Source organism: Thermobia domestica, chromosome 17 (genome assembly GCF_964235325.1).
Source record: "Thermobia domestica chromosome 17, izTheDome1.hap1.1, whole genome shotgun sequence".
In the NCBI taxonomy this organism is placed as follows: Eukaryota; Metazoa; Arthropoda; class Insecta; order Zygentoma; family Lepismatidae; genus Thermobia; species Thermobia domestica.
In genome coordinates, this window is record NC_137470.1 from 161230053 (window position 1) to 161374231 (window position 144179).

The 144179-nt window shown below is 36.7% G+C and overlaps 1 pseudogene across 2 annotated transcripts; it reads right to left on the reverse strand.

The window, feature by feature from the left end:
* Positions 1–8220: 8220 nt before the first annotated feature.
* Positions 8221–104532, reverse strand: LOC145674449 (glucose dehydrogenase [FAD, quinone] pseudogene; annotated as a pseudogene). 2 transcript variants are annotated; one of them, XR_014128937.1, is made up of 2 exons: positions 104314–104511; positions 8221–12326 (listed from the first exon to the last, which is right to left on the reverse strand). The product of XR_014128937.1 is annotated as a glucose dehydrogenase [FAD, quinone] pseudogene, transcript variant X2 (transcript). The 2 variants fall into 2 exon arrangements; XR_014128936.1 differs by lacking the exon at positions 8221–12326 and adding an exon at positions 16283–22320 and having other exon boundaries at positions 104314–104532.
* Between the last annotated feature and the right edge of the window lie 39647 nt (positions 104533–144179).

A 144179-nucleotide genomic window follows, 5' to 3' on the forward strand; every position in this document is an offset into this window, starting at 1 on the left:
GAGAGTGTGGGAGGAAATGCGGCAACGCAAGCTTGCTCGGAGCTCTGTGGGGATTATTCCCTAGGTTGCTCGCGCCTTGGGATATCATTTTCAACCCTTTATCAGTGAACTATTTAGGGTGACTGTATTGTACCATTTATAATAAGAAGATCTGGAGCTCCGTGGGTTAGCGTACGAGCCTTTCGCGTGGAAGACCCGGGTTCGATTCCCGGCGGGAGAAATGAAATGAGAGCTCCTCCGTGGCTAAGTGGTTAGCGTACGCGCCTTTGGCGTGGGAGACCCGGGTTCGATTCCCGGCGGGAGCTCATGTGGTTCGGATTCCACGTTAATCAGTAGGTCCACGTCTCATATAGCCTCGCTGCTGAACGGGACGTAAAACTCAAAATCAATCAATCAAGAAATGAAATGAAATCTTTGAATTTTACGTCCCACTATTATGCCGGTTAGGCTAAAAGAGATGGTGATGATGAGTAATGAATGAAATGGTGGAATGAAGAAAGTGGGAGGAAACGGGAGAACCCCGAGAAAACCCACGCACACGGTGTTTTTCCATAACAAAGTTCACTTGGCGGGGGCTGGGATCGAACCCGGGACCCCAAGCACCAGAGGTAAACGCTCTACCACTGAGCCACCACGGCCCCCTTCCCGGCGCGAGTTCATATGGTTTGGATCCCACGTTAGTCAATAGGTCCCGTGTCATATAGATTCGCTGCTCAAAGGGACGTTAAACTCAAAATCAACTCAACTCAATAATAATAAGATCTTATAATTAAATTCGGTAGTGAGAGAAACATTCCCGTATATATATAAAATTTATCTCTACCTATACCGATATAAGCAGAACTTTACAATTTTTTCTCAAGCTTGATGTGCATGAATTCGTAAAGAAAAATTACTTGTAATCGTGAGTTCTACGCATTGCTTCCTGACTGCCTGAGTACCCAGGCTATTTTCTGAACGTGTACAGAGTTTGTGATGTTGGACGAATGACCTTTGTCCATCCAGGGGCGGATCCAAGACCGACTTCTGGTGGGGCGGTAGATTGTCGTACTGCTACTTAGAACTACTTTTAACAGTTTCAAACTCTGGGAGGGTTTTATTTATATATATATAAAATAAAGAAGTTTCCTCGTCTGGGGGAGGGCGATTGCCCCGATCGTCCCCCCTGAATCCGCCACTGTGTTCATCCGTGTGTTGTGTTTCTGATGTGAGTTCCCACTGGACACTAAAACGTGCATTTTACTGGTACCAATCTAATACATTGATCGACTTATGCTGTAGTATAGCTTTCTTTTACTTAAAAAAATCATTCAGCAAGTCCAGTCTTATTTTTACAAAGCTTGGGCACAAATCTCTCTTAAGAAAGCGGGGGCGCGGTGGCTCAGTGGTAGAGCGTTCACCTCCGGTGCTTGGGGTCCCTGGTTCGATCCCAGCTCGCGCCGTGTGGACTTTGTGGTGGACAAACACCGTGCTCGTGGGTTTTCTCGGGGTTCCCCCGTTTCCTCCCACTTTCTTCATTCCACCATTTCACTCATCTCTCATCATCACCGTCTCCTTTAGCCTAACCGGCATAACCGTGGGACGTAAAACTTAACGATTTCATTTCATTTTTCTCTTAAGAAAGTAATATTCTCACAACTATGTGTAGAGGGATTTAATTGTTTGCTTAAACCGTTATAGGATCCATGGCTTTTTGAGGAAAATATAGACTTTCAGTGAAGCAGCTACTGCTTCATTGCTATTTATCTTAGGATCACGGTTCATACCTCGATTTTTTTTACAAAACGAAAAAATCGGGGAAAACCGGGAAATTTTCGGAAATAACTTTTTCCAAAAATTTTGTTCCCGGGCCTGTGCTGACGTAGGGATCTCAAAATCACTGAGAAAAATACATAGTTACACACAGGGCCGGATCCAGGATTTCTTGAAGGGAGGTGAACTAATAACTACCACTATATTTGATTTAATTTTTAAGTTTTTAAATGCCTTTAGGCATCTGTGGTGTGAATGAGGAATCTTACTTTGTTCAGTGAATCCTTTTTCTTCAACCTTCAGAAAATCGACTTAAACTATTGCTTTTGCAAAACTAAGCTTTCTTTTAAGCTTTAAACGGACACATGACAGTAGAAAGTTTCGGAAAATATTGCTTTTTCACTGTTAGGTTTAGATAGTGTATAATTACAGTGATTTTAGATAGTGTATAATTATAGTGATTTTAGATAGTGTATAATTACAGTGAAGGGAGATGCATGTGGTCCGGTACAACCCCCCCCCATAAATCCAGCCCTGGTTACGTACGCACTACATGTGCAAAATTTCAATGTGATATCTTGAAAGCTAAGGACGGGAATTTTTTTAAAAAATTGTCTCAAGAAAAAATGTGATTTCACGCCCCCCTCCCGCCCCCATTTTGTGCCACTAAGTTAACCATCTGGTTCCGAAAACGCATCTGAGATGATCTGACTTGACCAATAAAAACACGGCTTAAATGACTGTTATTGGACCTAAATAAGTTAAAGGTAACACTGCTTTTTGGTACGAAAACGTACCATGGCTCCTATTTAAATTAAAGGATATTTAGCAGGAAAGGAAGACGTATAATTGTTTGGTTTCGTTCTACTTTTGGATAATAATATAGGGCAGTGGTTCTCAAACTTTCCTATGACGCGAACCCCTTGTTCATTCGGAAAGTGATCTGAGGACCCCCCATTTCAAATGGTATTGAAAAATATACTAATTAGAATTACCACTGATAAGAAAAAGATCAAGAAAAATAATGCAATAAGTAATTTATTCTAATGATAAATGATTGTTTCCTACTGAACGAAATTTCAATTGAAAATACAGTAACTTTCAAGACTAAATCCAATGTATTTTTATTTTTATTTTTTAAAACTAAATCTGCTTGATAAACAATGTTCTTAAATGTGGGGTCACTAATGTGAGGAACGAAATTCTTTGTGTTTTTCCATAATTGCATTGAAATCTGGAATAAATTTTGTCACCATCAATTTTAGCTCCTATTTCAGATTAAGACTATTTCGCTTTATGGTTTTAATACTGCAAAAGAGTAGAAAAAGGTCTGCTCACATAGGTAAGTAGTAAGGAAAGGCATCAAATGTTGCAAAGCCTTTTTAGACAACTCTTCACAGAGCACACACGCAACCAAAAGGTACAGAGTTCATTTTCTTGAAAACGTTTTTCCCTGAAGTATCTCAGGATAGTTCCAATAGCAGTTAGTTGTTCGTAAGATTCATATCTTGTATGTAATGGATTTCTACATTAGTGAAAGAATTTTAAATCCAAATATTACCAGATTGTGGGGCAGGGAAATATTCTCGAAAACTTGCAGCTAATGCTTTCAAGTGTCCACCAAGTGTTTTGTGCATTTCAGCAGAGTTTTTTACCTGAAGAATCAATGAAATCTTTCAGCACTGGAAATGATGCATAGTTATTGTTTTGTACTTGTATTGCCCACAGCTGCAGTTTCTTAATCTTAAAAATACTTCTACCATAACACCTGTGAATTCCATTTTATTACAACACATTTCAAATTTTGGTCCTCACGGACCCCGTTGCTACGTCCCACGGATCTCCAGGGATCCGTGAACCCCACTTTGAGAACCACTGATATAGGGCTTTTAGAGGCGAGTGGGTTTCCAGATTTTCTTTTTAAAAAATTGTAACTTACGATTTTGTAGAGTAAATATTCATATTTGAATACTCATTTTTATGAATTTTTTTGTACTTCTTTGTTTACGATGTTCAGGCATTTTAAATGAAAGAGCACAGCAGTTTTGGTTGGTTGATTTGGAGAGCCTTTCCAGTACCTAGGCTGTATGAGATGTGCACTTACAACTTAGTGTAAGACCCAAACTACATTAGCCCCCGCTATGAATAAAACCAGGTTCCTAACGTCGAAGGCTAACTATGTAGCCACAATAGAGCTCTACAGCACATTTAGTATCTTATAGTTTTGAAAGAAGATACTTTTCAATTCGTGTTTATTATGTGTATTTTTCTATTTTGTTGATGTAGTGAATCAATTCCGAAACTTTGTTCCTCCCTCCCTGCTGGTCTAGTGGCTAGCCTTTGGTACATGGGGTCCGGCGTTCAATTTCCGCTTCCGGTGGAAGAGCCTTGAAACTTGGATCCATCAGGATCCAATAGTACACAAGCATTATAGCGTCCTGCGCAAGCATGCGATTCAGCCGCTAAAACTATTTTCGTAAACATAGAATAATATTTGGATAAAATGTAAAACATAACACGAAAAACGGTAATATAATATTCATATTCCGCAATGAGACAACTACTTGTAAAATAATTTGTACTTGTAAGTAAAAATTTCATAAAACTGAGCACTGGAGTAGCAAAATCTAACAGCAAGCGTCATCTTGCGTACTCATTTTAAAACTGATTAAGTTTTCCTCTTTTATGTTACTTTTTTTAGCTAACAGAATACATAAGCACAGAAAATGGTATCTCATGTTGTAGCTGACGCATAGCTCTATTTTATAGTGCAATACTTATAATATGTGCCATTTCTTTACGCGTTGGTTAAGGCAATGAACTAATACTGACTTCCGGGTGGTGATCCACCTTAAAGTGTAGGCCTACGTCTCATACAACCTCGGTGCAGCAAAGAGACGGTAAAATGACACCAACGAACCAAATTTTGTTCCGATTATCAAGAGAACACGTCCTTGTTACAATCTTACTACCACAACTGATATAGAAGTTCTGAAAAAGAGTCTTTATTTATCTTTTTTGTGAATGTGAAGGTTGGTAACATATAGGGGAGAGGTGGGCAATGGCGATCACCTAAGAAAAATGGGTTATTACGTAGTTTCATTTGCAAAATATATTGAAACAAATTTGTAAATACGTACTCCAATCCTTCTACAATAAGTGTGAAAAATAAAAAGAGGATCATTCTTTCAGTTCGGGAACACTATGGAAAAAAAACTCAAATTGCTACTTTGGTCGCCATTCACATCACATATTGGTAATGGCGATCACAGTACAAGCCTAATAAACACACATAGTTTCATAGGCAGTTCAAGTTTTTTCTTTTTCTTTTTCTTTTTTTGCTAAACTGAGCCTTCGAAAGACTGAGAAACGTCAACTGAATGTTTTATTGTCTTTTTTTAAAGACATATCACAGATATATCCACGTGGTGAGTCCACAACAGTACAGTCAGCATGCACCTACGATCCACAAAGGTTACACCGATACCAAAGTTTCAGTGTTTGACTCAAGTAGGCGTATTACCTATCTTAGGCCTAGCCTATTTTATAATTTTTGGCTGGAGAAGTATTCCAAATGTTTGTTAGGAATGGCGATCACCATGATGGTAAACCGATCACGTTGATCGGCATTCCCAAAATTGCGCCATTTTGAAAATTGAGCTGGTTATACTGTAAAACGTAGTTTATTTGTAATATAACAATGTGTTGTGCATTAGACGTAATATAACTTTTCATGAATCTTAGTAACTTCAAGATCTTACAACTTGAAATTGTACGTATCGTGAGTTGAAATATGCAGATCCTTATAAGAAAATAAACAAAAACAAGTTTCAACACACTGTAGACTTCAGTCTTCTCTGACAACTTCCTTGACAATACACAAGAAACCTTGCTACAAGAGGCAGATGGCAGTACTAGTTTGATTTCTCCTTGGGTCACGCAAGAGGACAAAGTGGTCTGATCGCCATTCCCAACTGATCGCCATTCCCTTCCTCCCCCCTATACTGAGATATAAATTTTGTTGACTTGAGGTTTACTCATGTAAGTCAATTTTGAATTACTTAAAGCAAGAGGTATGGAGCTTTGGACTTAGAAAGTCGGAATAGCTTGGTAGTTGATGTGCTAACTACACATCACCCACATAAGGTACTTCATTTCCTGAAATCAAAACGTTCCTGGTTGAATGATCATAGTAACCATCTTTAGAGTTTACTTTCTCAAGCGCTCGAAGTACGAAAGAGTCAGGTGATAATGCAAAAAGTATAGTACTTTCTGAGAAAGTTTCTGATAGTTCTAATAGTTTCTAACAATAAATCTATTTGTATTTCAGTATGTGGCATATCTTGATGAAAGACATACAAAAGTTTGAAATAATTTCGTGAGGAAATACTTGCATCGATTATATTTTCTTATTTCTTCATATTTTCTGTGTCTACAATAATTAGCGTCGCTATTGATAAATACATGAAATTAAATAAAGAAACCTTGATACCTATATTTTATACTCTTAGGCTTCGACGACGAAGATATCTTTTTCTGATAATGCTCCAGGATAATTAACTCTGTGGCTTTAGAATCCAAAACGTTGACTTGATGCTGTCGTTTGTCAAGATAGTCGATGCCAGAGTCTTGCTACCACCATTTATCTTAAATTCACACCTTTTTAAAATATCCCTCCATGCTCTTCTTCGCCAGCGAAAGGCCTCAACAAGGACGGTCCGTTACACAGTCACGCGGAGCTCCGCGCGCGGAGTCCCACGTGGCAAGATTGTTCTATTGTTTCTTATGGGTTCTATACATAGCAGCCTCCGCGTGGCCCTAACCGCGCTCAATCCTCCGCGAGGTGGATAGGGCCATTGAGCAAATGGGTGCTTACATAGTCAAGCGGGACTCCGCGCACGGAGCAGCCACTTCCCTTTAAATGTAAAGAGTAAGGTGCATAGTAGCAAAACCATAATGAAGATTGATCCAGAAAGACTTATTACAGAAGTTGAATTAAGACCATGTTCATGGGATCCCGCTTGCGTAGAATACAAAATTCGTGAGATTCGCAATTTTTTTTAATTAATTCATCTTAACGACCGGACTGACATGCGAAAATAATTGAAGAACTTATTCTCATCTTCTCGCAAACCTACATACAGAGTCAGAAAAGCTCCCTTCAAACTTCTTTGAGCAACTAAGGGGTGACTTTGGAACCGCCTATTATTCTGTGTTCTTCGTTTTCTCTTCTTACAGAGATAATATGAAGCCACTATTGTCGTTTCGATCCTCTCATATTGACTCGCAACACTGATTGAGGAGAATTGTGTGATGTAATCACGTAACGTGTAGCGCGTAGCTACGGATGACTGTGTGAGCACACACACGTAGCGCGGAGGGCGGAAGACGGAGCGCGGAGCTCCGCTTGACTGTGTAACAGACCTAAGTGGTAGCGTCCCTGAAAAAACACAATGGAAGACGCTCCAAAGTCCACATCTTGGTAACGAAGTCCAAAGAACAAGACACTCTGTATATGAGTTTCGTGAACTTCTTCTTCTTTTTTTTTCAATGTGCTACAAACTTACGATTCTGTGTCAAATCAAGACACAATTTTTAGTATTTAAAAGCATCCGAGGCAGCCTAATCAGAAACGTATAAACACAAGGAGTTTGCTGGTCCACAATAATTATTTTGAGGATATTAAGGTTGGTTTAAAGGGACAAGTTTTGCCAATAGATGGCACTACAGTCTTCGTATCTCTCCCATGTATTTTTTATCTTTCACGAAAATTCATGATTTCTCTTACAAATTTCAACCTAGAGACTTCAAATTTTTAGAAAAGAAACTTCATAATCTATCGAAGGCAATAACCCGTGCCGATTTTTTATCTAGAATTTTTTTCATTGTTGAAATGGCTTGATTGTTCAAATGAATATCCAAATCTTTAACAAAAAAAAAACTGTTTCAACAATGAAGAAAATTCTAAATAAAACAATCTGCACAGATTGTTCCCTTTAATAGGTTATGAAGTTCCATCTCTAAAAATTTGAAGTCTCTAGGTTAAAATTTATAAAAGAAATTGTAAATTTTCGTGAAAGGTAAAAAATACATGGGAGAGATAGGAAGACTGTAGTGGCATCTATCGGCAAAACTTGTCTCTTTACACTTACCTTAAGTTGAGGATACTAGCACCAACAGCTTCAATTAGGAAATTTTACTTCCCATATTTTGAAACTTCGGGGCCAACGTTCTTGGTTTCAGATTTTAGGATGAAGATCAAGTAGCGACATCCGACAATGCAAAAATATGAAAACATTCCCTCAACCATGAATTCTAAGCATCATTTATAACCCAAACCTATTTATTTTCCCCATTTCAGGACTTGTTAACATACATATGTCGTCATTAAATAAAGTCAATTCTTTTGCTGCATTTTTGAGATATTTAGCAAGAAAAACAATTGACTCAAAAATAAAAACAAGAAAAAGTAATTGCATTATTTTATTCAGACACAGTTTTTTTTTAAAACATTCCACTCGGAAAAGTAAAAATAAATGTTATCCTATCAATCATTAAAAGAATATGAAAGAACACACAGAAGTAAAAACTGAATACCGCAGTTCACTTCCAGTAGCAACCTTGTTCTCCAACATGCGTTGTTTACCAAGCAATCACGAATGTATTATAAACTGTATTTTCTGTATTGAGAAGACACTTCCCACTAATCAAAGCATGAAAAATGACAAGAAAAGACATAGAAGAGTTTTGGTTCTCATGTGCTTAAAAGTATAGTTATTCAAAAATAAAATTGTAGTTTACTGAGCTTGAGTGTACTAGAGGTATGTATTGTTTTAAACTTCTGTCCGCCCCGTGTAATGGAATCATTTACTCCCCGTTTTCTCCAGAAAGAACAAATCTTAAAAGCCACAATTTTAGGTATGCCAGCCCATCATGAAAAACGAAGGGGAGGTGAAAACACTCGTACTCAGAAAATCTTAAACACTACAAATACAACCTCCTTGTGCCTGTTTTTTCTTAAATAATACAATATTATGCTAGAGAAAGATAATTCAAACACACATGCAGAGGAAAGATGGTACCCTTTTTATAAAATGCAATATTGAGCTTCAATCTCAATATATCAGTTTTCAATTCCAGTACAACTATAGTGCTGCCAAAATGTCTTGAGCCGTGGCAAAAATGCGAATTAAAGCTCACGCCCTCGACACACCCACGAGTTGAGCCAATAAAGGTTCAGCTGTTGTTAAACGAGATAACCTTAGCGAATGGGAGTGGAATTCCTTCAGCCGATAGCAGCGCTTGGAACAGAAGACTAGGTGTCAAGTCAATGTGGTCTATCTATACCTCTTTTATCTTCACTTTTTGATTTTCCTTTTACATCTGTTAAAAGTTTTTTTAAAAAAACTTGTTTCCACATTCAGTGATAAGGAACTTGTTTCTGACAGGCGAGTACCCTTTCCTTCCCCTTTTTTGTTCAAGATCGGGAGACCCGGGTTCGATTCCCAGCGGGAGCTCATGTGGTTCGGATTCCACGTCAATCAGTAGGTGCACGTCTCATATAGCCTCGCTGCTGACCGGGACGTAAAACTCAAAATCAATCAATCGTTGTTCATGATAGGTTAGCATACTTATAGTCGTGGCTTTTAGGATTTGTCTTTTCTGGAAAGGGGGTGGAAAATGATACCATTGCACGGAGCGCCAAATTGCCTATAGGGTAGATTCTGTTCCTACTTCACTGTAATATGGAGTAAAAGAAATAAATAAATCACGTTTTTGTTTCTGGTACATTTTATATTCATACTGTTTTTGGTCATGGATCATATTTGAAAAGTGCTATTCTTTTACATAGGCGGTTTTCTTTTGAATCTCATACTTCTAAGTGTACAGTATACATCAAGGTTGCCAACCTCAGAGAACAAAATTATCGACTTTCGCCTTCAAAATTGTCGTATATTACAAAAAAAAAATATCGTATATTTGGTATGCACGTAATAATTTTAGAAACAAGAATAATTCTACTAATAATAGCAATAATATACAATAAAATTATCTAGTAATCTTCATTTTCGAACGCCAAATCGATGTCGTCCTCAGCATTTCTTTATCCTTATTAACACTCTTAACACAACAACAATATTTCCACCTCGTCGTTAACGTAATTGTATTTAAAGAATGGGTGCAGAGTTGCCATTTGCCAATTCTCAAATCGTTATTGATTTATTTTAGCGAAAATGACTGTTGAAAACCTCAGTGTGTGTGTGTTTTTAATGCACATCTACAGTTTATTTGCACATGCAAAAACTGAAAAAAAAACTGCCCGTTCTAAAGCTGTCGTATAGTCAACTATTATCACAAGAGCATTATTGTATATAGCATTAAGGCTCAAATTATTGTATATCACGATAAATTATCGTGTGGTTGGCAAGCCTGTATTACATGGATATTATTGATCAGTTTGTTACATTTAGACTTTTTTTTTAATATATCATAGACTTTCGTTTCTTGTCATCGGATTTAAACATAAAGGTAACTTTCAATTTAAAGCCTTTGACCTTTCTTACTGTTGAAATGTTTACAACAGAAGCTAAGATAATAATGTAGCTTTGAACAATGAGCTGTGTAATTTCATTGTTGCTTATCGTTTATAACAGAAAAAGAATACAGAATACCGGTATTTATAACCAATCTTTTTTCACAAGATCTGCTCCTTTCTCCCCTATCATTATACTTGCTGCATTTGTGTTTCCACTTACAACAGTAGGCATAATGGACGCGTCAATGACCCTTAAGCCCTTAACCCCACGCACTTTAAGTTCGTGATTTACAACAGCGTCTGGATCTGAATCCGGTCCCATTTTACATGTTCCAACTGGGTGATATATGGTGACAGCTGCTTGCCTGATTGCACATTCCCAATATTCATCAGTTCCAAATTCATGTTGAGCACAACTTGAAATTTTCTCAGTACTAAGCTTGGCTTTCACTTTCTTCATAGCGGAAGTTTCGCTCATAGATACGGCCAGTTTGATTCCTTCAATTAAAGTTATTACATCCCGACGGTCGCTAAAGTAATTCGGATAAATTAAAGGGTGTTCGAAAGGATCAGAACTTTTCAAACGAAGTGAACCTCTGCTTTTGGGCCGAAGAAGACTCGGAATATGTATAAGAACATCTGATTCTAAATTTGGTTTCTCAAACATGGCTCTATGTGCTTCTGTTCCATAACCCATTGCTTTCTTCAACCCCGCTAATCCAAGACTGTCGTTCTTAAAATAAAACAAATGCTGCATCTGGATGTCAGGGTATTCTCCCGAAGGATCTGCTTTTTTTGTGTTCATAAACACCTGTGCTTGAAGCCCAACCCACCCAGATAAGGGCCCTTTCTTATGGATAAGATACTGGTAAGCCGCATCAAGAGAATCTATTTGGGGTCTATCTTTTATTATGCTTGAAGAATCAACCAACACTGTAGGGCCAAAGTACATTATATGATCTTGTAAGTTGTGTCCTACTTTGAGGTCTTCAAGAACTTTGATTCCCAGTTCCTCGAGGTGGTTTTTAGGCCCTATTCCAGACAACATAAGCAGCTGAGGGGAATTAATAGCTCCAGCTGACAAAATAACCTCTTTTCTAACCCTAACGCGGTGTCTTTTGCCGTTCTTTATGAACTCGATGCCTTCAACGGACATAGAACTTTCATCAATGAGCACTTTTGTAGCATGTGCAAATTTTGCTACGTGCAGATTTTTACGGTTTCTAACGGGACTCAGAAAACAAGTGGCCGTATCACATCTCGTACCATTGCGAACTGTAGCTTGTAACAAGAGTGACCCCGCTTGTTTCTCCCCATTCACGTCATTGTAGTTATATCCCAATTCTTGTGCACTCTCTAAAATAACATCATCCATTGTATTTTTAAATGGAAATCTCTCGACCGATAAGTATCCGCCTGTGGAATGATAAGGGGAATTAACGAGGGAGGGAATTCTAATATCTTCGGATTTCTTGAAATATGGCAGGACATCTGCGTAGCTCCATCCTGGATTTCCAAGAGATGCCCAATGGTCAAAATCCCTTCGATTTCCTCGTACGTAAACCATGGCATTCAGCGTACTACTTCCTCCAAGTGCCTTTCCTCTTGGCCAAAGGGAACGGGTACCTTCCATTCCCAAGGAAGCTCCACTCTCAGGTTCTGTCTTATACTCCCAGTCTTCATTTGTTTGTTGCAAGAAAAAGAAAAGTGCTGGAGGTACCGTAGAAGATGATGGATCTCCTCCAGCTTCCAATAATAAAACTTTCCATCCTTCCACTTCTGTTAGTCTATTGGCGACAACGGCTCCAGCAGAACCTGCTCCCACTATTATAAAATCATATTCTTCTTCAAAGGAGTTCACATCAGCCGGGTAGCGTTCTGGACTTGCAAGCTCACATTGGGCGTTCAAAAGAGCAGAAATCAGATTTGTGAAAAGAACAGCGCTGAGTCCAGTTACGTGTCCAGGACATGGATTAGAGATTCCAGCAGGACATGAAGCGGTTTCCATTGAAGACACTTTGTATTAGTGTAAGAAAATCTGAAATTTAAAGAGAAAGCAAACACTATATTACTATATTAATCTGAAAATGGTTCGTTAAATTACATAATTGAATCGCATTCTGTTAAAAGGGCATATGTAACATTTTTCATAATTTTAACATTTTTAAAGAAATAAATACTTTAGAGGTAGATGTAACAATTTGTGTTAAAAGGACGTGTATATCTTGAGTTGAGTTGATTTTAGTTTATCGTCCCTTTCAGCAGCGAGGCTATATGAGACGTGGACTTACTGATTAACGTGGAATCCGAACCACATGAGCTCCCGCCGGGAACCAAACCCGGGTCTCCCACGCCAGAGGCGCGTACGCTAACCGCTTAGCCACGAGGGAGCTCCTACGTGTATATCTTGAAACGTGTTACAAATATAAGGCATTTTTCTTTTTTTCATAAACCAAGCTGCTCTCTCGTAAAAAATACAGTTTTTGCCATTTTCCGACAACTTTTTTTTTTTTAATTGTACATACGTATTTTAACAAAAACCGATTCAATTACTAATACTCTCACAGGTATACACAGGAACATTAAAGTGTGCATGGAAAAATAAAGAAAATTAAGATGATTTAATTGCAATTCTAGAACGGCTTTACCTTATTTTTTCATCCATACTTCCACTGGAATGAAATATGTTTCAAATATAAGGGACGTAGTACTAATGATGAGGAGTGGATTAAGGGCGGAACCAATGGAACCCAGGCTCCAGGGCCCCCAGGCTTAGTCTCCCCCCAAAATCCCTCTCTTTAATACTAAAATATAACAATCAACTTATAGGCTTCAGACCCAAGTATTTTTTTCCCGCTCGCTACGCTCACGGTATCACTACAATTAAGTTTTCACAATACTTATTTTGTGAAGGAGTGAGCTATTTTGGACCTCTATTACAAACCAAATTATTAACTTCTTTTGACAATTTCTTTGAAATATCTGTCATTTCAATGTCGCTTAATGACATAATAGAATCCTTTGCAGAACAAAAATGTAGAAAGAAAACTTTTGTAACAATGTAGCCTTGTACTGTACAGCTTTACCTATTTCTATATGATTTTCCTCCTTTTACTCTATTAATATTTTTACAGGGATTGTTGACCATTTGGATTGCATTTGACATTTGTGTGTTACACTGCAGCATATGAGCATTTAATTGTTAATAATGAATGCCATTAAACTAATTATTGTAAGCTTGAAGTACATTAAAATATTACAGCATAGTTCTTGGTGTTTTGATAAGCCTATGAGGCTGAGGAAGGCAGCAAAGAAAATGTATGTGCTGGAATTATCCGTAACATAGGGCCTTCTTGAAACAGTAGGCTCGTGGGCCCCAAAAGCCTTAATCCGCCCCTGCTAACGATTGCTTCAATGCCAGAGCGCTCACTGGTACTTATGATCAATAAGAGATTCAGACCATGTAGGCTTTATAGTGATCAACTTCGGTTTGTGTGAGCTGTTCTGGGATGTTTCCGTTTCCCTTTGCAACATTATCCTTTTCCTTTTATTATTACCTCCTTTACTCTCATGTAAATAAATATATTTGCTTACTTCTACAGTGATCAGACCACATACAGCATGGGTCGATTAAAACCTGACCCATGACCCACCACCCACCGTGACTTACGACTCGCTGGACCTACCAGCCACTATAAACCACTCTGAACCACCAAAACCCTCGTCATCAATTCTGACGCACGATCCACATCCTCCTCTTCACTGACTAAAGGGTTTACACTTGTAATAAAACAAGGCTGTGAAATTATCATTAATCGGATTCTGAATTTCTACGGTCAATCGCTCAAGCGCCAGTGTGTTACAATACCAGTGGATCTGAGCTTTACGATAGAAAAGCTCATGGCCACGGGACATGTCATGGGCCATATTATGATGGATTTCAATTTAATTATCATATATAATTATTCCCTTCTTGAATTACATATACTTTTCAGTGGAAAATAGGATGAAATTTGAAAGTTTCAAATCAAGGTAAAGCAGACCAACGTAGTGGGCAAAAATGTAAAATTCGGCTGTGTTTCGAAAGACAAGTAGTAAGCCCTATTGCTATTATTACAATTACAAATATCAATATCCAAAAGTGCCTGAAGTTCTTTTTTCACTTAGATATACTCATCTCAGAACAAAAAATGCGAAGGTGTTGAAAGTAAAGCGTAGACTAATTCACCAGTGTTCAGAAGATGCTGTCTACAATGCACTGAGCAGAGTAGGTCTGTGGGTCAGAGTGGGTCAGAGAGGATCATGGTAGGTCGGTGGTATAAGAGTGGATAGACGGGTCACGTTCGGTCGCAGTGGGTCCAATGACCACTGACCCACTCCATCTCTAGATTAGACACATTTTTCTGCATGTTGCATAAGAAGATTTTCGGAATAGTGAAATGGTCCAGTTTTCAGAAAATCTAAGTTTCTTAAAAAGAAAGAAAGAAAGAAATATTCACTCAAATAATATTATGTTTGCACCTGTAATGGAAATTTCCCTACGCAAAGGATGCAATGATAATATTGCTAAGAAACATACGTGCTTAAAGGACAAAAAACACTTGAAACAATAACTGTAAGGGTAGGTGTCGTGTAGCAACTTATTATAACAAATGCCAAGCATAGATCGAATGTACTATACAGCATTATTCTCATTCGAGCCTTACTTCAATCAAATTATTTGTGCAACACTTTCTTGAAGTTCATGTAGCAACACCTGGTAAGTTAGTAAAAAGTGTTACGATATTAATTTTGTTTCTTCGAGTTAAATTCATTAAACATTTTAAATTAAGATGTATTATCACCTTGCGTACCAGTGATATCCATGTGGATGTCATGAAAATGTATCCTTTATATTAAGTTTCGTATTAATCCTGGAGATGATGAAATTTGTTAGTGGTATCAAAGACAATACTTAGTTCTATTACTTCTCCTTAGGTGGCAGCACTTTACTAACAGGAAAGACAAAAAATGTGTTCTCAGTAGATGGCAGGTCTAAGGGAGCATTCAATTACAACACACATGTGTTTGTTTTGACGATAACCTTACCAACTTTGAGATTGGAAAAAGAAAAACTTCTTCTTTGACCTCCGGTCAGTGTTGCCAACCTAAAGCAGCATAAAATTCCTTCTGAACATCAGAATTTACCTTTTCCAGTCCAAATGTTCCACAATGCAAATAATTGTTTTTATCAGTAATGTTGAATGCTCTCCTCACGCACGCACAATAACTATGCCCTATATAACGTTCTAGAAAGTCTTTTAACAAAATGGAACCGATATTACAGCACGCACATAAGAAAATGGCACCTGGAACGCAAGGGCTTAATATAGTTTGTGAGCAAATGTTGATTTAACAAATTATTGTACTTTGAGAATGTTAAAGGTGTTACTTTCAGGTTATTCACATGTAGAAATTTGAACGTAAAGCAAGTATAATATTCTCCATTATACAAATTTTGCTCATTATATATTATAATTAAAAACGAATTTATCCCTTAATAAATGAAACCAATTTATTGTTATAAAACTAATATCTTGTGATTGTTTCGCCAACTAACCACTTGGCTTCATCAAACATTCTCTTCAGGTTAGTGTCTGATGAAGGCAAGTGGTTAGTTGGTGAAACTATGACAAGATATTAGTTTTATAAGGATAAATTAGTTTGCTTTGCACAGCGATTAATTTATTTTTAATAAAACAAGTAATATGAGTTAATGGAACTTAATCTTCTCCAAGACTTATTCTACTACGAATTGTGTACCTTCCCTGCCTTCCTCTCAAAGTCTCACATAGAAGAATTTTCAGGAAAAAAAGCTCAACTTTAGTACACCTATAAGGTGTCCCAGAGTTTATGTTTGAACAACTGTTCAGCCTGTGTATTATTTGTATGTTTTTGCTATAGAATATTGATATTTCAAGAACTTAAGGTATTTATTTAATGAAACTTAGTACATTAGTTAAGACAAAAGTTTATTGGTAACAAATATGTACACAATTCTTAATTCAAAGCTCTTTTTATAGTTTGTACTATACAATAGGAAAGACAATTCTTGATATATGTTACACTCGTTTCAAAATAATCAAGATAGTAATCTGTTAGAAAGTTGAATTTTCAATGTTTCAGTATTTTTTCTCAGAAAGTAAACAAGAATTGTATGTTAATATTCTGGAATACATGTACTGTATGTTAAATAATATATTTATAAACAGTATGGTTCATCCAAAAGGTACTTCTCCAGAGTGATTTACAATCACACTCAAGCAATTTGTGATATCTATTACCATCAATTAGTTGTTATTATATCTAACAGACAACAACGAAGATACATTTTCTCACATTGGTTCATATATACTCTCAAAATTAGTTCACATCAAAAATATCATTCTAGGAAACACAGTTTTCAACAAAGTTTCAGCTTTTTTTTTTAATATGAGGCCTTATGCAGAGTCGTTCTGAAACATGATTAGTAACATACTAAGGAGTTCGAATAACATATGTTTCTTGCAGTAGTCAGGCCTTTAGCATGACGCTAATCATACGTCAAAATGGCTCTGCATAAAGCACATGAAATCCATCTCACAACATACATTCGAAGAAATTGTATTGGCAACGTTTATTGACAATAATTCTTATATCGAAAGAGAAAATGTCTACAAAAATAACTTTGTACTTTTCCATTATACCATTGTGTGAATAGTGTTAAACTTTTACCTTTAGCATCAAGTCGAATGTGATATGGATGATTAAAATGAAATCCAAGACATAGGTACCTAATTAAGGATTAAGCTTGGAAACACTTTTCCACTGGATTCGTACGATAGAAGCAATGAAAGATATTTTCCACACTTCATAAAATACGAGAGCACTACGAGAGCAAAACATTACAATAATTGAATATTTAATTGCCCTTTTTAAAAAGAAAAGTAACAGCAATAAAATGTTGTCAACAAATTATGAGCCGAATTATACATGTTATATTTTATTTTCTATTGATAATATTAATCCAGAAGCTACTGTTTAATGGAGTGATTTGATTAAGAAAGCTTTCTTCATTCCTTAGAAGATGTGAGATTATGTTTGTTGGAAATGAGACTTGTATGGAATGAGGCTTGTGTATGGAATGAGGCTACAAGGCTACGGACTCGTAATGTTATGGAATACTGGCACATGTCTATATATTAATTGTGTGTTGCTAGGGTAGATGCAGTGCAAATAAATCAATTTGAATTTGGAAGTGGAACAACGTACGGAAAGTAATTATCCTACTTGGGGAAAACAACGTTTAAAGTGCAATCGAACAAATCATTCCGCCAAAGTTTGTCGATGTGAAAATTTTACATCATCCAAGGGTAAACAACAAGCACCGTCACCACATATTGAAACACTTTAGGATAATTGTAATGTTGGTACACAGCAGATAGAGGAGTTCAATACCATGGCGAAGTTGTTAACTTTAAATACGTTTTATATGGAGGAGACTTACAAGTAAAAAGTAAGTGAACAGAGGAATCAAATTTACGAAGATGTCAGTTATTCCAAGCTTTCTTCGTCTTGATATGGAAAGGGTAAATTAAAATCCTATCTGGAAAGATTCGAATATATGTGCATTGTGACACAGATACAAGATGAGAAGAAACGTCCGGGTTAAGGTTATGCGACAATCATTTTGGACATGAGTGTACTATTATTCCATAACATTACGACTCCGTAGCCTCATTCCATACAAGTCTCAATCCCAACAATGTTCCAACAACGTTCCAAAATTTAGTATACACATTCTCAAAACAGGTATTTGAGAACAACACGGACAACATTTTGGAGCTGATTCCTGACAGAAAGATAAGAGAAAAGGTTAATATGAACCTACTGGGAAAGTGCTTAGTTTCAGAGCTGAGGCCGTCCAAAGCGTGGAAAAACTACATTGTAACACACATTATTTCCAACACGGGAAACCATGGAGTGGCGGTTCATATCACCATAAAGGAAGTTCCACGTACGGCATTCAAACATGCATAATCCAGTAAGGTACAATGTGTGCGCAAGGGATTCCCTACAGATCATAATTCCCAGACATACTCCCAACAGAATACTCAACATTTTCATTCCACAAATTCTTCCATCGTCATTGCCTACAGTAAGTTAATTTTTGATTATACACAATTTAGTGAGATTTCCTTACTTTAGAAACATAACAGGAAACCAATAGTCTGGTAATCCTTGTTTTCACTTGCGTTTTAATCAAGAGAAAGTCAACACTTGTATGAATGAACCCTGTTTTAAGTAGAAAAACTCCGTTGACGCTATTCGAATCATAAACTCACGTATCACAGTTCACTTTATATGTACAGTCATGTCCAAAATGATTGTCGCATATCTATAACTGTCTTCTTGTTGGAATATAATTTGATAATGATTTTGCAGGGTACTGTTACTACGTGTGTAATTGGGAAATGTATATTTGTGGTAAATTTCATAGGAAAAGAATTATAAATACGAAAATTAGAATGATTAAATCAAAATTTTGCTAAATGGACAATAAAATATTTTTTCGTTACATTATTCTTATTTACTGTTCTTTTGACATGAAATTTACCACATACATGTCTTTGCCCATTATAAACATACTAACATTATAAGAAATACCTAGCGAAATCGTTATCAAATTATATTCCTACAACAATATATTTATAGACATGCGACAATCATTTTGGACATGAGTGTACGTACAATTATGTTACTTAATCTAACTTGTAAACCAGAGATAAAAATCATAAATATCTTTTACATAACAACTGTAAGTATAAATTGGAAGACGTTTGGAGTAAGAGTTATATATGGAAGCATTGAGAAACACCGGAAGCTTTATTACTTTTGCCTTGAATGTGGACTACCTTAGAAGCACTCCAGAAAATATTAAAACATATATAGAAAAATGCTTTAAAGCGTAGAAAGGAATACACGAGACTAATCACTTGTCAATTATCTTCTGGTATACGCATTAAACACATGAATCAATTACGGTGTTTACATCTGAGTGTTTCTTCCTTTATATTTCAGTCTAATATGATTAGCTTTGAAAAATCACTTTAAAGACGAAATACAGTGAAACCTGTCTTCAACGGACCCTTTATCAAAAGAAAACTTGTGTTAAACGGAAATATTTCACGACCCTATGAATTTACTAGTGTAACTCGTGTTAAATTCCCTTCGTTAAACGGATTCTGTATTACACGCACAACGGAAATCAAAATAAACCTCTTAGCGGAAAATTTGCAGCACTTAGGAGGTTTTTTTTAGACATCGTATGGGAAGATAGATGTATTTTTTTAAGCAAAACAGACAGAGATGTGCAAACCAAAGCAGACACGACGGATATGCATGCTTTAACTGATACTTATATGAAAAGTCTGAAAGGAGAAGAGAAATAAGGAGAAGGGGAGGTGGAGGAAGAAGAGAAATAAGGAGAAGAGGAGGTGGAGGAAGAAGAGAAATAAGGAGCAGAGGAGGTGGAGGAAGAAGAGAAATAAAGAGAAGAGGAGGTGTAGAAAGAAGAGAAATAAGGAGAAGAGGAGGTAGAGAAAGAAGATAAATAAGGCATTGATTTGGAAGAAGAGTGTAGGCTAAAGATTTATCAAGATTCTGTCAAAAGTTTAAAGGAACTGCAACAATTTGCCTTACGTCGAAATGACTCTGGTATGCATGGTTTCTCCTGCTAAAAACTTGGTGGAAAGTTGGGTAAACAAGCAGCGTTGTATACAGAAAAACCTCCTTGATTATTGGAAAAATTAAGTTAACGTGTGTAGGTATTTTTGTTCATTGTAAGTTTTGCGTATAAATACGTTGTAGAAGTAGATACTGTAAATTGACCAAGGTAGGTACAACATATTATTTTATCTCCGTATGTCCATTTGCATGCACTTTTTTTTGTATAGGTCTACCTTCGTTAGCCGTAAACATTTTTAACGGAAATTTTTGCGAGTCTCATTCAATTCTGCTAAAGACAGGTTTTACTGTATTAGCAACGTCTTTGCCTTGAAAACTATAAAAATGGGTCTGTTTAGTATGTTGCCGCGTTTATATTAACAAACATTCTGTTACAACCAATCCCGCTTTACCAAATCTGCTCCCTTTTCTCCAATCATAATAGTTGGTGCATTGGTATTTCCACTAACAATGTTCGGCATAATAGAAGCATCTATTACTCTCAGACCTTTAATGCCATGGACTTTTAATTCTGGACTTACTACAGCAGTTGGATCAGATGAGGGGCCCATTTTACATGTCCCGACAGGATGATAAATTGTTGTTGTGGTGTGTCTCACAACACACTCCCAATATTCATCACTCTGAAACTCATGCTGTTCGCACTTTGGTAGCTTAATAGGATTTAATTCAGCTTCAAATCGTTGCATTGATTTTGTTTTAGCCATTGCGATAGAAAACTTAATACCTTCTATGAGAGTATGTACATCTATGGATTCTTGTAGATAATTCGTGTAAATTAACGGATGTTCTAGCGGATCACTACTTTTCAACTTAATCACTCCCTTACTTTTCGGTCGAAGTAAACCGGGAACCGGTATGTATATATCAGATATTTGATTTGGTTTGTGGAAAACAGATTCGTAGACGTCAGACGTAAAACCGAAACCCTTATTCAGTTCTTGTAACAGAAGCTCACTCTTCAGGGGGTAATAAATATGTTGCATTTGGATATCAGGAAAGTCTATGGATGGATCATTGTACTTGGTATTAATGAATCCTTGAGCCTGGATGACATCAATTCCAGACAATGGTCCTTTTCGATGTATGAGGAAGTTATAAACATCGTCCAATTCCTGCTTTGGGTCTACTTCCGCAGAATTTGATTTGTTTATATGGATACTAAGACCAAACACCATTAGGTGATCTTGAAGATTATGTCCCACTTTCAAATCTTCAATTACTGGTATTCCTACTTCTTCAAGATGATCTCGGGGACCTACACCGGATAACATAAGAATTTGTGGAGAATTAACTGCACCCCCAGACACTATTACCTCCTTTTTCGCATGTACCTCTAATCGTTTACCATTCTTGATAAACTCTACTCCATATGCTTGTTTCGTTTTGGGATCTATAAGAACTTTCGTAACATGTGCAAATTTAGCAACATGAAGATTTTTCCTGTCCTTAACCGGATTTAGAAACGCTTTGAGTGTGCTACAGCGTGTGCCATTTCTTATGGATGTTTTCGCATAATTAAATCCAGTTTGAGTATCACTATTAATATCTTCCCTGATTTCGTATCCTAATTCTGCAGCAGCTTCCAGTAAACCTTTGTTCAAAGGTCTTCTGTAAGAAACTTCATCCACTGTTAGATATCCTCCAGGTGAATGATATTTAGATTCAGCTAATGAAGATACCTTTATATCTTCTGATTTCTTGAAGTAAGGAAGCACGTCTTCATAACTCCATCCTTCGTTACCTTCTGATGCCCAATTATCATAATCACGTTTATTACCACGAACATAGAGCATAGCATTAATAGAACTACTTCCTCCTAGCATCTTTCCACGAGGCCAGCTACATCTCTCATCTTTCATACCAAGACATGCGCCTGGTTGAGGTTCTGTTCTATATTGCCAATCCACCTGAGTTTTCTGAAGACTTGAAAAGAGCAATGGTATTTCAGACATCGGTGGCGGATCGCCTCCAGCTTCCAGCAATAGCACATTCCACTCTTGAATTTCGCTCAATCTACTGGCCACTACAGCACCTGCTGAACCTGATCCAACCACAATGAAATCGTATTCACTAAGAAAATTTTGAACATCTGGAGGATTGGCATCAGGATTACCAAGTTCACACTGTGCATTCAATAATGCAGATATTAGATTAGTGAAAAGAACAGCACTCAATCCACTCATGTGGCCAGGACAGGGATTGGCAATTCCTGCTGGACATGCTCCTAGTTCCATTGTCATCTGAGATTCTATTGGAACATGCACCTGGAAGGTGAAAGAAATTGTTGTTCAGAGTTTTACATGAGTACTTTGATTATCTAAACACTAATTAACACTCATCAGAAATTTATAAACATACAAAAATCTGATTTTCCAAATCTCGTGGTTTGCTATTAGGTCAGCTTCTTTCATTCCTTTTTTATATCACTATATCCTTTCTATGGCGGGCTATGAACACCGATTTTTTTTCTCAGAATATCGTTTCAAGCTATTGACCAATTACTTTTTGTAGGGATGGCCAATTCCGGAATTTTTACTTTCCGGAATCCGGAAAGTAAAATCGGAAAATTCCGGAATTCGAAAAAATTCCGGATTTCGGAAAAATTCCGGATTTCGGAAAAATTCCGGAATTCGGAAAAATTCCGGAATTCAGAAAAATTCCGGAATTCGGAAAAATTCCGGATTTCGGAAAAATTCCGGAATTCAGAAAATTTCCGGATTTCGGAAAAATTCCGGAATTCAGAAAAATTCCGGAATTCGGAAAAATTCCGGATTTCGGAAAAAATCCGGAATTCGGAAAAATTCCGGATTTCGGAAAAATTCCGGAATTCGGAAGAATTCCGGAATTCAGAAAAATTCCGGATTTCGGAAAAAATCCGGAATTCAGAAAAAATCCGGAATTCAGAAAAATTCCGGAATTCAGAAAAATTCCGGATTTCGGAAAAAATCCGAATTTCGGAAAAATTCCGGAATCGGAAAAATTCCGGATTTCGGAAAAATTCCGGAATTCAGAAAAAGTCCGGAATTCGGAAAAATTATTTTTTCTTTTTGTAATCCTAAGAATTTTGTTCAAATGCAAACGAACAAATTTTCTTTTTGTAATCCTAAGAATGTATGATGCAAGTTAAGCTGAAACTTACATCCTAAAGTATACACTACTCAATCTTCCCATGGTTAATGAGATGTAGTCCAAAAGTACGATGTACTTGTAATATTTAATTTTTGTTTTACTGTGATATTGTCCAGAGGTAATACATATATCACACTGAGATAAACAACTTGACATAATGAAGATGTTATCATACGTAGTTTTCCAGAAAATCGTGAGAAACGAATATTTATGAAGTTAAAATATGCGTCGCTTGTTGCCAGTGTGATGCAATTGATAACTTTTATGCTGGAATAGTCTTATTATTATTATTATTATTATTATTATTATTATTATTATTATTATTATTATTATTATTATTATTAATCGTTTATGTACTGTAAAAGAAAAATATGAACCGTTAAGTAGTAGATTTTATCTGTTGTTTTTTGATATCTTCTAAGAGTAATAACAAACTGCTTGTAAATACGCAATGATTATCAAGGACAATGGCATATTAATGTAAGGACTACTCTGCAGACTAGCAATAAACAATAAACAATAACAGATAAACAATAGTTGCAAAAAAAATAAAAAGTAACTAACTTGGGCATGTCAGAATGTTCGCGAGAATATAAGGACACATTGAGACTCTAGCAAAGATACTCAAAGGGCCGTACGATGGAGATATTAACGCTAATGTTAATGGCACTAATGAGCACTTATACTTGCTCTAACGGTTAACCTCATTTTTGAGATGATTCTTAGAAGCGGGCGTGTTGGCATGCAGTTAGAAGACATATCCATTATTTAAAAAGCACACGTTATCTGTGGAGTACTAACGATTTGTCGCTATCGAACACTAACATCACTATCGAACACTAACATAGCACTAGCGACGTTTAAAGTCGAAATTGGAGTCTGACATAAGTGGCTTGTCAACTTCACGGACATTATATTTTCCTTGAATGCGAGAATTTTGCGCCCGGGAAATTTGCGCCCTACCAAAAAAAATAGTAAAAAATGCGCTCGCAATATATTTGCACTGGGATGATTGCGCCCTACCGCAAAAAGAGGGGAAAATGCGCCGGCTATATATTTGCACTGGGATGTTAGCGCCCTACAATTCAACTTATTTTTGTATTGTGTAAAGTAACTTCCACTCACACTTGAACTAAGCTTGCCTCTCATCGTCTCAGTGAGTTACTCCATCCGTTATAATATTCCGAACAAATGAAAAAAATACAATTTTAGTTCACTAAAGGGCAATCCATACAAATACAATTTTTCATTATACTACAAAATTTACAATAAAAGTATAAATGACTGATATATAATTATTTATTAATATAATCAAAGAGTATAATTTAATTTACAAAAGGTTGTTTGGCTCTACCCAGATATCTCTGTTCACAAGCCTTGCGAGTTGTTTGGCTTTTTAGGACACAAAATATAGAAAAGAAAATGTAAAGTGAATGTAAAATCAGTTCAGTAATATTATCAAGAAAACTATGTACAGTGGGTTTACTTGCTGGAATTACACTTCAAACACACAATTGCGTTCAGTCGTTCTTTCAGAAAAAATGTTCCGGGAAGCACACTTAGTATTCCGGAGGGGGTCACTGCTGGTACTATTCTATTTATTATTATATTATAGACGTATTATTTTGGTCTCCTCCGAGGGGGCACTCTGAGAGCTCTGGGGAGGCCAGTGTTCCCCCAAAATCATCTCTGGAAGAAGCAGTGATTGCGTTGATCCGTTGTGTTCTTTTGGCTTATATTGAAGTTTATTCTCCCCTTATATAGCCACAATGAAAATAAATCACAAATGGCATGGTTGTGGGGGGAGGATTGTTTATGCTATAATGTCAGCCCCTCCGAGCAAATGCGTAAGCTCCAATAGGTTCTTTTATTTCGCAGGGCTCAAACTTCCCGGTGGAGGTACATCGCAGGCGCAATTTTCCCTGTTCTTGAGGTAGGGCGCAAATTTCCCAGACGCAAAATTCTCGACACCGTTCGAATAACCTCAGAAGACTATATATTTTTCAATACTTTTTTATATTTTTTTACTCGAGATTTCTTCATAGCTTCTTATTAAAATACTTACTAATATATCCTTATTTTATTGTCCTAACCAATCAATATGGGTATGTTGTCAGTAAAATATTTAGATTGATCGAGCCTCTGGTGTGTAACCACAGTATTTCATATCATCCCTCCATTAGAAATCTTGGCTACACGAAACAATATATGTTGCCAATAAAATAGTTTAGAATGATTGAGGCCCTGGAAATAACCACAGTATTTCGTGACAGATCCCCCCTTCCTATTACCATATTCTAGCTACGTGCCTGACTCAGCTAATTCTCTACATTCTTTACCAAGCACACATTTTCTAAAGCGGAAAATCATCTCTAAATACCAAAGCTCATTATTTTCAGCAGATGCACAAATTGGGTAACATTCTATCTACATGAATGTTATATATGTCGATTACTGGAAACCGCTTCTCGCTATCTATTACCATATTTACTATATAATGATTAACGTTAAAACCGGAAATGGTTGATTTGTACCGCTTCCGGTTTGAATATTACATTCATCAGGGAACTCGATTCTTAACTATTGACTCTGTACATCGCGGCCAAAATTGATGGTAATCCATCAGATAGTTCTTGAGACTGTTTGTTTCACTGACGGACAGAATGAATATATGGCTATAGAGTTTTGATAAACTAAATTCGTTAATGAGTGATGATGGAACAAATATAAGAAAGGGAACCAAGAGTAGGCCTACCACCGGAAAAATTTTCGAACACAAAATTAGCCATCAAAAACCCACATGTCCTGGGTTAGAATACCATAGATGAAAACTCTACCACTGAGTCATCAATCACCCGCTTATTAGTTTTATTAATTATTATATTATATTAATATATATTAATGAATGCCTGCTTATGTTAATTATTGAACAATTACATTGTATACTTCGTAAAGTCAAAAATTGTAAATTTGTATTTACTGTACATACAGTGAGCGCAGAAAGTGTTCGTACACCTATGTTATTGAAACGAGAATGCCTGCGAAAAAGAAACAGAAAATTTAAGAAGTGTAATAACACACACAATATGAATAATGAAAACTAAGCTTTATGAATACAGTAAACCCTCGTTAACACGAATTCCAAGGGACTGAAAAATCAGGAGTTCGTGTTAAAAAAATTCGTGTTAACCGGGGACCCAAATTTTATTATTCGAATACATTTTCTCCATACATACGCACTACAGTATACAGACTATACATACCACTACAGTATATTACGTATGTCATAGAAAACACTAGAGATTGTATCGAGACGAGACTGAGTAGTCTCGGTTCCAAATTCGAGACGAGACCAAGACTATTCTCCGTCTTGATACCATCCATAGAATTGTATCGAGACGAGACTGAGAGTTTCGGTCTCGTCTCGATTTCGAAAAGCACAGCTCGGTCTCAAAATCGAGTTAAGATCGAGATCGAGACTAGTTTCGGTCTCGATACCGTCCTCTGAAAAGTGAAAACACTACAGTAAGCTTACTATCCTATCTTCGAAGATTAAAAAAAAAAAAATCCCCGCAGAAAATCCAGGTCAAGTTATAAAATTGATAACTCCGCTAGCAGGTTGGGTACCGCTAGTAACGGAAGGGTATTTATGACTGTTGTCACCAGTTTGGAGTTACAGGGGAAAGAAGATGTTTTGTCTCGAGCTGTCGCTAGCAGCTCGTCTGCCAAGCACCTGCATGTTCAATGCTTGACGGAGGACAGAATCAACACCTCATAAGAGAGGAAAGATACCTATTTCTGGTTTTTCTCTTATTTACAAGGCAATTTTCGTCTGTATAAATACCGTATGACAAAAACTGATCTGGAGTAAAATCTGAAATAAGAAAAATGATCTGAAAAAATAAAAACAACAACAACAAGGGATTGAAAGTTCGTGTTAAATAAAAACCTGACTCAAGGGACTAAAAATTAGTTCGTAATTCGTGCTAACCGAAATTCGTGTTAACCGATAAAACTTCCTATAAGATAACGTACAGCGATGCCGGGACCGAAATTTTGTTCGTCCTAACCGAGTGTTCGGCTTAAGCGAGTTCGTGTTAACGAGGTTATACTGTATATCAATAAAGAACCACAAAGACAAGTTTAATGGTCAGAAAGTAAATAAATTCCGTAGAAAGTGTATAGAGTAGACGCAAAAAGAGATCGTACACCTGACGTACGAATACGAAACAAAGATACCACAACTGGGATTCACTAGTATTCACCGGAGTATACACCTCTGTATAGCATGACGAATAACAGAATGAGTTAGGTTGTGAATAGGAGTGAAAAAACTGCACGGTGGGCTGTCAAAATGGGAAGCAACCGAACAGAAACAAACGAGGAGACAAGAAAAGTAATTATTAAATTGCATAAGAAAGGTAAGTCTTTGAGAAAGATAGCAAACCTTGCAGACAGGCCTCGTTCAACAGTACAAACAGTAATTGCGATGTATAATGTTTATATCACTGTGCGAAAAAAAAAAAAAAAAAAAAAAAAAACTGGAAGACCAAGTGTGTTGAGTGAACAGGATAAACGTTACATTATTAGGGAAAGAAAAAAGGTTCCGAAAAGTAGTGCTGTGCAATTGGCAATGGATCTGGAAACACGCGGTGTTAAAGTATCAGCCAGTACAGTGCGAAATATTTGCAGGGTATCATGGTCGGATAGCCAGGAAAATGTTGTGGGTGAACAAGACAAATCGTATGAAGATACTAAAGTTTGAAAAAGAGTATAAAGATAAGGGATCAGGCTTCTTTCTGGAATAGGGTCATATTTTCGGACGAAAGTAAATTTAATCTTATCGAATCCAATGGGAGACGTATGGTATGGCGCAAGGTGAATACATAGATGAATCCTCAAAATCTCGTCCCTAAAGTAAGACACGGAGGAGGGTCCGTGCTCGCCTGGGGTTGTATGAGTGCCTCAGGAGTGGGTCGTCTCCACTTTATCGATGGAGTGATGATCCACAAAGTGTATATTAACATTAACAGGAAAATCTCCATACTAATGCGCAGAAAACAATTTATTGTTCAGCAAGGTAACAACTCCAAACATACAGCGGAAAATACTCGATTGTGGCTATTGGCATGGGAGACCCGGGTTCGATTCCCGGAGGGAGCTCATGTGGTTCGGATTCCACGTTAATCAGTAGGTCCACGTCTCATATAGCCTCGCTGCTAAACGGGACGCTAAACTAAAATCAACTCAACTCAACTCGATTGTGGCTACTCTATAATACCTTGAAACAGCTTCGCACACCTCCCCAATCCCCAGACATGAACCCCATAGAACATCTATGGTCTGTTCTGGAGACAAGAATCAGAAGGCACAGCTTCTCTACCAAAGAAGGCCTAAGAAAAGCTATTCAAGAAGAATGGGACATTATCAGTCCCGAAGCTACAGAACTACGAACTACTACAGGTGAAATCAATGCCACGAAGACTACAGACAATCATTAACGCACAGGGTAATCCCACAAAATATTAAATAACGTAATATACTTTATAAGCATTAATTCAATCATAATGTACGGTGTACGGTGACTTTTTGCGTTTACAAAAAAGGAATTCTCTCTTTTCTTCTGAACAAAACAGTGATTGTCTTTGTTTGGCCTTTCTCTTGTATATAGAAATAAAATGTATAAATGTGTAGTCTTAATTCTGGTTATATATATATTTTCCACCTCCCGTTCTCATGCTAGCTGTTTCCAATATAAAGTGTGCACGGTGTACGAACACTTTCTGCGTTCACTGTAGGTATATTGACAATAAGCGAATGTTATTAGAATATTTGTTGAGATTTCTTTTCCTTCACTGCGATTCGCCTGGTTAAAAAGTAATTTGCAGTGCTTTAGAGCAGCTGCAGGTGGGAACGCGATAATGTTTGAGACATACCGGCGACTTTTTTGTGTGTGAAAATAAGACCTTCCTCATAAAGCAGTAAATAACTGCAGTAGCAATTGTCTACGTAAGTGATAAAGACATATTCAACTACAAGAAACTAATACAGTATATATATTCATTATTGTGTTTCTCTCTTAACAGCTACTAGCTAGGGATGGCCAATTCCAGTTCCGAATGTCGGAATTTTTCCGAATTCCGGAATTTTTCCGAATTCCGGATTTTTTCCGAATTCCGGAATTTTTCCGAATTCCGGATTTTTTCCGAATTCCGGAATTTTTCCGGATTCCGGATTTTTTCTGAATTCCGGATTTTTTCCGAATTCCGGAATTTTTCTAAATTCCGGATTTTTTCCGAAATCCGGAATTTTTCCGAATTCCGGATTTTTTCCGAATTCCGGATTTTTTCTGAATTCCGGAATTTTTCTGAATTCCGGAATTTTTCCGAAATCCGGAATTTTTCCGAATTCCGGAAAGTAAATTTTCCGATTCCGGAAAACAAAATTTCCGGAATCCGGATTCCGGAAAATTTTGGCCATCCCTAACTTTTTGTTTCAGTACATGTATTTATTTACTTTTTCGCCTTCAGTTTACTTGCCGTATTACATCATTGTAATGTCCTTGATAATGTGTCCAATTTTGATTGGAAGATTCTTTGAAAAAATGTCATATAAAAACGCATATCACAGCATATCAGTGGTACATTAAACTGAAAAAGACAAATCATATCGTTTTTCAAGGAATGTGAACTCTATGAAGGGCAAAGGGAGGTGAAGAAGAAGAAAATTTCAATGAAGTTTTAAAAGGAATATAGGATTGAGAAGCTTGTCTTTCGTGCTTGACTTGTAAAATTTGAGTAGAGTGCATCTTTCTTTCGGATCCAAATCTAAACTTTTAGTAGAATTAGAATAAAATTATTTGATAAACCAATTGATAATGCTCCAAGGGCATTGCCAGAAGGAACTTAAAAACAATTATTTTTATTAACTTCTATAGGCTTTATACCAATTGTTCTATATGCTTTAATTATTATACTCATTAAACAATTCTTGTAATATATCTATCCATTTATAATTTTCTTGAGTACTAAATTTTTTCCACATGTTTTGTTTAAGAGTTCTGTTACAACATTCTACAATATATTATTTTACCAAGACATATGCTCAAAATGGAGAGCTCAAAATTGAAAAATTCCCAAAATATCATCTCTCTATGACTTACGGTTCCCGAGATACAGCTCCTTAAATCTCCCAAAATCATAACTTTTTGGCCAGCATCTGGGGAACAGTGACCAGTTGGCCAGTGGAACCAGTTACTATTTGATACCAAAATGTTCACCATCCTCTTAGGTATTGATCAACATAAATATGATCTCTCTATGACTTATGGTTCCCGAGATATCGCTTCTTAAATCTCCAGAAATCGGAACTTTTTTGGCAAATATCTCAGGAACCTTAAGAGTGACGCGAAAAATCCCATCGCTTATTTCAGATAGTTTTCAATGGTCTATCGAATGGAGGGCTCAAAATTGAAAAATTCGCAAATAACAGACACACACACACAGACATAGAGACTTCAGTAACGAAATTCTTAAGTTCGTTGAACATGAGCCTATGGGAGGTGTAAGCGTGAGTTTCAATGCTTCAGTATATAATATCCGTAAATTAAGAACTTCTATGAGGACAGACATTTTCCTTGGACTCCCTCTGAATTTATTTCTAGTTTTGCAACTCAGGTGACGAAGAATTAATTCTACTAACTGTTTCCACATACAGTGTCATTTTGAAATTTGGGAATGTAATGTTATCTTTATGCCTGTATTTCTAGACATAATAGCAGTAATACGTTTTTCTATTAAACGTCTTTTTAACATGGTGTGTCGCTTGACTTATAAGGACTGAGTATAGCCTGGGAGAACAAGGTGCCTATAGTTTAAACGTATTAGGTTACGGTCTGGTTTAATGAAATCTGCCTCCCTCTGGAAAAGCTACATACAGTTGTGAGAAAGAAAAAGTGGCTAGTCTATTATTATCATTGATTTATTTTAAAACTTTGAATTTACGTACTTAAAATTAGCAGCCATGTTCTTCATAAATCGGTGTAATAAGTGACTGCGTAATTTCCGACCAACTGTTTTATCACTGCTATATTCGAGCATTGAGATAACACGTACCTACACGCCCTCTTGTTAGTAACTTTGAAACCAGTCAAATCGACTAAGTTTATTTCAGTTTTCTTTGCCATAGAGAAAATCAAACTCTTTGTACAATAGTGAGGTCAACCTATCCTCAAGTTATCACCAAATGAATATCTAGGGTATATATATATATATATATATATATATATATATATATATATATATATATATATACACAGTGGCAGATTTAAGGGGGGCTATAGGGGCTATACCCCCCCTTCACGCCCGGGTATACTTTGGATAAAATGGGCTTCAATCCTGCTTTACACTGGATAAAGCGACAAACTATGGTTTAGCCCCTCCCTTTATCATATCCTGGATCCGCCACTGTATATATATATATGTATTGTACGTACTTAAAATGTTCTGGAAATAACTTCCGCAACTTTCGAAATTGTATTTGTTTTAACTTGAACATGTGTATTAAATGTTTCATTATGAACAGGACAGAAAGAATTCTGATACATTAATTCCGAGTTAACCGGTTGGAAACATTTTAGTTACAAAACTGGGCGTCTGCACTCATTCTGTGGTTGGGATATACGTGTTTATATTCCACCACAAACACAATCTTCATTACAGATATACACTAACCTTTGGCTAGCTGGTGGCTCCGCCCTCCGACTCCCCGCGTTTGGCCTCGCATCTCTTATGTGTAAGTCTTTGCATCAACAGTGAATTTCGTGCATTTGCTTTTAATATTTCCTGAATTTGGCCAGCTGGGGGCTTTGCCCCCAGGGCCGCGTGTTTGTTAGGCCTACGGCCTCGCAAATCTTACACTCACAATTCTACCGAATTTCAATTATTTTTTTTTCCTATTTCAACTATCTAAAATATAAGATTTTGTATCCCAAGAAAACTCCCATTTAAATAACATGGAGATATTTCATTTCCCATTTAGCCAACCTAAAAATTAAAAATATTCACTTTTGGAATTTTTTCTGTAGGTTAGTCCCGAAAAGCTACAATCGTGTCAAATTTAATCATTATAGCCCTACAGGAAGTGCCCAATAATTTTGGGGTGTAGAAGATGTCCCACAAATAACATGGGGAAGATTTTTCAGTTCCCCATAAAACCAGTCTAAATTCGGATTTTTTTTATTTTCTGAGAGTTTACTTAATAACCTTATGGAAAACGTACAAGCATACAGAATTTCCAGTTTTTATTAAAATTCCAACTACCAAAAACATGATATTATAGGTTTAAAAGAAGACCCATTTAAATAACATGGGTTATTTTTTTCATCCCCCTTTAGACCCTCTAAAAATTAAAAATATTCACTTTTGGAAATTTTCCTGTGGGTTTGTCCTGAAAAGCTACAATCATGCCAAATTTCAATTTTCCACGTCAACCGAAAGTACTCGTTATTTTATATCAGTGAGTGAGTTCATGTAGTTTTATATATAGTTAGGATTAGGATATGGAAAATTTTATCAATCAACATTAAACATGCACAGCATAAGTACTTTCGCTGAAGGCTTCATCAGATACAAAGATGAAGGAAGAAAGAAAGAAAAAGAAAAAGCAAAATTAAGACAAAAAATAAATAAATAAAGGACAGAAAATTAGTTGTAAAGTGTCCACGAGTTGGGAAATTATACACAGGGTGACCCAAAAGTAGGTATAACCCATACATTGACCAAATATAACATTTTAGCTTATAAGTTTATTTGTTACGGCTGTTCTGAGCTTAAGATATAAGTAAAAACATATTAAGTACAAATAATAAAGAAACTAAGTCTACCTGATGGATAACAATAAGAAATGATATAAAATGCAATAAGCTGATCAGTACGGTACTGTGTACCTACTTTATGGCCACCTTGTATTTCTGGGCTTTCGTCAACGGCGTCTATGGCCATTTTATCCCGTTACGTATGAGGGATGACATCCCTCGGCGAAGACACTATCTGGGGGAGAAGGGACGGAAAGAAGTACGCTGGGACGTTTAAGTTAGGTACTATCCCGGCATTTCCCTGGTGAGAATTAGGAATAACAAAAAAATCTCATTGACGATGGGTGGGCTGAAAGGGCTTTTAAACTTTTCGACCGAATGTCCCCATGTGAAGTGTCGAGGTGAGTACTTTATTGGAATTGAGTTGATTTTAAGTTTAACGTCCCCTTCAGCAGTGAGGCTATATGGGACATGGTCCTACTGATTAACGTGGAATCCGAACCACATGAGCTCCACCGGGAACCGAAGCCGAGTCTCCCACGCCAAAACATATACACTAATCGCTTAGCCACGAAGGAGCTCTAGTACTTCATTGGTAACCAGCATTGCTTCAATTATATTTCATAAATGTTATCAGTTACTTTTCTGTTTCTCTCTCTCTTTTTTTTTTTTTTTTTTTTTTTTAACTTTTTCAGTTTTCTATGTCTAAATAATATGGGTTTACAAAAAGACTGTGACAGATTATGCAACTCTTTCTTTAAAAATTAGAATAACATTTGCTCCGTTAATACAATTTTAACAATTCAGAAACTGAATATTGACACAAAATGAATCTTTCTTCAAATTTCTCCTGGTTTCTTTACGTTTTCTTTAACACTTGACTACTGCAGTTGTTGGTGTACACACTAAACGGCAACACATGCGAGAATTTGTCTTCAGGTGTATAGAGTAATAAGCAAAATAAAAGCTTGGATATTAATGGTGGAAAATATTGGTAGTTTGGTCACTGCTTGTTTCTTCTTTTATTCCTACTGTGTTTGGGTTTTAGAGAGATGATTATCTCATAGATAAGACACTTAATATGAAAACAAACTAATAAATGCCAATAATCTTCAGCAATTTGCATTTAAAGTGAAAAGTAATCAAATTCCGACCCTGATTGGTCGAAATAAGATAACCCTAGTTTGAAATAAATTAGTTGGCAACTCTGACTTCTAAGGAGTCCTTTTTGTGCATGCGTCATAGGGAACAGTAATTTAAGTTTACAGAGACTGATCCATTTCCATCCGAGCAACTTGTAGACAGCGACACCTGTCGTATCGGGTTTCACAGACCAACAAAATAGTATGTACACATGTATCTGTCTCTCAGCTGTTGCGTAGCAGAGTGAAGATAATGTAGTTGAAAAAATATCTCGGAAAAAAATGTCCTTTGGGAAAGGTACGTCATGTAGTGGCGGATTCAGCTCGGGGCGGAAGGTCTAGGCTCACAGTTTTCCGAGTGACAAAAATAATTTAAGCTATTATTTATATATTTTTGAAAGTTCATAGTAAACTCCTGATATACCACCTATCATAGTCTAGGTTCTGACTGCTCCCCCCTCCCCAATGTTTACCTTCTAGATACGTCATGGTTCTTTCCGATACAAACTTGATCATTCCTCGCATAGTAAAAAAGTGTTAGAACAATGGCTTTCTGGTAGGAAGGGTCACTGTTAATGTTATGATTAAACGTTATACACAGCTGCCTCCTCAAAAACTCACGTCATTAACAAAATCGCATCCAAAGAGGGCGTGTTGTATCAAAATTGAATTATTTTGTTGAAACTTATTGAGGTAAATTATTTTGTTATCAGATTATTCAAATGAGGAAAGTTCAAATTTTGAGGACCATATTCCTTTTCACCTGCTTATCCATGACCAACTTCAACCACTACTATCAGAATTCTCTAAAGAAAATATAAGCTGTTTTCATTAAAGTCCAATAACTTTTCGACGTTTATACTTTTTTTATTTTTTTTTTATGTAATTATGTGCAAAGTTTCTACATGGGGTAGATTTTATCCTAATTTTTTGATGAATTGTAAGCCCAAGAAAGCAATACTTATCTCGGAAAGTTGGAGTAATACTTATGCCAAATTTCGTTAAAATTTGGTCTCGTGAAACACAGAAGGCAGGCACACAAATGCCAGTTGAGGGAAGTGTACGCATACTCTAATGAATCTCTTAAAATCTCGAACTTGATTGTCTCACGATGACCTACTTTCTCCTCTTGTCGTCAATCGAAAGTACAAAATATAGCTTACATTAATGGGAAACACCTATAAGATTATTAATCTAGCAAGCCTACTAATTGCATGCCCTGCAAGACGAAATTAAAAAAAAAAAAAAAAAAGAAATGAAATAGCGCACTGGTAAGTATATTTGATACTTATAGCATTGAACAAAAGAAATACAAAGATCTTACTAAACGCTTCCAGGGATGTGGGTTTAGAAGTAAATGCAGAGAAAACTAAATATATGGAAGTTCGTCGGGATCGTAATACGGCAAATTATGGATGCGTTAAAATATCAAATAATATTTTTGATAAAGAGGCTACCTTCAAACAGGGGCGTCATTTAGGGGGGGCAGGAGGGGGCAATTGCCCCCCCCCAAGAGATTGAGGAATACATATACTTTAATCGATTGCCTACTAATATACTAGTACATAACGTGAAAATCTTATGTCAGAAGTGCTCTTGCCCCCCCCAAGCGAAGTCTGAAATGACGCCCCTGCGCTTCAAATATCTAGAATCAATATTAACAGACCAAAACCATATTCACAAAGAAATTAAATGTCGACTAAAAGCAGGAAATTCGTGTTATTATTCAGTTCAAAACCTCTTGTCTTCGCGAATTCTGTCGAGGAATTTGAAGCTTAAAATATATAAAACGATAATCATGCCTGTTGTGCTGTATGGTTGCGAAACATGGTCGCTTACTCTGAGGGAAGAACATAGACTGAAAGTATTTGAGAACAAAATCCTGAGACAAATACTCGGATCTGAAAGAAACGGGAATGGGGAATGCCGGAAACTTCATAACGAGGAACTGCACAATTTATACGGTTCACCAAACATTGTTAGAGTCATCAAATCTAGGAGGCTCCGGTAGGCAGGTCATGTAGCCAGAATGGATGAAAATAGGAACGCTTTCCAAGTTCTAACTAGAATTTCAATCGGAAAACGACATTAGGAAGACCTAGGCGTAGATGGTACGACGATACTAAGATGGACTTCGCAGAAATAGGAATACAAAGTAGAAACTGGATCCAGTTGGCTAAGAACAGAAGTAAATTGACAGCTTTAGTGAATGCGGCATTGAACCTTCATCAGTTAGTTATTTAGTCAGTTAGCTTTGAACACTTACGACACCACTAGAATATTTACAATAACTGTGTGATCACTTGAGGTCTTGTTTTATTTGTGACGATAGCAAGCAATATAAAGATAAATAAATAAATCTGTATCAAGACACGTATCAAAATAATTGATGATGATCATAATTTTTTATCGGCTTCGATGAAACTTGTCGAAGTTCAGAAAATACAAAAGAAGTCTTTTAGAGAATTGAATCCTGCTTGTCGCTTGTCAGGCTGATGGTTTAACCCTGGTCTTCCAGACGCTGCTAGTTCTCCATGTGTTTCGCTTAACATCAGCTCTCAAAGCGAAAGATTGGCGTTTGGTTTTCAGAGAAGCAATCAAGCTATCAGAGCTTTTCTGTTTGTCCGATATAGTTTATACCCACTGGTATTGTGTAAGAACCAACTAGTTCAAATTCTCAAAGTACTGGTAGAAATGATCCAGGAAATGTATTAGACTAAAATTTTAAAGGTTTGATGTTATCCTATGTGCTCGAAATATTGTGCGAGGGAAGTCCAAAAATAAGTTTACCCAGGCAACTGTGGACAGATTTGAGGATGCAAGACCAAAAATAGCATTTGGCATTCAAGATCAGATGTACCTTTATTTTTCTACATATGTACGACATACATTGAGACATTTGTCATGCTGGTCTATAAACTATATATATATATATATATAAAAAAAAAAAACTCCCAGGAAAAATTCAGTGTTCTGCATACGGAAGAAGCGACGAACAACTTCTGTGACTTCGGCATTGGTTCCAAAGCGCCTGCCGCCGAGAGTCTTCAAAGCCGGAAACAGATGGAAGTCACAGGGTGCGAGATCAGGACTGTATGTCGGATGGGCAAGGCGCTCCCACCAAAGAGTTGCAAAATGGTTTTGGCGAAATCATCTCCGCATCACTTGTTTCGACATCACATCAGGCCCATAGACTTCCACGAGGCGGTTATGAATTTCTGCTCCCGATTCGCTACGTACCCATTCATAGCGAACAATCACTCGCACTTCCTCCTTTGACCATGACATCAAAACGCGCCTTCTCTCCATAGCTTCCAGGCTCAGGCTGGGAGACTCGTTTCCGTTTTGCGCTGTGACGGGCCATCTACAAGATGGTGAGCGAACTTGTGCCTGGGTGTGTTGCGCGTGCAATTGCTGTCCTGTTTCCTCCATTTCTGTTCGTTTTCTTGGGGAAAACGAGAGGGGAAACTTATTTTCGGACTCCCTCCTGTAATATGACAATATTACAGTGATTTTTAATGCTTTCTTAACTTCAATGCTATACAGGTCTTCAAGATGTCAGTCCATTCAACGTTAACAATCTGTACTTCGACATGACTCATTAAAGTTTATAGTGGGTTACTCTGTTCAATTTCCGGACGTAAAAAATAAGAAAACATTAAACTTCTTTCTGCCTTTAAACAATCAAACGCTAAAAATAATTCTAACATCAAATTGTGGTTATAATTATGCATATGCTTTAAATTGTTATGCAGCACAGACATTATGAAACACAAGATCTACTAGTAATGTGCAATCGAAACCGCTACTAAGATATGACTAAGAGATATTATACTCCCAGCATAAATAGACCTGCCATCACAAGTACGAAGTATCAAAGCCTAACACTCAAGTATGAGCCTTAAAAAAAAAAAAAAAATAAAATAAAAAAAAAAAAAAAACATTGTAGAGGAAGGAAATTCTAGTTTCATGTTACATTGGTATTTTTAACGCTATAATTAATCTGCAATCCCAGGCTAAGTTGTTAGATCTGGGATCGTATAATTCTAAGTACCAGTCGAAACGTCAAATTCATCATTTTGTGAAAGCATATTACAATTTAAATTTATTTTCCAAATCATCTTTGATTGAAAAAAAAAAAAAAATCCTAACTGAATGAAATCCCAGGCTAAGTAAAAAGTATCCGGGAATTTAAAAAGGTTTTTTCATACTAGAACTCAAAACAGACTAAAAATATATCAAAAGTTTCATTGTGGCTAAATCAAGTAGTTTGTTTTCCCTCCTTTTAGCGGGAAACTTGAGTACGGTTTCTAATGGGAGTATATTTGCTTTGAATTTCGCGTTATACTTTAGATCCATTTCTTTCGTATAACATCAGTACTATAAAGGGAATTAGGAATTCCAATATCAATACATTCAGTACAGATAAGAGGATTTAATATAAACTTCGAGGCTAACAGGGCTGAAACAATATTAGTAGATACGTGTGATGTTCATTTAAAAAAATTCTCTCACCTAGTTGTATTTAATGTAGAATATTAAAATTTCACACGTGTAATGATAAATATCTTTATAGGTCATGAGGAAAGTTTCAATATTTAACACCTAGCACTTTCTATGTTACAGGCACTTAAGTGAAAGAAAGTGTAAAGACGGGTAAAATTGAGTCCCAAGAGGTGATCAAGTTCCTGTATTTGAGAAGTTGTATACCAAAGAAAACATTTGATGAGATTAGACTTACGGAGAGGAAGCCCCGTTGTATGAAGTTGTAAAGCAGTCTTCAGTTCAAGTGTGACCAGACTTGCGTAGAAACGGGCCTCATTCCAGTCAATCTCAGTTCGTTATTGGTGAAGACACCATTGGCCAAGTGAAAGCCACCATCTTGGAGGAACCCGCATAACAGTTCGACAACTGGATGAAAATGTTAAGATAAGTGTGGGATATGTGAAAAAAAAAAAAAAATAGTTCATCGTCATTTTCACATGCATAAGGTGTCCTCTCGATGTGTTCCTTACGTATCCGAAGCAGTAAGGAGTAACTTGGACCCAGAAAATTTTGACCCTGTGCCACTGAAACCAGGAGAACTTTTTATCAGACGAAGAGCTCAGGATGAAACATGGGTCCATCACTACAACACAGAGACTAAGGTTCAGTCAATGCAATGAAAGCATACGCGTCCAAAAAAGGCCCGTGTCCAACCATCAAAGGGCAAGGTCATGCTGACATTTTTTTGGAGACCAGTATGGAGTAGTGATTATGGATTTCATGGTGAAGGATACCATATTTAAAAAGACATACTATGTTCAGAAATCATGGGATTCAGAAAAGATTGTTAATGATGTAGTCGGGAAACTGGATTTAGGAGAATCGTGGAAACTGCATCTAATTCCTTTCTAAAGGAAAAGAGAAAATAAATCACAGTGCAATTACTTCCGTCATTAGAGAAATGTATCTCGGCCTCACAGCGAACAAAAATGAAAAGTTCCTTCTCTTGCTTACTTATACTCCTGACTACAATTTAAAACAAGGAACATCGTTTGGCAGCAGAAGCAATAAATAAAATCCCAGGAATAAATCATGTAGTTTCTTCTTTCAAAAAAGTTTTTCAGAAGACACTCAAAGAGATGATGAAACAAGAAAGCAACAGCAAAAATGAAAGAAATAACATTCTCTAGAAGAAGTTGCATATGGGCACCTACCATGGGAATCAAAACAGTGGTATCTATGAAAGTTTGACCCGGTAAGAAGGTGTAGTATGGAGCAAACATTTCCTTGCTATGAAAATGTTTTAAGGGGCAATATGAAGTATTTGAGAGTAGACAATTCGAACATGTATATGGTTGTGCATTGTAAGAATTCAACTTAAAAATAAACATTTTGTTCTCCATTTTGCATGAATACTTCTCAATTGAACACTTTAAAATGAAAATTTTGGTTTAAATTATGTTGTATTGATATATGTCGCCTTATTTTTTAATTTTTATTTTCATTTTTATTTATTTATTTATTTTTTTATTTTTTTGGAATAATTTCAGTGAACCAGTAACAGCACAAAATGGGACTAGCAGTGTACTCGCTCCCGGGCCTGCCTTCTGAGGGACCATGCCAGTTTAATGTCTCCTCAAGCACCTCCGGATTCAGAAAGTGAGATCAAGGATCAGGCTTCAGCTAGGATGTGTTCATAATATGAAAATATAAGTCTTCTCAGAGTTAATTCCTAACTAACTAACTAATTCTATGGCCTATGGAACCCGGAGTTTCAATCCTGCGTCCACAAAAGCTCTCCATTGACATCTATCCTTAGCCAACTGGATCCAGATTCTACTTTGTACTCCTATTTCCGCGAAATTCATCTTAAGATTGTCCTCCCATCTGCGCCTACGTCTTCCTAATGGTAGTTTTCCGATTGGACTTCCAGTTAGAACTTTGAAACCGTTCCTTTCTTCCTTTCTGGCTATATGACCTGCCAGCCTGAGTCTCCTAGATTTGATGACCCTAACAATGTTTGGTAAAACCGTATAAATTATGTAGTTCCTCGTTATAAAGTTTCTGTCATTCCCTATTCTCGTTCCTCTTGGGTCCAAATATTCGTCTCAGGGCCTTGTTCTGAAAAACTTTCAGTCTACGTTCTTCCCTCAGAATAAGCGACCATGTTTTGCAACCATACAGAACAACAGGTATGATTATCGTTTTATATATATTAAGCTTCAAATTCCTCGACAGAATTCGCGACGACAAGAGATTTTGAACTGAATAATAACACGATTCCCTGCTTTTATTCGGCATTTAATTCCTGGATTAGTGGGCTTTCTTTTGGTTTCTGGCATTTCATTACTCCTTACGGACATTTTCTATGCATTGCACAAGTCGGGTTTTGATTGATATCTCTAGGTTTACTTTTACAGATGCAATTAGAAAAAAACTAACTAATTCTATGGCCTACGGAACCCGAAAGTTCAATGCCACGCTCACAAAAGCTTTCCATTGACTTCTGCTCTTAGCCAACTGGATCCAGTTTCTACTTTGTACTCCTGTTTCTGCGAGATCCATCTTAATATCGTCCTCTCATCTGCTTCTAGGTTTTCCTAATGGTCGTTTTCCGATTGGACTTCTAGTTAAAAGTTTGAAAGCGTTCCTATTTTCTTCAATTTTGGTTTAATGACCTGCCCCCCTGAGTCTGCTAGATTTGATGACCCTAACAATGTTTGATCATCAAATACCTATGATAATTATAATGACGGCTATATCTCAGGTTACGAAAAGGAATATAAACAACAGCAGTTATCACCAAAATACTGTATTTGGAATCGTTTGCAACTGCTGGAAATTACACCACCGGAAAAGAATCGACTTGTGAAGAAGCTAGGAGGAGCCAAACATAAATGTTGCGTTTTATGATATTGCTTCCTGATAGTTCACGATTTCTGATAGATTTTGCAAATTAACAGTTGAGATCGGTCCGGGACAGTAATATAACTAAGGGGGACAAACGGGGCTTGTGCCCAGGGCGAAATATTGGAAGCCGCAAGACTATTTTCACTAAAAAGCAAGGAAATAAGGTTTTAGCAAACTAAAGATCATGGAAATTACCTCAGAAACTTAACAGGACAACAACGACTTACCAACCTTAGGATCATATCCATAGAGCATACGTTAGCTTTAAAGCTATCTCTTAAGAATATTGTAAAAATCTTTGCAACCAAAAAAGCCCGAAAAGTTAAATTTTAGTTCCAGCATTTTATTTTCATTTAACTTACATCGATTTGAGAGATTTGCAAAATGTCCGAGTATAATACTCGAAAAAACACCTTGATTGTTTCTCATTATATTTTACAACAACAGACTGTTGATTCGTTTTACACATGTGCACATCCCGATATAATTCCAAAAACATCGTGATTTGCAGTTATTATGATAAGACTATAAGAATATGTCAAGCATGCTACTCTTAGATTATTTGGCAATCAAATACTAATTAGTTTGGTGTTTTATCTTGTACTATAAATTGAGGGAGCGAGCGCAACAGTGATCTAACCTATTTTACATTTATTAAAAATGGAGAAAAATCAAGTTAAAGTTAAACACATGTGCTTTTTGTACAATATACCAAAAGCAACCACAAGTGGTTGAATGTGTCATACATTGTACATATATATATTGTACAAAAAACACAAGTGTTTAACTTGATTTTTCTTCATTTTTAAAAATGTGGGTTAGACCACTGTTGAGCTCACCCTCTCAATTAAATTATGTAATGCAATTTTGAAATCATGCTTTACCGCTCGAAGAAAAAATAGAATAGGAGAAGGGGATCGCGGTGGCTCAGTGGTAGAGCGTTCACCTCTGGTGCTTGGGGTCCCGGGTTCGATCCCAGCCCCCGCCAAGTGAACTTTGTGGTGGACAAACACCGTGTGCATGGGTTTTCTCGGGGTTCTCCCGTTTCCTACCACTTTCTTCATTCCACCATTTCATCCATTTCTCATCATCACCGTCTCCTTTAGCCTAACCAGCATAACTGTGGAACGTAAAACTCAAAAATTTCATTTCATTTCATTTCATTTCATGGAATAGGAGAACTACTGTGTGCTGCCAATATCAGGTGTAGTCGGGGAGAGTTTTGGTTAGGTTGGTCAGGGGAACGCCGCTAAGGCGAGTTCTTGGCCCTGCCGACAACTAGCCTAAAGTCCATCTGATACAACTTGTCCCATCTGACAGTTGCTTTCCTCTGTTTTTTCCTTCCTGCACGTGGTCACAACAATCAGGCAAGAAGACCTGTTTCTATGGCAAAAGCACGTTCAGCCAATTGTAGTGGCTCATTCTTCTCGCTGTGCAACGGTAAACATTCTACCCTTTCCGCACGTTGCCAATTTGAATATAACCAAATGCGCATTGTTTTAGTCGAATGTCAACTTGAGTAGCGGACCCGCTGGTTGTTGAGAGAATTCTTTTAGTTCTCTTTTGTGTCATTTAATTTTGTAAAACTGAGATTTATTGCAATGAATAATTTCGTGTTTCAACACCAGACGCAAAAACCGGCAACACAGCATTAAGCACCACGTGCGCGCACCGAGTTGTCAGAAGGGACAAGTATTATCAATTGCAGTATAGTTGCGTTTCTGGTCCAGAAGAATTGCAGAATAAAGATTGTACTTTTCTAAAAGATAGTCCAAAAAGTTCACTTTCGAAAAACTGTTTTAAAAGGAAAATCTCAAATGAACAAGAAGTTTCCAGAAATTTGTTGTGCTACTCCCCACAGAAGCAAGTATTTTTTTGTTTCTGTTGCGTCTTATACCCTGGTGGGAAAACTAAAAGGAGCAGTTTTCTAGCACTAAACATTTCTCAAATTGGATAAAGTTGAATCCGGGAGATTAGAACCATAAAACCACCTCTGGTCGTCGGTCAGCTTTTCGGAAATGGAAAGATCTAGAACACCACATAAACAAATATAGATAAATAAAATCGTTGGCCAAAAGGCGGAGACAATTATGGAATGTATATTCTAATATTTCCAGAACAAAACCTTCCCTTTCGCGGACACAAGGAGTCTCTAACTGAAAATCTGAATCCAGAAAACCTTTTGCCTCTAATGAAGTTTCTCACACACCGATTCATTAACCACAAAGAACACAAGGCAAAAAAATTGTGTCTTATTTTTCTCATGAAATTCGAAATGAACTGAGGGGCCGCGGTGGGTAGAGCGTTCACCTCTGATGCATGGGGTCCTTGGTTCCATCCCAGCTCGTACCACGTGAGCTTTGTGGTAGACAAACACCGCGTGCGTGGGTTTTCTCGGGTTCTCCCGTTTCCTCCCACTTTGTTCATTCCACCACTTCATTCATTTCTCCCCTCTGGTGCTTGGGGTCCCGGATTCGATCTCAGCTCGCACCAAATGAAGCTTGTGGTGGACAAACACCGTGCTCGTGGGTTTTCTTGGGGTTCTCCCGTTTCCTTCCACTTTCTTCATTCCACCATTTCACTCATCTCTCATCATCACCGTCTCCTTTAGCCTAACCGGCATAACCGTGAGACGTAAAACTCAAAGAGAGAGTCATTCATTTCTCATCATCACCGTCTGCTTTAGCCTAGCCGTCATAGCGTGGGACACGAAACTTAAAGATTTCATTTCATTTTTTTTTTTAATGAACTGATTAACCTTCCTAGTGAAAAAGTACACCAGCACATACTTGCAGCTGTGAAAAGAACGAATTACTGAAATATTAAATTTTACTCAGCTCCTGATTGCTCACATGTAGAATTGTAGTTACAAATTATTCGATTTGTGGAGATACAAAGAAAGAGTTCAAATTCGGGAAGCATTTATTGATTTTATTGTTATTGAGGGAAAGACTGTTGATAACACTTTCACGATTGCAGAGATCAACTATATAACAAACACGCTATAACAGAGAACAAACTTTGATACGGAAAGCAAATCCTTTTTCCATATTCGTTCAATGCATTAAATATTCCTCAAATCTTGTTGGCGTACACACTGCGCACTTTAACGTTCTAGCGGTTGCTTTCTTCGAAACAATGGAACATTTGATTATGTTCTTCTCTAGATCTATTTATTACTGGAGCGATCCAAAGTACTTCAGAATTGGTTTGAAACACGGAAGTAATACTCGATAGAGTTCTAAAGCGGAAGCTGTGAAGATGATTTTGGATCAAAAGATCCAATATATTTCAGGCAAAAATTTTCTTCTAGACCTTATATCTCGAGAACTACATATCGTGTACCCAAACCAAAACTAAGAATTCACTCAGTATGAGGTGCTTATTCCGCAAAAAGTACGAAAAACCTATTTAGGGCCCGTTCAAAAATTTTGCGGCTCATGATCCACAAAATTCAATATATTTAATACAATCAAACACTTTCTTACACGCTCTATATTTTGAGAACTACACATAGTGTAGTCAAACCAAAATAAATAATTTACTCAGTATCATGTGCTTATTGCTTAAAAAATACGAAAACTCGATTTAGGGTCCGTTCAAAAGTTTTGTGGCCCTGATTCAAAAAATTCCACACTTTTCATTCAATCAAACATTTTCTTGTACGCCCCATATTTTGAGAACTACATATAGTGTAGTCAAACCAAAACAAACTAATTTACTCAGTATGATGTGCTTATTCCTTAAAAAAATACGCAGACTTGATTTAGGTGCCGTCCAAAAGTTTTGTGGTCCCTGATTCAAAAAATGCGATATATTTCATTCAATCAAACATTTTCCTGTACGCTACATATTTTGAGAACTACATTTAGTGTAGTCAAGCCAAAACTAACAATGTACTCAGCATGAGTGTGCTTATTCCGTAAAAATATGAAAACTCGATTTAGGGGCAGTTCAAAATTGTTGTAGATCCTGATCCACAAAATTCATAATATTTCATTTAATCAAACATATTTTTGTACGCTCCATGTTTTGAGAACTACATTTAGTGTAGTCAAGCCAAAACTAACCATTTATTCAGTATGTGCTTATTCCGTTAAAATACGAAAACTCGACTTAGGGTCCGTTCAAAAATTTTGTGCCCCTGATCCAAAAAATCCAATATATTTCATTCAATCAAACATTTTCTAGAACTACTCATATTTTGAGAACTACGTATAGTGTAGCCAAACTCAAACTATTGCCTAACTCTGTATGATTTGCTTATTCCGTAAAAAAAAAAAAAAAAAAGTATGAAAACAAAACTCGATTTAGGGGTAGTTCAAAAATTTTGTGGTCCCTAATCCAAAAGCTAATTATTGGCCAAGTTCGCAATCTTTTGATGCAGTTTTTGGATCATTCCCAAAATTCTTGGCCAAGATCGCAATCTTTTGATCCACTTTTTGGATCATTCCTAAAATTATTGTTAGTCAAATGGATTAGGTTATTAACGCACTGAAAAAAAAAATACATGACAGCTAGGCTGAAACACTTGATATCTGTGATATCTGAGGAGATACGTTCATTCTTTTTCAAACTTTCAAACTTACATTCAATTAACTTTATTTCCTGATTTTGTTTCTGGTCTGAAGTTCTCCAGTATATTTCTCGGACCCAAAAGTGTCTTCAATCTTAAGATATGATTTCCCATCATGCTCCTATTCAGTTGCAGAGTATTGTAAGTATAACTGATATTTGGAAACTCAAAGTGCCATAGCACGTCATACATGCAACAGAAGAAAAGCACAGAGAATGGAATCTGACAGTGGAATCTCCTTGGTTCTCTTATATTCTTTTTCTAGTTTTTCTGGGGGTATGTTAGTTCTATTCATTTACGTTACAAGACTAGCCTCAAATGAAATATTCACCTTAACCCCTAACCTTTTCTTATTCCCTTCCTCTTAATCCTCATTATAGTTATCGACCCCCTTCTTCTACCAAACATAATTTCAATGCCAGACCCTCATATTTGTGTGACTAATTACCAAGAAATTCCCGGTATAAAATTTTATATAACATCAATCTTAATAAATACTATTATACTAGCTACATACCTATTTATCACATTAATTGCAGTAGTAAAGATTACTTCTCTATATCAAGGTCCCCTTCGGCCCTCTAAAACATGTCAACACCAATTCGTCTGCATCATCTTCTTTTTAAAATTGCTAATAATGCCTTAGTTGATCTGCCTGCGCCAATTAACATCTCATATTGATGAAACTTCGGATCTCTCCTTGGCCTATGCTTAATTATTCAAATTGCCACCGGCCTATTTTTAGCAATACACTATGTATCAAGAATTGAGTTAGCCTTTAATAGAGTAATCCACATCTGTCGAGATGTGAATTTTGGTTGACTCTTACGTACCCTACATGCCAACGGCGCATCTTTCTTCTTTATTTGCCTTTATTTACACGTTGGTCGAGGCATATATTACGGCTCTTACCTTTACCTTCACACTTGAAGAGTAGGTGTTGCCATTCTACTTTTAGTAATAGCAACAGCCTTTGTGGGATACGTCTTACCATGAGGTCAAATGTCTTTCTGAGGGACAACAGTTATTACAAATCTACTCTCAGCTATTCCCTATCTAGGAACAATATTAGTACAATGAATTTGGAAGAAAATGCATGTCTGGAGAAGAAAGAATATGCCTTTGACCATACAAACCGAAATGAAGCACTCTATCAATGAAATCCTAGATAGAATGAAACAACAAATGTGCAGCTGTTTTTCCAGATCCGATACCTATGTCATAGATTTGGATTTCTCTGTTCCGTTGCCAACTTCATCCAATATCAAAAAGTTAAGAGTTTACAAAGACAATTAGCAAGTTGTTCTGATTTGGTAGTATTGTTTCCCAATGAATTTGACAGTCTGGATTTAGCCTAGGATTATTAAGATTATTGTGAAGTAACTGTGAAGTGTCCATGAAATAATTCTGTGAACTCTTAAGAGTCTTCATCCCGGCGAAATTAAAATACCGCTTATTTTACAGTAATTATGTGATATCTTCAAATAGATAAAAGATAATCGAAATGTGGAACAAGAGCGCCCTAGACAATATTATTTTACATGAGAAATCGTTATCACGACTCATTTATCTGCTTTCGATTTCGAGCCATTTTGAAAATCGGCATTTATTTTCGCGTTTCTAAACAGCTGAAAACGGAAGGCCACTAGGTGACTTGTGATAACGGTACCTCACGCAAAATAATATTGTCTAGGGTGCTCTTGTTCCATATTTCAATTATCTTTTATCTGTTTGAAGATATCACATGGTTACTGTAAAATTAGCGGTATTTTAATTTCGCCGGGATGAAGACTCTTAACTTAATTCGCTAAATTCAATTATTTTATTAAATTACGTTTACCTTCTACAGAATCATGAACTCTTATATTTCAAGAAACAAAACTTTCATTTATGTTGTACATTTCTAGACAGCTTGAATAAGCATGTATTTGTTGATTGTCGTTTCTGAAATTGTCAATAAACACAACTAGTTTCCTTATTGCTTTTCCGCGTTTCCTTCCGCCCAGCCTGACACTTCCTAGTTGATTGAATGAAGACTCAACGTTTTAGGGCTAAGCAACATCACGGAGGACACATCAACAAGGGGCATTCGCCACAAGGTTTGGAAAGGTGCAGGATCGTCATAAGAAGCACATCGCACCATTGGAGCACAACCAACTCCATGCCTTGGGAGTACCATTCTGTTGGTTCATCGCCACAGATTCAATTGAGTTTAACATATGAGTAGTGGAATGGAGATGTGGGAGAACATTATTGAAGACGTACCGTACAGAGAGAATTCGACGCCCCTAGCAGTTCAACGGAATTGAGATACAATTGTCGACTGACTCTAGAGTATCCAAGCTCTCCAGGGAATACCATTCATCATCCAGATGACCAGGAAGACACCAGTCTCATCAGATCTGTCAGGCTAGTGCTCAACCTTAATTTCTCAGTCATAACCTTTCTTTCTCTCTCTCTCTCTCTCTCTTACCTTTCCCTCAACTAGTCATTCTCAAAATGGAAACATTTGAATTTTATTTAAATTCAATCATAACTCTTACAGTTAAGTACCGTGTTGTGCATCAGTTTCATCCCCAATTGTTACATTCATTTAATGAATATTTTGAAGATTGTTCTGAGCTACTAACTGATGGCACATCCCGGCACACTATGCATTCACTGAAATACGCACGCATCCTGATATATATCCTCTATGAGGATTGAAGCCCATAAAAATTTGCAGGTGCACTTCAAATTTTGATTACATTGCCCATATATGTTGCATTATGTAAACGGTTCTTTAGTAAAATGAAGGTGACAAAATATTAGAGAGCAAGTCAAAATGATGGACCCGATTTCAGAAATTTATTCTGTAAAATCTAATAAACGTATGTTATTGTTGTACATGCGTTTCGAAAGTTAACTTTGAAAATTTGGTTTCTATACCGTGTTTCTACTTTCTACCGCTAAGAGTCAGCAGCGAGCATGAAGTGAATCGCTGATATTGACCGAAACATGCCTAAAAATTTTTGACAGGAGGTATACTATCGACTTGAGGTGTACACTCATTACCAAAATTATTGTCGCATGTCTATAAATATGTTGTTCTAGAAATATAATTTGATAACGAGTTCGCTCGCTATTTCTTATGTGTATAATCGGCAAAGACATATATGCGGAAAATTTCATGTCAAAAGAGCAGTAAATAAGAACAATAAAACGAAAATAAAACTTTCGTGTCCATGCAGCAATCATTTTGTTTTACTCATTCTAATTTTCGTATTTATAATTCTTTTCCTATGAAATTTACCAGAAATATACATTTCCCAATTATACACATAGTATCAGTATTAAAAGCACCTTGGAAAATCATTATCACATTATATTCTTACAAGAAGACAGTTATAGATATGCCACAATCATTTTGGACATGAGTGTACCTTGTTATGCAAAGTGCTCAGATAGAACACTTGTTGTACGTTTGAAGCTAACTTTGACAGTTTACCATTTTTAGTACATGTCTCACAATAACATACGTTTATTAGATTTTACAGAATAAATTTCTGAAATAGGGGTCCATCATTTTGCCTTGCCGTATACTTGCATTCCACTATGAGACAGGAAAGACTAACACATCTGGCTGTTCATTCCATCGAGCATCAAACAGCATTGACTTTGGATTTTGAAGATATAATTAAAACTCTGGAAGCTACCGAAACACGAAATGCTTCATACTGAATGTTAACGCCAAAACGGGCTAGCGAAATAGATTTACGGTAGTTGAAAATATTATCTCATGTAACAACATGTACTGAGTGAGTAGTCATTTATTCAGATCATACATATTGCACAAACATCATAAAGATATAAGCAATATTAAAAAAAAAAAAAAAAACAAACGATTAAAAATACAGAAAGTAAGAAATATATTTTACGCTAAAACAGGCTAGCAAGATGGTAGCACAGTAGTTGAAAAATCATTTCACGTAACAATTAACATTAAATAGTCACTTATGTAGATTATATTGCACATAAAAGCAACATAAATACAATAAAACTAAATAAAATAAAAATATTAAAGATATACGTAACAATAAATGCCCGTCAAAATTTGACTATTAACCACAATGTTGTGATGGGTGGCAACGGAAAATAAGAATTTCAGCAAATAGAAGCAGTGTGCGCCAAAATTGCTTTCGCAAGCTGAGCTCGATAAATTTCACTTGCTCTGGAGCCCTGATTGGCTTACGCCACTTCTGCAGTGAACATTAAGAATATCAAGGAAATTGAGCTTTTTTTGTGTGTGTATGATTGAGCACAAGTTTATAATGTGAGATTAACACAAAAATGTATTTAAAAAGTACAATCCTAATACGGGATAAATTATTTGTTTAAAGAGGCCAAAATGATTTTCATAAACACCCAAACATTTTGGCCCTAATTTTGAAAGGGGAACTATGTTTAATGTAAGGGGTTGTAAGCTAACGAAAACAGACGGATAACAAGTACAGTAAGGTACACTTCTGGATGGTACAGCCATGTGGAGATTTACGGCAAAAGTGGTCCACTGTACGGAGTCCGAAACATTTGCCGGGAAGTATTGCAACCGAATTAGCTTTAAAGGAAGGCGGGCGGCATAATCACCAGGCACTGAAAAGAAAGGCGGGTGGCATAATTACCAAGCATTTTCGGTACACTTCCGCGAAACTCCCACTACCGTCTACAGCATCATTTCTCCAAAATGAGATGAATCTCAGACGTGTAGTTCTTATGGCAAACATATTACTTGATATTTGTCCTATTCGTGAAGATAAAGTGAAACAAAAAGTTAAAGTCCAATCCTGTTGCTGTTGGAATGAACACTCTTTCAGTCGTTTGACCTGAAATTTCTTTGCAGAATCTGAATAAACATTCTGTAACTTCAGGAGGGTAGGAAGAGCGAATCCCCCGCCTTCAGTATGAAAACACATACATTTAATCAAATGCTTAGTGAGATTGAAGCCATTGGTATAGCGCTTTTATGATTCAAAGTTTTGCTTTCAATCTATCTTTTGTCATAACTGACAACATAGGAGAACGGGAGATGCAAATATGATGAAGGAGAAAAACACTCACATGTGCAAATTTAGAATTTGATAAAAAATATCGGATAGCATCCATATTTTGTCGCAAATTTTGATTTTGCAAGTAGACATGTAAAAACTCATTCGAACCTGAGAGCATCCCACTACCAATTGTTGAATTCAAGTGGAGAACTCAGTTGAGAGCATCGGATGATTAACTCATAACATACGTACAACATTCAGTGCGAAAATTAGGAAATATAAAGATCTGGGTGACAAAATTATAATAATAATAAAAAAAATGGAAATGCCAGAAAGTTGCAGTGAGACCCTCATTATCTCAACTACATCAATTGCCTGTAAAAGTACTGCGACGCAACTGGAACAGATAGACGCTAAACATCTCCTAATAGACCTACAAAAATCAGTAACACTAGACACCTCTCATAATGGTCAGGAAGTTTTTCGGAAAGGAACTCTTCAAATAATCTGCTCTTGCCAGAAATGGCCATCGGATTACTAAGCTTAAGTGGTTTAAACCAACATACAGCGGTGACAATAATAATAATAATAATAATAATAATAATAATAATAATAATAATAATAATAATAATAATAATAATAATAATAATAATAATAATAATAATAATAATAATAATAAAATATCGAAATTGTCTACACTAAGTTTACATCTGACATTAAGCCATGAACTTTTCTAATTTTTGCATCAAGAACGAGTACTCTATAACGTACACTATAAGTGTTTCTGATTCTTCAGCACATTACGTTTCCAGAGGTCCATGTTTCAGTAACGGCGTAAGGCTTGAACATATCTTAGATTTCAGATTTGTTAAATAAATTTTGTCCATCACTTTCTTGTTATTCACAAGTATGATTTTAATTCCTTTACTATATGCTGTTAGTACTTATTACTAAAGATAATTCAAATCTATATGATCTTGAAGCTTTGCTGGCGTCTACTATTAATCCAATGTTCTCGGGATTACTGCCAGAGTGAGTGTTGTTGTGCTGAGCTTTCGTTACCATACAGCGACAACACTCATTCTGGTAGCAATCCCGAGAACATTGGATTAATAATTCAAATTTGGTGCGTACCCAGAAATTTTTGTTGGAAGGGGCCCAAACTTTGGAAGGGGGTCCAATACTATAAGCAGTCTATGTAGTATTGAACGAGTATTATTCTGAACCTGAAAAGATGATATGTAATGTTGTAAGTACAGTATGTGGCAAAACAAACAATACTGAAATTCGCGTACGGATTGCGCGCAGGTGCAATGTGCTATAAGCAGGTGAGCGCCACATGTGTACTCAGTTGTATTTGGACTAGCGTAGAGTGCACTTAGCGCGAAAATAATGTTACCCACAACAGGAGAGAAGGTGTTTATAGTCGAGTACTATTTATGTTCATACGACGTGGGGCAGCATCTCACTACAGGAGATGAACGCGCACGCCTACTGTATTACTCTGGATCTGTGGCATGTGAAAATCAAGATTTCATCAGCAACAAATGGTTCAGTAATGAAAAGCCATGTGTACCTTGATCGCTATATTAATCGACAGTTGATTATTCATCCATTCTTGCATGATTTGCGTGGTTCTTACCACAAAAAATCTGTTGTTACAACAACAACAAATGCAGCAAGACGGAGGTACACTCATGTCCAAAATGATGGTCGTATATCTATAGCTGTCTTCTTGTAAGAATATAATTTGATAATGATTTTGCAGAGTACTTTTAATACTGATACTATATGTATAATTGGGAAATGTATATTTGTGTTAAATTTCATAGGAAAAGAATTACATATACGAAAATTAGAATGAGTAAAATAAAATGTTGCTAAATGGACAAGAAAGTTTTATTTTCGTTTTATTGTTCTTATTTATTGCTCTTTTGACATGAAATTTGCCACATAAATGTCTTTGTCGATTATACACATACTAACATTATAAGAATACTGGCCGAATTCGTTATCAAATCATATTCCTACAAAAACATATTTATAGACATGCGACAATAATTTTGGACATGAGTGTACATATGACTTTCATCACTGAACCATATGTTGCTGATGAAACCTTCATCTTCATATGCTATAGCTAACACTCCAGAGCAATACAGTAGACGTGCGCGCTCATCTCCTGCAGAGAGACGCTGCCCCACATCGTATAAGCGGAAATATTGCTCGACAATAAGTACCTTCTCCTCTGTTGTGAGCAACATTTTCTTCGCACCAACTGCACACAACGCTAGTCCACACATAACTAAGTACACATGTGGCACTCACAGCTCATATCATATTGCATCTGAATCCCACCCGTACGCGAATTTCAGTACTGTTTGTTTTGCCGCATACTGTACATCCAGCCATATTTTCAGGAAAAAAATGACTGAACTAGATTGCTTTTTAAAAAAAAGAGAACAGATGAAGTGTAATATCAACTTAATGTTATCATATTTGAGTAGAGTGAAGTCGAGTTTCAGACGGTATTGTCGAGTTTCTAACAAATATTCCATTTTAAAAGCCACGACCATTAATCTTTCCCCTAAAGCTTTCTAAAATACAAGGCATTTTCAAAAGTAAGCTTCAATAAAGGATGACATAACATGGAGTAATTGCGTATAGTTTGTTTGACTTTTTGTCGAGCAAAAATTATGTTTCTGACAAAAACATTTTGAAATTTGAAATTTAAATACTTCGATGTCTTACCTTTCAAATGATTATAACATTATATTTTGAGTTCTAAGTTTAAAGACAAAAGTTATGTATAAATACAGGTCGAAGTCATTCCACAAGGTGAAAGGTCTTCAGCCACATGATTAAACAGAAATCGGTACGAAATCAATGGTCGACCTTCACCCTTCAATTTCTTTTACCTTTCATTGTAGGCGCTATATCAATAGTGTGGCTTCAGCCGCCAATTTTTGATTGTACAAAGAAGATATATGGTACTTGTACCGATTATGGCCCGGGTCCCTAATATGGCCCACCACCATATCTCTGCAGATTTACGTTTGTGCTACTAGATGACAATATAAACTATGTCCTCTGAGCTGCGCAAATATGTTTATGCTTGTCATGAGGACACAGTTTATACTGTCATCTAGTAGCACCAACGTAAATCTGCAGAGATATGGTGGGTGTGCCATATTAGGTACCCGGGCCATAATCGTTACAAGTACCATATACACACACACACACACTGTGTATACAACAATGAAGTTATACAAAGGTACAATGTACTTAAAGATTAGTAATTGTTATTTTGAAAATATAATTTCCACGGAAAGAAAAATTAATGCACATCCGTGACTTTACGCCTATGAAGAGAAAGCAATTCCCTTCAGATCCTTGGGAATATTTAGATTATTTCAATTTGTAATTATCATTTATACGGAAGATGAAATATACATCTTTGCAAGCGATCTTCTTATGCATGAGAAGGTCTCAATAGCACGTAGGTGTCAATTGTTTGTAACATTTAAAATAAAGAGGCGGACTTTTCTAATGCTCAGTGATCTATCATCATACTAATATACGCCAAAAGATGTTAGCGAGATAGTACCGTAACCAAAATCTTACTTAGCCAATTCTCGCGTGACTAAAGCCTCGTGGATCAAAATCTAGCCTAACAAAATAGCTGTAGACAGATTCCTCCTAAATGGCCGGTGCAGAGAAGATTATGGTCTGGGCAGGCAAATAGGGAACACGAATAATCGGTCCTTTCCTCTATTCCAGAAACTTTAACTGCGGAACGATGCCTCGCGCTGTTACACAGCAGATACTACCAGTTGGGATGTCCGATTCCCTGGTTCTTTCAACATGATTACGCTCCTCCATTATGGCGTTGTGGTGAGTCACTACTTGGACAAACAATTCTCTGGGACATGAGTTGGTCGACGTGGACCGGTTGAATGGTCTGCTCGATCGCCAGACCACTCCACTTGATTTCTACATTAGGGAGCATGATACGACTACGGTTTATGGTGTAAAAATTCATAATCTTCTATAACTGAAACAACGTATCACCGTTTCCTGAGCGCAAATATCCCCGATACCCTCCAGGAATTGAGAAAAGCGTCTACAAACGTGCATTCCTCAACACGGACAACATGTGGAACACATTGTGTAAGAGGTAAACATAACATTCAATTAGCAGTAACTTTCTACGAGCTTAAGTTACATGAAATCTGATTCCATATTTGACATACTGAGAAAATTCTAGTCCATGGTCATACTCCCCAAAGTGTTCCCCTAATCGTAATGTGTATCGTCCATCTCACATTCAATGGAAATACATACGTGTGAATGTTAAAATGGGTGGTAATGGACATTTGATACCAGGGGCGTCATTTAGGGAGGGCAGGAGGGGGCAATTACCCCTCCAAGAGTTTGAGGAATACATATACTTTAGTCAATTGTAATACTAATATACTAGTACAAAACGTGAAAGTTTTCGGTAGGTGGTGCTCTCCCCCCTAAGCAAAGTCTGAAATGACGCCCCTGTTTGATACACTCTGTATTAAACAAAAATGAAATTAAACTTGTTTCTGATCGTATCGTGAACTTGTTTCTGATATTTTTATTAAACATTTTCAAGTTAATGAATTTGAGATAGCGAAAAAACCGGAAATTAACCTATACCCTGGGAAACATAAGACTGATACAGGGTGTCCGAGAAGTCCTTCCCTGATTACAGAAATTGATAACTCAGGCTAGAAATAAGATAGAAATATGAAACTGGTGTTGAATTGTTTACAAACTATAAAAGTTATTGTCTGTGTTAGGTTTGTTCTGTTTTACCAAGTCTCAATTTTTTTTTGTTTTAGGTTTGTAGTACGTAAGTAAGAAGCCCAAGAAGCCATGCTAACCAACCAGGAGAAGGCACAGTGTGTCCTGTGGTACCATGAGACACGATCACCAACCACGGTGCAGAGACAGTTCCAGACAACATTTGGGAGGACTCCACCTAATGTCAAGAGCATTAAAGCCTGGTATGAGAAGTTCAAGAACACAGGGTCGGTTGCTGACCTTCCGAGGTCTGGTCGACCAAGAACCTCAGCAGACACGGTGGAGGATGGAAATTGAATATCGCCTAGATGTGCTACGTGCTACCAAGGGTGCTCATGTGGAAGTGTACTAATGTGACCAGAACTTTTATAGTTTGTAAACAATTCAATACCTGTTTTATATTTCTATCTTATTTCTAGCCTGAGTTATCAATTTCTGTAATCAGGGAAGGACTTCTCGGACACCCTGTATTATTACAGAGAGGAATAATAGTAGATATATCCTTGATGTGACAATAAGATTCGAAGAAGGAGTAATAGGGATCAATGCAATTAAAGAAAATAAAAGAATATGAACCACTGAGGGCGTATTTTAGAGATGGAAAAAGTCTTTAAATAGATCCGATAGTTATCGGTTCTAGAGGAGCAGTTACGAAATCTTTATCGTCTGTATGCACAAAGTTCGTAGTTCCGAAATTTTTACAGAACAGAATAACTAATTATATAATAAAATCGTTCCTTGAAATATTGAACATGCACTTAGATTATTATGGATGAGATGCGTTATATGATATTGTAAAAATGAAATGAAATATTTAAGTTTTACGTCCCACGGTTATGCCGGTTAGGCTAAAGGAGACTGTGATTATGAGAAATGAATGACATGGTGGAATGAAGAAAGTGGAAGGAAACGGGAGAACCCCGAGAAAACCCACGCACACGGTGTTTTTCCACCACAAAGTTCACTTGGCGGGAGCAGGGTTTGAAACCTGGACCCCATGCATTAGAGGTGAACGCTCTACCACTGAGCCACCGCGGCCCCCTATATGATATTGTAATATGTAGTTCGTTAATTGAATAATAGTATCTATTAAGGCATTTTATATTTTATTGTTAGTTGTGGTTTTATATATTTATCTTATTTCTATTAATTACTAGCATTAATTACCCGCTTCGCTGGGTTAAATTAAGAACAAATAGTAATGTGTTCTGCTAGCCAGCCACTTTTTACTGTTATTAGAGCGTTCTTTGATATCGGTAATTTTCGATCATTTTATATACAGAGTGCTTTAAAACAACACCGACAACGTTTGAGAGGTGATTCCTGACACAAAGATAAGACAAAATAGACCATTCTGGGTGCACAAATGCTTCCTTTCGCAGATATAGGCTGCCAAAAACATGAAAACTGAATTTTAAAGGTCCATAGCTCCAAAACTATGGGACCTACCGTAGTCGGGTCAAGACTTCACTTAGGAACTAATATGTGCCCTATCCAAATATCCAAGTTTCAGAATACTGTGGTACTTCGGCAACTATTTTTATAGGGGTAATTTGAGAGTACTTCAAATTATATGCCCGTAGCCAAACTTCTTCTACAAAAGTTGCTTCGTGGGTACCTTAGGATTCTCAAAACATGTATTTTTGGATAGGGCACATATTAGTTCCTAAGTAAAGTCTTGACTCGACTACGGTAGGTCCCATAATTTTGGAGCTGTGGACCTTTAAAGTTCATGTTTTCGGCAGCCTATAACTTCGAAAGGAAGCATTTGTGCATCCATGTTGGTCTATACTTTTTGTCTTATCTTGGTGTCAGGAATCACCTCCCAAACGTTGTCGGTGTTGTTTTGAAACATCCTGTATACAGGATACACATCCTGTGTCCTGTAGAAAGTACCTTTGGTTACTCTTAGTAAGCTGGGCATTGTGTTACGTAATGTTGAACTCCAATGAAAATAAACGATATGATGGCTAATGTCTAACCATATGGTAGATTTAATGGGTAACACATGTATTTCTGGTGAATTTGACTTCTTATTCAATCCCGAGGGAAGCGCATGATTTCACTTTAAACTGCACATTTTCGTCTTGGTATTAAAAACAGTTATGAAGACTCGGATTTTATCGTTCAGGTCTTACGCAGCTTAAGGACATAAAACTTTAACTGATCAAATTTATACGTAAAATAGCTACATTTATGATGATTCGGATTCTACTTTGAACTGTAGGTTCACGTATCAGAATTAGTCTCAGAAGCGACAGTCCTATTAGCGACAGGAACTGTTATCTGTCCTATGAGCGACCGGTTCATTTACATTGAGATGATGGAAGATTATATGATTCCATCTCGTAAAGTATGTTTGCCTCTGGCTTTATTAGCGTCCGAACAACCTTGGTATGAAATATGTACGTGCCAGTGATACTGTTCGTCAAATATATTTTTCCTTCACTGTGAGTGCAAATAAAACTTATTTTAACTTTGGGTTAGATTTGACATAAAACATATCAAATAACTTAACGAGACAACAGGGATATTTCCATGAAAAGTATTTTCCTATGTAAATATTGAAAATCCAGTTGTAATATCCTCTTTCTCCAAAAGCTCTGTTTTCTGTACTTAAATTGATGCAAATCTAATTACTCACTAAGCCCAGTAATATATTTTATTTTCAAAAACTTAAAACGTGTAACAGTTTCGCCGTGAATAAAATAAAAAAAAGTCAATGACAAAAGACAGCTTTTGAGATCCTTTACATCTGATTGGCTATTCTCAGCCAATCCCATCAATTACAATGCAGTTCACTCTAAACAATCCAAGCTACTAAAACGTAAACTAATTGCTTAATTTGCCTTCCTCCCTTGCTTTGACTTATACATAAAAGCTTGTCGTGTAGCAATCTGAAATAGAACCTTATAACTAGACGAACTGTTAAGTCCTGCGAGAGATTTGTAACTTGTGTAATAATTTCTTCGAATATATCGTGTTTTTAGATTTCTTTGATATCCTTAAGTGGTGAACACCCTCTTTCCATGGGCGCCCGATGCGAAGCCAGGGATTGCCCCTGGCTCATAAATGTATACACAATATAGCAAACCACATATATTAAATATCAGATATACAAGGCGTGATACAGCAACCATGGAGATGCCCTTCCCTAGAAAAGTTTCTTCGGGCGCCCCTACCTCTTTCTGATTTCTTTCTTATGCCATAAACATGTTCAATCTAAACTTATGCTCCATATAATTTTAACATGAAATTTTTAATTATATTAGAATCATAGACAAAGGCGGAGCTACTCTCAGTATTTAGTTAGTTTTCGCCTTGATATAGTCAATGTATTCATAGAAATTAATTCAAAAATAGAATATTAGGAAAAACGTATAAAAGATTGATAATGTAATGAGAGCATTCCTACGTATTAAATTCAGGTGGAGCGAAATTTTTCATAGTACATTTTGTTAGGTTCTAAATCACATTAGCATAAAACAAGTTAAAAAAGAGAGAACCTTATCTTCTTCCATTATCTTAGTATGAACGAATCGGTGACTCATAGGGCAGTTAACAGATCGAATCGGTCGCTCATAGGACAGTTAACAGTTCTTGTCGCTAATAGGACTGTCGCAAGTGGGAAGACACAAACGTATCATACAGTCTAAGTATTGTTAACAATACATGAAACACTTATGGTGGGTGAGATTTTATCGTTCACGTCTAATACAGCCCAGGGGCATAGCGCTTTCAATCTTATACGTAAAATAGAAATGAAATGAAATATTTGAGTTTTACGTCTTACGGTTATGCCAACTAAGCTAAAGGTGATGATGATGATGATAATGAGAAATGCAATGATAGGATAAATAAAGTGGGAGAACCCTGAGAAATCCCAAGCACACGATGTTTGTCCACGACAAAGTCCATTTGGCGTTAGCTAAGATCGAACTAGGGACCTCAAACACCAGAGGTTAACGTTCTACCATTGAGTCACCACAACGTACAATAGAAACAAAGAGTTTGTTAGAAACAATGATTAGTTTGCTGTCTTCAGCTGCTCTCGGAAAGCAGATACTACAACGACAATTTAAAACTCATTCATGGAAAGACTGTTGTTTAGGTTAACATCACACAGTCACACACAGACAGATACACACACACACACACACACACACACACACACAAACAAACACACACACACCTACACACAAGATTTATTGATATGAATCAAACAAAGTCTCTCAGGTGACAAGATTATTTTACAAGATTCATCATATTCTTAAATCTAATTCTGATTCCTCTTAAACATAAGATCATTGTTGTATAACAGATTACTAAATATCAAGAAACAAGTTCATAACTTCCTAATAGAAATAAACATTAACATTTATAATAAAATCATGATTTATTTATAAACTAGTTGAATATACCAATGCTTCGCACGGCGGCTGTATTTGGAGGTCAACGCCTGTGGGGGTATCACCATTGATCTCAGCGACCGCGAAAACTATGGATTTGATACTAATATAGGTCATTTTGGGTTAGTTTTTACATGTCTCGGTATCCCTCCCCCCTCTGACTCCCGGTCCGCATATAATTGTAACTAAATTTGCAAGTCATCGCTAATGGAACTGTCACCATTGATTTCAGCGACCGCGAAAACTATGGATTTGACACTAATATCGGTCATTTTGGATTACTTTTAAATGTCTCGGTATCTCACCCTCACCCCCCACACCCAGTGACCCCTGGCCCAGAGCCGAAGAGCGTGAATTTGGAAATTATTGCGATTGGAGTTTCATCATTGAATTCAGCGACCGCGAAAACTATGAATTTGACACTAATATCGGTTATTTTCTACTACCTTTACATGCCCCGATAAACGCCCCCTGATATCTCTCTGGTTCGAATTTTGACAAAAACGTTTAACTCTGGTCTGGAGCCTGGAACAAGGTATTCGTGACTAAAATTTGGTAACTCTCGGTCAATTTGTCTGGTTCCAAAACTGGTAGCGGTAAACGCCCCCCTGAGTTCCCCTGGTTCGAAATTTGAAAAAAGGGTTTCGTCTTAAAATGAGGCCTGGGCCAAGGTACCCCTGACCAAAATTTGGTAACTCTCAATCCACTCGTCTGGTCCCCAGGCCGCACACAGACAGACAAACTCTTTATTTTATTTAGATTAGATTAAAGCTGTATATTTCATAAATGAAACAAATAAAGGTACCAACTTGAAATTCATACATACAAACAAATCTATTTAGTAAGTGATATATATATATATATATATATATATATATATATATATATATATATATATATAGGGTGTTTCAAAACAATACCGACAACGTTTGAGAGGTGATTCCTGACACGAAGATAAGACAAAAAGTATAGACCAACATGGGTGCACAAATGCTTCCTTTCGGAGTTATAGGCTACCAAAACCATGAAAAAATGAACTTTAAAGGGCCATAGCTCCAAAACTGTGGGACCTACAGCAGTCGGGTCAAGACTTCACTTAGGAACTAATATGTGCACTATCCAAAATACATGTTTCAGAATTTTAAGGTACTTACGCAGCAATCTTTTGCGGAGAGAGTTTAGCTACGGGCATGTAACTTGAAGTACTCATCAACTACCTCCATAAAAATTGTTGCGGAAGTACCGCAGGATTGTGAAGTATAGATATTTGGATGTTTGGATGGATTTTTCTTGGTGTCAGGAATCACATCCTGAACGTTGTCGGTGTTGAAACTAGGGATGGCCAGAACCGGTTCCTAGTGGAACCGGTTTTCGGGTCTGAACGGATCCGGTTCTAGAAGATCCGGTTTTTCGGATCCATGTCTGGAACCGGTTTTTCGGATCCAGGTCTAGAACCGGTTCTTCGGATCCAGGTCTAGAACCGGTTCTTCGGATCCAGGTCTGGAACCGGTTCTGAAACAGAACCGGTTCCTCGCGGAACCGGTTCCGCTGGAACCGAAACTTTGTGACATCCCTACGCTAAACCCGAGCTGCTGGCAAGCTGTGAACACTATGCTAGAAGAAATGGTGGAAGCGACAGGCAGGCGCCAGGCGGCGGCAGCTTGTCTCATTTGGCTAAATAAACTGGGTAACTGGCAAACTCATTGGTTAAACAGGCAAACTGGCCAACTCATTTGGCTAAACACCCACTGGTGGACCAAATTTTTTTTCTAGGGGCACAAGCGTGTCTGGGCGAGGAAGGCACAAGCGCATGGTCCTCTTTGCATTATTTTTGAAGGTGATCTTTATGCCTCATTTACGGGTCTTTGGGGGCTTTCGGATCCAGGTATGGAACCGGTTCCTAAGATCCGGTTCTGGAACCGGGTTTTCAGATCCAGATCTGGAACCGGTTCCTAAGATCCGGTTCTGGAACCGGGTTTTCGGATCCAGGTCCGGAACCGGTTCCAGAACCGGTTCTGAAAACCGGATCCCCAAGAACCGGTTCCTCGCGGAACCGGTTCCGCCGGAACCGGAACTTTGTGGCCATCCCTAGTTGAAACAAGCCATATATATATACAGTAATACACTACAGTATGTTGTGAAATGCTTAGTTCTTCATCACTTGTTCACTCCGCATCAACAAAATTGCGACACCTAACGCCGTGCAGTTAGGCCACCCAATATACACCTTCTTATCCCATAATCGTGTCTGGTAAAGAGACCATCTCTCTCTCCTCCTTCTTCTCTCCATAACTAAAATTAGCTAACAACATGAACGCAATTCTAATTTCAAACTACACATGCGTAAGTATCGATGAAATGAAATAACAAAACCGAGAAGAAACAAGATTCATAAGTTGATTTAGGGAGAAACTGAAACACACACAATGAAAAATTGAAACCAATAGATTTATATTACACAGAGGTTCAGAAATGAGGCCGAGAGAGAGAGAGAGAGAGAAGGCGAGAGAAGAAGAAAAAGGAAAGAGAGAACAGATAAAAATGGAATTTTAAACTTAGTAAGAAAACAACCTAGCATTATAAAGTTCCGTTACCAGAAATCCAACAGTAATATAGAAATAAAATTTGTTTTTATATTTTTTCAGGTCTATTCGAATATATAGAGGATGCTTGAAACATCCATTAAGTAACTTTCAAAAAGGATAGCATACTCAATTTCCAGTAGAACTGTAGATCTTACAGACACATCTAAGATAATGTCAACACTTTAACACACATGCTTTGTTTCCGCGTGTTTCAGTTGTAAATTCGGTAGTATTCATTGGACGTACTGATGCAAACCACATTCTAATAAACTCGATAGGTAGCGTAGATCATATCTTCCATTTCAGACTACTAATGCAAATTGACGAAAAAAAATGAAAAGAAAAAGGAAGAAAGAGAGATAAAATTGAATGAGTGATATTTTACTGGTAAATTTTTAGCAGAAATATCCTATATTAAAAGTCCAAACCGTGTCATAATGAAAAGTTACAAATGTTCAAATGGAAAATTGGATGATCCTTATACATGTAGCAGACCTTGCATTTTCCAAATTTCAACATGAATAAATCACATTGAATTATAAGATGGAAACAATTTTGTGTCGAACTAGTATAAATAAAATTTTGTTTTCAAATAACCAAAGAGGTTGCCATTTTCTAGTCTTTTCCGAAGATTTATCTGTTCCGAACATCCAGCATCACTTCCATCTCTTGCGGATATAACGTTGTAATGTGCACAGATAAAATGAACACGCTAGAGCTCAAACGGATCAAAGTGTCAGTCGGATGATGTTGGTTCGCTTATGGACCACCACTTGGTTGAGGATTCAAAGCCGTAGTGACCCGCTAATTCGAATGAGACTCGGTAACCCAGATGATAAAAAAGATATTTTCCTTATTCCTTTGCGTTCAAAAAGTATTTCTTTCAGAGATGACCAGGACTGGAGATGTTATCCCCAGAGCACAAAAACTCAACGCTGAAGTTGGCAGTTAATTACATTTTCGTGACCAGGTCTATCGGTCTCTTGCTCCGTTTTAAATTTGGAACAGGCACACGCACATGAAGTGCGTATGTACGTGAGAGAGAGGGGAGAGAAGTGAAAGATGCTAAGACAGGAGAGAGAAACGTCAAAAGAGAGAGAGAGAGAGACGAATATAAATATGAAACATACTGATCATTACAGTGTATGATGAAGAACACACACACTTTTTATTCGAATTCTCGGCAGCGATGCTTTGTAAGTTCTCCAACAGAAGATAAAACTGTTTGCAGCCATTATTTTATGCGAAAAAGGCATATTACCTGACGGGGAATCGAACGTAGATTTTCGCTTGGTAGTCTGGTACTTTATCACTACTCCACCGATTATTTTACCCAAATGTGTCCAAAAAATGCTGTAATATTTCTTTCTGAGAACGACAGCACTAAAAGTGTTTACTGCAGATTAATGAAGTGTTTCGAATGTCCTGGTAAAGCCCTTCCTCTTTCCCAACCAACATTCGTAAATCGTCTCTATCATGACAAAGGTAGAGACATTCTTAAGAATTGCACGTCTAGTATGAGAAATCGATTCTTCACTATCACTTTGTAAAAAATGCAAGGATGGCGTGAACTGGATTCGAACCTATGCTGGACAGCTGTATTAGTCGTAACTCCATTACGTTACCGCTACACTATCAGTTTTATTATTTCCTTACAGAAATTACAGAAATTACAAACTGGAAACACAACCACGTGAGTCAAACAGAAACAACTGATAATTAAGGACAAAAGGAGGCTTAATCATGCTTACTATATTACATAAGAACACATATACTATATATCACATATGAATATGATATGACATAAAAAATGCCATTTGCTAGTCTTAAAGAGAGGAATGTGCGTTATTGCAAAACCACTTCAAAAACCGGCTAAAAAGATGCCGGTCCCTGTCCGGGGTATATAACTTTCGACGTGTACGTTTCAAAAATTCAAAATACGTGCGTGCATCTAACAAGGTTGTGAAGCGCCGAAAGTATACGAGAGTGCTGGCAACAAGAAACAGTACCGCTACATGTTTAGTGAGGGGGGGGTAACAATGAAAATCAGGGAATAACATATATTGCACTGTGAAGTGTGAAAGCGGGCGAAGGGTGATGCGTCCCAACACCTCCTGCATGATGTGCCAGATTGATTGCGAGCCGACATGGTGTGTATATTGATGAGCTAATGTGTCCTCTTGCTGGCAGTGCTCGCACAAGGCATCTGGGGCTCCTTGAATCTCACAGAGACGCGCCCGTGTCGGGAGAAGTTGATGTACTATCTGAAACCACAAAACCTGCATGTACTCAGGTATAACAGGGTTCGATATATTGGACCACACCTGCGGCCAATCTACGTGTGGATACAGCTGGGGTACTCGTAAAATAGTGGTAGAGGAAGAGTGCGCGGTGAGTGTCCTATATAACGAGCGCGCATTGTGTTGTTGAGGGTGGAGGAAAATCCCGGAATAATTCCAATATCGGATAAACGCCTTGATATATGCCGGTGTCACAGGGATTTTTTACCCCTGGAAACTTTTACCCCCTGAAAAGTTTTACCCCCTGGAAATCTTTACCCCCTTGTCGGTTTCTGGTAATTTCAAAAGAAAAGTCAGAAATTACATTAAAAATTCATATTGTTGAATGTGAACTCTCAGTGTATGCACTCACTTTGGGCAAGATGGATTTCAATCCGAAGATTTGGTAGAAGGTAAAAATTTCCTAGGGAATTATTACCTCGCATTCGGTTATTGGTTACTTCAAAGGTAAATGTAAATGTTCCATTATAGCTTGATACCACTCTGTAGTATCTCTTAACAGACACTGTCACTTTGAGCAAGATCGCTTCAAATCCGAAGATTTGGTACGTGGTAAAAATTTCCTAGGAAATTATTACCCCCTGTCGGTCATTGATTACTTCAAAGACAAACTCAAATGTTACATTATCAATTGATATCACTCCATACTATCTCTTAAGAGACACAGTCACTTTGGGCAAGATGGCTTTAAATCCAAAGATTTGGTAGGGGGTAAAAATTTTCTAGGAAATTATTACGTCCCTGTCGGTTATTGGTTACTTCAAAGACAAACTCAAATGTTGCATTATAAATTGATACCACTCCGTAGTATCTCTTAAGAGACACAGTCACTTTGGGCAAGATGGCTTTAAATCCGAAGATTTGGTAGGGGGGTAAGAATTTCCTAAGAAATTTTTACCCCCTGGCGGTTATTGGTTACTTGAAAGAGAATGTTAAATGTTACATTATAAATTGATACCACTTCGTAGTATCTCTTAACAGACACTGTCACTTTGGGCAAGATGGCTGTAAATCCGAAGATTTGGTAGGGGAGTAAAAACTTCCTAGGAAAATATTACATCCCTGTCTTTTATTGGTTAAATCAAAGACAAACTCAAATGTTACATTATCAATTAATACCACTCCGTAGTATCTCTTAATAGACACAGTCACTTTGGGCAAGATGGCTTTAAATCCGAAAATCTGGTGGGGGGGGGGGGTAAAAATTTCCTAGGAAATTTTTACTCCCCGTCCGTTATTGGTTACTTCAAAGACAAACTCAAATGTTACATTATCAATTGATATCACTCCATAGTATCTCTTAACAGACAGAGTCACTTTCGGCAAGATCGCTTTAAATCCAAAGGTTAGGTAGGAGGTAAAAATTTCCTAGGAAATTTTTTACCCCCTGTCGGTTATTGGTTACTTCAAAGACAAACTCAAATGTTACATTATCAATTGATATCACTCCATACTATCTCTTAACAAACACAGTCACTTTGGGCAAGATCGCTTTAAATCCGAAGATTTGGTAGGGGGTAAAAATTTTCTAGGAAATTTTTACCCCCCTGTCGGTTATTGATTGCTTCAAAGACAAATTCAAATGTTAGATTACAAATTGATACCACTCCGTCGTATCTCTTAACAAACACAGTCACTTTGCGCAAGATGGCTTTAAATCTGAAGATTTGGTAGGGGGGTAAAAATTTCATATGAAATTTTTACCCTCCTGTCGGTTATTGGTTACTTCAAAGACAAACTCAAATGTTACATTACAAATTGATAACACTCCGTAGTATCTCTTAAGAGACACAGTCACTTTCCGCAAGATGGCTTTAAATCTGAAGATTTGGTAGGGGGGTAAAAATTTCCTAGGAAATTATTACATTCCTGTCGGTTATTGATTACTTCAAAGACAAACTCAAATGTTACATTATCTATTGATATCACTCCATAGTATCTGTTAACAGACACAGTCACTTTGGGCAAGATCGCTTTAAATTCGAAGATTTGGAAGGGGGGTAAAAATTTCCTAGGAAGTTATTACATCCCTGTCGGTTATTGGTTACTTCAGAGATCAACTCAAATGTTACATTATCAATTGCTATCACTCCATAGTATCTCTTAACAGACACAGTCACTTTGGGCAAGATGGCTTTAAATCCGAAGATATGGTAGGGGGATAAAAATTTCCTAGGGAATTATTACCCCGCATTCGGTTTTTGGTTACTTCAAAGGTAAATGTAAAATTACATTATAGCTTCATACCACTCTGTAGTATCTCTTAACAGACACTGTCACTTTGGGCAAGATCGCTTTAAATCCGAAGATTTGGTAGGGGGGGGGATTTCATAGGAAATTATTACATCCCTGTCGGTTATTGATTACTTCAAAGACAAACTCAAATGTTACATTATCAATTGATATCACTCCATACTATCTCTTAACAAACACAGTCACTTTGAGCAAGATCGCTTTAAATCCGAAGATTTGGTAGGGGGTAAAAATTTCCTAGGAAATTTTTACCCCCCTGTCGGTTATAGGTTACTTCAAAGACAAACTGAAATGTTACATTATAAATTGATAGCACTCCGTAGTATCTCTTAAGAGACACAGTCACTTTGGGCAAGATGGCTTTAAACCCGAAGATTTGGTAGGGGGGTAAAAATTTCCTAGGAAATTATTACCCCGCATTCGGTTATTGGTTACTTCAAAGGTAAATGTAAAATTACATTATAGCTTCATACCACTCTGTAGTATCTCTTAACAGACACTGTCACTTTATGCAAGATCGCTTTAAATCCGAAGATTTGGTAGGGGGGAAAATTTCCTAGGAAATTATTACATCCCTGTCGGTTATTGGTTACTTCTAAGACAAACTCAAATGTTACAGTATCAATTGATATCACTCCATAGTATTTCTTAAGAGACACAGTCACTTTTGACAAGATGGCTTTAAATCCGAAGATTTGGTAGGGGAGTAAAAATTTCCTAGGAAATTTTTACCCCCCTGTCGGTTGTTGGTTACTTCAAAGACAAACTCAAATGTTACATTATCAATTGATATCACTCCATAGTATCTCTTAACAGACATAGTCACTTTGGGTAAGATGGCTTGAAATCCGAAGATTTGGTAAGGGGGTAAGAATTTCCTAGGAAATTTTTACCCCCCTGTCGGTTATTAATTACTTCAAAGACAAACTCAAATGTTACATTATCAAGTGATACCACTCCGTAGTATCTCTTAAGAGACACAGTCACTTTGGGCAAGATGGCTTTAAATCCGAAGATTTGGTAAGGGTGTAAAAAATTCCTAGGAAATTATTACATCCCTATCGGTTATTGGTTACTTCAAAGACAAACTCAAATGTTACATTATCAATTGATATCACTCCATAGTTTCTCTTAAGAGACAGAGTCACTTTGGGCAAGATGGCTTTAAATCCGAAGATTTGGTAAGGGGGTAAAAATTTCCTAGGAAATTATAACCCGCTGTCGGTTATTGATTACTTCAAAGACAGACTCAAATGTTACATTATCAATTGATAACACTCCACAGTATCTCTTAACAGACACAGTCACTTTGGGCAAGATGACTTAATATCCTAGGAAATTTTTACCCGATGTCGGGTTTGGTTACATCAAGACCAATTGCAATGTTACGTTATAAATTTATATTATTACGTGTTATGTCTTAACAGTCGCACTCACTTTGGCCAAGATTACTTTGTATCCGAAAAATTGAGAGGGGGTAATATTTTCTTAGAAAATTTATGTCCCCTTGTCCGTTCTTTGTTTTCCAAAAAAATCTATTGCTACTTTATAAATTGATATTATACCCTGTTATCTCTTAACAGACGCACTGATTGTCGGTATGATGTCTTTATATCAGGAATTTTATAGGGGTGCTTTTTCTCTAGGGAATTTATACTCTTGTATTTGTTCTGTGTTACTTCAAGGATAAGGTCAAATTTTTACATTATAAATTGATGTTATACTATTTTATGTCTTAACGCACGCACTCACTCTGGGGACGATACAGGATGGTTTTATTTTCGGAAAGTTCATAGGGAGATAATACATAAAGAAAGCTAAAACTTGTTTTTATTTTAAATGAGATGTTGAAATACTAAATTTGATGACTGGAGTTTAATAGAGTCCGAAAATGTACTCGTTTTTATAAGGTAATTTTCACCCGTATTCTTCGCTTCCACTTCGAAATTCCAAAAATCGTTTCTTTGTGGTATCTTACGTCTCAGATCCTATGTACTGACCAAGCTTTAAGTTTCCAACTTCAGCTGTTGTACATACGACTTGAGAATCTTCCTTTTACAAGCCTTGTACGTTGTTCTGGTGGCTAGCTCGCGCTAGCTAGCTACGCCATATTGAACAGTGTTGACAACTTTATCAATGTTTATTATATCTCCGGTACGGTTTGAGATATTGAAGTGCTGTAAACGGTAAAATAATTTGTACGTTCATTGCAAACCATACATGTAACTAGATATAATATTTACCTAAGATTTTCTTAAATAAAGACTTTCAAAAAATTCAAAATCTTCAACCCCTGTAACGTCGTTTCTATTCATTCGAAAAACGTCATACCATGACCATGGTATTCAGCGCTAAAGTTCTTTCGATGTACATTATCCTGTGCATCTCTGTTGTGCTGTGTCTGCGTTAGAAGCTTCCAAACTTCGGATGTTTGTGATACCATAATATGTTTAGCTTGTAACACTGGTTAATAAAAGTGGTATTTTAAGTTTACCTTTGACATGTTGGTTTGAAATATGAAATAAACTGACGTATAAGTTTATAAAAATATAAACTTATATTTGGTTGGATACACTGTTGTGAATTTCTGTCTAAACCCGTTATAGCGGATGATCATGATCATTTTTCTACCATGTGCATATAAGGAGAGAGAGAGGAATAAATTGCAATAACGTTGTTTTTAGTTGAAATATGTGTATTATGTTTTCAATCATTTATGTTATAAACTGTGTAATAACAGTTATGAAGATTATAAGGCAACTAATATCTAATATTTTACACTACAAACTACGTAATATTTTGGATTCAAATTCTGCTTTCTCAGTTGCAAATAACATACTTTAAAATTAGATTTACATACTTTTGTTTCAAAAGATTGTTTATTCTCAATATATTTTTCTTCCCACGTGTTCCACACTGTCAAAAGAGTCAAATCGAGTTTCAAAATCAATACATTCCTTTCTACGCTACTGAATCCTTAAATCTCGACTACTAGTCAAACAAGTCAAGAGCTGCTTTCAGGAACGAAACTATGAAATATTTTTAACAGTGCAGTGTTTCGGAGGAAAGTTTCTTCCTCCTTTTATACTACGCCGCTAAAATATAAGATTTGAATTGTTCCTCTTGAAGAGCATCTTATACAAATTTCATTGATATAATAAGAAAACAATTAATAGAAAATAACACTTTGACACTGCAACCATCTTAAGACACCTGGGGGGCGCGGTGACTCAATGGTAGAGCGTTCTCTCCCGGTGCTTGGTGTCACTGGTTCGATCCCAGCTCGCGTCGTGTGGAATTTCTGGTAGACAAACACCGTGCTCGTGGGTTTTCTCGGGATTCTCTCGTTTCCTCCCATCTTCTTCATCCCACCATTTCATTCATTTCTCATAATCACCGTCTAATTTAACCTAACTGCCATAACCGTGCGACGTAAAACAAAATATTTCATTTCATTTCTTTCTTAAGACACCCTCGTCAGACAGCAAATCACGTGCAAAACTGGAAAAGCATTTATTTCCTAGGAAAACATTACCAACTATCAAATTTTGGGTTATGAAGCCAAATTTTCGGACATAAAGCAATCTTGCCCAGAGTGATTGCGTCTGTTACGAAATAACTCGGAGTAGCATCAATTTACAATATAACAATTGATGTTGTCTTTGGAGTAACCAAGAACCGACAGGCGGTATAAATATCTTAGGAAAATATTACCCACTATCAAATTTTCGGATATAAAATCAAATTGACCAAACTCAGTGCCTCCGCTAACAAACAACACAGAATTATAATAATTTATAATGTAACATTGGATGTCCTTGAAGTAACCAAAACTCGATATGATGGTATAATTTCCTAGGAAATTTTTACCCCCTACCAAATCTTCGGATTTAAAGCCCAAAGTGACTGTGTCTGTTAAGAGATACTATGGAGTGATATCAATTGATAATGTAACATTTGAGTTTGTCTTTGAAGTAACCAATAACCGACAGGAGGGTAAAAATTTCATAGGAAATTTTTACCCCCCTACCAAATCTTCGGATTTAAAGCCATCTTGTCAAAAGTGACTGTGTCTCTTAAGAGATACTATGGAGTGATATCAATTGATAATGTAACATTTGAGTTTGTCTTTGAAGTAATCAATAACCGACAGGGATGTAATAATTTCCTAGGAAATTTTTACTCCCCTACCAAATCTTCGGATTTAAAGCCATCTTGCCCAAAGTGACTGTGTCCGTTAAGAGATACTATGGAGTGATATCAATTGATATTGTAACATTTGAGTTTGTCTTTGGAGTAATCAATAACCGCCAGGGGGTAATAATTTCCTAGGAAATTTTTACCCCCCTACCAAATCTTCGGATTTAAAGCGATCTTGCCCAAAGTGACTGTGTTTGTTAAGAGATAGTATGGAGTGATATCAATTGATAATGTAACATTTGAGTTTGTCTTTGAAGTAACCAATAACCGACAGGGGGTAAAAATTTCCTAGGAAATTTTTACCCCCCTACCAAATCTTCGGATTTAAAGCGATCTTGCCCAAAGTGACAGTGTATGTTAAGAGATACTACAGAGTGGTATCAAGTTATAATGTAACATTTACATTTACCTTTGAAGTAAACAATAACCGAATGTGTGGGTAATAATTCCCTAGGAAATTTTTACCCCCTACCAAATCTTCAGATTGAAATCCATCTTGCCCAAAGTGAGTGCATACACTGAGAGATCACATTCAACAATATGAATTTTTAATGTAATTCCTGACTTTTCCCTTGAAATTACCAGAAACCGACACGGGGGTAAAGATTTCCTGGGGGTAAAACTTTCCAGGGGGTAAAAGTTTCCAGGGGTAAAAAATCCCTTAGACACCGGGCACTGATCAATGAATTGAATAAAAGGAGGGTTTTGCGGTTGACCATAATCCTTCCAAAAACAACTTACCCAATGATTAGTGATAGAGCTGGAAGTTGAGATCGCCGCATAAGTGTCAGCCATAAACAACGTTTGGCATTTGAGACGAATATGGACTAAGCCCAACCCGCCAGCGGAACGAAACAAATAAAGGGCTGTACGGGGAATGCGAACATAAAAACCTCGCCAAATATGCAAAAGGAATAAGGATTCAAATCGTTTGGCATAAATTTCTGGGAGAGGAAAAACACGCGCTCTATACCACAACTTAGACACAACAAAAATATTGATAAAATGAATTCGCTGAAGTAAATGGAGCCTACGGAAGCGCTGTGAGTAGAACAACTTACGAATTGGCGTTAAGAGGGGAGCCCATACTTTATCATATTTGGGAGTTGGGTTATACGTAAAGGGGATGCCTAAAATAGTTAGTGAAGTGACATGCGGTAAAGCCGGAGAAACCAAAGGATCCTCTGGGAGCTGGAAACCATTAAAAGACAACACCTGTGTTTTCCTATCGTTATACTGCAAACCCGAGCATCGGGAAAAACGGGTCGGTACAGGAAATACGCCCTGGAGTGAGACAGGATCAACTCCTGTTATGGTCGAATCGTCGTCATACCCAAATATGTTTTGACTGCGGAACAGGGAGGGTCCATTCGAAGACAACATGGCCAAACGATGGAGAAGCGGGTCTAAAACCAGAGCAAAAAGAACGGTGCTAAGACAGCACTCCTGGCGCAGTCCGAGTCGCAAAGAAATGTTTGGGGATAGATGTCCATTTATTTGCAAGCGGAACTGAGCCTGATCATATAGATTATGGATTACCTGTCGAAAAACAGTGGGAAAACCCCAAGAATGAAACGTCAGATGGAGAAGCTGATGGTCTACAGAATCATAAGCTTTGGCTAAATCCACGGCGAGTGCGCCACCTGGAACATTGCGAAGGTGATAATACGCAAATAGATCGCACAGGGAGCGAAGCGTGTATTGGATGTTATGCGAGTCATGTAGCGCAGCTTGATACGGGCTAATGTATTTCTGAATAATAAGACGGAGTCTGGCAGCAAGAACTTTCGTAAATAATTTAAGGTCCACTGGTAATAATGACAGCGGCCTATAATCGGCCACGACTCGTGCAGTGGAGGACTTTGGAAGGAGTGCTGTGTTTTGAGAAAAGGGGACCCTAGATAACCATGCATTAAACAGGGAAACTAGTATACGGCTAAGAAAAGACAAATAACGTTTATAAAAAGCAAAGCTCAGACCGCCAATCTCATGGGAGCTACGGCCTTTGGTTCCTCGAAGAACAGAAAAAATCTCATCCCGTAAGGAGTCAATGTACGTAGCTTTCCGCTTCCGAAACAGAAGATGAACTTGGTATATGGAGGCAGTTTCTTTCGGGAAACAATTATAAAAATCCTCCGAAAAATATGCTTGTATTGATGCATGTGAATCTAGTTGACGCAACCGACTCTTAAGTTCCTGAATTCGGATCCTGTTAGCCAAGGTCGGAGGGGCAGCCCATAACTCGCTGAGAGCTCGATAGAAAAATATTATCATGCCACCTGAAACTAGTAGCCAAATATTACTTACTTTAGCCTTGATCATTGGAACGATTAACTTCTTCTGTAATTTTATTTGCACCTAAGTGCACAACGAAATTCATTTATCCGAAGACCTAGAGAGAAATTAGTGGTCACTAATAAAGAAAATCACATACAATCCAGGGAAAATTACAGAAATAAAAACATATTATGCAGTAATTTCACCGTGTATATTTAAAATTACGCGAATAATAATAATAATAATAATAATAATAATAATAATAATAATAATAATAATAATAATAATAATAATAATAATAATAATAATAATAATAATAACATATATTATAAAATTATAGTGGCTGTGACTTATAGTCTCTTGAACCCCCCCCCCCACCGATCTCGATCAAATATTCAACATTTATAATGTTCGTATCTGGGAGTATTTTTATCTATTCGTTTCGATGGTGTTACTTAAGGGAGGGAGAAAATGGAAAAATATAAAAAATAAAGAAAACTTAATAAGTTTTGAATCAAACGACCAATCTGGATGAAATTTGCAACATAGATTACGTTTGTGCATGGAATGCTTTTAACCATTTCACCTTGATGCAGGAATGTAGGGAAGGGAGAGGACGGGGAGATATACAAAAATCAATGCAAATTAAAAATAAAAGTGACTATGTTAATGAGTTAATAAGTCTTGAACCACCGGATAGATCTGCATCAAATTTTCAACATGGATGAAGCTCGAGCTTGGATTTATCACTTTGACGATAAATCTTAGGGGTGAAGAGGGAAGTTGAAAGATATATAAAAATAAATAAAACTTTCTTACTCTTGAACCACGCGACCTATCTTGATCAAATTTTTAACATAGATGAGGTTCGGGTCTGATATTGTTTTTATTATTTCACTTTGACGCTAGAACTTACAGAAGGGGAATGGGAATATATATATACAGTGGTGGCAAAAAGTCCTGAACACACTCATTTTTTTGCCTAATTTTTGTGTTTGACTTCCTTTTTCGTTATGAAATTATCGCACTATCTTAAATATTGTTATTGATTTTAATGTATTTCTTCATGCTGATTTCAAATCTGTTTGTAGATTTCATCTAAAGTAAATAGTTTCACTGATACATTGAAAAAAACCTTGACAATAAAGCACAAGGTCACTGTAAGAATGCGAGTGTGTGTATTCAACAAATGAAATGCTCCCTTATTTCAACCAATCAGAGAGCAGTAGCGATAAAGGATTAAAAGGAGAAGGTGAAACGTGGTTTAGTAGGTATTGAAAGCAATTTGAAGTGCGTTTGTGAAAAATATTGGAATTATGGCTGTTTTCATATCTGCCTGAGAATAAAAGATACAAAATAATACATTTGAAGGAAGAAGGTTATTCTATGCGCCAAATTGCTGCTAAAGCACCATGTGGCCTTTCTACTGTCGTGAGAAAACGTTGAAAAGATTTTCTGAAACAAATTCTATTGCGGACAGGGGGCGATCAAGACGACCAAGAAAAACATCTTTACGTGAAGACAGGTTATTGCACAGGATTTCACTTTCAAACAGAAAGCTTAATTCAACGCAAATTTTGAAACAATGGACTGACATCAAATGTGAATGTGTGCCCAAGAACTGTTAGAGGAAGACTACTGGAAATTGGGTTACGAGGCTGTAAAGCGCGCCCAAAACCATTACTGACTGAATTTCAACGTAAGAGGCGATTGAGGCAAGGGAACATTCATTATGGACTATGAAAGACTGAGAAAATGTCATATTTAGTGACGAGAGTCAGTTTTGTATTTCTGGTAACCAAAGTAGTGCCTATGTAAGACGACGCACTCATGAGGAATTCAGCCCTCAGTGTACGAAGCCCACAGTAAAGTACCCGACAAAAATGATGGTATGGGGTTGCATGTCTTCTCGTGGTGTTGGAAGACTTCATATCGTTAGCAGAATAGTGAAAGCCATGGATTACATTGAAATACTACAAAATAAATTGCTACTAACTACGAGAATCAGTCATGGATTTTTCAGGACGATAACGCCCCTTGTCACCGTGCAAAGGTAGTCCAGAAATGGTTCAAAGACCATACTGCGAATAGAATGAACTGGCCAGGACAGTCTCCCGACCTTAATCCGACAGAGAACTTATGGTTTAAAATTGGTTATGAAATTTCAAAGAAAAAACCTTCATACAAACGTGAGTTAATTGAACCTTTAATATTTCCCTTCAATCATATTGTCACGAAAGAACTTCTTTTGAAATTGGTGCATTCCATACCGAAAAGATGTAAAGCCGTAATTAAAGCAAACGGCTGGCCCATCAAATATTGATGCTTAACATGTAACAACAATGTAATTTTCAAAATTCCTATTAAATGTACCGTATTTGTCAATTTTCGTGTTATTCTTCTATTCATATTATGTTATTCTATATTGTTTTATTCTGCACATATTTCACATTATTGTGCTCAGGCAGCTTTACTACAAAAAATATTTTAGGCATTAAAAAACTACTAGTACATTTGAAATCAGAATGAAAAAATACATTAAAATCAATAACAATATTTAAGATTAAGCACGGCGTCTATAACTTTTGTCTGTAATGAACATGTATAGATGTTTCCAGGAATGTCAAGGAGATTCATGCTCATATGCGAATGATGCGCTGTGTAGAGAACGCAGGTTCTTGTCCTCGGAACGATTACAATTATCGGAGGTACTGATTTGATATGTAGTGCACAACTGTTTAAAACAAATAACATTAAATAAAATTAAACAATCAACAGCAACCGCTATAATGATAACTTAAGGTAACAATAACCGTGCATTTTAACAAGAGATCAACAAGAATACAACATATAAAGCAACTGTGACAAACACGTTCCGTAATACCCGTTTCAAAAATCCCCTAAAAACTAAAAATATTCACTTTTGGCAATTTTCCTTTGACATGCCAAATTTAATCATTGTAATCCTAAAGAAATTGCCCAATAATTTTGAGATATAAAAGTAGTTCCTATAAATAAACCCCACCAAAGTTGGAATTTTTTATTTATGTTAATTTATAAAGGTAAGCAAGAAAGTTCTGTCGCTTTTGTGGAGGTCTGTGTTCAATTGGACCTCCCACCGTGAGTTGAATGCGAATGGGGATAAGACGAAGGTCAGCTGTTGTTCTGCGTATGTGCAGCATACTACCTGGTTATGGTAGTTCAGTTACATTGTGAACTTGCGTAAGAACAGAGTGAATGAGACCTCCACAGAGCGTCATAAGGGCGTGTATGCAATACGAGTTCAAAGTGGGGACAAAGGCAGCTGCATCGGAGCGGAATTCTACCGACTTTCTTTTTTTTCCTATCTCAACTATCTGAAAGATAAGATTTTGTATCCCAAGAAAACGCCCATTTAAATAGCATAGGAATTTCTTCATCCCCTTTCGACCCCTGAAAAATTAAAAATATTCACTTTTGGCAATTTTTTCACGGTTAGTTCTCAAAGGCTACAATCATGCCAAATTTCATCATTCTAATCATACCGGAAGTGCCTAAACATTTTAGGGCGTAGAAGACGTCCCACATAAATAACATGCGAAAGATTTTTTCAGTTTTCCATAAAACCAATCTACGGTTAGAAATTTTCATTTCTGATGGCTCACTTAGGTAAAGCTAACGAAACGTACAATCATACCGAATTTCAAGATTTATTCAATTCTAAGTATCTATAACATGAGATTATAGGTCTAGAAAAAGGCTCATTTAAATAACATGGGGAAATTCTACATCCCCTCTTTAGACGCCCTAAAAATTAAAAATATTCACTTTTGGCAATTTTCCTGTGGGTTTGTTCCGAAAAGCTACAATCATATCAAATTTAATCATTGTAGCCCTACAGGAAGTGCTCAATAATTTGAGGGTGTAAAAGATGTCCCATATAAATAACATGGAAAAGATTTTTCAGTTCCCTATAAAACCACTCTAAAGTTGGAATTTTTTACTTTTGGCAATTTTTCTATCGGTTAGTTCTAGAAGGCTACAATCATGCCAAATTTCATCATTCTAATCTTGCCGGAAGTGCCTAAACATTTTGGGGTATAGAAGACGTCCCATATAAATAACATGCGAAAGATTTTTCAGTTCCCCATAAAACCACTTTACGGTTAGAAATTTTCATTTCTGATGATTTACTTAGGTAAAGCTATCAAAAACGTACAAGCATACCGAATTTCAAGTTTCTATTCCAATTCTAAGTATCTAAAACATGAGATTATACGTCCAGAAAAAGTCTTATTTAAATAACATGGGGAAATTCTTCATCCCCTCTTTAGACCCTCTAAAAATTAAAAATATTCACTTTTGGCAATTTTCCTGTGGGTTTGTCCCGAAAAGCTATAATCATGTCAAATTTAATCACTGTAGCCTTGCAGGAAGTGCTCAATAATTTGAGGGTGTAAAAGGTGTCCCATATAAATAACATGGGAAAGATTTTTCAGTTCCCTATAAAACCACTCTAAGGTCGGAATTTTTTACTTCTACTGATTTACTTAGGTAGTGCTAACAAAAATGTGTAAGCATACCGAATTTCAAGTTTCTATTCCAATTCTAAGTACCTAAAACATGAGATTATAAGTCCAAAAAAAAAGGTCCATTTAAATAACATGGGGAAATTTTTCGTCCCCTCTTTAGACCCCCTAAAAAATAAAAATATTCACTTTTGACAATTTTCCTGTGGGCTAGTTCCGGAAAGCTACAATCATGCCAAATTTAATCAATGTAGCCCTACAGAAAGTGCTCAATAATTTATGTCAGCTCATGTAGTTTTATATATAGTTAGGATAGGATATATAAACATAAATAAAATTTTATAAGTCTTAAACCACCGTACCAATCTCGATAAAATTTTCAACCTAGATGAAGTTCGAACCCGAGACGGTTTTCCTCATATCATTTTGATGGTGTAACTAAAGGAAGGAGGAAGCATAGCAACAATAAAAAAAAACGAAAAATGACCCATATTAATATCGAATCTATAATTTTAGGAGTCGCTGAGATGAACAGTGACACATCTAATGCCGTTTTAATCCAAATTCAGCCAGCAACATGGAGGAGGGGAAAACATATAAAAATGATCAAAATAACCATTATCATTGTCGAATTCATAGTTTTCCGGGTGGCTGAGATGAACAATGACACTGAAGATGCCGTGCTCCGCAACGTGGGAAATGTAAAACTCATCGAAAATGACCGATATAAAAGAGCGCTTTAGTAATAGAAAAAGTGACTGAATAACGGAGCATATTATTATTATTTTTTCTCAATTTAGACCAGCAAAGCGGCCAATTGATGCTAGTAATAATAATAATAATAATAATAATAATAATAATAATAATAATAATAATAATAATTATTATTATTATTATTATTATTATTATTATTATTATTATTATTATTATTATTATTATTATTATTATTATTATTATTATTTGTGTACTTTTGAATTTGCAGAAAGAAATTAATTCATAAGATACTTTTATTTCTGTAATTTTTCCTGTATTGTATGTTGTTTCCTTTACTAGTGGGCACTAATATCTCTCTAGATCATCGAATAAATTAATTTCGTTGTATACTTAGGTGCAAATAAACTTACAGGAAGAAGCTTAATCGTTCCAAAGATCAAGCCTAAAGTAAGTAATATTTCGGTTTTAGTTTCAAGTAGCATGATAGTGCTGCGGTAACGTAATGGAGTTAAGATTAATAAAGCTGTCAGGCATAGGTTCAAATCCTGCTCACGACAAACTTGCATATTTTATACAGTGGTAGTGAAGAATCGATTCCTCATATTAGACGTGCAATGCTTAAGAATGTAGAAGCAAACACCTTTATCATGATAGAGACGATTTACGAATGTTGTTTGAGAATGGGCAAGGGATTTGCCAGGATATTCGAAACACTTCATTGATCTGCAGTAAAAACTTTTCGTGTTATCATTCTCAGAAAGAAATATTAAAGCATTTGTTGGACACAGTTTGGGTAAAGCAATCGTTGGTGTAGTGGTAAAGTACCAGACTATCAAGCAAAAAATCTACGTTCGATTCCCCGTCAGATAACATAACTTTTTCGAATAAAATAATGGCTGCAAACAGACATTTATCTTCTGTTGGAGAACTTACGAAGCATCGCTGCCGAGAATTCGAATAAAAAGTGTGTGTTTTCTTCATCATACACTGTAATGATCAGTATGTTTCATATTTATATTCGTCTCTCTCTCTCTCTCTCCCTCTCTCTTTTGACGTTTCTCTATCCTGTCTTAGCATCTTTCACTTCTCTCCCCTTTCTCTCACGTACATACGCACTTCATGTGTGTGTGCCTGTTCCAAATTTAAAACGGAGCAAGAGACCGATAGACCTGGTCACGCAAAATGTAATTAACTGCCAACTTCAGCGTCGAGTTTTTGTGCTCTGGGGATAACATCTCCAGTCCTGGTCATCTCTGAAAGAAATACTTTTTGAACGCAAGGGAATAAGCAAAATATCTTTTTTATCATCTGGGTTACCGAGTCTCATTCGAATTACCGGGTCACTACGGCTTTGAATCCTCCACCAAGTAGTGGTCCATAAGCGAACCAACATCATCCTACTGACACTTTGATCTGTTTGAGCTCTAGCGTGTTCATTTTATCTATGCAAATTACAACGTTATATCCGCAAGAGATGAAAGTAATGCTGGATTTTCGGAACAGATAAATCTTCGGAAAAGACTAGAAAATGGCAACCTCTTTGGTTATTTGAAAACAAAATTTTATTTATACTAGTTCGACACAAATTTGTTTCCATCCTATAATTCAATGTGATTTATTCACGTTGAAATTTGGAAAATGCAAAGTCTGCTACATTTATAAGAAACATCCAATTTTCCATTTGAACATTTGTAACTTTTCATTATGACACGGTTTGAACTTTTAATATAGGATATTTCTGATAAAGATTAACCAGTAAAATTGCACTTATTCAATTGTGTCTTTCTTTCTTCCTTCCTTTTTCTTTTCGTTTTTTCTTTTTTTGTGCACTTTGCATTAGTAGTCTGAAATGGAAGATATGATCTACGCTACCTACTGGGTTTATTAGAATGTGGTTTGCATCAGTACGTCCAATGAACACTACCGAATTTACAACTGAAACACGCGGAAACAAAGCATGTGTGTTAAAGTGTTGACATTATCTTAGATGTGTTTGTAAGATCTACAGTTCTACTGGAAATTGAGTATGCTGTCCTTTTTGAAAGTTACTTAATGGATGTTTCAAGCATCCTCTATATATTCGAATAGACCTGAAAAAATATAAAAACAAACTTTATTTCTATATTACTGTTGGATTTCTGGTAACGGAACTTTATAATGTTAGGTTGTTTTCTTACTAAGTTTAAAATTCCATTTTTATCTGTTCTCCCTTTTCTTTTTCTTCTTCTCTCGCCTTCTCTCTCTCTCTCTCTCCCTCTCTCTCTCTCGGCCTCATTTCTGAACCTCTGTGAAATATACATCCATTGGTTTCAATTTTTCATTGTGTGTTTTTCGGTTTCTCCCTAAATCAACTTATGAATCTTGTTCCTTCTCGGTTTTGTTATTTCATTTCATCGATACTAATGCATGTATAGCTTGAAATTAGAATTGCGTTTATGTTGTTTGCTAATTTTAGTTATGGAGAGAAGAAAGGAGGAGAGGGAGGGGGTTTCTTTACCAGACACGATTATGGGATAAGATAGTGTATATTGGGTGGCTTAACTGCACGGCGTTAGGCGTCGCAATTTTTTTGATGCGGAGTGTACATTATTATGAGGGTTTTTTTTTTACAGCTTTTATCGATTACACTAAACTTTCGGAGCAGGCGGATGATCTTTAAAGTTTATTCTGTGTGTGCCACTAATGAAGCCTTCATAATATAATGACACATTATTACCTTTGAAAAACTCCAATAATTCTTAATTCTTTGTCTTGTCTCATAGGCATATTCATTCATTGAATAGATCATATTTACACACTTTGATTGGATTGGATTCATTACACAATTTCATTGGATAATATTTAATTTCACAATATATGACATCATTCTTAAAAAATAAAGTCCCAAATTGTCAAACCTATTACTGACATATTAATTTTATTTTACGCAAACCCAAGGATAACGAACACTTTCTAAGCCAGGAGATTTTATTTCACCATTTAAAAGTTGTGCCTTCGCATCACCATTCATTTACCGACCTCATAAGCAACGATGCAAAGCATCTGAATCACATATAGTGTATTAGGCTCCGAAAACTAGACTCACGGTGATATATATGGTGTGAATCATCGATGATATACATGGCGGTTACCGGGTCAAAGAATGCATGTTGGCCTAACAATAATGTATTGATGTTTCACATAAATTAAAAGGGATGACACCCGATATTAACTAAAATTAAGTTTTGATTTAACTTATCTTCAGTGTCATTTTATTCATTCTTCTAACAAACATGTCTTGTGTCACATACTTTACCTGTTATTTAATTGTCAAATCGTGTGAATTCGAAAAAAGAAAAAAATTAAGAAACATAGTTTCTTAAATATTGAAAACCTACTACCTAAATGTGAAAATGGAGAAACAATAACGTATTTTGCATACGATAATACAATAACAACAGAACGAGGGTGCAAAAGAATAGTTATCGGTAATGATGCAACATTTTATGGTACATATGACCATTACCGCTCATTTCAGAAATTATATCCTTCAAAAGTGTGTGTAATTTGCAACAAACAGTGCCCTAACTTCAAGAAGTTTGTTCACGAAATTAAAAGGAAATAAGTAAGTATTCTAATTAAAAGTTTTGTTTTAATTATTTCTCGCATAACATTTGAAATCGGAAGCTATTTGTATTACGTTTTATGAGAATATGATCTACTTTATAACATTTCTCTCTTCATATAGTGAATTAATTTAGATTAGTGTTTTAAGAATCAAGCATTAATTGATTTTGAGACTCCCTTGAACTAATAAGATATAAATTAATGTACTAAACGAAACGTGCTCTTTCCTCAAAGTCCATTTTCGTCTGATATAGCCCCCCTGCTAAAAGGGACATTAAACTCAAAATCAACTCATAAACCTTGCTTGCTTTCGTGACGCTACAATGTAAAATCAGACTATGGCCTGCCTACTGGTTCATTACATGAAAGTATTACTCCCCGACGTAGGACCTACAACAAAAAATATAGACTGGTTGGCGTGTAACAACAGTAGATTTTTAAACATACACACCAGAATTTCAGGAGAGCGATATGGTTGTGTAGTATTATTAGGCCTAGTGTTAATAAAAGTGTTCGTTGTATGACTTTATTACCTAAATTATGGCTTGCCCTTCTGAGGTCAGGAGTTTGTTGAAGGAGTAAATATAAAAGAGATTTCTGTTATTTTTTCCTCACCCTCCAGATTTCTTTAATCATACATTGCAGGACGTAACCAAAACATATCCATACATCGTATCATTGAAGCGTTTTGTGTTTTGTATATTAGAGTACAAAAATATTTAACATATTCGCGTTTGTTCATGTGATCTCAGGTTCGATTCTCGGTGGGAACATACATGAGAAAATTGAAAGCTGAAACAATATGAAAATAGTATTTAAAAGTCAGGAAATTGATATTAAAACTTTATCTATCTATTGGGACTGTAAAGCTGTAGTTAAATTAACCCACACGTGTCGTGAAGATATATTACGTTGTTGGGGTTTATTTACTATAAGCTACCAGATACATCTTCAGAGGCCACTTTACACTGTAGTAAACAACAGGTGAAAACATTGGAAAAGGAATGTTAGGAAGGTCTTCAGAGCCTTAGATAAGGTACTAACCTAGCATTTGCCCAGTATAACTGAGGAACAACCCTGGAAAATCCTCAGTCAGGATGGCTGGTCTCCGAATTCGAACCCGGTATTATCCAATTGCGAAGCAAGAGTCCTAACAAGTAGCCTGAGCTCGCTCCGTATTATCATTATTACTTAATTAACGTAATGTTTTAAAATTAGTGGAAATTAAACCCTACTTTCTTTATTGCTGATGTTATAGTTAATAAGCCTACATCAGACATCAGTCCCCCATTAAATAGGCCTTGCTCAAGAAAGAATACCAGAATTGACATTCAGGAAGCGGGGGTCAAGAGATTAATGAGGATGAGGAAACTATGTACGATGCAAAAACTGAGTAATTATGATTTCATCACAGATATATTCACTTAAATACGTCAATTAATATTTCTCTGATAAGGGCACTCTTACTTTCTATAGTGGCAGGAAAATGGCCCGCTTCTGTAAACGAACACACTAAGCACGTGCATATAGGCGCAATGTCCGTGCAAAGAAACATAGGTAAAACTAGAAAAAATAGGAAAAGCGAGGGGAAAATGATAAAAAAAACCTTCAACTTTTAAAAAAAAGGCTAAAAATCACTAAACTTACTGCTACGAAAGACGCGAGACGAATTTTATTGAAAAGATTGTTTTTCCTTAGTGATTAGTTGTGCTATGAACATGAATTAAAAAGAAAACTAGTAGCTAGCTCTGAGTTTCGCAAACTAGTTGAAAAGAAAATATTGGATAAAATTTAATAATAAAGAAGGCATTTATGATAATTAAAACAAACTAAATTCTTGGCACGACAGTCCTTTGGTTCCTACCAGAGGGTTACGTTCAAAGTGGAGATGTGTAGTCAACGCATCGACACTCAAAGTCCCTAATGCCGGCTTTCTAGACTGGAGTCCCCTACCTCTTACTTAAGATAACTCCCCAATTGTCCCTACGATGCTGGGTCAACATCGAAATTGTTGAGTGCCTCTCCGGAAATTGAACCAATGACCACGGGCACCGAAGGCACGCGCTAACCACTGTTTTTTATGTATAAAAAAGTAACAGCTTTTTATCAGATTATTTAACCTGTTGAACGCTTTGCACGGATTACACTGTAACCATTATGACACCACGCAGACATAGAAGTAAATGAGGACAGTTAAAAACACCTATGCCCGAAGCGGGATTTGAATCCAAGACATTCACAGCAAACGATCCACAGCCTAATGCCGCAGACCACTCGACCATGGCTGTCGGGTTTTCTCGGCTAATCTGTAGCACATTTAAAGTAACTGATTATTTTAAAAGCTGCTCCTAAATACTGACAATCTAAGTCTTATGTATCAAATATTTCCTGCGATAATACCATACACTCTCCGACTTCTATAGACGAAAAGCTATAGTTACCCACATAATCTAATAAAGAAATAAGTTCTGATTCCCTAAAAGCTGCGGATGGTGATAGTCAGGGTTCACCGAAGCATGACCCCAAACCCAAACTGAGATATCGATGTCACTAGAACGCCTGAAAAGTCATTGTGGGTAAGTGAATTGCCCACTTATCAGGATGAAGGACGATGATGATGTGAAATGCGGGGCTGTCAGAGTTACTACTTATAATAATTGGATTTATAATATTCTATGTTGCCGTAAACCCTCTTCAAGAAGATAACTGTTAATCTTAGCTTTGAAAATGTTACATAAGGAGTTTTATTGCTATCATTAGTTTCCATAATTCATTATCATTAGTTTATTCCGGAATTATCGGATTTAACACTTAACTTTCACATCTCTTCTGATTTACGAATATTTAAATCACGATTATCCCCTTAAGGTCAATTAGTGATATTTTAACTCATTTCGAACCAACTATATATATGGTTAGTCTTGTTATATGGGAATAATTGAGACCAGAAGCAGTCTACAGGCTAAGTTCAAAAGAATCTTGGCCGACCTCCTGATAAACCACGTCTTTCAGCAAGGTGAATTGTGGCAATCGGATACCCACATGAGAAAATCTTCTGGTTCAAGTGAAAGCTTCCATAAGAATCAGCACCCTAACCAGTGGAATGTGCCTTGCTAATTTTTTCCCAATGTGAAAGTACCTAACTTTATTGTTAAAAATGAAAAGGCCTTTATTTCAAACAAGTCGCCATTACAGTTTTCATATTTGAACACAAAACTCATGAAAAGTTATGTTAAAGTGCGACTTACCCTGAAAAGGAATATTTATCTGTTTTTAGTTTCTCGTGTTCCCCGAAGTACATGCGGAATTAGTGCAAGTGCCTTCCGCTCGCATTACCTAGGTACAAACGGCTATGATTTTGGTACTAGCACTTTTCGGTTTCCAGATCTCAAATATTTATCTTTCAGCCTGATTCTATATATGAATCCGAAATTTCAAATCTAGATAAGGGGCACCAAAATTCATAGTTTAACCTCGGTACTCATATTGTGATTTACTAAATAATTATTAAATCTAATTGTAAGGTATACATTTGATATTTAGAGCAGACTGAGCAAGATAAATATACGTAAAAACTAGTCAATACTTGTCTTAACTGTTTATATTTTCTTAACTGTCAATGAAATAGGTGTATTGAGGAATTTTAAATATTCGAGTTTTGTATTCCGGTTTCAAATATATATATGTGTGTATTTTATCACGTTCCTGCAACCGAGTGGACCTACATTCGACATTCGAACTCTCATTCGGATCATTTTTTTTTAAAGTAAGCCAAGCATTTGGTCTTTAGAGTAGAATAAAGAAGACGAATAGACTTGTCAATACTCATCTCAATTTTCTGTTTTCTCCTTCACTGTCAGGACTTCATGAAATTACTTTCGGCGAATTTTAGATATTCAAGTTTAACACAATTTGGGTGGGATGTGGGTTTGGATAAGAATCAAGATTTGAGATCCGGATTTCGGATCCAGATCCGAGATTCGAGATCCGGATCCAGATCCGAGATTCGAGTTACAGATCCGAAATCCGAGATCCGGACCCAGATTCGGATCCAGATCTGAGATTCGAGATCCGGATCCAGATCCGAAATCCGGATCCAGATCCGAGACCCTTATCCAAAGGATCCGGACCAAATCAGATCCGGATCATCGAATCCGGCCATATCCCGATCCGGCCATCCCTAGTATCGTCATGAGTTTTACACATATGTTACAATTTGATTCTTTCCTACATAAAAAAAAAAATAAAATAACGATAGTAATAAAAATGACAGTTGCACTTTTATGGGGTATGAACCAACTAACTCCGGCATACAGACTCGTTGCTTTAACTAACTGAGCTATTTGTTTCTGTACGTGAACTGAACCTGTTCTACGGTAAAGACGAGTTTTCATTACGACCGTGCAACCAATTCGTCCTTTTCCACAGGTAATTTCCAGTTTTTTGCTCTATCTTTACGTTAATACTTAGTATAGATTCATATATTTGGAGTTCGTAAATAATGCATATAATAAGACATATTAGAAATATTTCGTTAAAATTTTCGTTTGTAGATTTAATCCACATTTCTCTCAATGACATAGATGTCGCTGCTTCGTGTTGAACTGCAGAATTCCCTCGTGTTCTTGAAAACTTTCCACTTTAGCAGAGTTGGTAATTTTCATAATTTCGGTAGATTTAATGTTTTTTTGCTTCTAATTTATTTATTTTAAGCTAATATCTAACACAAATATTAAAAACGGGTTTGTTATTAACGTTTCCTGCTGGGAAAACCTTCCAAAAATTCAAACATATAAAGAAAACGGAGATATTTTTAGAAACTTCAAAATAAAGAGACGCGTCATTTATTTTGCTCATAGTTGTACCTTTGCCAAATTTTAAGATGGAAGCATCGATGTATCTATATCTTAAGAAATAGAATAGACCCCTGTACATGCCTACATAATCACATAAGGTAATAAGACCTCATCCAAAAGGAATAAAATGGGTGAAAATCCGAACACGTGGTACAACGTATTGCTTACGTTTATATTTTGGCAATTTTTTACCCATGAAAAGGAACAAGATGGACCACCCAAATTTGTAATGCTACATATTAAGTCCAGTGCTATGATACCAAATGTTTAAATTGGGTAATTTCCTAAACTAAAGGGGTGGGCCAAGGTACCCCTCCCAAATTGTTAAAGGAGTGCATCAATGTACGCGTATCTTATGAAAGGGAATGAACCCCTGTATACGCCCATATTACTATATAAGGTAATAAGACCTCATCAAAGGAGATAAACTAGGTCAAAAACCTCCGAAATTTGAATTTTTAGCAATTTTTTACCCATGAAAGAGAACAAGATAGACCCCCAATACTAATAGTTATACATACTATGGTCCTAGGCTACCATTCCAAATTTTTAGATTTGACAATTTCCAAAATTTAAGGTGAGTAGTCCTATGTACCCCAGCCAAAATTTAGGGGGTGGGCCAACATACTCCTGCCAAAATCTACAGGAGATGGTCCTAGGTACCCCTAGGTCATTGACACCGGGCCAAGGGCGTTGACCTTTGACCTATGACGTCATAAATAATTTTGCTGAGTCGATAAGCCATAGAGGGGGGAGTACTACTATGAACTAGATTGTAGTTCTCAGTCATTCTCAAGATAATGTAAATCTTAAACCGTAAACTATGTTACTTTACCAAAGAAAAGTTCGTGAGTTAGGGCTGACCAGATACTTTGTTTAATGAAATGAGCTTGAGACTTCATTTCATTGTCCCGTTACGAAATAAATGACCACCTATGATTATCTAAATAGTTCATCATATCAAATTTAGTCCTGAATAGTTCAAGATAATTTAAAATTAAACCAGTAAATTAAAAGTTGTTAATTGGCTTCACTTTCAACTTTAGCAATAATTCATAATCTAAGGTGTAATCTGATTAGGTGACCACTTTCAATCTGTTAAAATTTCGGAAAAGTTTTCTTTGAAGTTTTTAATTCCAAAATTTTATTTTAAATTTTAGTTCGAAAAATTTTGATTAGAAATTTTAGTTTTCAAAATTCGGTTTGGAATCTTAAGTTCGAAAATTATAAGTTTAAAAGTTTACTTCAAAAAAGTTTGATTTAAGAATTTTTTAGATTTCCAAAATTTTTGAAATTTTTACTTTTGAAATTTTTTTAAAAAAATTAACTTGAAGTTTTTGTTTTGAAATCCATTAGATTAAATATTTGTTTGAAAGTTTTTTTCAAAAAACATGTTTCCATATTTTGTTTTGAGATTTTTTTAGTTTCAGTATTTTGTTTGATTTTTTTTTTACTTTAAAATTATTTTTGTTTGAAAATTTTAGTTTGAAATTTTCTTTTAGTTTCAAAATTTTTAATTTTGTAAATTCTTGCACTCAGCGGAACCGTTTCGAAAAGAATCGCAACAGTTTAGATTAAAAGGTCTGGCAACACTGTATCTTTCAAGGAAGCGCTTCCTAAACAACAAAACACTGAGCTCTTAAATCACTCTGAACTTAACAATGTTTCATACTGTCTCATTAGAAGAGTTATTACAACGAATCAATCAAAATTAAGCAAAGAGTAAATGTGACGTCATTTTTTATTTTAAAACACACAGAAATTACCCAACCCTTCCCTCTTTTACCTTCTCTAAAAATGAATGTATTCTTTCAAAGTAAACCATTATACACTATTTGACAATTAAACACCACATATGTTAGATATACAATAACAAAAGAATGCCAATGATATTGACAACGAAAACACAATATAGCTGACGTTTCCATTTAAACACATGATTATAAGTAGGGATGGCCAAAATTTTCCGGAATCTGGATTCCGGAAAACAAATTTTCCGGAATCGGAAATTTTACTTTCCGGAATTCAGAAAAATTCCGGAATTCGAAAAATATCGGAATCCGGAAAATTCGGGAATTTTTCCGATTTTACTTTCCGAAATTCGGAAAGTAAAAATTCTGGAATTGGCCATCCCTAGCTAGTGGCAGTTTAAAAAAAAACACCATAATGAATATATACTGTAACTTGTATTAGTTTCTTCTAGTTGGATATGTCTTATCACTTAGGCAGAGAATTGCTACTAAAGTTATTTACTGCCTTGTGAGGAAGGTGTTATTTTCACACATAAAAAGGGCGCCAGTATATCTGAAACATCGCCTTCTCACATGCAACTGTTCCAAAGCACTGCAAACTACTTTCTAACCAGACGAATGGTAGTGAAGGAAAAGAAATCTCAACAACCATTCTGATAACATTCGCTTATTGTCAACATACTTATGTACAGTAAATCCATATTTATAATTTTTGACTTTACGCAGTATACAATGTAATTGCTCTATAATTAACATAAGCAGGCATTCATTAATTTACAGCGGGTGATTGATGACTCAGTGGTAGAGTTTTCATCTATGGTATTCTAACCCAGGCCATGTGGGTTTTCGATGGCTAATTTTGTGTTTGAAAGTGTCCTCGGTGGTTCTCTTGGTTCCCTTTCTTATATTTCTTCCATCATCACTCATTAACGAATTTAGTTTACCATTACCAAAACTCTATATAGCCCTATATTCATTCTGTCCGTCAGGGAAACAAACAGTCTCAAGAACTATCTGATGGATTACCATCGATTTTGGCCACGGTGTACAGAGTCAATAGTTACGGTTTCCAGTAATCGACGTAACTTATATAATATTCATGTAGATAGAATGGTACCCAATTTGTGCATCTGATGGAAATAGTGAGCTTAGGTACTTAGGGAGCATTTTCCGCTTTAGAAAATGTGTGCTTGGTAAAGAATGTAGAGAATTAGGTAGGTCAGGCACGTAGCCAGAATTTGGTAATAGGGGGGTCCGTGTGAAATACTGTGATTATTATACCAGGGGCTCGATCATTCTAAACTATTTTACTGGCAACATAGATTGGTTCGTTTAGCCAAGATCTCTAATGGGTGCATGACATGAAATATTGTGGTTACACACCAGGGGCTCAATCAATATTAATATTTTACTGACAATATACCCATGTTGATTTGTTAGGACAATGAAATGAGGATATGTTTGTAAGTATTTTAATAACAAGCTATGAAGAAATCTCGAGTAAAAGAATATCAAAAAAGTATTGAAAAAGATATAGTTTTCCGAGGTCATTTGAACTCGGTTCTTCTTGTCTTCTTTCTTCTTGTTTCTCTTATCTTCGTTTAATGCCGTCAAGGATAATAACGAAATCTCTTTTGGCAGTAAAGATATCCTATAAAAAAAGATTAGTGTTGCCGCGAAATTGCTCGCACTATTTTTATATGTTTCTGTGGGTGAGAGAGCCCTTAACTGTGAAGTGAAAACAAATATGTAAACTTTGGTTACGGAAATGGATTCAGGAATAAATTCCTGTGCTTTTTGGTGCCCTACATGACCTCCTTTTGATTTATCATATTTGACCGCGATTCAATATGGCGAATTTTAGGATGGCTGTCATGGACTGGAAGCACCTCCGCATATAGATGCTCTATCCCGGTTTACAATGGTAAAGTCAGATCTTCCAAAAGCTTATCCATTTTTGTGCCAATAGGGTATTCTTGGATTTTGTCTACGGGATTTCAAGATGGCGTCTGTGTAGCAGCTCAACGAAGCATTTGCGCATCGAGTAACTATTACTACATTACTTAGTAACTCGAACTGAATCTTGTTACTAACTTTCATCAAAATCCAACTCTCACGGTTTATGGACATTCCTTGTAAGTGTAACTAGAATCTACGTTGCCAGGCTCATATTATTGGTGATTGTGGACATTTCTTAAGTTCAACCTGAGAGTCTCTGTGATCGAATCGGTTTATCGATTGTCATTTGTAGTCCATAGGATTAGCATGGAGCTAGAGGGACTTCGGAATGCTCCGTTACAATACTATCCATTTTCAACTTGACCCCCCCCCCTTCCCCGTTTCCTCCACAGAAAGATCCTCGCAAGAAAAAGTAACAAAACGCTTGCTGTAGCTTTATATTTTTAACACTGATTCTTCTTTTTCTCGTTTCATTTTGTTCTATCATTCCTTAATTTTTTCATTTCTGCTTCCGAAGGAGGGTGTCCGGACCCACCCCTTGGCTACGTGCCTGGCTGGGTTAAGCGGGAAACAAATTAGAAAGTGTTAGAAATAGTGGGAAAGAAAAGAACAATTTTAGGTGTAATAGAAACGAGGAAGAGAAACTGGTTGGAACATTACCTTGAAAGGAACTCCGTCATGAAGAATGTGCTAGTATATGTGGTGGCAGGAGAAACAGGGAGCGGCGAATGAGTCTACAGTTGATGGTATTAAAACACGAGTCAAGTAGTATAGGTTTGATTACTTGACCTGTTATGAGTCAAGTAGTTTAGGTTTGATGCGTATACATTGTTTAAGCCTAGCTGTGACTTATTATATCTATTGATATATGCTGAATTTTGACAACACCAAGGTGAAGGTTGAGCAGGGGCGGATGCAGGGGGAGGAGCGATCGGGGCGATCGCCCCCCCCCCCCCAGAAGAGAAAGCTTTCTTATTTTATATATATAAATAAAACCCATCCCAAAGTTTGGAGCCCTTAAAAGGAGCAGTATGACAACCCACCGCCCCCCCCAGAAGTCGGTCCTGGATCCGCCCCTGAGGTTGACTAGTTACATAACTTAAAACATGGATAGGAGATGTCGCTTACGGTACAATATTTAGTTTTCCTTACCTGTATGAATATGTTCGAAAAATGTATAGCTTTCGTCGCTCATAAGTAGCAGCAATGTAATGCAGATGTAAATCATCAATTTGTTTGGTTCTTGATCAATTCATTCATCTTTTCACCTTTTCTAGTTTCTCAAAATCGAATGATCAACGCGTAGTTTCTTTGCAACTTCTCGTATTGTCGTTTTCCGCAGAACTGCTTCGGGGATCAGCTTCAATTCGTAGTATCCAACAACCGAACGACGTTAGTGATCTTTCGTATCCTCCAAGAGTACAACTGAATTTTTAGAACAAACCTTCTATTGTATGTTCGCTTACACTACCATAATTTATATCTCATTTTCATTAATGTTTCAATTTGTTTTGGATCCTCTTCGACCCAATTTAAATAGTTACATTGCATTAGAGTTTGGAAAATTGTATAATATTTTCGCTTTCTATCGTCTCAGGCATGATCATATAGCCTCGCTGCTCAACGGAACGTTAAACTCAAAGTCGTCTCAGGGTTGAAAATAGATAAATACACACACACACACACACACACACACATGTATATATATCCTATGACATATATTTCTACAATCTGTTAAACATAAACTTTCAAACGATATTAACAAGGGATACAACCAGTATATTTTATTAGGGATTAGATTTCTGAGCTGTCGGCATCTATGGCCATTTACCCCGTCACGTATGAGGACGACATCCCTCGGCGAGCACACTATCCGGCAAAAGGAAAAGAAGGAAGCGGCCTGGGACCTGTATGTTAAGTACCATCCCGGCATTTCCCTAGTGTGAATGAGGGAAACTCAGGGAGAAACTCACTCAAAATATCTGGCCTAAAAAAAGCTGTTACACTTTTTCGACCGGGTGTCCCCACCAGGAACCGAACCCGGGACCGCTCGCACCAAAGACGAGAGTGCTAGCGACTACGCCACGCGGGGCCAAAGCATATTTTATTATCCCAGATATGTAGGGCAACCAACTTTATGCTTTATACAGCTGTATATTACGCTTTATTTTTCCTTACATTATGCTTTATTATGCTGTTTCCTAAAATATGCCTTAATATGCTGTTCCCTGAATTATACTTAATTTTTAAGCATTTCTATTAAAAATGTATATGAAACTATTAATTTTTTCCACTAAAATTACATCATTAAATGCTACATTTTGTGTAGTTTTCCTTAGGCGATGTTTCCAAGAAGAAACATGTAGCTGCACAGTAGACTTCTCATATTTAATGAATTCAGAACAAAGAGTACAAAGTAGAATACAGCCTTGTACTTTGAAATGGTCAGTTGAGAATTCTCTTACTCTCTGAGATTGTATAAACTCTTGATTTTGGTATCTTGGAATAAGCACAACCAGCCTTGTCTGGTTTTTAACAGAAAGTGAGAAAAAATCCTTCTGAGCGAAAGGTGCGAAGAGAGGAGGAATTCGAACTTTCCATTGTTACGCGTAAAGGCAATTGGTAGTTGATATCCATTGTTTGCGGCATTGATAACAGCCTTTGTTGATCATTGATCATTAACATATTTTTCTTTGATGTACACATACACAGATTCTGGAATAAAAAAGCATTAAGCATTATGCTTTATGCTTTATTTCAGTTAATTATGCTTTATTGTGCTTATAATATTAGCAAATTTGAATACGGAAAGTAGTCAAAATCACAGGTATGGTACCAACTATAGGTGAAAAATCCCATTATGCTTTTACTGCTATTTATGCTTTATGGTTGTCCTGCTGATGTATCAAAATAAAAGTTCCCAAATTCCTAGATTAATTTTGTGCAGAAGAAGCGAATAGGACACGGGGATATTCTACAGTCCATCAGGATATTGTATTCAGATAGCTTCAAAGCAAATTGCTACTTCATTTTGCGCATATCATGCTGGGTTCAGAAACGAGCCGCCACTGGTCCTATTAATAAATTATTCCACAAAGACTACTGTTTGCGTTATTTCCAAAAGTCAAGTACAGTAGAGTCTGTACTATCCGGCCTAGTTAAGAGACAGAAAAAGAAAGAAAGAGAGAAAACTCCGTAAAATAAATGAGAAATGTTTTGTAAACTATCTATTAAACTGGTAATGCTTTCATAAAATGCAACTGTGTCAAGAAGAAACAGCCATCGATCAAGGACATTTTCTAAAACTAGATACTATATATTTTGACTTTTTTAGGCCTAGTTAATTTTGATCGCGAGACGCTAAGGGTGGTCCGTACTACTTACGGCAGTACGTCAGTACTCCTGATTTAAATTTTTGTTCATGTTTCCTGCAACTAAATTAGACATTATTAAATTTATTTTAAAATGTGTACACTACTTTTATTCTTTTTGACTTCTTTTTCATATAATACCGTTTAAACGTATGCTACCATATTAACAAATATTTATAAATTACTTGTCTGTACTAAGTATTCATGCAATATTAATAAGACGGAATGTAATGCAAAAAAGTGTGTTTCTAATGGTATGTATGGAGCAACAATCATAGTACTAATCATAGTACTCCAATGTACCCGGCATTTTTTTATCCGGCTTACCCTTTGGAACATTAGACCAGATAGTCGGTAGTCTACTGTATATACATTTACGACACACGAGATGACTAATTTTCGAAGGGAGACGAAAAAGGCTTGCCTAGAATCGATTTAAGACGAAAGAGAACTGTTTGGGAATCGAGGCGAGACTTTTACCAAAAAAAATGAGATGAAACAATAAAACTTTTTTTTTATCTTCTCGTTTCGTGGGTAACCCTAATGTGACATTTTAAGAAAGTAATTGCAATTCCTCTTCTGCCACTGCCCCGTCGAATCTCCAAAAATCCTTTCTTAGTGGTACCTACTGTATATCTTGTCCAAATTTCAATTTTCTAGCCTAAGCTGTTTGGCCTCAACGTTGATCAGTCAATCAGACACTCACTCAGTCAGAACTTTTTTCAAATATAGAGATATATGAATACAGGCCGCTACTAAGGGGAAGGAACGTGCCCTGGGCGTGTGGTTGGAGGGGCGCCTAAAAGGACAATAGATAGATAGATGTACATATAAATTTGGGGGAGCCGAATTTCATGTTCGCCACGGGTGACATAAACCCTGTATGAATAATGAAAATATGATGACCGTGAAGTTGACCAGCCACTTACGTCAGACCCCAAGTTCGACTTTACACATCGCTAGGGCTACGTTAGTGTTCGATAGTGACGCAAATCGTTAGTACTCCACAGATAACGTGCGCTTTTTAAATAATGGATATAGGTCTTCTAACTGCATGCCAACAGGCCCACGTCTAAGAATCATCTCAGAAATGAGGTAGAGTAAGTAAGTGTTCATTAGTGCCATTAATATAAACGTTAATGCCTCCATCGTACAGCTTTTGGAGTAATAATATTGCTTTAACAACTATATACATCAGGCTCACCATATTAAAATTAGCCAAACGAACATGATAACACCACGCTCTTTGCTAGAGTCACAATGCGTCCCTATATTCTCGCGAACATAATGGGCAATGTGGATGTCCTCTGACGTGCCCAAGTTGGTTACTTTTTCTTCTTTTGCAACTATTGTTTATCTGTTATTTATTGCTAGTCTGGAGAGTATTCCTTACATTAATATGCCGTTGTCCTTGATAGTCATTGCGTATTTACAAGCAGTATGTCATTACTGTTAGAAGATATCAAAAAACAATAGATAAGTTCTGCTACTTAACGGTTCTTTTTTCTTTTACAGTACATAAACTAATAATAATAATAATAATAATAATAATAATAATAATAATAATAATAATAATAATAATAATAATCAGTGGCGGCGGTTGGACGTTAAAAGTGGGGGGGGGTAAGACATGATCTGAATATTTGCATATAAATGTTAGTTTTCCTGCTTGTGTCTAATATTTTGTTTGACGAAAGGTTGTATAACTAATAGGATATTATCTTTTTCAGTTAAAATACCGTATATAGTATTTCATATTTTATCAAGTAAATTGACAAGAGCAAGAGCAACGCCAGTAGGTACTAGCCCTTTGTACTCTTAAACAATGAAAGTGTAAGAGGAGATTTGATTCCTTGCTCATGAATATCCTAAAATTCTGTCTGGAAAACTGAGTGATCAGATTATTGAATAACAAATTTGCAAAACAAATAAATAGAAAGGATAATATTAATCATAGTAATAAATAATGATGCTTGTTTTGCAAAAGTCATTGAAACAGGGATTAATGAACAACTTAATTTTTAATTCCACACATGCAATTAAATGTATGTTATTACTCTTAGAAAATTAAAGACAGTAAATACTACAAGCATATGCTACGACATTTAAAGAAATATTTGCTTTTGCAACTTCCCATAACATGTTCGTTGTCATTAGGTGCAATTTTCACTTTCTTGGACCACATCAAACACAACAATACTTAGAATCACTCCATATGCCAGTTATACAAAATAACACTATAACCTAGAATTATGTTGAATTCACTAAATTTAATTATATATACACTCGTACACCCCTAACACGCCACTTCACTCATATATTGCACTAAAAAACAATGGAAAAGATAGAAGTTGTTTCTTATTACGCTTTTCCCCTTACTTTAGAAAGAAAAAAAGATTTTAGAAACTGTCGATTTTTGTGCAATTAAAAATAACTTGTGAAAGACTCTTTCTTTTCTTTCGCGAAATGCTCTCTGAATTAGTTTCAAAGTGGCTGACTAATATATAGAGCCCTTGTAAGAAGTGAAAGTATGCTGAAATTATGCTAGTAAAGCATGCTAATAATAATAATATTTGGTCTAGGAATTAATTCGTGCGGTTTTTAATAAAAATTGAAGCTTTATTTCAAAAACAAAGTAAATGAATACGTTAACAAAAATATTGTCCATCGCTAGCCACTACTTTCTCCCATCTTTCAGGCAATTTACGGATTCCGTGTCGAAAGAATTCCTCATCTTTTGACGCAATCTAATCAAAGATCCATTTTTCGATATTTTCTGAAGAAGTGAACCGCTGTCCAATCAAATCGTTATTCATGCAATCGATCAAGTAGTAGTCAGACGGAGCAGTGTCTGGTGAATATGGCGGGTGGAGTAACACTTTCCATCCGACATTTTCCAAATAGGTTTTGACCGGTTTTGCGACATGTGGTCGAGCGTTATCATCTTGATAAATAAGTTTATTATGCCTGTTATTCCATTCTGGTCGTTTTCAGGCCAGAGCTTGCTTCAAACGCATTAATTGTTGTCGATAGCGGTGTCCATTAATAGTTTCACCAAGTTTCAGAAGTTCATAGTACACCACACGTTTCAAATCCCACCATATATACAGCATAATCTTTGCACAATGAATATCTCGTTTCGGTTGTGAAGGACCTGGTTCACCTTGCTTCACCCAGGCCTTTTTTCGTTTAGGATTCTCGTAATGAATCCACTTCTCATCACCAGTTACAATTCGATGCAAAAATCCCTTCCTTTTCTGTCTTTGAAGCAGCAATTCGCAAACGGTTTTTCTTCTTTCAACGTCTTTCTTTTCAATTCATGTGAAACCCAATAAGACATCTTTTGAATCATTCCTATGGCTTTGAGACGTTTGGAAACTGTTGTTTGCTCAACTCCAAATGCTTCTGCAAGTTCGTCCTGCGTTTGACACGAATCCTGATCAAGCAATGCTCTCAATTCTTCATCTTCAAATTCTTTTGGCTGTCCAAATTGCTTTTGGTCTTCCAAGCTGAAATCACCACCTTTAAACCGTGCAAACCACTTCTGACACGTTCGCTCAGCTAGAGCATGGTCACTAAACACTTCCACTAAAATATGATGACTTGCGGTAGCACTTTTCTTCATGTTAAAGCAATGAAGAATAACTCCCCGCAAAAACACTTTATCAGGCACAAAATGCGCCATTTTCAGTTGAAGAAAAAATGTTGTTGTTTCCGCTTCAAGCAACTGACATATACTAAACAAGATGCTCAATGACAGTAGTTTTCAACGCATGTTTGGATCAACGAAACTATGGGACAATAAGCTAGTTACGCCATCTTTTGTAAAACCGCACGAATTAATTCCTAGACCAAATAATAATAATAATAATAATCCAGCATAAAAGTTACCAATTGCATCACATTGGCAACAAGCAACGCATATTTTAACTACATAAAAATTCGTTTCTCACGAATTTCTCGAAAACTACGCATGATAACATCTTCATTATGTCATTTTGTTGATCTCGGTGTGATATATGTCTTATCTCTGGACAATATCACAGTAAAACAAAAATTAAATATTGGGAGTGCATCGTACTTTTGGGCTACATCTCATTAACCAAGGAAAGATTGAGTAGTGTATACTTTAGGATGTGTTTCAGCTTATCTTGCATCATAAAATCTTAGGATTACAAAAAGTAAATTTGTACGTTTGCATTTGAACAAAATTTTTAGGACTACAAGAAGAAAGATATTTTTTCCGAATTTCGAAATTTTTCTGAATTCCGGAAGTTTTCCAAAATCCGGATTTTTTCTGAATTCCGGAATTTTTCAGAATTCCGGGATTTTTCCGATTTTACTTTCCGGATTCCGGAAAGTAAAAATTCCGGAATTGGCCATCCCTACACACATAAGGCAATACACGAAGAAGCTTTTTAAACTTTGCAACATTTCATTTAATCTACGATCAAAAACGACGTAAATTATTGGTGTTAACCAGGTCCGGAATCGCCCCTCTTTTACACATCTTAGAAAATAAATGACCTTTGTCCTCCAAATTAGGTACCCTGCCAAATTTAAGGAATGATCCTGACATTTAAAAGGAGTGCATTCGACCAATCCTCCTCGACTCTCATATAACCATGATCACATCAAAGTAATAAAAACCGTCGATATTTTATACTCATAAAAGGAAACGAGAACATTTAAGGATGGCTATAATACACCATGCACTCCATCATATAACAAAGCGATCATCAAAGAGAATAACAATCTCCAAATTTATGCCCATAAAATGGAACCAGAACATTTAAGGTAGGTCTATACATAACCTCTGTTTAAGATGAGCCCTCCAGGGGAACTTCTGTACTCCATCAAGGTAAGAAAGAGGGTAATCATCTTCAAAATTTTATACCCGTAAAAGAAAAGAGATCATTTAAGGTGGGTCCTCCAAGAAACTTCTGTACCACATCAATGTAAATAAGGTAATGACCATCTTCAAATTTTATGCCCATAGAAGGGAACGAAATCATTTGAGGAGGGTCTATCATATAAGGTAATAAAACTTCATCAAAACGAGACCAAAAACTCCGAAATTGATAATTTATAGCCATCAAAGGGAAGGAGATGACTCCCAAATTTAAAAAGTGGTGTGTACTGTGTCCTGAACCATTGTACCCAATCATATAACGATATGAAGCAATAAGACTTCATCAAAGATGATAGGATAAGTAAAAACAAAAATCTTCCGAAATTGATATTTTTGATAATTTATACCCACCAAAGGGAACGAGGTTCTATACGCTTCTCTTGAGGTGGATCAAGGTGATCTTATTACCCTGGGTGGTTCTAGGGATCCCATGGTCCATGGTCCCTGAGTAAGCATAAGCAAAATTTCAATAGGTGACGCAAACCCCGGGCCAAAGCATCTCTGACTCATTCAGACTACTCTATGGTGCATGGGTCCCTGAATTGGATAACCAAAAGTGCGATAGGGTCACTCAAATACTACTCAGAGTTCCTCCTTAGGTAAAATTCGAAGTGGAGAACACGAAAGTGTACTATAGCAATAAAGAAATATAGGAATAGACTTGAGAATAGAATCAAGTCTAGAGAGATGTATAGGTGCGCCATGGCCCATGTAGTATTCAATCTTTGGCACTATTAGTTTTATAGAATGTTGCTAATGATGCCACAGTGCGTAATTCAATAAATCGGTAAAGAAGCCCCAACATGCGCATTGAATTCTTAACTATTAAGCAGATGTTTCGAATCAAAGATGACACTAAGATCATTATGACTAGCAGAATATGTAATAGGGGAATCGTTGATATGGTATGTAGGGAACAGAAAACTTTTTCAGAGCCATGGTACTATTATTACATTTATTGCTGTTAACTTTCAAATGCCACATTTTACACGAGCCTATAAGGTAATTTGTGTCCTCCTGTAGAGCAGTCGTGTCATGGAGACTATCGTCGTCTCGTGCTATGTATAACACAAGTGTCAGCAAAAAGTAGAAGGCCACTAGAATGAGCTGATAAGTGTATTTTATTTAATTACATAGATTGATGGGTTTTATGTCATGTTAATATATGGTGTTAATCTGTGTCGTTTAAAATTATAAGATCTGGAAAACTAAATAGTTGGTTTCAATGGCTTCAGGTGTACCTGAATTGAAGTGATAAACCGGAGAAAGAGTGAGTGTCCAGTGAGGCTGGCTCTCAAACTCTGGCTATGAAAAGGTAAGGGAAACGAGCTATATTAATAACCTGAATAATTCATGATTGGTGTGAACCTTGAACAATGGAATTCTGTTTAGGTAAGGTAATAATATATTTTATTCTGAATGATAGATCTTTTACCCTTTAAGGGGAAGGCCATTTGGCTTGAAGATGATGTAAAATTCGCTATATACACTCATGTAAAAATAAGGCAATACATGTTTCAGCGGTTGCGAGAATTTCGCTCCTAACTGGTAAGAAGGAAAACCGGGCTCGATTCTATAACATACAAATGTCCCATTTCGTATTGAGAAGGTGTCCATTATGAAGATTTGCGTAAGTTGTAGATGTGAAGTTTGCTATATCAGGGCAGTCAAAAAGTTTTCAGAATTTTGTTGCAACTCTCTATTGCCACAATATAAGTATACATTTACTTAATCGTCTTCAAAGTAGGCTTCTTCGGAACACACACATGTACTCTACTGATCCTGTCATTGCTGGAAACATAGGCGAAAGTCCTCTTTTGGTCTCTTCCGAAGTTCAGCCGTCACGTTGGTTCTGATCGTCTTCTACGGTGGTGAAACGGGCACCTTTGAGGCTAGTTTTCCTTAAAGCATTATCACCGTACCCGGAAACAGACGAAGTCTCTTCCGATGTTCAGCCGTCACGTTGGTTCTGATCGTCTTCTACGGTGGTGAAACGGGCACCTTTGAGGCCAATTTTTCCTTAAAGCATTACTGTTTTGAGGCTCAAAGTCTCTGAAGCAGACATTTTCCAATTTGCACATGAACTTGATATTTGCGTGTTGCTTGCACTGCGCCAACTAATCACCACTCACTACTCCGTCCAGCTACATTACTCGTATACTGCCTGTTATGACCTGTTCACACTTGCCAAATTCATAAGCAGGTAACCTAAGGACTATGCTGTACAAGAGTTGTTGCGATTGCATTGTAACTGTCAAAACTACATTCCGGAAATGTTTTAACTACCCTGGTATAAACTCATATAAGAATAATCAAAAATATGTTTCAGTTTTTTTTTTCGAAAATTCCACTCTTAAAAGGCTCGCGCCAAGTGAACTTTGTGGTGAACAAACACCGTGTGCATAGGTTTCCTCGGGGTTCTCCCGTTTCTGTGGACGAAACATGTAAGCGCAGCTGAAATTCACCGATACTCTAAGACACTGACATGATTGTACAAAGCAATTAGGAGGAAACGATCAGGACTTCTCACCGATGGCGTCATCTTCCTTCACGACAGCGCACGTCCACATACAGCCCAGAAGACCACCACGCTGTTGAAGCAGTTTTGCTGGATATCATTACAGCTCGGACAGCGTTCCAAGCGACTTTCACTGTTTTCACACTTGGAGGAACACCTAGGGGGCCGTCGCTTCACTTCAGAAGAGGAGGTACAACACTTCGTGACAACGTGGCTGAACATGCAAAAACAGAATTTTCCCCAGGAGAGACTTCAAACACATCCCGCGATGCGACAAGTGCCTCAACTGATATAGAAACTGGGGCCGCGGTGGCTCATTGTTAGAGTGTTCACCTCTGGTGCATGGGGTCCTTGGTTTGATCCCAACTAGCGCCAACTGAACTTTATGTTGGACAAACACCGTGGGTTCTCCCATTCCCTCCCACTTTCTTCATTCCACCATTTCATTCATTTCTCATCATCACCGTCTGCTTTAACCTAGACAGCATAAGCGCGGGACGTAAAACTTAAAGATTTCATTTCGATATAGGGACTATGTGGAAAAATACCCTAATGTATGTACTATCTGTTGGCTATATTGATTGTATGAAATAATATGTACACGTTTCACTTCAGGCTTTGTAACTTTACTTTCTGATCACCCCTCGTAGGAATGTTGACTATACTTAGAGATATTTTATAGATGATGCATAAAAATTCTAAAATTGAGGCTATTGCTAAGGATGTAAACAAATACTGCTTTAAATAAGAACCTCTATATTCTACAATCTTTATTGTGTAATAAAATGTTTTAAATCTAAGCATCTTCTATTCATACATTACCCCTGTAAGGTCCTAACAATACCTTCCTTATTTGTACGAAAAGAAAAAGTTGACAACCCTAATTGGGACAATAATGGACCTAATCTAGTGAGTTATCTCTGTTGTAAATTTACATGAATCGGTTCATACGATGTGCACGACCACAATTTAACGTAACATGCAAACCGCATGCGTTTATAGCCTTAGGTCTTAGCACCCGAGGCAATGACATCATTTATTCACGAGGTAGCTATATTTTAAAGAAATTATACTATATTCGAGAAAAGTTTAAGGTCTATGGCTTAAAGAAGAAAAAATGTAATATTGCATTGAAATAATAAATCAGTGTTCCGACAATTTTTACAAATGACTTTTCGTCATGATTTAATATGTCCGAAAGTATCCTGAGATCTCCCATCAGTGAATAAAAGATGTCCAGAATACCTCTTAACAGTGGTTAATAGGAACACCCTAAGAGTGTTCAAAATGTACCTGAACTTCTGATGTGTCCAATAAGTATACGGACACAGAAACCACTTTTAAACAGTGTTAGGACACTTTACATATTACTTAGTGTCTAGAATGCATCCTGACAGTGGTTAATAGGAATTGTCTCCAGAGTGTTCAAAACGTACCTGAACTTCTGCCTTCTAACAGTGGTTAATAGGAACTGTGTTCAAAATGTACCTGAACTTGTGTCCAATGAGTATACGGTCACCGTAACGACTTTTAAACAGTGTTAGGACACTTTACACATTACCTAGTGTCATGAATGCCTCCTGACAGTGGTTAATCGGAACTGCCCTCAGAGTGTTCAAAATGTACCTGAACTTTTGCCTTCTAACAGTGGTTAATAGAAATTGACCTCAGTGTTCAAAATGTAGGCCTACCTAAATTTCTGATGTGTCTAATGAGTAAAGGGCAGAAACAACTTATAAATATCTAGATGATAGTATGTAAAGTATCCCAACATTGTTTAAAATCGTTTCTGTGTCCGTATAATCATTGAGCACATCAGAAGCTCAGGTACATTTTGAACACTCTTAGGGAAGTTCCTATTAACCACTGTTAGGACGTATTCTAAACATGTTTTGTTCACTGTTAAAACATTTCAGGATAATTTTGAACATGTTAAGCAATGACAGAAGATCATTTCTTTTAAAAATATCATATTTGAACACTGGTTCAATTTTTGCGATGTAGAATTGAAGCTATCAAACAAGATTTGAAACTCTTATCCTGAAGATTGGATCTTTAAGAAGCATGACTCACGAACTCGACTTCACTCATTACTTGTAAACCAATTCTGAACTAGTCTTACCTTGGAATGAAGACTGATAGTTCCTGTCTAAAGCCAGATTCCTGATGAACTATTCAATTTTTGAAGCCAAGCCTTCTTTTAGATATTAATCATCCACTTCCCTAATCAGTTATGTTGTTTACATGTTGTAATTGGTATAAATTTAAAGTTATTCGTGAACTGTGGTGACTTTTCACTTCATTCGCGACCTGCCAACACGAACTGACCTTTTGGTATCTTATCTTATCGACAAGACCTTGAACTTAACTTTCTTGTGTGCGATTAAACTAGTCAAAATTACTATGCATATCATTGTGTTATTCACTAACATTACATTTTCTCATGGTTTAGTTGCTGATGTGCGAAAATGTTTTGGAAAAAAGATCCAAAAAAAAGTTGTAAACTTCTTGTTCGAGATTAGAAGTTATACTAATTAGTTTCTGATAAGTAAGCAACGGTTATTTTAAGGCAGAATATGTTACACAAAATGTTGACGAATCACTACTGATGAGAATGCGAAGACAAAACACAAATAAGTGTATTTTGTAGACTTCCAAGCTATACTGTATGGAAGGTTATGTAGAACGGCAAAGTCCGTCCTTCCGTCTATCGACAAGCATCTGAACGAAAATAGTAAAAAAATAGTGAGGAATATATTTTAGATATGGACTATAAGAATACCCGTTCTTCGCAGGGTGAGAATACGTTTCATTTTTTGCATAAAGGGGGTGAATTTTGATTTAAACGGCATCGGAAGTGACATTGTTAGTCTCAACGACCCCGAAAACTATGGATTTGACACTAATATTGGTCATTTTCAATCAGTTTTATATATCCCCCTTCCCCTTCCCAAAGTTGCAGGGCTGAATTTCGATTTAAACGGCATCGGAAGTGTCACTGTTCATCTCAACGACCTCCAAAACAACGCATTTGACACTAATATAGGATTTGACCTAGCATTTTCGATCATTTTTATATATCTCCCCTCCCTTCCCCTCCCCAAGTTGCGGGGCTGAATTTGGATTTAAACTTCATCGGAAGTCTTACTGTTCATCTCTAGGACCCCGGAAACTGTGGATTCGACACTAACATCAGTCATTTTCGCCTCCCCCAAGTTCCGGGGCTGAATTTGGTTTTAAACAGCAGCACAAGTGCCACTATTTCTTAGCAACCCCGGGAACTATGGATTCGACACTATTATTGGTCATTTTTGACCCTCTTTAAATATCTCTCCGTACCCTATCCTCAATTGTACCGTCAAAGTGAAATGTAAAAAAAAAAAAAAAAAAAAAAAAAGACAAGCCAAAAGTCATCTATGTTAAAAATCTGATCGAGATCGGTCGGGTGGTTCAATAGGTATGAACTCACAAAATAGTGACTTTCATTATATATATATATATATATATATATATATATATATATATATATATATATATATATATATATATATATATATATATATATAAATGATATATATAGATGATAGATAGATAGATTGATTGATTGATTGATTGATTGATTGATTCAGTGTCTCGAAAAGATCCTATCGTCTTTCAAGACCCGCTATTCGAACAGAAAGTGCTAGGAATCAACCACTTACAGTCAGGGCTGTAGTCGAGGGTACACGGCGGTACACGCCGTATACCCTCTGCTTATTCTTAGTCATTAGAGTGTAACTTCTGCTTCAAAGCGTATATAGTACTTTCTACTTTTGTTTTGTTTATATTTATTTGGGTCCATGACTCCAATGATAACTCGGCGTCGGGATGTGGCATCTCCATTGCCCAGTTCTTCGGAACTGCAGGCAACCACTGGTTCTCTAGACTGGGGGTTGTGCCGGTCCGATCATCCGGCATTTAAAACTTGCGATCGAGCACAGTAGAAAAATAAACCTCGTATGTGAACTTTTTTTTTAATGCCAACTATACTATGGCCTATTTATGATAAATCGATTTGTGGTTTTAAGACGCACGGACCAGGAGCCATGGGACAGAGGAGTGAAAAACATGCGCATCCAGCAGGTATGGATGGAATGGTGCCGTGAATGGTTGATGGTAGTCTTAAGAAGTTGTGATTTAAGTAAGAAATGTCATCAAGAAAATAGCATGAAATGCCTTATATTTCAATTGAATTAATACATGTGTTTTACATTGTTCATTAAAAAAAACGCCTTTCTATGTCTTTATGACAGTCATAGATGATTACAAAATAGCGTATTCCATCTGAAAACTTTAGGACTACAGCACTGCTTACAGTTTCAATGTTCATAATCATGAACAACAACGGCAATAAATAACCAAATACCGTGTATCGAAATGCATTCAACAAGAATGTCGATTCTGGGTGTGCTCCAGTGATCGAACCCCTCCCAAAACTTTTCTGAGTGTTCTCAGTATCCCACAGGAAAGATAAAACAAAAATAAGAAAGTAGAAAAGAAAAAAAGAACGGAAAAATACATTCTAATCTTTCGCCAAATTTCTTAATACAGGGACGGACCAAGGTCACGCGTCTAACATCATGAACTCAGTACATGTCCAAGAAGCAGGCTGGGGTACCTAGACAGCAGAGCCTAAAATTCAACGAAATCACAGCTCCACACTGGTAAAAATTTTATATAGTATAGAAAAACTAGTTTAGTCAGCATTTGTTTTGACACATAATCGTGTTCTGTCCAGTACATCATGTTTACCTGCGACTAAAATTATTATTATTATTATTATTATTATTATTATTATTATTATTATTATTATTATTATTATTATTATTATTATTATTATTATTATTATGTAGGAAAATTTTGGCATCCAGAGCAAACAAAATTAAAGGCACATTAGGATACATATTTAATTGTATTGTATTAAACCTTAAAATACAGGAAAGGACGTAGAGAGGAAACACCTTGGCATATTTCTTCCTCGTTGGCAGCAACACGGTCGCATTACTAGGTGAAAGTCAGATGGTGCGAGGGTGTTTCCTCTCGACGTTTCTCCCATAGTGCGCTTGTTTCAATGGAGGCACAACCAACCCCTGTTTCTATGTCAAATTTTCCAGATGAACACCGTTGGAGATATTCACGATACGCCACTGGTGTCGCTACTATTTTTATTCATTCTACACATACGATTTGGTAGTTCAGTTGCTTATTTGAAGCAGGGGCGTCATTTCAGACTTTGCTTGGGGGGGCAAGAGCACCACCGACATAAGACTTTCACGTTTTGAACTAGTATATTAGTAGGTAATCTATTAAAGTAAATGTATTCCTCAAACTCTTGGGGGGGGGGGGGCAATTGCCCCCTCCTGCCACCCTTAAATGACGCCCCTGGTTTGAAGGCTCTATGTGCATTATTAGCTGAGATAATGCCCTGCTACGGGTAGTCAGATACAAGTCTGCAACAACGCTTCTAGCGGCTAAATGGGAAAGGATATGACAAAGTTTGTCCTCTAAAAGTTGCCTTACATTTAATGTCCTTTCGAACGGTTCCAACACTTATACCACTTTCCATTGCAAATTTTGAAGTTGCCCCCCGTTGAAGGTATTCGTGAGACGCCACTGGTCTCTCTACTATTTTTATTGCATTCTACATATCCGATTTGGTAATGCAATTTTTTGTTTGAAGGCTCTGCGTGCAGTATTAGCTGCGATATAGGCCTGGTACGTTCTTATTGAATCACCCTATAGTAGGTTCATAAAAGCGATACGGGGGGACTAGTCTACAGCATTCTACTTACTCCCCATTATCACTGCAGCATACACAAAACGATGGAAAGTAATGACGAAGAAACAGAAACAGATGTTACGTTTCTTATATTAGTAGGCGTACCTATTTTCAGGGATCTCTCCACGTGGGGCGTCGTTTTCCGCACCTAGCATTGCCGGGACGCCGCCCCACACTAAAATTCCGCCCTGCACCTTACCCACACTTAAAATTGCCGCGTTAATACGCGAAAAGAATAAAAATACTCCGAGTTGGTGAAGTACTTCTCCACTGACAAGACCATATATTCTTTTCTCCAACAGGCGTGGGAGGCCCGGGTTCGATTCCCGGCGGGAGCTCATGTGGTTCGGATTCCACGTTAATCAGTAGGTCCACGTCTCATATAGCCTCGCTGCTGAACGGAACGTAAAACTCAAAATCAACTCAACTCTTTTCTCCAACATGCCCAACTTGGCTCAAATTTACTGCGTTATAGGCTACTCCTACTGTACCTGTTAAATACTGTTGACTGTGAGCGCGATTTCTCAAAACCGGGTAATATTTAGTCAGTAGTGGGTGCCCACACTAAGAAATTTCTGGAGGGATCCCTGTATAATTTTACTGAGGCTTTGAATTCCAATGTTCCATATAAAAATAAATAGACCTAATGTCCAACGCCCAGCAACATGGAAAATTGAATACCCTATGCTGCTTGTAGGCACAAAGTACCGGTAAATCAACTAGATGAGAACCATGTGTCAGGTGTCATGTCTGCAGGCATAAAGACGAACTAAAGGAACATTGGCTTACCTTTAGTTTCTTTATTTCTTTCCTCTGTTCCATTTTCGTTATTGTTTCTAAAGTAATGAAATTACTTTATCAAAGACAAGAATGCATCGTCACCAAACAGCGACCGCTGATCTATAGACAAAAGAATTAACCCGGGCCGGCAAGCGAGACTTTTTCCCATGAAACTAACGAACGGATAATATTTCCTGGGTTATGATTGGTTGTTGAGAGTCTATGGTGCTTCGGCTAAATTTTTGGCGGTTATTGATGTATGTTATCTCTGGTAGTACATATTTCTATAATGTATTCAAAGGATCGTGTAATTTTTATGTACAAAAAACACATTTCATTATGTTGGAAAAGTGTAATGTCCTATTGAAACAACGATTCCATGTCAGAAGGGCCCGGACAAAAGGGCGAGGACAGAAAGGCCCGAGTCAAAACGGCCCCGCGTCAAAAGGGCCCCGGTCAAAACAGCCCCGCGTCAAAAGGGCCCGGGTCAAAAGGGCCCCGCGTCAAAAGGACCCCGGTCAAAAGGGCCCTGCGTCAAAAGGGCCCGGGTCAAAAGGGCCCCGCGTCAAAAGGCCCCGGGTCAAAAGGGCCCCGCGTCAAAAGGGACCGGGTCAAAAGGGCCCCGCGTCAAAAGGGCCCGGGTTAAAAGGGCCCCGGTCAAAAGGGCCCAGCGTCAAAAGGGCCTTGCGTCAAAAGGGCCTTGCGTCAAAAGGGCCCGGGTCAAAAGGGCCCCGGTCAAAGGGCCCTGCGACAAAAGGGCCCGGGTCAAAAGGGCACCGCAACAGAAGGACCTGAGTCTAAAGGGCCTCTCCCTCAAAACGGCCCCGCGAGAAAAAGGCCCGAGTCAAAAGGGTCCCGCGAAAAAGGGCTTGAGTGGAAAGAGCCCGGGTAGAAATAGTCCCACGGCCAGAAAGCCTGAAATCAAAACAGAAGTGGAAATCAAAGATGCACGAGTGGATAGTGCCACCTTAGTAAGTAGAAGTGATTGTCTAATAGAAGGAAGAATATCAGTGGTTATTAGAGACAAAAAGGAAACTTGAATGGTGATCTTAATTTTGTTTGGTTGCTGTTTGTTCTGCAACAATCCCTATCGCTTAAGTCGTTTCACGATGAAAGTTTGCTTTCAACCGTGTCTCTCTGAGTTTGTAGACGTGGAAGATCCGGGTTCGATTCCCGGCGGGATCTCATGTGGTTCGAATTCCACGTTAATCAGTAGGTCCACATCTCATACAGCCTCGCTGCTGAAAGGGATACTAAAGTGAAAATCATATCATATCATATCTCTAAGTTTGTATTCTCGAGACCTAGCCTAATCAGACTATCTATTAATGACTGTTCCCTTAGTTCTAAAGTTCAATTTCTGCCCCTGAATCAAAGTAGAAAAATACGTATTATATGAATAATATTATCTTGAAAAAGTTTCTTTAATTTTGGTGTAAGAACATACATGTGGATCTCCATACAGGGTTAGTCAAAAGTATTGGGACAGAACAATAATAACGACACGCGTGGACGGGGGAAAATCAAATGTTGCAATTGGTGTTATTGCAAAAACTGCATTGGCTTGGAGTGTGGTCACCGTGGAAGCCATTTTGAATTACACTATATTGCGGATCGTACATTTTTTAATGGAAATGGCTATGATCTTACACTTCAGTTTAGGCTTTATATTTCCACAAATGTGAAGGTGAACTCATTTTTGACACATTACCATTTGTTTATGAGACAGGGTGTTTGACATATGTATCTAATAGAAAAAAATATCATGACAGGGCAGTAACAAAGAGACAAATGGACAAAGGAAAAGTAAATGTTACACGTTGGTATTGGTGTTAAAACTGCGTTAAATGATCATGGCACCCAACTTGAATTCCGCATATTATATACCATAAAATATTTTCAAATAGACAAAGGACTTGTATCACATAAATTTAGGCTAGAATCTTGCTACAAACGATAATCTGAATTAGGGATGCGCACAAGACAAGATTTGAGGCTGTCTCGTCTCAAAAATGTACTGTAAATGTGATGTCTCGACTCGAAAAATGTGCATTTTTCTATTGAAAGAGCTGTCTCGACTCGGATATTCTCAGGAAAATTCTGTCTCGACTCGTCTCGTGTGCATCCCTTACCGAGTCGACTTTTGACCGATCTCTAATCATTTACGCGATAGTGTGCTAAGTTTGACATTTGTTTCTAGTAGAAGAAAGTATTTAGACAGGTAACTAATAAATAGTACTTCATTGTGTTCTTAACATTTCTGTTCGTTTGCTTACGTTTGTAAAATATTGAGAAGTTACCACGTATGTATAACATATTTTAATAGTAAGTATATTTGTGATTAATTGTTACTTTACGACTATAAAGCAATAGAATGCTTTTAATGTGCAGTTTCGAATATTTGGTAGAGCTCAACAACGTCGTTCAAATAGTAGTGGGTGATAACGATGTTTCTTCTGGTCAGTGTATTGTACCATGCAGAGTTAATACGGGAAGGATATAATGGTAGAATTGCTAGAAAGAAACCATGTATTACCCAAATTAAGAAATATAAGATACTTAAATTTTCTACAGCTTTTGAAAATAAACCCAAAAACTGGTGCGAATGCTTTTATCGGCGAATTTAAGTTAAACCTGCATGAATATGATGGTAGAATAATAGTGTTTCGACAAGTAAATACAGAAATAAATGTCAAGAACTTCCAGCCTGCTTTAAAATACAGAAGAAATATATCTTAACGTTCTTAGAAGGACTTCTAATTTTATCAAGATATTGATCCCAAACAAAGTATATGTTGTAAAGAAAAGATTGCTTTAAAACTGCCCAAAAGTTCGCTAAACCCCACCACACAGTACCGGCTCTAATCCCATTGAGAATCTTTGGAGCGAATTGCAACGTAAGGTCAATATATACGAGTTACGGTGAAAGAAGGTTTGAGAAAAGCATTACATACAGATTGGAACAATTTTTCCCCACACTACACCAGGAAAATTGTAACGACGATGCAGAAATGCTTAAAGAAAGTTATAAATCATTGTGTGTTTGCTATTAAATACTAACTGTATTAACTTGGAGAAATAAAATAATTTTAGAGGACATTTTATAGTAGTTTTTTAATAATATCTGAAAATTTATGTGATCAACAGTGTCCACATCCCCATTCAATGTAGTTTTTGCAACAATACACACTTGCAACATTTGCTTTTCCTCCGCAACATTATTATTTTATTGTCCTGATACTTTTGTCTACTACACACTAATGTCAAACATAGCACACTTTCCTCGTAAAAGAATGAGGATTGGTAAAGAATGAATCATATTCTCGTTTGTAGGAAAATTCAATCCTAAATTGATGTGCTAAACATACTCCTTTCCATTTAAAAATATTATGTGATATCCAATATGGCGAATCTAGGATGGCTGTCATTATGTCCACGCCCTCACTCAGTGTAGTTTTCGCATCAATCTGCAACCTTTTACTTTTCTACGTCTACCTGTCTCTTTGCCTGTCCAGATACTTTGGTCTACTAGATGCAAATGTCAAACGTAGCACCCTATCTCGCAAACGAATAAAGATAGATTTTTAAAAAATGAGTTCTTCTTCTCATCCGTGGGAAAATTCTAGCCTAAATTGATGTGTCAAACCCACCTCTTTCCATTCAAAAGATATTGTGTGATATCAAATATCGCAGAATCCACCATCTGCAATATTTACTTTACCTCCGTCCACGCGTATCGTTATTACTGGTCTGTCGTAACATTTTTACTAACCCTATATTTTTTCCACATGTATGTTCTTTCAACACAAATAAACAGGTATGTCCACGTAATATTTTTCATCTAATAAGTATTTTTATACTTCTGAAGTTTTGCAGGCTATATCTCAGATTTCTTGACATGGGGCCTTTTTGTTAGGGGGCCCTTTTGACCAGGGTCCTTTTGACTCAGGCCCTTATGACTGGAGCCCTTTTGACTAAGGCCTTTCTGTCCTCGCCCTTTTGTTCGGGCCCTTCTGACGTGACACCGGTTATAGAATAGGAAGATATCATATACAGAGGTACAACAGTTATTTAATGCTACATTTTCCGACCATAACCCAATTTCGAAGTCAACTGCCTAAGAGACCATTAAATGTTTTGCAGAAAGGTACCGCATGCGATTAGGAAGGCCGAAACAATGTAGCAATTTGGCAGTTTCTTTTAATTTACAATCTTTTGTGGAAATTCCGCATTCATTGATAACCAGAGTTGCTAACAAGCTAGGTGTTTCCCAGAGTTCAGCGCAATGAATTTTTGTACACTATGCTCTTTATGTAAAGTCATTCTGAAGTATGATTAGTACCATACTAAAGAGTTCGATTAACATGTTAATTGCAGTAGTCAAACCTTTAGTATGATGCTAATCATACGTCAAAACGGCTCTGCATAAGGCGGTATAAATTGAAACCCTAGGAGAATGCGTTTAGTGCATGAAATAACGGAAGACGACTTTGATCACCGGATTGAGTTTTGCGAAGTAATGATATGAAATATCGATGACAGCAATATTGTCGTAAATGACATGGTATTCTCTGGTAACTTTCAGACTGTCAGTTTAACGTCCCACATTATGCCCTTTAGGATGACGATGATTAAAGCAAGTGAATGATGATGAAAGAACGGGTGAAATCAAAAGGAAACGAGGGTACCGCGGGAAAACTCACCTATACAATATTGTCCACCACAATCTTACTTGGCCGGGAATCGAACCAGTAGTCCTACACACCAGAGCTAAGCGTTCTACCACTGAACCGCCGTGCCCCTCCCTCCGGTATTCTTTGATGAAGTGATATTTTCCTTATATGGTCTGGTGAACCGAAAAAAATATCACTATTGGAGCGATGAAAACACACATTGATGGGAGGTTATTTCGAAGAACAGAAGTGCAGAAGCTACTGACAGAAATAAACTACATTCTTAATTAGAAATATTACGAATGATATAAGAGATATGTAAATTAAAAGTAGGAATGCAAAATATTTTTTGAATACGAACTGTGGTTTAATTAGGAATACAGCTGGTAAATAATAATATTGGACTACAAAGGTATTCAGAAGTCTTGCTAGAGGAAATATAAATATATTGAGATTATTATTATTATTATTATTATCGAATTGAAAATTCAATGGTGTATCTAAAATCAGGTAAAAGATCAGAAAAAGTACGTGTAGCCAACAAGCGGTAAGAAATGTGTGAAGTATTAAGGGCTTGCATTGAGGGTGCCAGGTAAACATGATTGGGAGCCACTGATATACGATATTGCATTGAGGACGACCCCTTCTGTACACGTCGTTCTTTGTCTAGGCCTTACTGACATGGAATCAAATAAAAAATAATGAAACAAGAAGTATATTATAAACAAAAAATCCTTACTAAAACTATTATATATATTTTCTCCACTAAATCTCATCAAATTATATATATAGATATATATAATATTAACAACTTGACTTCGGTGAACATTACATTATTCTTATTATATATTAACGGTGCTAACCTAACACGAAGCATTATAATAAGGATTTAAAAACAGCTGAAAGACAAATGACAAACATTACAAACAAATAGCATTTGTTTGTATTTTCTGTTGCATCTGATCAGATTTTATACGTATATAATTATTTTACATTACAGTATATTTTTTGAACAACTTGACTTTGATTAACATTACACTATGATCATTATATTTTAGAAGTACCAATCTTGCATAACGCCTTACAGTAAGATAAAAAGAGTGAAAAAAGACATTACTAACAAAAAGTTATTTTGAGATAAACATATTACATTTATTATATTTGAAAAGTACTTACTTAACATGAATCCTTAGAAAAAATATTTTCATATCTTGTCGATTAAATTGGGTCTAAAAGGACCAGTGTCACTTTTTGGCAAAAAATAAGATGTTCGTCAAATTTTAACGCCTATAAATGGATATTTTCTTTTGCAAGAAAAGCAAATATTAATATGAATAGTATATATACTCCAAACTACTTCGTATTGACATTAGCCCTTTTAGTCCCAAGTCGCAGATATATATAAAGTATGTGAACTTACATTGAAAAATTCTGGCTACTTTAATCTGTTTTGAAATTCTTCCAACTTATATTGGACATAAGTTTATTATCATTTTTGCTTAACTTTCCAAATGACAAATACGATTGACATTTGTCTCAAACTGCTTGCGTGGATTGCAAATTAAAATTGTGAACCAAGCCACGAAGATAGTTCTCTAAAGGTCTTTGAGTATACTCCTGTACAATAGTACGTACTCGACTTGCAGTTACTCTGTATTTTTTTTCCTGCCGGTGGTCAATACTTGTCTAGCAACTTCTATTAATTTGATCAACAGAGTGCTCCTTTAACCGTGTATATTCGACGATAACCGTTTACGATAAGATAAAATTCGTTGCGCCATATAATTTTATGATAAAATTACGCGCATCTCTTTACTTTATTTCATAGTTCTACCATATTCACTTTTTAATATTCGGCGACAGTTGCCATCGAAATTCATACAGTTATACGCAAAATAATAATAATTAATAATAATAATAATAATAATAATAATAATAACAGAATTACAATATCAATTACATAAACAATACCTTCGAATAAAGAAAAAAATAACTGTCACGCTGGGATTCGAACCCGAGTCACTGAAATGGCAGTTCTCTGCTTTCACACTTGATACAAAGATAAGAAAATAAACTAGTAGCTATGTTACATAAACATAGCACACACTATTTCTACACGTGTTGATGCAATTCAAAGAATGCAAAAATAATGTCTGCCAGCTTTTCTTCTTTAGAAATTAGAAGTCACGGTGAGGAAGAATTGCAGTAATATAAATCGGGACCAGTTAAAAACAATGAGATAGCCTCATCTTGAAGAACGCTTCGCGATATTTTCCTCATTGACGAAGGTCTATATCACTTGTTTTTGAGTTAAAGAAGGAAACCTCGAGTAAGTCATTGTGACACTCATAAGGAACACCTCCTTATACGAGTATTAGTACGGGTATTTTGTGCATAGTCTTACATGCAATGCTTTTAACTAGCTAATAGTTTAGGCGGAAGATGAAGTGACGAGGTGGGTAAGTTTTTAGCGCATTGAACTTATATTCGGCGGACCCGCGTTCAAATCCCGATCATTTTCTAACTTTTTCAAATGTTTCAATTTCAATTTCAATACATACTCAGCGTGACAACCAAGATTTTCTCTCCTCCAGAAAGAAAAAAATGTTGGAATGAGGAGAATTGAAGAAGGTCTCTCAATGAAGGCAATCATTTACTAACTTATTTCCAGCAGTTGTTCTAGATTTGATATTTTCGTCTACTTTCAAGCATTTTTTGTTTTATGTGTGATCAGTGTTTTTATTTCTTTGAATATACAGTATATAGTGAAATAATACATTACATGCACAACAATATTAAGATTAACATATGATGTTCATTGGACAACACGCTCTAAACCAGAGAGGTTCATCTCAGAATGGAGAAATGTTTCGTGCGTCATCTACTCACAATTTTACTTGCATAAAGACTGGATTCAGTGCTACCAACTGTTGTCAGTGCCGAGAAAAGTTACGTGTAAATTGGGTTGCATCTGTCCAGGCGTTCTATCAACTGCAAATTACCTGGACCCCAAGTTATGGAATTAGAGCACTAAGGGTGGAGAGACTTTTGTTGTTGGATGTACATAGATTTTCCTAACACGAGTAACACTATCTGCTATTGATCTAAAATATTCCAAGTAATTTTTCTTCTTTCTCTTTCTTTCCTTCTTTCCTTTTATTTCTTACTCCCGAATTTTGCGCCACCTTACTTCGGCAGCCAGGGTTGTTGCCCCGCTCACCCGCACCATGACACGGCACTGATCAATACCTACCTGCAACACTTTTCTCTGTTCACATGAATCGTAACTGGGCTGTTGTAATAACTTTGACTAACACTGTATAGAGATCCATATGTACGTTCTTTCAACACAAAGCAGGTGGTGTCCACTGAATACTTTTAATCTAATAAGCATTTTTATATTTCTCATGCCTTTCTCGCTATATCTCAGGCTTTTTTGATGTGAGGCCCTTTGATCGCGGGGTCCTTTTGACTCGGGGCCCCTTTTGGCTCAGGGCGTTTTTGACTCGCGCCCTTTTGCCGGGGACCCTTTTGACCCGGCATCTTTGGACGCAGGGCCCTTTTGACGTGGGGCCCTTATGACCGGGGCCCTTTTGTCGTGGGGCCCTTTTGACTCGGGCCCTTATGACCGGGGCCCTTTTGACGCGGGGCCTTTTTGACTCGGTCCTTTTGTCGCGGGGCCCTTTTGACTCGGGCCCTTATAACCCGGGCCTTTTTGACGCGGGGCCCTTTTGACGCGGGGCCCTTATGACCGGGGCCCTTTTGACGCGGGGCCCTTTTGACTCGGGCCCTTTTGTCGCGGGGCCCTTTTGACCCGGGCCCTTTTGACGCGGGGCCCTTTTGACGCGGGGCCCTTAACACCGGGGCCCTTTTGACGCGGGGCCCTTTTGTAGTGGGGCCCTTTTGACTCGGGCCCTTATGACCGGGGCCCTTTTGACGCGGGGCCGTTTTGACTCGGGCCTTTTTGTCCTCGCCCTTTTGTCCGGGCCCTTCTGACGTGACACCGAAACAACAGATAAACGTGCAGTTAGTTGCATATTTTAAAACTATATGAATGCAACCGAAAACGTTTGAAAACTAAATATAGTTAAAAAGTTTCTTCACCTCAAAATTGGCAATGGTTTTCCCTGCCATTTAGGAGACACCTATACGTATTAATTCTGGCTTAATGTCATATGCTGGCAGTTATATGGAATTGAGTAACCCATTGCATAATGAATGTATTGAATTAGTAAGACTTAGTTTGACACACTAAACGCATTTAAATACATAATCCGAGAAAAGTAAGGTAGTCACATTAATACTACTCCACACTTTAAGAATTACAGTTCCACACTCCTTTCCTACAGTTCCACAAAGTGTGGAGTGCTCCACTCAATTTTAGGCCCTGCTAGACAGTCAGAAGAGCGGTTGTGCTCTATGTGTTCGTGAGGAATTCTGCACTTCAAATAACTAAGTGCATACCCGGATGATGACCTGTCAAGATAGCTTCCAAAACATGAGTTATTTTTTTTCTCCTTGAAATTTCAAATGTGCAATCTTGTTTGTTGTGGTTATGGCTTTACTTAAAAAAATATAAATAAATAAAAAATAAAAAAGTTGCTGATGATGACGTGGGCCATTAACCCATTTCTTAACGTGCTTTGAAGCCAGAAACCTAGAAATGGCTTCTGAATTCTGATTTTCTCAACGTTCTTAGGCTCATCTTTGGTACTTTTTGAATATCCAAAATACCAAAGAATGTTTTAACACTTCTTTAATTACTTGTTTCTCTTGAGTGTTCTATCTGTGAGCGGTATATACAAAGAACGTACGAGTGTTAATTTGTTCCAAACCAGCTGCACTTCGTGGAGTGGTTCTTGGATCTCAAATGAAAGAGACGTTTTCTTTTAAAAACCAAATTATCTGTTTTTGCCAAACAATTAATGTAAAATATAAAATGGCTTTTATGTAATTAAAACAATCAACAGCGCCAAGTGTACATCACGTAAAGAAGTTTGCTTTATATTGAGTGAAATTTTTCTCTATTATTATTATTATTGACACCGGAAGTGCTAGTATATTTATACCACTTACGGTTTTAGTAGAGAAGTTAGAAGGGGGCACTTAATTGATTAGAGAAAGACGTTTATTATTGTCTATTATGGTTTTTATTTCATTGCGATCAACGTTAAAACCGGAAGTGGTTAATTTCTGCTACCTCTGGTTTGAATAAAAAGTTAAGAAGGAAGATGGTACTTATTCTTAGAACACTAATCAATTCCAGAAAGTATTTTTCTCTATTAGCTATCTTCTGTCGTTTTTGGTCTTTGTAGTTCAATATTGAAACAGGAAGTTGTTGTGAGCTTCTGGAAATTGTGATTGCAGAAAACAGCTTTTCTCTATGTATTGCCCTTTTTAATCTATGGCGATTACCTTTAAAATCAGAAGTGGCTGATTTTCTGGCATTTCCAGCTTTAATAGAGAGATTATAGTCATCATCATCATCATAGCTATTCTGCCATTATCGGCAGGTCACTTGCCGAAACTGAGAAGCTTCCATGCTCCATGGTCTTTCGCTAACCTCTTCGTCTTCAAGTATGGATTTTCTGTTTTTATATAATCCATTAATTGTAGCCTCCTTTGCCCTCACCCTCTCGTTCCTGCCACCATACCCTCTAGCACGTCCCTCTGATACAGTTTCTTCTTAGTCAATGTCCCAACCAGTTTCTCTTCCTCTTCTTAATAATATCTAAAATTGTTCTCTTCTGCCCCACCATTACTAATACCCTCTAGGACGTCCCTCATGATACAATTCCTTCTTAGCCAATGTCCCAACCAGTTTCTCTTCCTCTTCTTAATAATATCTAAAATTGTTCCTTTCTCCTCCACCATTTCTAACACCCTCTTATTTGTTTTCCACTCGACCTAGCTAATTCTTCTCCACACCCACATTTTGAAAGCTTCCAGCCATTTTTCATCATTCTTGTTGTAATGTTCGTGTTTCTGACCCATACAGTACAATACTCCATACGAAGCAGTTTATGAGTCTTTTACTCTCCTTTTTATTCAAGGCCCTACAAAATAATATTTTTTTTTCTCCTAATGTCTTCTTTCTCCATTCCTATCCTTGCTTTTATTTCACGTTCACATTTCATATCATCACTAATAATATTACCCGGGTATCGAAAACTAGTCACACGTTCTGTTTTCTTCTCTCGCCCCCCCTATATTTCTATATTTGGCACCGACCGCTTCGTTCCGATCACCATGGCTTTTGCTTTTAATATTTATTTTAATCCCATATTCTTCACAGCCCTTCCCCAAGTTTTATGACATCTTATTTATTTTCTCTTCAGATTCTGCAACAAGCGCCATTTCATCCTCAAACCGTATACACCTAAATCATTCTACCGCCTACTGAAATCCCGTCTTCATTTTGTAGGCTCTAGAAGTAGAATATATCCTTGGAATACATAATTATTTATTGAAAAACGGTTCTCGCTATCTGCTATCGTTTTCATTCTAGTGCGATCAACATTAACTATAATGTCAGCACTTACTGAACAGTGACTAATATAATACTTATATTGTTCTTTGTAATCATGCATTATATAGATGTATTTCACATTCATAGTTTCATTTCTATTTCTATGGGTTGCAACATAAGTTTAGTGTTTGCAAATTTTAAATTTTCGAGAAAAGTACAAGAGTGTCGAAGTTGTCAAATTTTCTGTGTAAGTATGCTGCATTGCAACAACAAAGTTTGGTGGATGTATGTTCAAAACCAAAAATTATACAATTTTTTGAAGTTGAAAGTTTTAAAAGTGTTGCAACTAGCCCTCGTCACCCCTACGTGATAAAACATGAGCATATGTGTTTTGTAAATTATCATTGCCTCAGCATTTGGATCGCTTATATGCCAAAATAAGAATATTTCAAGAGAGAATTTTGAAGTTCAATATCTCGTGAAAAATTCTTATTTATTTTATGGTGGAAACCAGAAACATAGATATGAAGTTTTTTTTTCTATTGCTGATAGCGAATAACAGTTTTCTTTTAATGCGATTTACATAAGGTATTGAAGTCCAAGCTCTTTCCAGGGAAATTTCAATTTTAGAGTTGCACTTTGCACTCAAGCGGTCCATATAACAAATTCACAACTTTCATTTATGAGAACAGAAATTGTCCCTGGACTCCTTCTGAATTTAGAGATATCTCTGGTTCTAGCACTCAGGTGACAAAGAAAATTAATTCTATTAACCCCTTACCAAATGCCGTGCCATATATGGCACATACCCTTTTTTCACTTTTGCTTTTTTGTAATTTATCAAAGGCATCAAATGACTGTTTTGTCTGCTGTGTGAGATATTGACGTGTATGAATAAGAGATTTTGGTGTCATCTGGCATGTTCTATGTGAGTTGTGTGTCATATATGGCACTTACTTATTTCTCGTCGGAATTAAGTGAAATATCTAAAAATAGTTCCCATACTGAATACTGATAGGGTGATTTCCAATACTGATTATTTTTTTTCGCTAAAAGAAAAAAAAAGATCATGCAGAAAGAGGTTAACTGTTTCTATACATGAAGACTTTGGAGCCTAGTGTTATTTTTTTGTGTCTGTCGTTATAGACATAATAGCGGTAACACGATTTTCAATTGAACATGTTTTTAATGGTATTTGACGATTAACTTGAAAAAACTGAATTTAGCCTCGAAGCACAAGGTGCCCATAGCTTCAACGTATAAGATGTGCGGTCTTGTTTAACAAATCTTGCCTCTCGGAAAATGTCCTGTATTGTTATTCACAGATAGAAATCAATTAAAGTCAAATCATCTTTAACCAGCTGCAAGAACACACACACACAGATGGCCTAACGGATCCTGATCTTCCCCGAAAAAAACTTCCTAACGTAACGTACATTTTGACTGTACTTTGCAGATTCCTCGTATCTAAAAAAAAAAAAAAGAAAGAAAAGAAAAGAAAACAAAAAAGAAAAAACTTTACAGAAGAAAAACACTTTTGAGAAAGTTGTAAATTAGTTAAATGTCGCTGATTTTTTTAACTAATTTCCATTTTTTTAATGTTTTTTCGTATCTCAAAAAAAAACTTTACAGGAGAAGAAAAAACATTTGAAAAAGTTGGAAATTAGTTAAAAATCGCTGATTTTTTAAAACTAATTTCCATTTTTTTAAAACGTTTTTTTCTTCTCCTGTAAAGTTGTGTTTGTGTGTGTCTTTTAAGATACGAGATATCTGTAAAGTACTGTCGATTTGTACACTCTCTCAATGAAACTCTACTTGTTTAACAAGGAACTGATTGATGTAGCATAAAAAGTTGATCTTACACTTCATCTGTACTCTTTCTCTCATAAAAACATTCTAGTTCTATCATTTTTTTCTTAAAATATGGGCGGAAGTAATTTATAATATTGTTTATCATCTTTTCGGGTTCAGAATAATACCCATTCAATACTACCTAGACGTAGTGGCTTGTGGTATTGGATACCCGAAGCTTGGACCCTTTCCCACAAAAAGCTTTGGGTGTGCGCCTGACCAGCCGTAATCTTTATTTCTAGTCAAGTATTCAAATGATCTACATAGCTACAGTTGACAAAGAAAAAAAAAGTGGGCAGCTTTCCAAAAAAAAATCATTATTATTTATTTTAAAATACTGATCTTAAGTGTTTAGCATTAGAACCCATCTTTATGAATCAATATAAAAAGGGCCGCGAGAATTTCGACCAATTGTTTTATCACTGTCATCTTCATGCATTGAAATAACACACCCTCTCATCAATAACTTCGATTAGGATTAGGAATTAGGTCTCTGGGCTTTCGGCACCTGTGGCCATGTTAGCCCGTCACTAGGATTAGGATTAGAAATTAGGTCTCTGGGCTTTCGGCACCTGTGGCCATGTTAGCCCGTCACTAGGATTAGGATTAGGAATTAGATTTCTCGGCTTTCGGCATCTATGGCCATGTTAGCCCGTCACTAGGATTAGGATTAGGAATTAGATTTCTGGGCTTTCGGCATCTATGGCATATTAGCCCGTCACTAGGATTAGAATTAGGAATTAGATTGCTGGGCTTCCGGCATCTATAGCCATGTTAGCCCGTCACTAGGATTAGGATTACAAATTAGATTTCTGGGCTTTCGGCATCTATGGCATATTAGCCCGTCACTAGGATTAGAATTAGGAATTAGATTTCTGGGTTTTCGGCATTTATAGCCATGTTAGCCTGTCACTAGAATTAGGATTAGGAATTAGATTTCTGGGCTTCCGGCATCTATGACTATGTTAGCCCGTCACTAGGATTAGGATTAGAAATTAGATTTCTGGGCGTCCGGCATCTATGGCCATATTAGCCCATCACTAGGATTAGGATTAGAAATTATATTTCTGGGCTTTCGTCATCTATGGCCATATTAGCCCATCACTAGGATTAGGATTAGGAATTAGATTTTTGGTCTTTCGGCATCTATGACCATGTTAGCCCGTCACTAGGATTAGGATTAGGAATTAGATTTCTGGGCTTTCGGCATCTATGGCCATGTTAGCCCATCAAGTGGTGACATCTCTCGGCAATCACACTACCCGAGGAAAGAGAAGGAAGGAAGCGGCCTGGGACCTATATGTTAGGTACCATCCCGGCATTTGCCTGGTGTTAATGAGAAAAACCCAGGAAAACTTCACTCGGGATGACTGGCCTGGAAGAGCTTTTACACTTTCTCGACCAAGTATCCCCGCCGGCAATTGAACCCGGGACCGCTCGGTCAATAACTTCGAAACGAATCGAATTAACTCATTTTAATTCAGATTTTTCTTATTTTTGCCATAGATCGATTCTGATCCTTTGTAAAACACTGAAGTCAATTTCTTCTTAGGTTATTACCAAATAATTATCAAGGTTTTTTGGGGGGGGACTTAAAATATTCGGGAAACTTTTAAAACTATATTTGTTTTAAGTTGAATATATGCGTAAAGTGATTTATTACAACTAGAACAATAAAAACTGTGACAGATTAATTAAAAGATCACTGGTTGGTAACACTGATTATGATATTTTTAGTTACAAGACCGGCATTCTTCGCTGGTCGGGGTATACAAGCTAAATTACAAAGAAAGAATTATTAACGTCCATAGATTGCGACAGCGCCTTCTACTTGCGAAAAAAGTGAAAATAGTTTGTTTTGGTAGCCGACAACAAGATTGTCCGCCGTTCTTTTAAGACGAAGATGATGTCACTTCTAGTACATATCTAAGAACGATGTTGTGCCGATTTGGAATATTACAGTTATATTCCAAATGAATGATTTTTGTTGACATACTGACCCAACGACCGTTAGAAAGACGTCCTTGGTGACGTGTTCTCTCGGGTTCCGTTTTATATATGACCAAGAAAAGTGAAATATCCTATATGATAGAGAACAGGGCATTTTCTTTGATCTTTAAGCTCTCAGCAAATGTTAATATTATACATTTCACTATGACCAATGCACGGTTCAAACAACTACCTTAACCCTTGAGGGACAGCTATTTTAAATCAGTAATTCTTCAAAGACGAAAAAAGTTCAAACTGAAATTTTTTCTTATATTGCAATACAGAGAATGAGTTCTTTGACAAATTCAACGCAAATGAGGAATATAAAACCCATCTTTCCCTTTCGTACCTATGTTGTGTTTATATACCACACTTTTCATCAACAGAACGATCGTATGTGAGTTTATATGCCACAATAATCTCGAAAGGACTAATACAGATCAATTCAACAATTAATCAAACAGAAACGAAAACAAAAGTATGGAATAATTAATGTACAGGGTGTTTCAAAATGAATATAGGAGATTTTAGGTTTTGTAGCATTCATTACAATTAACTTACAATTATGAGTAATACATCAAATGAAAAAGCTGAAATAAACTGAACTGTGAAATTGTTTTTAAATTGCAGAGGCTTGAAAAAAGCACGATTTTCTAAACTTTATAACTAACTAAAACTAACTAACTAACTCTATGGCCTATGGAACCCGGAGGTTCAGTGCCGCGTTCACAAAAGCTCTCCACTGACTTCTATCCTTAGCTAATTGCATCCAGTTTCTACTTTGTATTCCTATCTCTGCGAGATCCATCTTAATATTGTCCTCCCATCTGCGCCTAGGTCTTCCTAATGGTCGTTTTCCTATGGGTCTACCAGTCAAGACTTTGAAAGAGTTTCTACTTTCTTCCATTCTAGCTACATGACCTGCCCACCTAAGCCTCCTAGACTTGACGACCCTAACAATGTTGGGTAAACCGTATAAACTATGTAGTTCCTCGTTATGAAGCTTCCGCCATTCCCCATTCTCGTTCCTCTTGGGTCCGAATATTCTTCTCAGGATCCTGTTCTCAAATACTTTCAGTCCATGTTCTTCCCTCAGAGTAAGCGACCATGTTTCACAACCATACAGAACAACAGGCATGATTATCGTTTTATATATTTTAAGCTTCAAATTCCTCGACAGAATTCGCGACGACAAGAGATTTTGAACCGAATAGTAACACGAATTCCCTGCTTTTAGTCGACATTTAATTTCTTCGTGAATATGATTTTCGTCTGTTAATATTGATCCTAAATATTTGAAAGTATCCACTTTATCAAACGTATTATTTAATATTTTAACGCCTCCACAATTTGCCGTATTACGGTCCCGACGCACTTCCATGTATTTAGTTTTCTCTGCATTTACTTCTAAACCCATGTCCCTGCAAGCGTTTAATAATATCTCTGCATTTATTTCTACTGTTCTCCTATCATCCCCTATTAAATTTACATCATCAGCATATGCCATAACCTGGTGAATGCCGTTCAACTCTAGGCCCTGGTTGCTATCTTTGATTTTCCTTATGGCGTATTCCAGAATAAAGTTAAATAATAATGGCGACAACGCATCTCCTTGTTTCAGGCCATTTTCGACGTGGAAGCTCGTGGACAAAAATTTTCCTACCCGGACTTTACTTTGGGATTCACTTAAACATGTCTTAATTAATCTAATTAGCTTTCTCGGTATTCCAAGTTCTGTAAGAACGTTGTATAATGTTTCTCTCCTAACCGAGTCGTAAGCCTTTCTAAAATCAATACATAGTTGATGTACCGGGGTATTGTATTCCCACTTCTTTTCGAGTATTTGGCGAATGGTAAATATTTGGTCGATAGTTGATCGATTTCGTCTAAATCCGCACTGATAATCTCCAATAATTTCATCTGCGTATGGGGTCAATCTTGCTAACAGAATATTTGAAAGGATTTTATAGGATGTTGACAGAAGAGAAATGCCTCGATAATTATTACAGTCAGTTTTGTCGCCTTTCTTGTGAATTGGAACAATGATTGATTCTTTCCACTCTTGTGGCAATTCTTACTTGTTCCAGATAAGGAGAATGAGTTTGTGTATCTTGTTCCACAATTTTTCGCCTCCAGCTAAAATTAACTCAGCCGGAATTTCATCTACACCCGGAGATTTGTGTTTCTTCAATTTCTTTATAGCGGCTTCCACTTCTATTCGATTGGGTTCTGGAATATACGGTTCTGCGGTGTGTATCTCCTTTTCTCCACGCACATTAGTTTTTGGCTGCGTGTTCAGCAAATCGTCAAAGAAATCTTTCCATCTATTTAAGAGGCTATCCGTATCGGTGAGAACTGTTCCGTCAGATTTCTTTAATATATAAGCACGAGGTTGATAGCCTTTCTTAAATTCGCTGATCCCCTTATACATGTCCCGAATATTTTTATTTTTACTATTATCTTCAAGTTCCTTAATTTTAGCTTTCAAAAAATCCCGTTTCTTTGTTCTAAAAGTTTTGGAAGTTTCCCGCCTGGTATCTGCGAAATTTTGTGTAGTTGTTTCATTCGGATTTTGTAGCCACCGTAATTTTGCCTGTTTTCTCTTCTCTGCTAGTTTAATGCATTCTTGGTCGAACCATGGTTTGTTCCTACGTATTTCCGCGTGTCCCAATTTTTCTATTGCTGAACTTTTAATGCTATCTCTAATTTCAATCCAAGTATCCTCAACACTAGTGCACTCCGAGTCTTCTAAAACCGCGAATCTATTCGAAACTTCAATCTGGTATTCCTCTCTTACCTGGCTCTCTTCTAATTTCTTTAAATTAAATCTCTCCGTTTTCGGACATTGAATATTACCTTTATTCAACGATAATCTCTCCCGTATTATCGCTACTACCAGGTAGTGATCAGTGTCACAATCAGCCCCTCTAAACGACCGGACGTCAATTATGCTAGATTGTCTTCTTCTATCTACTAAAACGTGATCAATTTGATTATGTGTTTTTCCGTCTGGTGATGTCCAAGTGTATTTATGAACGTCGCGATGTGGGAATTTTGTACTCTTTACGATTAGGTTTTTGGATGTTGCAAAGTTCACGAGTCTAACACCGTTGTCATTACTTTCCTTATGCAAACTTTCGTTCCCTATAATCGGTTTGAAAATATCCTCTCGTCCTACCTTCGCATTGAAATCCCCTAATAGAATCTTCATATGGTATCGCGGGAGTTGGTCAAATATCCGTTCCACTTCTTCGTAAAAACTATCTTTTATAACGTCACCCTTATCTTCAGTTGGAGCATGTACATTTAAAACAATAATATCACACCACCGTCCCTTAAGAGTAATAAAAGAAAGTCTGTCAGTAACAAATTTAACCCGTTTAATTGCTGGTAATATTCGTTTGTGAACGAAAAACCCTGTTCCTGACTGGTGATTTTTATTTCCTTCCCCGTAAAAGAACGTAAAATTTCCGGAATTCTCAGATCCATTTCCTTCCCACCTAACTTCCTGAACTCCTACTACGTCCATCCTGTATTTCTCTAACTCACTCGTTACAGATTTTAACGCGCCTGCCCTATAAAGACTTCTAATATTCCATGTTCCAAATCTCATGTCCATTTTCTTTTGCTGATGTCGTGCCAAGTTATCAGTCCTTGTCCGAGGCTTTTGTGAATGTTTCTGAACAAGTACCTTTTTTTACAGGATGAGGGTGTTAGCCTTACCCAAACCCCCAAGCTGGAGGACCACTCCTAGTCGTCTGTCCGCGACTGCTTATTCAGTATATTCGCAGCTAACCTCTATATCTAGAGGCCTTCTCCTCGATCCGCAACCTGAGGACGCGCCATGCCGTGGTGACAGGAACCCACGTTTTCTAAACTTTATATTGAACAAAATTCCTAAATATTAAGATTTTGTTTGTGAATTTAAAATATGTTTAGTAATGTTTGCCAAAATAAGGAAACAGCAAATTATTAAAATAATAATTATAGTGAAACCTTTAAAACATTTTAGGATAATTTTGAGCCAAAATAGAAAATGATTCAACTGGCTTGCAATTTACGTAAAGTATTTTAGAGTTCTAAAAACATAAATTAACCCCTTGCGCTGAAATGACTAGTCTAGCTCGTCATGGCCTCCTGGTGCCAAATCGCACAATGACGAGTTACACTCGTCATAACATTTAAACTATTGTAGCATCACGTAGTGTTACTATATTGATGTTTTGAAAGTTATATAATGATACACCATCTATAATAGACTTTTATAACTTATATTTCAATTATCAAAATTCAGAAAATAAATTGTAATCGAACGGGTTAACAAAATCAAACACCATGTTTTTTAAAGAAATAATTATACAAAATTACATTCATGGACTATTATTATCATTGTAATGTTATACCGCTTGATCCTTGATATGTCGTAAACCTGAAGTGGCGAATGAAAGTGTAATTTCGATGTTAATTCGAACTCAAAAATTCAATAGGTTCTCAGCACCCATAAAATATCTGTGGTGCTTGAGTCCCGGAGGACTCACGTAAGAAAAAATGAAATGAAATCTTTGAGTTTTACGTCCCGCACTTACGCCGGTTAAGCTAAAATAGACGATGATAATGAGAAATGGATGAAATGGAGGAATGAAGGAAGTGAGAGGAAACGGGAGAACCCCAAGGAAACCCACGCACTCGGTGTTTATCCATCGCAAAGTTCACTTGGCGAAAGCTGGGATCAAACCAGGGACCCCATGCACCAGAGGTGAACGCTCTACCACTGAGCCAGCGCCGGGCTACCACTAAGGCCTATAGCTTAGGGGTCAACTCTCTTGGAGGTCAAAAAAATTTAAAGGAAAAAACTGGATGTACATTTTCAAAAAAAGAGAGACAAAAATAAATAAAATAAAATCTGCATACAGAGAACAGTGTGCTTTTATAATGTAAGTAATGGGGCCCTAAATTCGGCCCTGGTTTAGAGTACCACGATTATTCACCAAAACTAAGGGAGACGATGATGATGATGAAATGGATGGTAACTGTGGAAGGAAGTATGTGAAAGAAAACAGGAAAACCCCGATAGAACATACGCACACGGAGTTTTCCCTCCAAGAAGTATAATTTTCGAAAATTTCCCACATTCACTTATGTCCCTTATAAGACTTATATAATTTGAAAAATCGTTTTGCTCTATTACCAGTGGCGGATCCAGGATATGATAAAGGGAGGGGCTAAGCCATAGTTTGCCGTTTTATCCAGTGTAAAGCAGAATTGAAGTCCATTTTATCCAGTGTAAACCTGAGCGTCAAGGGGGGGCTAAAGCCCCTTAGCCCCCCTTAGATCCGCCCTTGCATTAAAGTATATGTTTCTGGGACATTTTGTTTGACCAGAACAGTGGCACAAAAAGGGTATCTCCCAGGGGCACCCGAAGAAAATTTTCTAGGGGAGGGCATCTCCATGGTTGCTATATGACGTCTGGTATTTATTATACATGGCTTGCCATATTACGTGTACATTTTCGTGAACCACGGGGATCCCGGGCGCCCATGGTATACACTACTTTGAAAATAAAATAAAATTCAAGTCGTTGAATTTCACAATTTTTTTCCCTGGTACCAGTCACTGGCGCGAATCCCGGGCATGAGGGTGACATGTCCCTCCAATCTTGGAACTAGGAGGGACTGTACCCTCAATAATACGATTTGAAATGTGTTTTTTTGGGAAGAAATGTGATGATTTGTATCCGACTTCCACAAAGGAAGGTGAGACGTAATTCATGCCCCTTGCTGTATGATATACAACAGGTTCACATCAGAAATCAGATTAATCTACCGTAACATGAGTCTTATTTCTCCCCACCCCCTAGAATAAGTATCAAATCTGCCCGCCTCCCAATGTTGAAGACGGTTCCGTATATGTAGCGCCCAGTATTTCTGGCTCACAGAAAGAATTTTATATTGATTTTATCTCACAATCAGGGATGTCCAGTTCATTTTACCACTCTTTCCACAGGTCGTTAATTCCTGTTATTTTCTTACATCCATGTTCCGTGTACTTAGCTTCCACTAAGTAAAACTGTTATGAAGAGGGGAAGAGAGAAAAAGAGAGAGAGAGAGAGAGAGAGAGCAGCCGATAGCACTGATTATGATGCTTCAATGAATCATAGTCTCCCGGTTGATGAAACCATAACCAGAAATATCATAGTAGAAATAGCTTTTAGTAGTAGTATATATATTACTGGAAATAGTTCAAGTGCCAGAAGACATTTTAGTTAGTAAACAGGTTGCATTTTATGTTTTAGGGAATTCAAAGGTAGGAATAAAATTGTCAGACAACGATCACATCACTATTATTATTATTATTATTATTATTATTATTATTATTATTATTATTATTATTATTATTATTATTATTATTATTATTATTATACTTTTCAAAGAAAGGTAAACACGTCTTTGAACATTATCAACAGAAATAAATTATTTGTTTATTATTTTGTAACATGGAAAGACATTGTTTCAACGACTATATAGTATAATTTCCCCATTGTAATGTAATTATTTAAAGTGGAATTTTATTCTGTGTATAGGGACGCCCGCAGGATTTTTTCCAAGGGAGAACAAATAATCGAAATACAAGCGCATTCGCGAATACACACTTGCGCTTGCACACACCTTGCTCCACCTGTACACATATTAATATTTCCATTGAAGCAAGTGGATGTGCACATTCTTCAGGATTAATTATAAACTATACAGTACTATAGAACTGTAGAGTTTTAAAAATTATAGAGTGTTAATAAGCAGAATTAACATTTTGACATTTATTTCGAAGGCCTGAATTCTCTTCAAACATTCAGAGGGGGGTAATTGATATCTTGCCCTATCCTGAGAGCGGCCATTTTTGTGTTATGCAGTTTACTATATAAGCTTTATGAACGCCGCATAGTCAACTACGTTCATGATAACTGCGTTTTGGATCACATGCAAGAACTGCTATTGTTTGGAAATGAGCTCTGCGTGACCGCTGCGTCAGTTTCCACATTTAATTCCTTGTTTCCAAAGATTCACAGGAGAGTAATTTAAATGGTTTCATGCTTAATCCCAGAAATCTGCAAAAATGTAGCTACTTCACTCTGGTTTCAGACAGTTCATATTTTCTTGCGGAAAAAGATTTTTAACACACAATAAATCTAAAAATTCTGAATAAATCAAATAAAGGGTAACAATTTGGTGAATTACACATTGGGAACCTACGAGGGCTATCCAGAAAGTAGATTACGTTTTCGTCTGTGTCCGCTAGGGGCGGGGCTAGCGCGGCCATCTTGGGGTCAGAGCGTTGCGCAGCTCAGTCGGCATCTAGCCGTGCTAGTGAGAGGTTCGTGCTGTGCTCCGTTAAGATACTGTGACGGTTTGAAATGTCTGCGTTAATTGAAAATCCCGCGAGCTGCGAGGTGCGTGCAGTAATAAGGTTTCTGACAGCAAAAAACTGTAAACCGATAGAAATCTATCGGCAGCTGTGTGAAGTGTATGGGGACAACATTATCACTGAAGGTGGAGTGCGACAGTGGGTCATAAGATTTAAAAATGGCCGAACCAATGTTCACGACGAAGATCGAAGTGGGAGACCCAGCAAAGTGACTGCCGAACTTGTCGAAAAAGTCGATGTTAAAGTCCGTGAAAATCGAAAGTTCACAATAACGGAACTTTCTTTGAGTTTTCCACAAATTTCGCGAAGTTTGTTGCACGAAATCATCAGCGAAAAGCTTGGTTACCACAAGTTTTGTGCAAGATGGATTCCAAAAATCTTGACAGAGGACCAAAAAAATCAGCGAATGGCTGCAGCGTTGCACTTTTTGGACGCCTACAATAAGGATGGTGACTCTTTACTCGATCGCATCGTTACTGGTGACGAAACATGGGTGAAACACGTGAACTGTGAAACGAAATTGCAATCAATGCAGTGGGGGCACACAGGTTCTCCCCAAAAACCCAAGAAATGCATGCATCAATGTCGGCAAGGAAGATGATGGCGACTGTTTTTTGGGACAGAAAAGGTGTGATTTTGGTCGACTTCCTGGAAAGAAGGCACTACAATAAACGCTCAAAGGTATTGCCAAACTCTGCAAAACCTCAGAAGAGCAATTCAAAACAAGCGCAGAGGAATGTTGAGCTCTAAGATCTTGTTGATTCACGACAACGCCCGGCCCCACACGGCAAATGTCACGCGTGAAGTTCTTGAATCTTTTCAGTGGGAGTTGTTTCCTCATCCGCCGTACAGTCCCGACCTGGCACCGAGCGACTTCCACCTATTCCCAGCAATGAAGAAGTGGCTGGCTATGCAGCGTTTTGATGACGACGAACAGCTGCAAGAAGAGGTAACGAAGTGGTTGAAGTCGCAGGCGGCCGAATTTTTCGACGAAGGAATTTCCAAGTTCGTACATCGCTACGATAAATGCCTTAATTTGAATGGTGACTATGTCGAAAAGTAGTATTTGTGTGTGGCTTTCATCTGTATATAATAAAATTTGTTTCCTATACTTTGTTGATTTTTTATTCCAAAACGTAATCTACTTTCTGGATAGCCCTCGTATTAATATTTTCATTTGGAATTATACTACCTGAATAATATAGTTATTGATTCTATTCCTTATGAGCCAATACCGCGGATACATTAGATGAAGCATTTGGGGCAATATAGTCCTATGCTACATTTTAAAAAACGATATTTGACTATTTTTTTAGGGATACCTTACGATCCGTTTAACGTCTTGGGGGAAGGCGTAGAAAATTTTAGGAGGACAGTAGTTTTTTATATACCCAAAACTATAAGTTATTATAACTTTACATAAATTATGATACAAGATGTCTGGAAGAACGGGGGCTGAGGGACAATTTGCCACTAAAATTCGACAAAGCGCACTATTTGCCACCACTTTTCATCGACAGAAGCAGTTTGAGAGATATTTTTATTTAGTTTCTATTGGATGTATCAATGATGATGATTAGGAAAGTAACAAGCATATTAGATCCAACGATTGTATAACTGTACGCTGTGGTATGCAATGCTCTACCAATATTTAAATGTACTATAAACTAAGATTACATATGTAGCTTAGCTGTAGATTGTTTCTCGTTTGAAATTACGCTTTGAAGACACAACACCATAAGTGTTGAGTCCACTTACATCAGTTATGTAAAATACTGTCATAGACCATTTTGTTCATTGTTTTGTGGTGTAACAGCGAGCCATATGATTGTTGGTGTGAACGTCTGATTTTGTTGTGTTGTAATATATGATAACTTTGAGGTTTTTCCTCCGCTCTAGAAGTGACCACTTCAGGATAGTTGTGCATTGTGTTTTGCAACTGTAAAATGGCTGATCTTACTGGATATATATTGTCAAAAGAGACAGCGCACCCAAAAAATGAGAAGTTGTTCGTCTACAGTCATATTATATGTAAGAATAAAATTATATTGCAGAGTGTGTGAAGAATCTGCAACTTCACGAATTAGGAACAGTTCGTCATCAGGTATTCTAATAGCGCCGATGTTATCATCAAAACATAAGGCAGCTCTTGTAGGATCGCTTTTCTCCGGAGTTTTGCTTTTTGTATTAGCACGTGCTTTTTGCATTAGCTATAAGTGCTACGCTTCAAACTTCTAACCCATCCTCTGGATAAGAAAACTACTCAATGTCTCATTTCAATATCGGTACCTGAACAAGAAACTTCAGTTGCATTTGTATATAAGTCTGCTAATATCTTATCGTCTATCGGGAATCAATTTCTTCATCGTTTATTGATTTACCAAAAATATTCCTCCTCTACCATCATTAGTTACGTGTATTGTTAGTGATCTGTTAGTCTACCACGTGCAATGATCAAAACACACTAACAATAAACAAAACTTTACATACAATCAGTGGCAAAGCCAGGATTTCTATTCGGGGGGGTCAGTGTCCTACTCCGGAAAACTCTTTTTTGTCAATGTGGAGACTGAAAGCGCAAATTTAGGTTTAATTCTAGCAACTTTATAAAATTTTGGGGCTTGGGAGTTCAGATCCCCGGAAACTCCCCCTGGATACGCAACTGCATACAATGGAAAAATTAATACAGTTTGATAGACAAAAGCAACTATTATGCTTCTGACAAGGGACTTATATTATTGAATAAATAAAGAAAAACTGCTACTAAAATAAGCAAAATTGCAAATAATTAAATCAATCAAACTACATAATAACACATAAAGTTGCAATATGTTATATCTGACTTCATTGGGACAGTTAGAAGATTATCAGAACGTTAACTCCGCTACGAGCCACAATCTCAATCTATACTGAATCTATCCTCATATTTCTTCATTAAGGCTCGAGTTTAATGGACCCACTCGGTACCCAATGCTATAAATTTTAAAAACTATCACTTGACTCACGGAAATAAAAAAAAAATACTTCAATAACATAATACAAGAACACAACCAGGGAAATGTCATAGAATCTCAATACTTACTAAGCCTTAGTAATTATTAAAGAAAGTATGCGTACGAGTGCAATGGACCCACCTGGTAGTCCTAGGGCTAAAAGTGTATCCTTGTATGGATATTTAGATAGAGAAAATATTAGTTCTTGATGAATTTCTTTAACTACTTGCGATATGTTCCATTATTTTCAAAGTAGGGTTTAAAATGTGATTGACTGCGTTTAGGGCGGCTTATAACACTGAAAGGAGTCGTTTTATGACACATGTTTATTAGAACGTTTTATTTTCATTTGATATAAAGAAATACCCAGCAAATTTTGGCAGTTGAATTTTTTGACACCCTGTATTTACTATAGGAAATGAAGTTATGCAATGTGCATAAATAATTGCTGTTTTCCATGCAGTAGTATTTGCATTAAGATGCGTGTAATTATTATTATTTAAAACTACATAAATTTTAAAATAACACTGGCACATGAATTCACATCCATATATGAAAATCTCATAGGTGATATGGTAATGCTCTTAAGTCGTAATTAAATTGTACGTAATTACAGATGTACATAAAAAGTCAGAGCGTTAGAGCTGACGGTGGTGAACAGAAGAGGAAGAAAAGAACACATTTCTTTCAACTTGCCTAAGGGGTGTTAAAGTGACATGACAATTGTGCAGCAAGAATAGCAGGATCTTTCAAGTGAAAAATCTTTGTTCTTTAGTCGCCAAAAGAGAGGGGATGGGGATAGATGATATGAGTACGAAATTACATTTATACATATAAACTAGTTGTCTCTTTGGTCAACCCTAGCACACTGATAAGCATCAAATATTATCTGGGCGCTAAGTATACGATATTATATGTGGGTGCTAAATCTACGGGTGCTAAGTATACTCCACGGTTGAAGACAACTCTGCTCCCCTGATCCTCAACAGCGTTGTTTTTCAACTTTATTAATATTTTGAACATCACTTAAAATAAAAATAAAAAGATTATGGGAATGATCTTACCCGCCTCCCCCCCCCCATATTAAAGAAAGTTTTGCGGCGATGGTAATAGGTATTGGGTTGCTTTAAAATTCCCATGATTTATTGCCAATAAAATCATATATATCTGTTTTAAATATCACTGTAATAATCGCAATAGGAGCAGGTGGCCGCGAAAATTTATAAGAAATTATTATAATATCTTTCAATTTTTGCCACTATAAGGCGTTGATATCAACATTATTTAAAAGCACCGGTAATTTCGTTACAGAGGGAGCTACAGTTCATAAGCGATTCTGTGTAATTTTCCTTCGTTTGGCCAGCACTCAGAAGAAACTGATAGGCCTTAGATCTGACAACGTCGCATTTACTCCTGCCTGACACATCGTTGCCAGAACAGTGCAACCAAGCTTCCCCCTATGGTCTCTAAACAGTGTTTGCATCTGTTTTACATAAATATTCATAATATTATTTAAATATTTATATTTTTTACATAGAAATCTTCATTGAGGCATGGGGAAATCAGACCATTACGTATGGAGAAAATGAAACTACAGGAAGACGACGATTGAAATAAACAAACCAAATAATACAAGATGTACCTAGAAAAACATGCATGGAAACAAAATGTCTGAGTCTGGAAGAACACAATTGCACAAATTTAATGTGCGTATCGCAGAAGGTTCAGGGCAGAAATCCTTGTTTAATCCCAAGAAAACTAAAACTTTGAAACAACCATTTGACATAGCGGTAATAAATGTGGTATCTGCCTGTAGTCTTCTGTTTTACAGAATACGAATCTATATTAATAATTTGTAGAAGTTCGATGCAGGTGATAGAGGGACCGGGGAGCTTAAAACGATACATTAACCGCAGTAAGGATGCATCAGTTCATTTTAACTAATAATTTTCATAATAATGTATATTCACCGTTATTATATATATATATATATATATATATATATATATATATATATATATATATATATATATATATGTGTGTGTGTTAAAATGCTAGGTTTTAATATATATATGTTTGGGGCCAGTTTCTTTTGACAATGAGATCTCGGACACCACAAGCTGTAGAAATGTCCTGTTTTCACTGGTCCATTTCAAATTTTGTGTATACCTACAAGTTCTAATTCTTTATTTAAAAAAAAAAGTGCCGTTATTCTTCTATTCAACATTTTAGGAGCCGTTTTGAGCCCCTAAGGTTAACATTGTCACTAGGGCGAATTCAGGGTTCATATCCTTGTGTTAGGCAACCAGTAAAGGAGTTACGTATGGCGGGTTGACGAACATCGTAGGCGCCTTAATGTATTGCACGCAGGGTAAACCTATTGGCTGCTGGCAACTTCAAAGACCTCAAGAGTCGCAATGAGGCGTCCTCGGACGGATATTTTATTTATTTATTTATTTATTTATTTAACAACCACCAGATACAGCTCAGAGGCCATTTTATACTGGATATCTAACAACAACAACAACAAGAACAATGGAAAGGATTTTGGAAGGTGTCGGCCAGGGCCTGTTTAATAGGTACCCTCCCGGCATTTGCCTGGTAGAACTGAGGAAAACCCTGAAAAACCCCAGTCAGGATGATCGGCAGCTGGATTCGAACCCGTGACCTCCCGAATGCGAAGCCAACGCTCTACCACTTGAGCTACTTTGCTCGGTAAGGAAATGATATGGAAATGAAATGAAATTTTTGTGTTTTACATCCTACGGTTAGGCCGGTTAGGCTAGAGGAGACGGTGATGATGAGAAATGAACGAAATGGTGGAATGAAGAAAGTGGTAGGAAACGGGAGCACCCCGAGGAAACCCACGCACACGGTGTTCGTCCACCACAAAGTTCACTGGGCGGGAGCAGGGCTTGAACCCGAGACCCCATGCACCAGAGGTGAACGCTCTACCACTGAGTCACCGTGGCCCCTAGATTACTATAAAGCCTACATGGTCTGAGTCTCTTATTGATCATAAGTACCAGTGAGCGCTCTGGCATTGAAACAATGATTAGTAGGGGCAGATTAAGGCTTTTAGGGCCCTGGAGCCTACTATCTCAAGGAGGCCCTATGTTACGGATAAGGAGGCCGGATGTTACTGACCCACCACGGCCCCTCGGACGGATATGGCTTTATAAGGAGAGGAAAAATATTTGACATCATCTGTCACTTCTCGAAGTTCATCACTATCTCAACCCAGCACCTATACATTAAAAGTCTACGTTTATATGTTTGTTTATAGCAATACACTGCCTTTGTAAGTCTTCTTGTCCTTTGGTTGTGTGTGTAAAGTGATATGGACAGATATAGTGAGGAAGTGGAAAGGAAACCCATGGCCATATCAGAATGATGCGCTGAGTAGACATCACAGGTTCAGCTAGTTATTTGCCCTATTAAAGGTCGGCTGTTAGAAAGAAATACTTGAGAATATCGTTTGAGAAGGTTAACGGTTTATGTGAAACGGATGCTACTTTTCATAACGTTTCGGATGTAAGTACGAGAGAAATACTTAGCGACATCTTGATCAAATTCTGGAAAAGTTGTTTAGAGTGACTTTGGAAAAAAGTCATTTCGAAGCGAGAAACAAGAATTTTGGAAACTAATTTCCACGAGATGATAACAATCTTTTGTCTTTAGATCGAGAAAGAAGTCGAACTACGTCTCAACCTCGGGAAAAATGCTTTCACTGCGAATTGGGGGAAATTTAAATTGGGACGAACTGAAGATATTTGATTATAGATTGTCATTGAATTGAAAGCAGGAAAGCGACTAAGATCGATCTCAGCTTTCTGATAATCGTTCAAGACTGAAATTAGGGAAAAAAATAATTTCGGAAGAAGGAGCTAATGATTTGCATGAAATGGCATGAATCTATGTTTCAAACGCGGGAAAGTAACTTAGCTATGTATTTTCTAAAAAGACATTATAAAGCGATTTAGAGAGAATTTATGGTTCTTCACCACGCAATGTTCGAAGTGAAAAAAGGAAGAGACGGTATGGTTTATTACGATTTTTACTCGACATACCGGCTACCTAATTGTTGAAATACAGTGAGAGTATTTGCCTGAAAAATTGCATTTCTATGTACATAATGACAGAAAACCATTGGAGAGATTCTCTGTGGTTACAGGGGGAAATGGAGAGATTTTGATCCCCAGCCAACAACTTTCTAAAAAAAAATAAAAATAAAAAATATCCCCTTTTGTTGTATTATTGAGGATTATACACGAAAATGTTCAAGAAACGAGTTTTTATATTAAGAGTTTCCTGCGATAAAACTCCCAGACTTCCCTTTTGACTGAGGGATATTCCAAGCACTCAGAAGATCCACACCCACAGCAGACAAACCTTAAATCCGCTCATGCTCAAAACACGACATTTATATACATTAAGGCAAGAAGACACAAACACACACAAAAGATAGAAACAGTTCAATATGGCACAACAAAATATAAAGTAGATGAATTTCTATGAAGATATCTCAGTTTCAAAACAAAAAGTAGGAAAAAGAATAAAAATGTGTATGTTGTGAACTTAGAAATTATTTCTACATCAGAAATAAAATATATTTACGTTCAAAGCTATTAGTCAATTACTGTATATAAAAATGGATTTATTAAGGGTATTTTGGCATCTACTCTCCAGTGATGATATGTCTTGATCACTGAAAAACCAGAGGTGGTATGCCTTCATCACCGAGAAACCAGAGGCGGCAGGGCACACCAACGCATACCGTCTCACTTTGATCACTGTCACCACGTTAAAAGAACTATAACATTTGTTGTTGCTCTAGCAAAATTCCTGCAAGTGTTCCAATAGAAACCAATTCCAATCAGAAAATTGATACACGTTTCTGCTAATTCTAGCAAACTTCCAGCTTAACTAATAAAAATATTGCTAGAGACGTGAAGAAAGTTCCATTGACTGATACTATAATTGTGAATACTCTACGTTACATGAGATACGAGAAGTTTAAAAATTTTAGTAGTGAAGCCAACAATTTTAGGATATATTATTAATAGCTCTTAAAGTTGAGTTGATTTTGAGTTTAACGTCCTGTGAGCAGCGAGGCTATGTGAGACGGGACCTACTGATTAACGTGGAATCCGAACCACACGAGCTCCCGCTGGGAATCGAACCCGGGTTTCCCACGCCAAGCTCTTAATGTGTTGCTAGTTAAATATATATTTATCAAGCAATTAATCATTATAGTGTACATTCGGAAATGAAATGTGCGTTACTAGAAAGAGTGATTCGGACCATTAAAAGCAAAATATATCGTTATTTTACTGCAGAAAATACGTATCGGTACATTGATGTGTTAGATCAAATTGTACACAATTATAATCATAGTTATCATTCAACTATTAAAATGGCATCCGCAGAAGTAAATGATTCAAATATCAATCAAGTGTCAAATACGCTGTACGGAAAGACTGTAAATAAAAAGAAATTAACGTGTAAATTGGAAGCAGGAGATTATGTTCGCATTACTAAATATAAACATAAACTTGGAAAAGGTTATTTGCCGAATTGGTCTCGAGATAAAGTAAAATACTTGAATGGTGATGAAATTAAAGGAATATTTTATTCTAAAGAATCACAAAAAAAATATTTCTAATTTCAAACAAGAACTATTTAATTGAAAAAGTTCTTCAACGTAAGAAGGGTGGGTTTTCGTGTAATGGTTAGGCTACCCAGAAAGTATGAATTCGTGGATTCGAGTATCTATCAGTCTGCATAATGAATTCGTCATTGAAACACGGATTTTAGGTGACGTTACCCTCCAATGTAAGTAGTACTCTTTTTGATAATACAGCATCCTCATTTCGAGTAAAACTTGCACGAGCCATAGATTTAACGGACGGAGAGTGGGTTGTAGGCTTAACACAAATTAATACACAGTGGAGTTTTTATAACTATATTAACTTAAAAATGACAAATAATATAGATATTTATGCTGATAGCCTCACAAGGTTTAAAAGAGAAATTGTAAATATATTATTTCATGAAAGATGAACACTGTAATTGGGTATAATACCTGTTGTGTTCTGTTTCAATAAATAAATAAATAAATAATGTTGGTCCGGGTGAACAAATTACAATCGATACATTTAGTGATGGTGATTATATTCGATATCCTGTTAAAGTAACTGAGGGATATTATGCATCCATTAAAGCCATCTTAAATCTAATTCCCTAGAAGGTACCTATAATAAAATATAATTATTTTAAGAATCAAATATATATTCAACATCATTTCCGTTCGCGTGATCGGTGTATTCTAGACATAACAAAAGGTTTACAACATATACACAACATTTATGAATGAAAATTCAAATTTTTATAATTCAGAGGTGTATATAAAAAATCAAAACAGAGAACAATTTCTGACACCTCAGGGAAAATATCCCTGTAACCTTGATTATAATGATTTAAACAGTAGTTAACGTATGTGTGGATATTGTGAAACACCAAGAAGAAATTGGACCTTTACTTCGTAAAATTAGTATATTTTACTATCTGTATGGACGTATCAAAAATATTTTATTTCATAACCGGCAGTACGTGAAAGTCGAAAAGAAATATTTTGACACGATAGAAGTAAACTTAAAAGATGAACACGGAATAAACTTACCATTTCGTTTTGAAATTTCGAACTCGACACTTCACTTTAAACGAAAATGATTTCTGAAAGCATTGAAGACAGCTTCCACATTACACTGGTTTCAAATGCAAGTACAGATGTTCATCCAAAAAATAGTTCAACCCATTTCATTTATAATTTGAAAACTACTGTACGTTTAACAGATACGGATTGGTATGTCGGATTAAGTGAAATACATATTCCTTTAACATATCATAATGTCACCGAAGATGAAATAATCGTTTGGTACAAATTAGAAGGTCGTGAAATTATGAAAAGTAAATTTACTCCTGGATATTATGCAAACATTGAACAAATACTGGAAGAAATAAATAAAGTTTCAGAATTTATACGATTTAACGCTTCCAATATTATTCATGTTACTTCTGAACCAAACGTTGAATTCATAACAATTTCACCTACTTTGGCTATACAACTAAAATTTCATGAAAAAAAAAAAATGATCTCGTTATTCAAAAACAGGGATTTAAACAACCATACTTAGATATTGGATATCCTTTTCAAATTTTTGTGTATACTGATCTTATTGAATATAAATTGGTAGGAGATATGCAAGCTCCCTTACTACGTATTGCAACTCTTGGCAATATGAATTGTGGGAAAATTCAAACGTTACGATATCAAGATATTCACTATTTACCACTTTCAAAATTTTGATTTAACAGTGTTGAAATACTACTAAAGGACCACGCAGGACGAAATTTACCATTTCGTTCCGGGACAGTGACATTGACACTTCAGTTTAAACATTCTCCTGGAAAATGAAAAAGCCGCACACGTATTGTCAGCGGGGACGTGGGCTCCCCTTCTTTTCAGGTCCAGTTTATCAACGGGGTCATGGGATTGGTAGTTTCTTTAAAGGTTTATTTCGTTTTACATTACCTTTATTAAAGCAAGGTGAAAAAGCTGTAGGCCGGCAGGCTTTACAAACGGGAATACAAGTTGCAAAAGTTATACCTTTGCACAAAAAAGGAAATACTTGTGATGTTCAAAACTATAGGCCTGTTTCTATTTTGTCTGTTTTCTCGAAGATTTTTGAATCACTAATGTTATCACGCTTGAGAAATTTTATATCCTGCTATAACCTAATCTCGTCTTCTCAACATGGTTTCCAAAAAAACAAATCAATTGATACAGCGTTGTTTAACTTTATTAAAGAGGTTTCTACAGTACTTGATAAGGGAAAATATGCAGTAGGTTTATTTGTTGATTTCTCCAAGGCATTCGACAGTGTTCAACATTTTCTTCTACTGGCAAAACTCCAGAAATATGGTATTAGGGGTGTAGTACATGAATGGTTTCGCTCGTACCTGACAAACAGAAAACAAGTAGTAAAAATACAAAAAATAATTAACAATAAGCAAGTCACATTTTCATCCAAAACTGCTACTATCTCTGCTGGTGTTCCTCAAGGCTCAATTCTTGGGCCAATTCTTTTTTTATTTTACATAAATGATCTTGTTCAATATATGTATCCCCAACATATTGTACTATATGCTGACGATGTAAATGTCCTTGTAACAGCGGACAATACAGTTGAACTAGAAAGTAAATTATAACAAACTGTGGAGCGTTTGATAAAATGGACATTTCAGAATCAACTGCTGATAAATACAAAGAAAACAAAAGCACTAAATTTTCATTACTCATGTACATCTCGAACAGTACCACCCATTGTGATAAATTCAACTGATGTAGAATATTCAACATCCACTAAATTTTTAGGTGTAACAATAAGCAATAGGCTTACATGGGATGCACATATTACTGAGCTAAACAGCAAATTAAGCCGTATCTGTTTTGTCATTTATAGACTACGTGGTTCAGTGTCAAAAGAAACTTTGCTGTTATTGTACTATGGTAAGTTTCAATCCTTGTTAAATTACGGAATAATTTTCTGGGGAGCCTCCTATTCCAGTGTTACTACTTTTCGTCTACAGAAAAAGGCAATAAGATCTATTTTTAATCTATCACCAAGGTCCTCATGCAAAAGGGTCTTTCAGTCAAATAAAATTTTAACTGCCTTGTCTGTACATATACAAAAGTATCATATATGTAAAGAGAAATGAAAGTAGTTTTCTTCATGTTGACGATGTACATTCATACAACACACGACAAAAGAATAACATATTCACAGCATACCAAAACTATGCGTGCACCAAAAGAAGTGTTCTTCCTATGTCCGCTAAGTTGTTCAATAAGCTCCCAAGTTATTTGAAGGATATCAAAAACATACGAAATTTCAAAAATGAACTATTTAGTTTTTTGTGTAACAAAATGTATTATCATATTAATGAATACTTGGGTGACAGTTTGTAAAATAATGTAATATCAATTATATTGAAATGTCTTCTAATTATTTGACAAGTCCTATGTACTGGTCTCTGACCAATAATGTACGACATGGATGAATAAAGAATGAATGAATGAATGAATTGAAAGACCGTCCGTTTAAAGACGCGTTCTATTGAGTCATCCGTTCGTGCTCGCGTAGAAGAAACTGGAGAAACATTAAAAACGAAAGCTGCAAATAAACTTAGTGAGTTGTTAGCCGGTAGTGGTAAGAGACGTCCACAAAAACGCAAGGCTCCTGCTATTGTACAATTCGGTCCTCCGGTGAAATATAATCGAAAATATTCGAGTGATATATTTAGTTAATCATGACTTTATTCACTGGAAATAGTCCTGAATGTTGTACAAGTGAACTTGATTTGTTTACTATTCCAATGACTCAAACTTCTATTGAGTCATCTTTCACTGTTGAATATCGTCCGGTTTCTACTTTATCGTCAGAAGGATCTATAGAACTTGTTGTATCTAATGAAACTGGTGATTTTATTCACACTGCATATTTGTATATTTATGTAAAATGTAAAATTACAAAAACCGATAATACAAATTTAGTTGAGGCATATATTGTTTCACCTGTAAATAATTTTCTTCATTCGTTTATTTAGTCAAGTTGATGTTTTATTAAACGATAAATTAAGTAGTTCATCATCTGGTTCATATCCGTACTGTGCTTATATCGAAACATTATTAAATTATAGTAGCGATGCCGCTCGAACCCATTTAACTGGTTGATTATGGTATAAAGATACTGCAAACCAATTTAATGTATTAGGCAATGCAAATACTGGATTTATAAATCGTGCCCAGTATGTTAGAAATAGTTCCTCATTCAATATGTATGGGCGTATCCATGCTGACATTGCCGGTGTGGGATGTATGCTTCCTAATAGAGTAAGCTTACGTGTAAAATTACATAGTACAAAAGATACGTT